Below are 120,462 nucleotides of genomic sequence, written 5' to 3'. Positions count from 1 at the left end.
ACATTTATTCAGTATTTATTGACAATCTGTTATACGGCAGGCACTATACCAGAGAGCAGCTCTGATGGTTTTCCCCCACTCCACTCATGAAGTTTATATTCTAGTGGAGGAGGCAGTCACAGAAAATTAGCAGACTGTGGTTAGTCATCTCCAATATGGCTCCCAATGCTCCCCACTTCCTGGTATTCATATCCTTGTGTCGTCCTCTCCCATACTTTACCAACGTTGGTCTGTGTGATCAATATCATGCAGCAGAAATAATGATATATCACTTCTAAGATTAGGTTATAAAAAGTACTTCAGCTTCTGTCTTAGATGTACTCTCTTGTATCACTCCATCTGTGGGAGACTGCCATGTTGTGGGGACACTCAGCCAGCCTGTGGAGAGGACCACACTTGACAAGGAATGGACTGAGGTCTGCCAACAACCACATGAGTGAATTTGCAAGTGGATCCTTCAGTCCTGTTGAACCTTGAAATGACTGTAGCCCTGGCCAACAGGTTGACTTGCAACCTCATGAAAGATTCTGTCCAGACTGTCCAGCTAAGCCATTCCTGTATTCCTGATCCACAGAAACATTGAGATAAATGTTTGTTTTAAGTTGCTATGATTAGGTGTAGTTTGTTATACGTCAATAGATAACTAATACACAGATAGATGAAATAATTGTGGGAATAAGTGCATAAAACAGTCTTATAGTAGAGAAGATGCCCACCACAGGAAGTGGTATGGGCAAGTGGTTAATATTAGTTTCAGATCTTGGCTCTGTCACATACCAACTATGTGACCTTAGCAAGTCATTTTTCCCCTTCTATTTTCTAATTTGATAATTTGTATAATAAAGATAACAGTACTTACATTAAGGTTGTTGAGAAGAGTCATCAAGTTAGAAAATGAAAGTGCTTAGCCCAGAGCCTGGCACATTTTAAGGGTTCAATTAATACAACTACTGTTATTCTGTATAGATTCTTGAGCATTTGTTATTATTTCTCTGAGCTTTTTGTTTAATGTTCTTCTTGAGCATTTGTTATTATTTCTTTGACCTTTTTGTTTAATGTTCTTCACATGAGAAAATGGCTACTGAAGATGAATGCCCCCTGTATAAACCTGACTCAAATTTAATAGTGCGATTCAACACTGCATTGAGCATCAACTATGTGCCAGAGACTATGCTAGGTGATGGAAAAAGTAAGATATGATCCATGTCCCCAGGAGTTCAAATTCTCATGTGGGACGCAGAAACAAATTATTAGTGTAAAAAAGGAGCCTAAGTCTAAAAGACTTGTGAGTTGAAGAATCTTAAAGAATTCATCACCCAATGTCATTCATATTTGACATACTCCTTGTGGTGGGAAGAAACCTGATAGTTCTATACCCAGGAGAAAATTTGAGAATCAGTTTAGAAGTTTAGAAATGAAAAGATCTGTTTAATTGCTAATGAAAGCTAAAATCTATACTGAGAAGGCCAAGCACAGAGGAAAGCAGTAAGCCGAAATGAAGAGTGGCTTTGGATCACAGCTTACGAGGTGTGATCAAAGAATATGGTGAATGTTTAAATAAAATTTATTACAGTAAAAGACACATTGCCATTAATCCCCCTCAAAATACTCCCTTCACTTCGAACACACTTATCGCATTGTTCTTGACACTTTCTGAAGCAGTTCTGGAAGTCCTCTATCATGAGTGTCCTTAGTTGCGCTGTCGTGGCTGCCTTGATGTCCTGAATCAATTCAAAACATTTACCTTTCATGGTCATTTTGACTTTGGGGAAGAGCCAGAAGTTGCATGGTGCCAGTTCTGGTGAATGAGGTGGATGAGGACACACCGTAATGTTTTTATTTGACAGAAGTTGCTGTACCAGAAGCAATGTGTGACACGAAGCGTTGTCATGATGGAGGATGATTTACGGCACACTTTGAAACACACCTTCTCTCAACCATAGCTCACACCCAACAGACTGCATTAAACAAGTTGAAACTTGTCACACTGTTACTAAGATTCGATGTGCCACTTTCCGTATTGAAGATCCCTGCCTTTCCGTTGGATGGCACTCAGCAGCAGCATTCACTGTATTTTTTGATCACACCTCATTAATCTCATTTCCTCAGAAAGGCCTCCTCCACACACCCCTGTTCTCTTCCTGCATAGCGCTTGTCACAATTATATGCTTATTTGTGTTTGTTTCACATTTCTCTTCTCAACTAGACTGTAAACTCCATGAGGGCAGGAACAACATCTGGTTTACTCACCACTGTAAACTCAGCATCTAGTTCAATCCCTAGTACATAACAGGCACTTTATAAATTTCTTGTAAATGAGTGGATGTTAAATAAGTGTTTAGAACCATCACAATCCTGATAAGTGGATGAGGCCCATACAAAACTTTTAAGACCAGTGCAGCAGGATGCTGAGCTGAAGACTGAACTTGTGTACAGAGTCTTTCCCTTCTCTAGCAAAGAGAGGTGCTGGACAGTCATAAGATGGTGGTCCCTAAGATGAGAATTCCTTTAGAGGACAGTTGTCTAGAGCTTCCTCCCCTCTACTTGCTACACCCAAAATCCAGGAGCAATGAGAGGAAGGGTCTAGTGTTAGGAAATAGAAAGTATTCAGCCTTCTCATGCTTGAAGATCATGAAGGATACTGGTTATCCATCTAGCATCCATTGTCCTCTCGCCCCTTACTGGACTGTTTTACTTAAGTAGACATGCCTCCACCTTCCAACTCATGTGATTCAAGGAGCATCCACCCCAGTGCCAATTCCCAATTATGGTAACCCCTTTTCCCTTTTGGAACTCAGGATATGTTTGTATGGGGCAGATCAAACTCACAGTGGGCCCTGTTGCCTAGGTAAGGCTGAGTATGGGCCTGAAAGTAAGAGCTGTGACGGAGGCCTTCTTGTGGGAGATGCCTTGGCTGATTCCTGCCGTGGGAGATCCCTGTTGGCCATTGTGGGAACTGCATCGCCACTGACGTGCGTCATTTGACCAGTTGGAAAATACAAGTTGTCAACAGCGACACCATGTGGTTATAAAATGCAACGTCAATGGTGGGCAGATGAGACGCCTGGTATATGGACGTTAGATTTTCCCTTAGGAATTTTTGGATCACTTAATCCCCTACGAGTTTTTAAAAATGCTGGGCAGGGACCCTATTTGTATATCCTCAACTTGTTGAACTGAAAAATAGAGCTGATTGAATTGATTTCCTTTTGTAGAAAAAACAAAGCAGTGATCATATTTGTAGACTGTTTGAACAGTTTTTACCTATATATCAGGATGCAAGAAAATTAGGCTTGAAGACACCCAAACAAAAACCTTTCCATTTTATGCGCCCTTTGAAAACTTGCCTATAGTTCCCTATTACCTCCTGGATAAAATCCCAGCTTAGCACACTTCCTAAGGCTTTCCTCCTCTGCCTCTCCAATGATGCAACACATTCAGCTTTCTTTTTTTCCTTTTTTTTTAAAAAAGATTTTATTGGGGAAGGGGAACAGGACTTTATTGGGGAACAGTGTGCACTTCCAGGCCTTTTTTTCCAAGTCAAGTTGTTGTCCTTTCAATCTTAGTTGTGGAGGGTGCCATTCAGCTTCAGGTTGTTGTCCTTTCAGTCTTAGTTGTGGAGGGCGCAGCTCAGCTCCAGGTCCAATTGCAGTTTTTTCTAGTTGCAGGGGGCACAGCCCACCATCCCTTGCGGGAGTCGAACCAGCAACCTTGTGGTTGAGAGGATGCGCTCCAATCAACTGAGCCATCTGGGAGGCAGCTCAGCTCAAGGTGCCATGTTCAATCTTAGTTGCAGGGGGTGGAGCCCACCATCCCTTGCGTGACTCGAGTTGTTGAACCAGCAACCTTGTGGTTGAGAGCCCACTGGCCCATGTGGGAATCCAACAGGCAGCCTTAGGAGTTAGGAGCATGGAGCTCTAACCACCTGAGCCACCCGGCTGGCCCCACATTCAGCTTTCTTAGTTATTATATTTGTAAATGCTTTGGGAGTTAGATTTTTGGGGAGGGCAGATATGAGCTGTATCAAAGGGGCCCAGGCTTAATTATAATACTGTCACGCAGGGCGGCCTGCGTGGCCTCAGCTCCCGCTTCCCACATAAGAATGCAGGATGTGGCTAGGCCAAAACGGAACACCCACGGAGCCATAGGTAAGGGAGTCATACCACTATAGTCTCACTGGAGGCTGGATTCACATGACGTGCGACCTGCTGTCCGCTTTTCCACCTGCCAACCGATCCCTTGCTAGCTGCAATCCGCCGTGCTAACTGCAATCTGTGCCAGCCACCATCTTCTTGCCCCCATCTTTTGTTAGGGTAGCCACAGCAGTTATATTAGTGGCCAATGGCTCACTGGTTACAGCTGATGGCCAACTAGCCACAGCTGATGGCCATCCAATCACAGTTGATGGCCATTTACTACCTGAGCCAGCACCTTTCCACGTGAGGCCGAGAGCCTGGAAACTGCACTTCTGGCTCTGTCCCCACAGCACCCTTTTCTAATCATACCACACTGTATCTTAATTTCAAAGTGTATACCCTTCTCCCTAACTAGACTTTGATCATATCGTCAACCACCTCTGCATTTTTGGAGCCCGATGTAGGCTTGACACTGCATAGATTGGGAAAATGCTGAATGGAAGAATAAAATGTCATCAACAAACCCTTATTGGGGTCCTCCAAATGCCAGGCGCTGCAGTGCTCTGCTAGGTCTGGAACTTACAGAACAGGCTGACCTGTCCTGCAGCAAGAGCTCGCAGTCACCTCCTGTGTATTTGTGTGGAGGGCAGCCTGCGCTGGCCAGGAGGCCCGGGCCTCTCTCCCCTCACCTCCTCAAAAGTGTATTTCTGAATTCTTCTGCCAGTTGATGCTCCAGCCAAGTGATATGAACTCCTGCGAGGCCAGAGCTTGTAACAAGTGTGCTAGGAGTACGCAGACGCAGACGGCAAACCAGGCACAGCATCTTGCGTCATCGTTAATAGTGAGCCCCGCCCCCAACAGCGGAGCCAACCAGAGGGCGCGGGGCTGACCCAGCCTCCCCGGGCGGCCGGTGAAAAATCCCGGCGTTCGGCGGCGGAGCAGAGGGCGGTTCTTTGACGAGCTCGGGCTGGATAGGCCTGGCTCCCACACCGCGGTAACGGTCGCGGAGGCGGGGCAAAGGCGGTGGAGCCGGCGGGGCTGGGCGCGCTGCTGCTGGGGGGAGGCGGCTGAAGAAGGTGAGTGGCGCTCCAGGTTCACAGAGGCATCGCTCAGAGCCCCTACCTGAAGCATCCCCGGAATTGGCTTCACCTGGGCCATGCGAGTGGTCAAACTGACCCTTGTCGGGGACTCCAGAGAGGAACCGCTTGGGACGGGTTCGCTTCCAGTCTTACGATTGGGGACCTGACAAACCTGGTTCCAGTCCTGGCTCTCCGCCCTTTGTGATCTTTGGCTTCTCATGTAATGTCTCAGCGCCTCAGTTTCTTCATTTATGTAATACAGCTGGTAATTCTTGCCTTGCATGGTGGTGGAGAAGGTTAAGTGGGACAATAAATGTAAAGCTTAGAATGATACATGGTGTAGACTGGATTCTGGATAAATTGTAGGTAATTACTCGATCCGCGAGAGTTGGTCAGGTCTGACCCGCCCCACTTTTCTGAGTCAAGGAGTCTGAGAAGGTTGCTTGGCGAGTGAAGACTTGGAGCAAAAGCGGGGAGGGTATATGCAAAGGGGTAGGTGAGTATTCTTTCTCCGGTTTATTAGGCTCATTCCGGAGGCTTCTGACTTTATGCAGTCTAATTTGATTCTATTAAGAAAATCGATAAGGTGTAAATGTTGGAGGACTGAGAGACCCGTAACATAGAGACCAATCCGAAAGGGTTTCTACTACCACTTTATGTTCTAACTGTAATAATATTAAACACGGTGCAGATATTAACCCATATTGGTTTCAATTCTCTACATGAGTTGTTTTTTTACTTTCAGTATTGCTTAGTAGACCCCGGCCTACCCCACCCCAACTTGGGGAAGAGGTGGCTTACTAAAGCTTTGCCTCAGCTTCTGCTTCAAAGCGGGGAGAGGAGAATTCTGTCCCTTTATGTAACTTCTGGGGCAGAATGATTTGGTCGAGATGATATCCAGTCCTAACTCCATTCCTTTATCTGTGGTAGACTCAATTCTTTTTAGGAACATGAGTCTTCTTATTAAACAGCATGTTAATACATTTTTGGAATAGAGCTTTTGTATTTAATTCACAGAGACTTTGAAAACATTGCCTATACCATTTATTGCCATAATGGGAAATGCTTTTGAGAAAGCTAATTACAGATTTTAATGTGAGTCACTTCAAAAAGAATAGTTACTTGCTGTGGGGACAGAGCCAGTAGTGCAGTTTCCAGGCTCTTGGCCTCACGTGGAAAGGTGCTGGTTTGGGTAGTAAATGGCCATCAACTGTGATTGGATGGCCATCAACTGTAACCAGTGAGCCATTGGCCACTAATATAACTGCCGTGGCTATGCTAGCAGCAGATGGTGGCTGAGCTAGCAAGCGCGGATTGCAGCTAGCAAGTGGGGTTTGTTGGTTGGCAGAGAAGCGGACCGCAGGTTGCAGATCGTGTGGATCCTGTTTCCTGTGTGTCCAACCCAGCTGCCAGCGAGAATATAGTGATATGACTCCCCTATCTATGGCTCTGTTGGTGTTCCTTCTTGGCCTCACCATATCCTGCGTTCTTATGCAGGGAGCGGGATCAGAGACCCCATATGACACCACGTGTGACACTTGCCATGGTTTATTTCCAGCTTTCCTGCCCAAAAAGTGGTGAAAAAAATTACATTCTAACGAAGGGTACAGTTAAAGGGACTTCAGACCTGTAAAGAGCAAGTTACCAAAGGGCTCTTGGGGAACCTGCACAGTGCTGGAAGATATAGCTGTGTTTTGCTTCTTTGCACTTGGTTTTTTATGCTATGTACAAACCAACTCCTACCCTGCAACTCCCATTCCCACAGTCTTACTTTAGGTATGACACTCCTTAAAGCTAGATTCTATTTTGGCCTTGGTAAGCTTTTGGTCTCTTCTGATGACTCAAAGTTCCAGCTGTGTCCTGTCACAGTCTGAGTGGGAAAGGCTGCTAGATACTATTGGCGCATTAATTTTACAGCATGGTCCTCTAAAAGGGAGGACTTGGTCACAGGTAGAATTGAGGAGATAGTTTTCTTCCTGCCTTTGCCTTTTGTGTTCAGTGGTATTTGTTTCTCTGAGAGTGCTGCTTTTCAGTACCCTTGCAAATAAGAATATTCTACCTTTGAAGCCAGAAGTCAGAATTGATGTTAGATGATGATAGATTTAGACTGCCGGCAGGGAGAGGAAAGTTATGGGGAAAGGAGAAGAGAGAAGGCACATGGTGTTGAGCATTGGAGTCCATTAGCTTCAGTTGGTCCAGCTTCAGATCAGTGTTTACTAGTACCACGGAGGCCTGCTCTAGGAATAACACAAGACCATTCTTACTATGAGGTTGAACATTTTAAGATTGTGGTCTATTTATTTTTTTTGAAACCTAGATGAAGATCCAGTTTCAGACCTGAGACTTACTGGGTGATCATTTAATTGAGATCAACTGGAATGACCAGGTAAAAAGTGCAAGAGGAATGTGCTATGACTGAGGTATGTCTAATGTGATGGATGACTCTCTCTAGATGTTGGGAGGCCATGGAAAGGATTTATTATTTATTGACCACTATACTAGGTACATTACATGTATTTCCTTTTGACCTCTTGGTAATCCTCTCAAATAGATATTTTGATTTCAGTTAAAGAAACTGAAGCCAGAGCAGCCAGTTGACTCAGTTGGTTAGAGCGCAGCGCTCATAACACCAAGGTCGTCGGTTCGATTCCCACATGGGCCAGTGAGTTGCGCCCTCCACAACTAGATTGAAAACAATGACTTGACTTGCAGTTGAGCTGTGCCTCCCACAACTAGACTGAAAACAGTGACTTGACTTGGATCTGATGCATCCTGGAAAAACATACTGTTCCCCAATATTCCCCAATTAAAAAAAAAAAAATGAAGCCCAGAGAGGTTAAGGAACTATTTAAGATAATAAAGATTGCTGGTCAAACTCTAAAATCACCTCCTCTGTCCTGCTGTGTGCCAGACACTGTTCTATTTCCTTTTTATAGGCCTACCTCATTGTGCTTTGCTTTATTACACTTTGCAGATAATTGTGTTTTTACAAATTGAAGGTTAGACCCTCTGCCTGCAAAATGTTTATGACTTGCTGAAGGCTCACATGGTTAGCATTTTCTAGAAATAAAGTATTTTTTAATTAAAGTATGTGCATTGTGATAGGTCAGCCAGTAAAAGAAAGCACATGGTCAGGCAAGTTAAGGAAGTTTTTATTGTAAGAGAGAAAAGTATATCAGACTGAGCAAAGACCACTACAGTCCAGGCTGCAGCCTACAGGAGTCTTGCAGCCCCGAAGGAGTGGTGAGGAGGATTTTATATAGGGGCTGTGCTGACAGGGTAACATTGTTTGAACAGAAAATGTTGACTGCCTGCAAGCCAGTAGCTGTTTTGTGGCGTTTTCTGTTAGCACCAGTGTGGCTATGTCTGCAGGTGCAGGCCAACAGACATTTTGTTTTCTTGCAGACATGGGTCTGTCTGTAAGTCAAGGTCTCTGAGACCTAACATTCAGAGGCCTAACATTAAGTCAAGGTCTCTAAGATTCAGAGACCTAGCACATTGTTTTTCAGACATGATGCTATTGCACATTTAATAGGCTACAGTATACTGTAAACGTAACTTTTATATGCACTGGGAAACCAAAAAAATTGGTGTGACTTGCTTTATTGCAGTTATCTGAAACCAAACCTGCAAGAGCTCTGAGGTATGCCTGTATATTAACTCTCCTACTCTTCACAACAGCCCTGTGAACTATGTACTTTTATTATCCTCATTTTATGATAAGGGCATTGAAACACAGAGAGATTCGTACTTTTCTGGCTGTGTGGCAGAATTCACAATTTGAACCCAGGCAGTCTGGCCCCAGAGCTAGCTGTACCAGCTTTGTTTTCGTTAATATTTCCTTTACTTTTGTATTGTTATTTAAAAAAAACTTTTTTATTGTAAAATGAATTTTTATTATGAAATCAAACAGAAAAGAACACACATACCAAATGAATAGCTTAGTGAATTATTAAAAGAGAATACCGCTCCGTCAGGGTATAGACCCGTACTAGCCATGCCAGAGCTGCTCCATTGCCCCGTTCCAATCACAGCTACTTATGTCCTCCCATTAGTAGCCATTCTTCTGACTTCTGTAGTAATCAGAAGTCAGAAGTTGTGTTTTGAAAAAAGCTTTTTCGTAAAGGCATATTTCTAGACACTATAATGTGGTTTTTGCCCATTAAAATTTTTTTTTAAAAAAACTCCTTTAATCTGTATGTTTTCTCTCTCTTCCTTTCTTTTCCTTACAATTTATATGATTCGGAACCTGGGTCATTTGGCCTGTATATCCTACAGTCTGGATTTTGCTGGTTGTATCATCATGTACAGTTCAATATGTTCCTCTGCCTTGAGTAATTCCTGCACGTTGGTAGCTGGATTCCAGACCGGATCAGACTCAGATTCAATCCCTTTGGCAATTCTGTATGTAGTAGTTGGCAAGACAATAGGAGGTGCATAATGTGTCGTCGTTTCTCTCTTCCTGGTCTCAGCATCTGTTGCTACCTGATGCCTGCATCTATTCATTGAAGGCTGCAAAGTAGTGGTATTGTAACTCTATCATGTCTGTTTCACTTATTGGTTGGAATACTAGTGCCTTATATATCATTTGGATAGGCAGCAGTATCATTCCTTTAGGAAAGACGGCATAAATGCTTGATTTGTACCATTTATTTGCCAGTTTTCAAGATAAATTGGTTCCTTATTTTCTGAAGACAATTAAAATCTAATATCAGTATAAGGTCATGAATTTAAACATATTTGAAGGGTCTCTGTTTACTGCGAGTATTATCATAATTTAAATTCATGGTTGTCTCATTTTTGGCCCGGGAGCCTATCCAAGCCTAGCCTTTTGATATGACCCTACTAGTCTTTGATAGGTTCCTTATTGTCTGATATCTCGAAAGTTCTGTCCCCACGCTGAAATCTTCCATTTCTTTAAGAAACTCTGGTTTCTTTAAGAGGGAGATAGCATTTCAAGATCACAGTCTGTGTGCTAGCGATCCCGGGTTAGCCACTGTTTTAGGCTTTTCAGTAGGCAGAGCTAGGAGACCTGAATCTATCATCTATCTGTAGACACACACATTAAAGATAAATTATCTCATGAGTTCATATGAATATTTCCAATTCAAACCGAGACTATAGAACTTATTACTTAATTTCTCTATTATGTCTGTAACCCTTTTTTCCTTATAAGGAATACTGTTTCTTGAGAACATAGGAGGTAATAGAATTATTAATAAAATGTCCTGTCGTTACTCTTTTGTTTCATCTCATTTTACACACACAACAGTGTCAGAATTACATCACTGATGTCATCACCAATATGATTACTGACAACAAACTTTTCTCGTGCTTACATTCTTCCTATTCTCTCCTTTTTTCCTTTTTAAAAAATAATTATACTTTATCTTCATTGTTAGAGCATGTAGTTATATATTCTTTTTCTCAGCCATCATTTATTCTTAGTTTAATAGGTACATGGTGTGATAAAATACGGTGAATGCTGCTGCCGAGTGCCATCCAATGAAAAGGTAGGATAGTCAAATACGGGAAGTGGCACGTTGAAACTTAGTAACAGTGACAAGTTTCAACTTGTTTGGTGCAGTCAGTCAGGTGTGAGCTACAATTGAGAGAAGGTGTGTTTTAAAGTGTGCCATAAATCATGGATCACGAATAATGCATTACCATGAAATTTTATTTCAAACGGCAAAAAAGTGCTAAAGAAACACACGAAATGCTAAAATTAGTTTATTGTGATGCTGCAGTGACCACGAAGACGGTTTACAACTGGTTCAAGCAATTCCATAATGGTTGTGAATCGATTGAAAACCCGGAGAGATCAGGATGTCCTTCAACAGCAAAAAACCCAAGAGAATGTTGAAAGAATAAGCAAAATGATTCTATCAAATGATTGACTATTAGGGAAATTTTTGAAGATTTGCACATCTCTGATGGTTCCATTCAAAGCACTTTAACAATAGGTTTTTTTAAAAAAAACTTTTATTTACTTTATGTGTGTGTTTCTAGGACCCATCAGCTCCAAGTCAAGTAGTTGTTTCAATCTAATTGTGGAGGGGGCAGCTCACAGTGGCCCACATGGGGATTGAACTGGCAACCTTGTTTTTAAGAGCCCCACGCTCTAACCAACTGAGCTAACCAGTGCCCCTTAACAACAGATTTGAACATAGGCAAGTGAATGGGAAATTTGTTCCACACGTTTTGACTGTCAAACAAAAGCAGCAGCATTTGTCAGTTTTGTGGGAGTTGCACCATCGTGCCGCTTCAGAGTCCAGCTTTTTAAGACATGTCATCACGGGAGATGGAACTTGGGTCTATGGTTATGATTCTGAGCCCAGGGTTCAGAGTTCTCAATAGAAATCACCCAGTTCTTGTGTGGAAAAAAGCACGTCAATGAAGATCTAACATCCAGGTGATGTTAATTGTGTTTTTTGACCTTGATGGAATTGTGCGAGTTTTTACTCAGGAACACTACAGTGAACTCTGAATATTATAAGGGCTTATTAGAGTGTTTAAGAAACGATGTGTGTAGAAAACAGCCTGAGAAATGGGTGAATGGTTTCATCCTCTCTCCTGACAACGCTCTGTGTCACACATCACTTATGGTTTATGGCAATTTCTGTCAAAAACATTACAGTGTGTCCTCATCCAGCTTATTCACCAGATCTGGCACCATGCAGTTTCTGGCTCCTCCCCAAAGTCAAAATGACCATGAAAGGTAAATGTTTTGAATTGATTCAGGACATCGAGGCAGCCACAACAGCACAACTAAAGACATGAAAGAGGACTTTCAGAACTGCTTCAGAAAGTGGCAAGAACAATGGGATAAGTGTGTTCAAAGAGAGGGGCAGTATTTTGAAGGGTTTAATGGCAATGTGTCTTTCACTGTAATAATTTTTTTTTTTAAATCTAAACATTAACTGTATTGTTTGATCACACCAAGTATGTAGGGAATTATTTCTCGGCTCTATTCTATGTCATTGGTCTATATGTCTGTCTTTATGCCAGTACCACACTGTTTTGATTTCTGTAGCTTTGCAAAAAGTTTTAAATCAGAAAGTGTGAGTCCTCTAGCTTTGTTCTTCTTTTTCAAGACTGTCTCTGCTATTTGGGGTCTCTTGAGATTCCCTATGTATTTTATGGTGGGCTTTTCATTTCTGCAAAAAATGTCACTGGGATTTTGATAGGGATTGCATTGAATCTGTAGATTGCTTTGGGTAGTATTGACATCATAATAATTAAGTCTTCCAATCCATGAACATAGGATGCGTTACCCTTTATTAACGTCTTTTTAATTTCTTTGAGCAATATTTTGTACAGCAGTCCCCTTTATCCATAGTTTTTGCTTTCCACACTTTCAGTTACCCATGATCAACTGTGGTTCGAAAATATTAAATGGAAAATTTTATAAATAAACAATTCATAAGTTTTAAATTGTGCACCATTTTGAGTAGCATGATGAACTCTCACAATGCTCTGTTCCACCTGGGATGTGAATCATCTCTTTTTCCAGTGTATCCACACTGTATATGCTACCCTCCCAATGGGCAGTTAGTAGCCCTCTTGGTTATCAGATCGACTGTTGTAGTATCACAGTGTTTGTGTTCAAATAACCCTTATAATAGCCTGATGAATGCTATGTCTCACTGCCTGTGTCATTCACCTCACTTCATATCATCATCTAGGTGTTGTATCATCTCACATTATCCCAAAAGGAAGGGTGAATACAGCACAAGATATTTTAAGAGAGAGAGACCACATTCACATAACTTTTATTACAGTATATTGTTTTTTTCTCCTTATTTCCCTTTTTATTTTTAAATTAAATTTATTGAAGTGACATTGGTTAATAAAATTATATAGGTTTAAAGTGTACAATTCTATAATACATCATCTGTATATTGTATCATATGTTCACCACCCCAAGTCAGATCTCCTTCCATCACCATATATTTGACCCCCTTTACCCTTTTTTTTTAATCTCTCCTCTCCCCGCTTTCTCTTCTGATAACCATTGTATTGTTGTCTGTGTCTATGAGTTTTTGTCTTGTTGAATTGTTGCTTTCACTTTTATATCCCCCATATGAGTGAAGTCATATGGTTCTCAACTTTTTCCATCTGACTTATTTTGCTTAGCAAAATATTCTCAAGATCCATCCATGTTGTTGCAAATAGCAGTATTTTATCTTTTCTTGTGGCTAAGTCATATTCCTGTGTGTGTGTGTATGTGTGTATCACGTCTTCTTTATCCAAACATCTATTGAGGACACTTTGGTTGTTTCCATGTCTTGGCCACCATGAATAATCCTGCAATGAACATAGGGGTACATATATCTTTACGGATAAATATTTTCAGGTTTTTGGGGTGCATACACAGAAGAGACATTGCTGGGTCATATAGTAATTATATTCTTAATTTCTTTAAAATTGGGGAATATTGGGGAACAGTGTGTTTCTCCAGGGCCCATCAGCTCCAAGTCGTCCTTCAATCTAGTTGTGGAGGGCACAGCTCAGCTCTAAGTCCAGTCGCCATTTTCAGTCTTTAGTTGCAGGGGGCACAGCCCACCATCCTATGCGGGAGTTGCACCGGCAGCCTTGTTGTTGAGAGCTCGCGCTCCAAACAACTGAGCCATCGGGGAGGCAGCTCAGCTCAAGGTGCTGTGTTCAATTTTAGTTTCAGGGGGCAGGGCCCATCATCCCTTGCAGGACTTGAGGAATTGAACTGGCAACCTTGTGGTTGAGAGCCCACTGGCCCATGTGGGAATCGAACCAGCAGCCTTTGGAGTTAGGAGCAGGGAGCTCTAACCGCCTGAGCCACCAGGCCGGCCCTAGTTATATGTTTTAAAGGTCACGAGATCTTACTATTTTATGTAGTTAATGTGTGTTTACATGCCCCCATTTCTTTGCTCTTTATTCCTTTCTACACCTCTACTAAGGAATCTTCTGCATGAAGTACCTTTAGAATTTTTAATAGAACAGATCTGTGAGGTGTGTATTGTTTGTTTGAAAATATATTTTGCCTTTATTACCAATGGATATTTTCATTGGGTTTAGAATTTTAGATTGGCAATTATTTTCTTTCAGCACATTGAAGATTAGTCAACTCAGTTTCTATTGTTACTGCTAAGAAGTTAGCTGGTATCCCAACTGTCATTGCTTTGAAGATAATCTTTTTTTTACTGTAATTACTTTAAAGATTTTCTCTATGTCTTTGTTTTTCTGTACTTTAATATAATGTGTCTAGGTGTGATTTTTTTTCTTTACCCTAGTGCAATATTATGTTGGTCTCCTAGACTCTGGATTTATATATTTCATTGGCTCTCAAAACTTCTTACTCTTTAAGTTTTGCTTCTGTTCCATTCTTTTCTCTATTTCTTGGATGCCAGTTACGCTTATATTCCCTTTTTGAAGGGGATCTCTTTCATTTTTTTCCTGAATATAACATAGAGAACTAAAAATGTGGGTAGTCTCTTCTAACTTTCCTTCTAGTACATTTAATTTTCTCTTCTGCTTTTTCTAATCTACTGTTAAGACTGTGATTTAAGATCTTAATTGTAGTTATTGTAATTTTTTTGTTTTAAATATTTTTTCTTTTTCAAATCTGTTTTTTCTGTTTTTCAGTATTCAGTTCTCTGCCAGAAGTTTCAAGTTTCTATTTTTTTGAATGTTGTTAGCATACGTATTTTATGATCTGTGCCTAATAATTACAATATCAGCAGTCTTTCTTTCTGGTTTCTTTTGATTATTGCTTCTGTTCTCTTTATGTCTTGTTTCCTGTATATCTTTTACTGTTTTCTGGATGTTGTACTTGAAACATTTTTTTTGTAGGGATAATTTGAGGCCTTTTTTCTGAGATTTCATTTGCTTCTGCCAGGTACTTGGAGCACTATTAATTTGGGACCTTCGTGAGATACTGGAATGACACAGAGGAGGGGAAGCCAGGTTTCAGTTCATAGCACAGGGGGTTTACTTCTGGTTCATCCTTGTCCTGAGAGTTGCAGCCCTTTCAGGTAACAATTTTAAATGGGGGGTGGCTTTGATCTTTAGGACTTATTCTCACAGTTCTTTCTTTGGATTTGGCAAAAGCCTTGAGGGAAAAATTGGGTTCTCATCTTCTCAGTTATTTCTTTGGCCTGGTAATTCCTCATTATCTTGTTCTTTAATGCTTATAAGAAGAACAAATTAACGTATTTTATTTGAGTTGCTTCAGTGTCTTTGGAGGCAGAATTACCTACTCTACCATTACTAAAAAGTAGACTGCTTATCTCATGGGATTTAGTCTTACCTAGATATATTTATGTAACACAACTTGTATCATATGGTTAACTGAGTAATTTGTAGAAAAAGTCTAAGATAATATATATAGTATGATTAGGTGAGATCCATTTTGTTTAGCATACTTATATGTAACAACAACTACCAATTTGTAAGTTTCTATGTGTCAGGCATTTGTACTAAATACTTTCTACATGTTGTCTGATTTAATTCAACCTATGAGGTGTAGGTATTATTACTATGTTCTCTGTTTTACAAATGAAGAAATCAGAGCTCAAAGATGTTAATGAGTTTATCCAGGTCACACAGTTTCATAAATGGTAGTCACTCAGGCCATCTGACTCTGAATTCTAAATCTCTATACTTTACTCTTTAAAGTGCTACAAGAGCATATAACAAGAGTACCTGATCTAGTCATGGGATCAAGAGAAATTTCCCTGAAGGAAATTTGAGCTGAGATCTGAAGGTCAAGTATGAGTTAACTAAGTGAAGAAGAGGTTAAGAGTACCCAGGCCTTGAACCTGGAGGGAGACGACATTTTGAAGATTTGAGAGGTCTGGTGTGACTGTTAGAAAGACTGTCAGAATTTATGGCTCCACGCTCTTTGGGGGATTCTCTTACACTGATATCTACCACCCTTATATCTTGCTTATGTGTGTGTTCTTCCCACTTTAAAACTGGCTGACTCTTAGTGGTGATGCAGTAGGAAGAACACAGCACCACCTCTAAAATATTCTTGCCAAAAAATACTGAAACTGAATTTAATAAAGCCTCTAGATGTAATTAATCTATAAGAAATATAAGGGATGGAAAAATACTCGTATGTTAAATAATGAGAATACAATAAGCCATATCTGAAATGTGGGTAATTCTGCAAGACAAATGGCCTATTTTCTTCAACAAATAAATGACATGTTAAAAAAAGAGGGGTGGAAGTGGGACTGTTATAGATTAAAAGAAATTTAAGAGTGATATATATGTATCACTATATATATATATATATATATAGACTTTCTTTGAAAAAATCATAAGACACTTTTAGGACATTTGGGGAAAATTGAACACGGACTAGATATTGAGTGATAGAAAGGAATTGTTCTTATTTTTATTGGATATGGTAATGCTATTGAGATTATGTTTATAAGTTTATATTTGTTCATGATGTATATGGAAATATATTCATAAGTAGGTGAGGAATAAATGAAACGAATGGAAGAAATTGGTTATTGAAGCTGGATTGATGAATACATGAGTTCATTATACTTTTTCTCTGCGTCTGTGTATTTTTGAAAATTTCTCTAAAAAAAAATAGCTGAAAGATGGTAGCAGCTGAAGTTGGCTGACATTTTCGGAAGCAATCTTTATTTAAAATAAGGGCAGGAAGGGTGAACGTAGTGGGTGATTGAATTGTTGCAAGAGACCAAAGTGTCAAGGAAGAGAGGACTTTATGGTGTGAAGCAGCAAAAATGGCAGAATTTGAGAATGTGTAACATGTTAATAGATTTAACTGAAAATAAATGATTGGTGACTAGTAAATTATTTAGTTGGATTTCACTATCTGAACTAGATATAGAAGGGCAGAAGGGAGCTTTGGAAGACATACTGAACTGGTAGCAAGGAGGCCTATTTCTAATTAATCGTGAGAAGATCATTTCACCTCTCAGGTTGTGGTACCTGATGTATTGATACAACTCCCCCTGTATTCTTCCCTGTCAGATATAAACAGCTAGAGATTTTGAATTAAACAATTTCCAAGGTTCTCTCAAGTTCTAAAATTCCACGAGACTAATGAATATGTGTGATTGTGTCTCTGGAAAGAAGGAATTATACCTATGTATCTCAAACAATCCAAGGAAATTTTTTCCTATAGAATGGCAGAGTCTTAGACAATAAGTACAAGTGATAGGGTAAACTGAATACAAGCTTTTGTGTGTGCCAAGCAGAACCCTTTGTTCCTAGCCTCTGATCTACTTAGAAATAAAGGCTACCTGAGAAAGTGGCAACTTCATTCACCCTGGGAGTTAGTCCAGTGAATTGTGAGACTGGCCTCGAACTTTGGGTCAGGTACAATTCTTTTAGTTTTTTGGGGAGCAGTTTTCAAAAGATTATTTATGAGCTTCACATGCTTTTCACATTATCTAGTTAAAACAAATAGTTTTCTTTGTGTGTGTGTATGTGTAAAACCCATGATATTTTATTTGTAGAGAACATTATAAGATATGGTTTATTCTAATCATTCTTTACATCAGCTTAAGAAGTTATAAAAGTTTTGACACAAGAATGACTTCAATTGCCCAAGAGTAGTGGACTCTTTTAAATACAATTTTGTTTAACATCTATTGTCTTTTTTTTTTTTTAATTTAGGCAACTCAAAACTTTTTATTGCCAATCTCTACTTTGATTCTACAAACGAAACTGTATCTCCAGCAGCCTCTAAAGCCAAGGAATCCAGTAAATCATCAGACTCATGACTGAAAAAGAGGTAAACTTGAAATACTTGAAACTAGTGTTTTATAAAGTATGTGCCAAAAAATACTACATCTACAAATGTGAAAAATCTTACTTTAAAATGATTTTTTGATTTAGTAAGATAATTTGGTACAATGCTTTGTTAAATACTATTCAAGGATTTTTATTATTCTAAGACTTCACAATATTCTCAGTCTGCCAAAAGAGGCTTTAGTATACAGCATTCCCTACTTATTTAACACCAGTCTGGTGAATATTTCATTAGACTAGTGTTCTGCAGCACATACTTTGGAAAATGCCATTCTCAGCTCTTTTCAGAATTTGCAAACAGTTCCATTATTTTTTCTCTTAAAAGAAGTATTCATGTTTAATTTGGAACAACATGTTTAATTTGATCATTGAAAGTTTGTGACATTATTATTTACAAGGCATTTTGTTTTTATGAGTCATAGTAGACATCTACTGAGATAGCCACACAGAGCTTTTGGCTCCTAAAATGGGTATCAGCAATAATTTTAGTTCTGTGTCATTAATCTTTGTGACCAGAAGACCTAAAGCATAAATAAGAGAAAAGTCTGTGGGAAGGAGGAGAACTGTAGAAAAGATAAAGAAGGGGAAGAAAGTCAGCAGTCAAAAGGAAAGATTTATTTGTTACTATGAGTCATAATGCTGTCAGAGTCATCAGGGTAATTTGTTCCTTTTTTTGTCTTGATAGATTTTTTAATGTTAGAGGGGCATTTGAATGTGAAGAGTAATACTTCATTCTTTGTCTATATTATTAATCTTTAAGCTATTATGATATTTACTTACATACTATACCAGTAACAAAAATGTATTTATTGTATAAATTACATTTTTCAAGCATTTAAACATTGAAAATTCACTCAAATATCTTTTCACAAATATACTGTAATACCTTAAAAAGCAAGTAAAGCACCTCACACAGTGATTTCAAAATTGATCGTGGTATTTAACATTAAAAGGCCATTATAAAGCTACTGTATTAATATCATGGATTTAAATGTGTCATTTAAAAAATCAATATTTATATTCCTATCCATATTTTATATTCTTATCACTTTTTTCTTCCCATTGTTATGTTTTTATTCCCTTAATCTAGAAAGTTAGAGTTCCCCTCTCAGGTTCATGGTGTAAATACATATTTAAAATCAGGGATATAAGACTTGAGAGTGTCTTTCAGAGTGATTCTTGAACCAGTTACCTAGATAGACGGACTCCTTTTTATAGTTAGACCATGTCCATTATACAAGGAACTATTTACATTATTGTCTCCTACCAGTCAGATATGTTTTGGGTTTTTTTTTTTTTTAACTCTATAAGTCATGTTAAAATGACACTTGTTTCTAAGTGACTTACCTTTTCTGTACTACTGTTCAGCGAATATAACCTAGTTTGCAGCTGTCTTTTTTTTTTTTTGAGTGAGTCCTGGTCTGGTTCAGTTAAATGAAAAAACCTAAGATCTGTTTGGTTCACTGCAGTTACAGGTATTTTTTATTTATGTCTTACTTTTAATCATTACATATACATAAAAATTCATATTAAAAAAATTTTTGGTGAAAAAGTCCTGTTATTCTGAAAACAAAAAAAATGATATACAAGAGGATATTTCTTTACATTATAAAGTTGATCCTTTTCTCTCTCCTTTGTAATTGTAGCGTGAAGCAGCAGAATGGGAGAACATAAATGTGCTGTTGATGATGCGTGGCTTAAAACCTTTGTCTCTAGTCAAAAGAACAGATCTTAAAGGTAATCGCATCCTATTCTTGTTCCTTATGGTAAAAAGCTTCTTTCCTTTAAAAAATGTTTTTATCTTAATTTCTTTTTGCCTTACCTTTAGTTTTACTATTTGTATTACATTTTTTAAAATGCAGATTTCATCATTTTTGACAAACAGTCATCAGAAAGGATGAGACAGAATTTGAAAACATTGGTGGACGAAACAGCACGTCAACAGAACATGATCCAGGAGCTCATAGAAACTAATCAGCAGCTTAAGTAAGAAAATGGAGAAATATCTGTTGAATTTTTTTGTATCCAAGTTGTATGCATTTTTAAAATAACTGCCTTGAGAAGAATTTTGAAAATTAATTTTCCGTTTTGATTAAATATTAAGTTTAAAAAATATTTTTGATTGATAAATCTTTTGGTAATGGCTTAGCTTAGATATATAATGGTACCCTATCTTTCTTCTATTGGTTTGTGTGATAAGATAGAAATTTTAAGAACGCAAAGAAATTTTAGAAATTCATTATGTTGTTAGATGGGGGGTTTGTTGGTGTGATTTATTTTTATTACTAAGGAAGGAATTGTGTGCCTGTTATTAGAAATGAACTTCAGCTAGAGAAACGCCGAGCAGTAGATCAGGAACAACGAGCTAATGATTTAGAACAAATCATGGAGAGTGTGAAATCCAAAATTGGTGAATTGGAGGATGAATCCCTAAATAGGGTTTGCCAGCAACAGAGTAAAATAAAAGATCTTCAAAAGGATCATAAAGCTTTACAGGTACTGAGTTACGTATTTTCTTACATGATAATACTAAAATAGCTCATCAACGTCACAGGTGACTTCCAGGTTGCTTAATTAATTCGTCTTTACCTTTCTTGACCTATCACTGTCCCTTGAGAGTCTTCCCTTGGTTTCTAGAATATCCTCTCTTTTGATTTCCCTCTAACCCCATTCTTCAACTCTGCTGGTTCTTCTCATCTCCCTAATCTCTTACTAATAGTACTTGGGATTCCCTAGTACTAATTCCTTAGACCTTTCCTCTTTGCCATATATTCTTAACTCCCTTGGTGATGCTCAGACTAATTCATAGCACATAATTTAAAGCAATAGCCCAGACCTCTTACCTTAGTTCCAGACTCATATCCCATTGCCTACGTGGTATCTCCACTGGATGTCTAATAGGCATTTAGAACTTTACATGTCTAAAACTGAGTTCCTAAATTTCCTCTCCAAGCTTTCTTTTAGTCTACATGCTGGTCCAAGTCACCTTCATTTCTCTCCTGCTTCTCTCTTGGTTTCACTGTGTCTACCTTTGCCTTTTTCAGTTGTTCTCAACATAGTAGTAGCTCAAAACTCTCCAATGGCTTTCCTCTTTCTTTAGTTTTATAGAGATTCTTGGGTTCCTTTACTATTACGAAACGCTGAATGCAAGCAATTATAAGCTGTATTTTCCCATTTTATACCTATGTCACTTGTTACATTTTTGCATTTATGACATATTAATATTCCTGGAACTAGTACCCATTTAAAAACCGCCTCAATACTGTGAAACTGTGAAAATGACTTTGTGTATAACATTGTTAGGGTATCATGTCCTAGATGTACATATATATCATAATTATGTTATTTGAAAAATTTCTTACAGGCAAAATGTCAGCATTATAAGAAAAAACGAATGGAGCAACAAGAGACTATTGCTTCTTTGCAAAAGGATATCTGTAGATTAACAAAGGAGGACGAAGAGCGCATTGTCACTCAAAACAGAGTGTTTGCTTATCTCTGCAAAAGAGTTCCTCATACCATCTTGGATAGACAGTAATGTTTGCTTCATAAATTGATATGTAGATTCATCATTTTTTAAACTGAATTTATCTTGGGAGTGGTATATCTCTTATAAACTGGAGGAGTCTTCCTCCTGTCGTCTCTCCCTTTTTTTTTTTTTTAACGTCATTAACTTGTTGACCAGTTGTCCTAAAGAAGTATATTCTATCTTCCTACATTTCCTTTAAAATGGAAGTTAGTGCTAAATTCAGATTCAAGTATTTTTGGCAAAATGCTTCATAGGTGGTAATGTATGTTTCATATAGTAACATTGGGAGGCACAGAATGTCTAATTGGCCTACTCTTGGGGATGCTAAGATTGTTCAGGGGCTTGTATAGGAACAATCTGATTTTTTCACTGTAAAATTCCCCACCATCCTTTCATCTAGTGGAGTCACCCATTGATGATGTTGCAAAATGGTGATTTTTTTCAATTCTGCTATTTCTTTTTTTTTTTTTTGCTGCAATTCTTCCATAAAAAAAGAACATTTCTTATCATTTTGCAGGTATTTAGTTGCCCTATAGAGTTTGTTACAGGGAAGGTGGGATCAATGCTCGGTTCTTTATTTTAATTCCCACTTTTTAGAGTAGGAGTTGGTACCCTAATGATCTTCAGTGATAAACAATAGTAAGATTTTTTTGTTTGTTTGTAGCTAGCTCTCGTTTTTCAAATGTTGTTATTCATGGGATTTTAATGATCAATTTATCCTTTATTGGCCAGTTGGCAACTTTTTTGTTTTGGTATTATATCCTTTTGATCCAACTCCACTAATCTTTGTTAGACTTATTGCTTTTTAGATAGAGGGTATAGCATGTACATTTTTTTTCTTTTCCCTAGAGCTGTTTTGAGGAATGGATTCAGATATTTATTAAAACTAGCACTAAATGTTTTAAGTTAACTAAATTAAATTTAAAATTAATTAGACTATCTTTTTAGTCAACAATAGTTTTTAGAAACTGCAGCTTGGTTGTTCAGGTTGCTTATCATTGTTATATTATCATTGATTTAGGACTTTTTAGTGGAGAGTACTAGGAACTGTATATATTTCTGGGAAAAATCCCAAGTCATTATTGATTTTTTTCCAGCTGTAGTTAACATTATAGGATTTTGATTTAAACTCTGATTTTATATTTGAAACTCTTTTGCACTGAAAAAATTCTTATTCCTAAAAGCAATATCATAATTATTTGCTTTATCCTATAATATATGAAAATAGTTTCAAAAGAGTAATACCAGAATTACTTCTAACAATAGACCTACTGAATGAAATTTAAATTTCTTTGCAATTATCTTTGATGTTAATAATATATTCCACTATGGATACAATCAACATACAGTTTTCTTAAATATCTTGAAATATTCCTTTTCTCTGTGTTTATGTTACCAAATGAATTTACAATTTGGTTTATTTGTTTCAATTTTTAGGAATTTTAAAATTTTATATATTTACTTTTGAATATGTAAGACATATGATTACAAACTTAAAACTATAACTATATTCAGAGAAGTTGTATTTTTCATTTCTGTCCCCTTAACCCTATTCCTTACCTCCCCCTTTAGGTAATTTTAAATGTTTAGTGTTATTTTTGATACAAACAGTATGAATATTCATATTTTCCCTTTTTGTATAAAGGTAGCACCTTGTTTTTATTCGCTTAACAGTATAAACATTTTAACTAGTCTTATGTGTTTACATAATAGGATCAGAGATCTTTATTAATTACGTATTTCTGTCTTACTATGAAAATAAATGAGGTCACATATAAGTTAAAAACAAAACTATAGGTTGTTTGGATAATTACTGGAGAATTAATACATAGATACATACATGATTTTCATCATTTTGAAGGACAAACACAGTAAAAAAGTAAAAATAAATAATAAAGTAACAAAAATAGTTAGAGATAGGTGTGAATAAATAAAAAAAAAAGAGAAGCAAAGAAAGAGAAGGGGAGGATTAAGGAAGAACAAAAAGAAAAAAGAGACAATTACAGTGGGAGAAAGAAGATAGCAAGAAGATGGAGGAAGAGGAATGAAAAAATAACACACAGAAAAACAGCCAATTTGAGTGAGTGAGAAGGCAAGAAAAAGACAAGCATTGAGAGAACTTAACATATACCAAATGAAGTCAAGCTAATTCTAGTATAAATTTGTCTGATTCCCTAGAGATTCTGCACTCTATTTGATTTTTAATAAAGCAAATTTTGAGTTTGAGATGCAGAACTTAAAAACTGTCAATTAACCTTGTTAGAGGTTGTAGCCACTTCTGCTGTTGTCAAAAGTTACAAAAGGCATTGAGCAAGACAATATAGGACATACATAGGTAAGTAAAGCCATGTTTCCTGCAATTTTGGACCTGATAGTCTTGTTGGGTAGATAAACACATACTCAAATAAGTAAATTTAATGCAGATCATAGTATGTGCTACAATGGGGCAAATAGGAGACTAAGTGGGTGTGGCAGGAGAGATTAGTTCCCATTGAGGAAGATGGTGATGACCAGGAAGGCTTCATGAAGGGGGTAATTTGTAAACTAGACTGTTAGGAACTATAGAATTTTAATAGGCAGAAGTGTGGGAAAGATGATTTTAGTTAGAGAAGTATGGTGGCAGGAAAACCGAATGTATGTGGAAATGGCAAACAGTCCAGGAGGTCTGGAGCACAGGTTGCATAAGTTGATGGTTAATGTCTTAGGAGACGATACAGAAAGAAAAGTGTGCTGGAACTTTGAGAAGCTTAAACTCTAGGCCGAAGAGTTTAGGTTCTACTTTCTATATAACAGGATAAAAAAACCCAGGATTTATGAGCAAAGAAATTAAGACCAACGACAGAAAGACAAGTTAGTAATCAGTTGTAATAGTGTAGGTGGGAGATAATGAAGGGCTGTATTAGGGCTAAAAGAAGGGAGAGAGATTGCAGAAATGGACAGAAATTGTCCAGACTCACTGGCTGTAGTTGTGGAAAGAAGAAGAGGAGTCAAAAATAGCTAGATTTCAAGCTAGATTTGAGTAGTGGGGAGGGAAGATGATGAATTCACTTACGGACAAGTGCTTCGGTATCTTCCATCAGCCATGTAGAAATATCAGGCCTCCAGTTAGAAGAACCAAACTCCAGAGAACTTCCAAATTTCAGATAGAGAAAGACGAGAAGTTATGTTTGGGTGTCAGGATAACCAAGAAACAAGAGTGTTTCAAAAAGGAGAGGGTGGTAAGAAGTGTTACATGCTGCCTCATCAGTTTGTGTGTTTGCTTCCCCCCCAGTCTTATTGCTCAGAATTCCCTGAAAGTTTATTGAAGGTAGCAGGTATCAATCACTCAGAATGAATGGAGTTTGCTACAAAGGAAAAGATAGAAATGGAATGGTACCATATGGGGAAAGTGTAGGGCGTGAGAGGCTTATGAAGGATGTAAAGGAGATTAAAGCATATTTGCAGAATAATATGAAAGCTGGTATGTATTGGGATGGGGAAAGGTTGAAAAGAAAGAATAATCTAGAAAGTTATGATACTAGAAGAACAATTGGTTGAATTAGTTCTGAAAGAGGGGATGGGTGAGTAAGTTTCCCAGGATAGAAAGGAAATAGTGTAAATATTTCTTTAAAAAGAATAATGTGTGCAAATACAGTATTATTGTTCTTGGAGGATTTTTAAAATTACAAAAACAGTACATGCTTATAAAAATCCAAGCAATATAAAAGTGTTTAAAGTAAAATTGTATAGATCTGCTTACCCTCCTAATTCCTACCTCCTAGAGATAATCACTTTTAATAGTTTGGTTTGTGTCCTTCTTAGTGTTTCACGACAGGGATGTTACTGGTATTTTGAGTGGGACCATTTTTTGTTGTATAGGGCTGTCATGTTCATTGAAGAACTTTTAGCATCCTGCCCCCTCCCAAATTAGCCAGTGTGACACCCAATACTGTCCCCTAGGTTACGGTGTCATCTATCTCCTAGTTAAGAATCTGTGAAGAGCTCTTTTTCAAAACACATACAAATTCACATACAATTATTTCTTTTAAAAAAATAGTAATAGTACCCATTTGGCGATGCAATGTTAATTTTTCCCTTACTCCTTATTAGGACATACAAATTTACATTATTTTTTTTAATGCTTCATCTTTTTGTATAGTATAGGTGTGCTATTATTTATTTAACTTTTCCCGTGTTGAAGAATATATTTCTTCTGGGTTTTCACTTTTTTAAATAATGGTATAATGAACAACTGTTCATCTTGAGTTATCACCTTGGGCAAATATTTCTGTTTGACCGATCACTAGAGGTAGAACTGTTGGGACAAGGAGAATATACATTTACTATGTTGTGATACAATGTTTGTGGTTATTTTAAAAACTATACTTTGAAATTAATGTAAAACATGATTTCATATATACTACCGGCAAAATCACTGAAATTTTTAATAAACTTGTTAGATTATCTGTACGTTTATCACTATAATTTGAAATTAGAATAGTAAATGCTACAATACCACATTTTGAAAATAATTCAATTTATTTTCTGTTTTTTAGGTTGCTTTGCCTAATTGATTACTATGAATCTAAAATTAGAAAACTGCATAAACAAAGGTACGACTAATCCTGTATTACAGTTCTTAAAGTTACTCTCTAGTCATGAATCACATCAAAAATTCTTACAGCCTCTTGAAACTTTAAATATGCTTTGAAAATCTACCTAATATGTAACTATGGGTTTCTTTTTTTATAAAGATCTTGAAGACTGTACTTATATTAAAATATATTACTGCATTTATATTAAATATGTATATTTAATAATCACCAAAGCATTGGTCACAAAAGAAATAGGATTCACTTTTTCTTCTGTTGAAGTATTATAATTTGTTCTACTGGTGTTATCGAGCCACTGGATAGTTCCCGAGTCTATCCGTAAAGTGCTTAGGATTACATTAGCTGCCTACCAAGGTGCAATCTAATAAGTATGCAGATTTATGTGAGATACAGATAAAATGTTGTGAAAAATTAAACATATAGTGTAAAACACACTTGGCACCTCTGATTAAAGAAATTAAGTGTAAAGATTAAAATAATGGTCTTCAACTTACCTAAAATAGCTGAAGGATATCTACAGCCACATAATCGAAAGTGCTTTAATATGAGGTCATTTGAACAGTAGCAATCTATTTCATTGTTTATAGATGGAATAGCTCTTTTAACAAATATTTATTTGAGCACCTGCTCTCTGCCATGTTCTGTTTTAGGAACTAAGGATACCATCATTAATGAAGCAGATAAATTCTCTGCTTTCATCAAGTGTACATTCTATAATAATATTCTTACCCCCCTGAATAAAATGACTTTCCAGAAACTCAGCAGGACCAATGACAGAATTGTGCTGGTTGCTCATTCTTTTGGCCATTGGGGACTCTTAAAAAAAAGGGAGCAGGATGGAGGGAAAGGGAAAAAAGTAAAAAGGGAGGAAGAAAAGACAAAGTACAACTAATGATGATAGATCAACTCCTTGCTTCGTTCTATGCAGAAAACAGTATTATGTCAAGTAACTTCAGGGAACCTTCTGATTTCCAAATGAAACTTATTTTTTAGATGGTAGGCATGGTGTTAGATTCTATAGAGATAGGACACAGTATGGTCCTTACTTTCTAGGAGTTTACAATCTGGTAAAGGAGATAAAATGTAAACACATTAATAATTAAGAATAATATGGGACTTAAGCACTAATCCATAATGTTACACTAGAGTAATTACTAAAAATTGTACAGACGGTAATATTTCAGAAGTATAAAACAAGAACAAATTAGTTTTGGATGGAGTGACCAGGGAAGTTTTTACAAAGCGGATGGGGGCTGTGCTTGAGCTTGAAGGACAAGTAAAATTTGGGGACGCAGAAAGGCAAAAAAGCTAAAGCCATTTTAGACTCCTTGGATGTAATGAGCAAAAGTGGATAGGTATAAAAGTACAGACTTTTATGGCACTGTAATTAAGCCAGTTTGGCTGCAGTTCCAGGGATTTGTTAGTATGTTCATTGATTGAGGTCATAACCCCTCTAGAGCAGTCATTCAAATACTGGACCAAGTGGAAGCTGTAAATGAATAAGACATCATTTGCCTTGAAAAGAAAGAAGGCACTTTTTCCTTTAATACAGAAAAACTGGGTGATGGGGTCACAGGTGTGTGTATTAGGGTTCTTAAGAGAAACAGAACCAATTATACATTTATATAGAGAGAAGAATTCATTTTGAAGGAATTGGGTCATGAGATGATGATGAGGTTGAAATCTGTGAATCAGGCGTGCAGGCTGGAGACCAGGGAAGAGTTGGTGTTGCGGTGTTGAGGCTGAAGGTAGTCTGGAGGCAGAATGCCTTTTTTCTTGGGGGGTCTCAGTCTTCGCTCTGAAGGCCTTTAATTCCATGAGGCCCACCCACCCATATTATGAAGGTTAATCTGCTTTACTCGAAGTCTGTTGATTTAAAAGTTAATAACATCTAAAAATACCTCACGGCAATATTGAGACTGGTGTTTGACCAAAGAGCTGGGCAACATGGCCTAGCCAAGTTCACACTAAAATGAGTAGCCAAAGTATGTACAAGTAAAGAGAAGGAAAATGAAGCATTTCATGGCTTGAGCGGCTGCAAAGTCTTATGCTGGTAGAATTGAGGAAATCATGAAAATGAATGAATCAGGTTAGGTGGAGATTGTGGCAAACTGGAGAGCTGTGCACCATCTGTCTTAAGGGGGCAGTTACTACACACGCTCGTCAGTTGATGCTGTGCAGTAATGTGAGCCCAGTGTGGCGAGATCTTCTGGGTTTTTTTGTTTGTTTGTTTTTGAGAGAAGCTAGAGGTTAGATTTATAAGTGAAAACAGATTTTTAATGTTCACAGTTAACTCAATGCTTTAAAAATATGATCCAAACTAAGTATCAATTACAACCTTTGATCTATGTCTTTAGTCAATGCTAATCTAGATTCAGGGGTTAGCACACTTTTTTCTGTAAAGGGCCAGACAGTAAATATTTTCAGTATTTTAGGCTGTAGAGCCTTTTCCTAACTACGCAGCTCTGCTGTGGTAGCACGAACTCAGCCATAGATGGTGTGAAAAGGGTCTGGCATGGATGTGTTCCATAAAACTTTGGTACAAAATCCACAGGCAGCAGTTTTCTGACCACTGATCTAGATGGTGAAGAAAGAGAGTTTGGGATGTTTAGGAAGGTAGAAAAGGTTTAGCACAGCCATCACTGGAATCTCTCATGTAGAATATGTGAGAGGTCGCCTCTGAAGTTGTGCAAACTGGGGGTTCTCTGACTAAAAATGACAAAAGGATTGCGGCCATTGAGGGACGTGGTGTTGAATTTGATTGTCATGAATTTGTAGTGAAAATCTGAGATTAAGGAAAATGAATTTTTGGGGAAAATGAATTTTTTACTTAATCCCGTCATCACCTGTCAGCCGAAGTGAAACACTTTGGCCTATACAAATGCTTTGGCTCAGGTCAGATATTTAGATTGAATGTCTCTCGTTATGGGAGAAGGAGATAGGAACAGAATAGGATCTACATTATAAATAATGTTCTTACAAATGAGAAAATTAGAAGTCATTTAAACTTTGCAGCGACATAAAGTCTCTCAACAAGAGGGTTTTCAGGGTTCTTGGACTGCACAGTTTATAAACTCAATCTTCTTTCTAAGAGTGAGTACTAACTTGATAGTGAGATTGTAGCAACTTCAAGATGGATTTTGAGATCTCCAAATAGGATGTTAGCATCACCTTAAGAAGCAGGAGTACTATAAAAATAATGAATAGTATTAAATTACTAAAGAAAAGGTGATGAAAGAATTTAAAGATGAAAGAGGTGCAAAAGAATAGAAAATGAGGGAATACAGGCTACGTTGGAGGCCTAAGTGGGATAAAACAGGAAGCCCGAGAGAAGGTGTTACGTACCTGTAGCTACAGGAGCAAGACCAAAGGAAGAAGACAGACAGGGCGTGGGCCTCTTGCCGAAGCAGAAGCCCTCTGCTTGACACCAATTATTATTTTTTCTGTTTCTTCAGTAAAGTTAACAGAAGTAAAATATAATAAATACACAGTAAGTTTTCACTTAATGTCGTTGATAGGTTCTTGTGGTGGAACAACATATAACAAAACCAGTTTTACCATGTTAACCTCCATTTTTTTAAAGGGCAACATTGTCCAAAGTTTTTCTCATCATGAAACACCAAAAGTGATGTTTGTATACCACAGAAAGATGAACAGACAAAGCTGCAGTCAGAAACAACTGACTCAGGAACTCTGGCCACCTCACGCCTTACCCAGTTGTCCGGAGGGCTGAGGGGGATGAGTACCTTGGCACATCTGTAACCCTTTGCACAGTGTGTCTATGGCATACCATTTGGGTGCTCTACTTTAGGGCACAGGCTTGGGGAAGCCTCCAGAGGGATTTGTGGAGGGCAGTTTCTGAATACCTATTGATTGATATTCCTTTTTGTCGCCATACATTAGAAAATGCAGGGAAAGCAGCAATCAAGAAATGTGAATACAGGCGTACCTTGTTTTATTGCACTTTGCTTTATTGTGCTTCACAGATGTTGCCTTTTTTAAAAAATGAAAGGCAAGACCCTCCATCAACAAAAGATTGCAAGACCCGCTTTATTGTGGTGGTCTGGAACCAAATCTGCAATATGCATATATGGCGGTTAACTAGTTGGAAGTCTTAGAAAAAAAGTGCAAACAAACATGCTACAATCTTTGAAAAAGAGGAAAAGTAAATTTTAAAATGAGAGGCTCTTAGCTAATTTACTTTACCTACTTTTCTTTACCTAATATTAATACATCAGTGTAGATTGCATGGAATATATTACTTGTTATTTCTATTTCTATTAGTATTTCCCTGGCTTGGTAGGATTAAAGAGCCAAGGAAAGTAACATAGGAATAAAATCTATGAGGCTCAGATGGAGCTTCTGAGATGTCAGAGACATTTGAAAAGCTACCCCTGGGGAAAACAGTTCTATAGTGAATTAGTAGTTGAGTGAAGTTCCCATGTCTAATTCCATTCTTCTCTTTAGATAGGAATTTTAAAAATGGTCTTGGGAAATGGAAGCAAGTGGCTTTGAGATTCACTTCTGATCTCCTGGACATGATCGCATGTGGATTAGGGAAGAAAATAAGACACAGGATTTCTCTAGTTGAGCTCTTTCTCTTCATCCCTAAGGAGCACCATCTTCAATACTGGGCCCTTCCCGAGCCTTCTGCAGGCCACTGGAGAAAGGGCGCGGAGGAACTTGTGGGAGTGCCACATCCTAATGAGAGCGTGGGGCATGCTTAGAATGGTTTCTGCTTCAGGAAAACCACAAAATCTGTCAATGCTAAATAAAGGACTGCAGGGAAATAGTGTGATAATTCTTCACTGAAACCCATTTTCCTTTAGGTCCGTGTACATTTACAATTGCCCTCCTCTAGTACATTTGTATATTAGGCTTCTCTTGAGAACAAGTGTAGCCGTAAATGACAGGTATTTTAGCGTGTATATAGGGAGTGATGTAAGCGCATAGGCTTTGGAGCCAGAGATTTCCATTTGAGTCTCACCACTACTACGTATTAGGTTGGTGCAGAAGTAATTGCGGTTCAAGAAGTGGCAGTACAGCTTTAGGAGTAGAGACAGTGGAAATGTAATGGCTGTGTGCGATGTCAGAGGGATAGTAGATGGGGAAATGGGGGTTGTTATCACTGTGTGAGGGATATAAATGATAAATGTTAACTATTATATTGTTTTGTACAACCGAAACTAATAAAAAAATGTTTAAACAATAAATAAAATTTTTAAAAAAGTAATTGCCGTTTAAAAGGTTAAAAATAATTGCAAAAACTGCAATTACTTTTGCACCAACCTAATACTTACTATTTGAGTGACTTTGACCAAGTTATATACCTCCTCTAAGCATTACTTCTTCACCTGTTAGATATGAAATAGCTTATATAAAACATAGTACTTGTTATGTAGTAGCTAGTCAGTCGTCCTTATCATCACCATCTTTCCTAAAATGATAATTTGTTCAAGTCCAGCATGTGTGTTAGAAGGTCTGAGAGATATGTTAGCACAGCACTTTCCAGTAGAAATGTAATGCAAGCCGCATATATAATTTTGCATTTTCATGTAGCCAAGTTAAAAAGTAAAAATAAACAAATGAAATACATTTTTACATATTTAATATCCAAAGTAATGTTTCAACATGTAATCAATAAGAACATTATTAATGAGATATTTCATATTCTTTTTTTCAGACTAACTCAGCGAAATATGACTATTTTAATTTATGGCATATATTTCAATTCAGATACTAATTTTTCATCAGAAATATTTTATCTGTATTTAGATTTCATAAAGTTTACAGTTGAAAAATAGATTTACATATCCAAATTGTTCCAAACATACCTAGAGGTTTTCTAGCAACTGAATCAAGTACAAAAATTTTGTTTTTCCTTTAATATTTGCATCCACATTTACAAAACTGGTTTATCTTTTTTAGAATAATTGATTTGACTCTGAATTAAAGACATAACAGTTTCAAAACTGTCTAACTTAAATAAATTCACTAGTTCTTATTTAATTCAGAAGACTATTGCAAAATTGAAAAGCAACTCTAAATCTATCAAGAGCAACAAAATTCTTCAGTTTTTTTGTAATTTTAGTAGCCAATTTACATGTACTGCTGATTAAAACTAAAATCTACATATTGATTCATATTAGAAAAATGTATAAAATCAATATTACTGATTTTTATTAGGAAAAGTTTCCATTTCAGTGTAAATTCTCAGGCCTATCAGCTAATCACAAATAATGCTTTTCCTTTTTTTGGAGCTTCAGATTTAGCTTACTCATTTGTAGAGTGATATTGGTGAAAAAACAAATCACAGTGCCATTTTTTTGTCTTTAATTATTGAACAACATTTTTTCAAGAAAATAATTGAATTCAGGTTAATAGTACAATAAATCTTTGTAACTTCCATGACTCAACCAATAAGCCTTAGCAAAAAATACAAGATCCTCGAATTCATTATCTTCTATTTGTTTCAGCAGTTTCACCAACTGGCATAACATTTGCACATGTTGAATAATTTTACAACTGTATCCATGACATTTTTCATAGTGTGCTTCAGAAAACAAATATTTCCAACACATGTGTTATATATATAGTATAACAAAGAAAGCAAGAGAAATATCAGTCTTTTTAAAAATTCCAGTAAATCTGGATTTTTGACCTAACAACGCTGGAACACCAATTGTGATTAAAAAATGATTTTTTTCATATCTAGCTGAAATTCTTCATTGGATAGATATGCAGAATTCAAAAACACATGCACTACAAGTTCGAGTTTTTTTTTTTTTTTCAGGTCTTAAGTTGACAACATTTCTTAGTAAATTTGGAAGTCTTTTTTGAGACAAACATTTCCCAAAGTATTAATTGGGCACATTACTCATCTGAAGATAAAGTACTTGACATTTTTCAAAGTTTGGATTAATCTTTGATATTATGAGAAAGGTCTCGTATTTTTGCAGACAGTTGTTTGTGGGTTTAATTGAAGATCTTTTATTTCCTCATTTTCCTACAAATTTTCTGTAACTGAAATAATTTACTTTGCCATCATTACATCTATAAACCATTTCTGTTTTTGTGCAAAACTTCAAAGTGTTTTATAGCTGGGCAAAGTTACAAGCTCAGATTCTTCTGAAAAAAATACCCCCATATTACGAGTTTTTGTTGGATGGTTAATTCTGATTTCGGTGGCTAACTTCCATGCTTTTTTCACTCTTGAGACTATTATTACATTCACTGTGAATTTGCTGAAAATGCCTCTTAACATTATCTATTTTATTATCTTAAAATGTTTTTATATTACAAACAACTTTTTAAAATAACAGCTTTATTGCGGTATAATTCACATACCATAGAATTTACCATTTTAAAGGTACAATTCAATGGTTTTACTATATTCCGAGTTTTGTCACCGTCACCATGATCAGTTTTAGGACTTGTTCATCACCCTATTGAAAAACCCCATATCCATTAGCAGTCACGCCCCACCTGCTCGCTGCCCGGTGCCCCTGCCCACCTGCAACCCAACCAACCCCTAAGCAGCCACCAGTGTACTTCCTGTCTGTATGGATTTGCCTGTTCTGAACATTTCATATAAATTGAATCATATACAATATGTGATCATTTATGACTGGCCTCTGCATAATGTTTGCAAGGCTCATATTATAGCATGTGTCAGTACTTAATATCTTTTTCTGTCTGAATAATAGTTTAATGTATGGATACGCCACATTTTGTTTATCCTTTTATCAGTTGATGGACATTTGGGTTGTTTCCACTCTTTGGTTATTATGGATAATGCTGCTACATACATTTGTTTACAAGTTTTTGTATAGGCATGTTTCACCTCTCTTGGATATATATTTAGGTATGGAATTGCTGGGTCATTTGGTAACATTAGATGTTTAACATTTTGAGGAACTATCAATCTGTTTTTACAAAGTGGTTGCATTTTGTTTCCATTTTACACTTCCACCAAGCAGTGTATGAGGATTCCAGTTTTTCCACATCCTCATCAAAACTTATTATTGTCTGTCTTTTAATTTTAGCCATGCTAGTGGGTTTGAAGTGGTATATCCTTGTGGTTTTCATTTGCATTTCCCTAAGGGCTAATGATGTTGAGGGTCTTTTCATATCTTATTGTAATTTGCATATATTTTTTTTGAGAAATGTTTATTTAAGTCCTTTGCCCAGTTTTAAATGGAGTTATTAGTCTTTTTATTGTTGAGTTGCAAGAGTTCTTTATGTGTTCAGGATATAAGTCCTTTATCAGATTTGCAAATATTTTTTTCCTGTTTTGTGGGTTGTCTTTTTTCTTTATGGTGTCCTTAGAAGCTCAATAATTTTTTAAATTTTATGAAGTCCAATTTACCTGTTTTTTTTCTCTTGTCACTTGTGAGCCAACAGCTTTTTCATTTCGTTCTGCAGCAAGTCAAAAGAGCATTCATCAGGAAATTCATGACATACCTTCTTTAAGTCTCTTTACTGTCCCAGTTGTACTCTCTCAGATGTTATCATCTCCACTTGATTCTGTTAAAAATCTGTCCATAATTATTTTTTTAAACTAGAAAAATTGTTTAGTTCTTAAAATAACTATCAGTTTAATTATTAATTCTGATTTATATAGGTATCACCATAAATGTAATACCAGAATAAACACACTACAGTGTTATATTGGTGTATAGGAAAAAAGAAAACCATTCAAACTGGATCAATCCATTGACACTGACTAGACTGGTTGTATGTTTGTGTGTAGTATTACAAGCCACGCATGTGCCCAGTGCACATTAGGCTGCAACAGTAATACTTGCACGTGGTGCAACACAGTGGATTGTAGCTCTAAACAGTAAAGTTGTGTTTAGCAGAAAAATATTTGCATTGCATCAGTTCTTAAGTTTTAATTTTAAATAAAATTAAAAATTTTGTTCTCCAGTTGCACAGCCACATTTTAAGTCCTCCTTAGCCACATGGAGCCAGTGTTTACCGTATTGGACAGGCCAGTGTTAATGCATCAGGATTGTTAAAATAATAACTGATTTACTAGTAGTAGTTGGCAGTTCACAGAATGCTTTAATATCTTTTGTTTACTTTTAACACCAATCCTGTGAGAGACATATGACAGATATTATATCTATCTGACAGATGTGAAAACAAATTCTGAGAGATTGACCTCAAATAACACAGCTGGCTAATGGTGGTGTCAAGACTTGAATCAGGACTATTAAACCTGCTGCTTTGTCCACTTATACTGTACATTTTTTCCATTTAGCTTTTTTGGTGACCTAAAAGTACTAGAAGGAAAAAAACAGTATGCTTTGTTTATTCATTTAACAAATGTTTTTTACCCACCTTTATGCCCCATACTCTTCTAGGCAGTGAGATAAAATGGGGAACAAGACAGACAAAGTTCTGGTTTGTGTGGATTTCACATTCTAATTCAGGTGCTAGTGAGCAGATATATACTATAATATTAGGCAGTAGAACCTAATAATACCATTCTGTATGAGAACAAGTAGGAAATTTGGCTAAATTTTAATTCATATTTAGGTTATCAAACCCTTATTGGATTGATTTAATTTTTGTTAGCTAGATTTTTTTCTTTGAAGATAGATTTTTCATACGAAGTATACTGCATGTATTTTTTCATAGGCATTATAAAGAAGATGAAAGTCAGTCAGAAGAAGAAAAAGATTATAGAAGCTTTGATGCCTCACCAACTTATAAAGGCCTTCTAATGGTATGGAGATTAGATGTCTAATAAATACTTTCTTATAAAGTAAAATAATAATTTCCTAGGAAAGTTAACTCTTTTTCTATAAAATGCATTGCAGTCATTACAGAATCAACTCAAGGAATCAAAATCTAAGATTGATGTACTTTTAAGTGAAAAGCTGAATCTCCAAAAAGATTTGGAAAGCAGGTAAGAAAAACTTAAGTCATTTTTATTTCACCTTTGGAAAGTAAACACATACTGGAATTTGGAAGGTTAAATGAATCATTCTAGCCCCTTTTCTCTGAAACTAATCTTGGAGAAACTCGTACTCGTCTGCTCATTTTGGTCAGTTGTCTTTCATATAATGGAAGGAACAAGAACACATAGGTAGGCAAGGGAAGTGAGAAAATAGGAGTCCACAATGAAGAGGATAAAACTGGGTAGGAGCTCAGAGCAGACTCAGTCTTACACTGTGAGATTTCCATTCCCAAGTTACTTTTGGATGTCTCATTATTTCATCTTCTCCCTGTGTTGTGGGAGAAGAAAACTAAAAAGTTGAAATGGCATATGATAGGAAAGGTGTATTTATATGCCGCATACTACCATGAGGGGATGACACTCTCCATGCTGATAGTGAGGAATGAACATTGTGGAGACTTTTTTCATTCAACAACTATTTGTTGAACACCTATTATAAGTTAGACATTGTCTTAAGCTCTCGTATAATGACCAAAACAAATATCTTGTTTTCATAAAGCTTATACTTTAATGGAGAAGGGATTGATACCTACAGTATAAAAACCTCTTATATAAAGTTTAACGACCTGCCACATAGTAATATGTAAATTTATGATTATATAAATATGTAGCAAAAATTTTAAAACATGCATGGGAATAATGGATAGTGAATTTAGGAAAGTGGTTACCTGTGTTATGAGGAGGAGAGGAATGACAGTAGTGAGGGACATACGTGGAGTTTTAGTGTATGTATAATGTTTTAGTTTAACATAAGACAAATCTGTTAATATTCAACTTTGATAAAGCTGAGTGGTAGATATACCACTATTTGTTTTACTATTCTCTCTTCTTATCTGTACATTTGAAATATTTCGCTATAAAAACAATAGAGTAACAACAATAAAAAAAATGCTAAAAAGTTTTGAACCGGAAATATAGAGAAGAAATCCGATGGCCAGTTAACACCTCAGTAGCAATCATGAAATATTTTAAGAATTTTAATAAGCATATTTGTAACAAGTAACAAGGTATACTCTGTTGTTTATTGTTAAATATCTTTATAGTTTTATTTAATAAATTGAATGCATTCAACATAATTTATTTTCTACAGGCCCACACAGCATGAATTAAGACTTTATAAACAACAGGTGAAGAAACTGGAGAAAGCCCTTAAGAAAAACATCAAGTAATTATATTTTACCAAAGTTACAAATTTATTAGGATTTTATATATATTTTTTTCATTTTTATTTTTAAAAATATTTTATTATTTGTATTACCTATCCTCTTACTTCATAATGGCCTCGGCTTGAAATTACCATGCTGCTGGGGGAGGCGGGGGAGGCAATGACACTAACCAGGGATATTTCTGGTTCCACAGTTTAAAAACAATTTCTACTGTGTTGGATTTGACTATATATTCATCTTACGAACAAGAAAAAGGTAGTTGCCTGATAATAATAAAAGACAAGATTTTAACTAGAAAATTGTTTTTGGAAGTCATGGAGGAATTGCAAGGGAATCACTGAAATTAGAAATGACAAGCCCCCAATTTTTGTTAGTGGTAGTCATGACCTGAAGCCTATATAGCCGCGTCATACTTTAAAAGTACCAGAATGAGTGCAGTGAGCCATTCATATCCCCCACTTGTACCTTTCTTGACTTGGAAAAGCGTGTGCTCAGAGGAGTTGCAAAAAATTGGTCCTCAAATAGTGATCATATTTTCTGAAGATTATCCATGTGTACTCTTTGATTCAAGGGAACGGGACTTGAGGAAGTAGTGTGGGAAGCATTGGGATGAAATATTTTGAAAACTATTTGAGTTATTATATGCATCAGATCTATTAAATCAATTATGTTATTGTAAGTTGATTCAATTTGCAGTGACAGCTATGTTCCTTCCTGTGGCAACACATGCCACAGTGAAAGGCAAGTATTCTGGACATCCAAGATTTCATATTGAGTTAAATTAAGATAGTAGAGAGGAAAACAGAGAGAGAGAGGGGAAGAGAGAGAGAGAGAGAGAGAAAGAGAGAGAGAGAGGTGGAAGGTTTGGAAAGACTGCATTTATAAAAAAATAATGTTTTTTCCCTTCCTACTATTGCTTGACATTTTGGGTACCTGTCGTACCTTGTACTATCTACTTAGCATTCTGAGTTAGTGGAATTGCAGTGGAAAACCAAATGGTTAAAGTCCCTGCCCTCATGGAGATTACATGAAGGGAGGAGAGTGAAAATAAACAACACAGTTTTTATATATAGTATTAAATGTAAAATAGTGTGAGCATTGCTATTGTGTGAATTTGAACAAGAGGTGGTGACATGATTCAAAGTGGCAGTAGTGGACGTGATGAGAAGTGTTTGGAAGATTAGAGGTAGAACTGATAGGACTTGGTGATGGATTGGATATAGGCAGCTGAGGGGGGAAAAATCAAGACTCCTAAGCTAGGCCTGAATAACCAGGTATTCGTTGGTGCATTAACTGAGATGGGAAAATTGGTGAAGAAGCAACTGGTAACAGGAGGATGTAGGGGGATAAAAAGTCAGAGGAGAAGGTGTAGGGAAAGAAAAATTTCATCAGCCCTCTTAGGCTGGGCCTAAAAATTAAACCGATGAAGACAGATTAACATGAGAAAAACATACAAATTTATTGAATATGTGAGTTTTATGTGATGTGGGAGACTCTATGAGGAAATGAAGACCTGAAGAAGAAGTTAAGCCTGAGCGTTTTTATACTAGGTTTGATGAAAAGAGTGGAAAGTTGTGGAAAAACGCGACAGGACATAAGGGTAGTCAACTGGGAGAAACTCGGATTCTTCTTGGCATCCCTCTGTCTTCAGAGATAAAGATGCTCCTTTTCACCTGGTACAGGGAGAGTACCTGTCACATGAGGGTCTTATGATCTGCTTCAGGAGAGAAGCGGGCAGATCAGAGAGTCTTTCTTGCACCTGCCTTTTTTCAAATTCCTTTAACTTAAAACATTCATGTCAAAGTGGCATATTTTGGAGTGGCATATCCTGATTCCCCGCAAAGGAATCGTATTGACTTCAAGGCAAGTATATTAGTGAAGATATACACACACATATATAAATGCACTTACAAGTATATATACATAGTATATATACATATATACAATCCTATTGTTCACAAATTCTGTATTTGTGAATTAGCCTACCTGCTAAAATGCATTTTTAATCCCCAAATCAATACTTTGTAGCACCTTCAGAATCATTCCTAGACATGCCCAACACATACATTTCCAGCTGTTGAACAAGATGACACTCTGCCTTCTTGTTTCAGCTCGCATAATGTAAATAAGCATCCTTTTTATTATCACAGTGCCACTTTCTTTTTTCTTTTCCTTTTTTTTTTTTTTTTTTTGCATTTTTGTGCTTTTTCTGGGCAATTTCTCCAAGATGGCGTCCAGACATAGTGTTGAAGTGCTGTTTAGTATCTTTACACACAAGAAGGCTGTGATCTGCCTTATGGAGAAAATACGTCTGTTAGGTAAACTTCATTTAGGCATGAGTGACAGTGCTGTTAACCTAGTTTTATGTGCGCTGATGTTTAAAGACAAGGCTATTGATCACTTGAGGGAATGGGACCAGATGCATGCAGGAACCTGGTCCTGTCTTTCCCCGACGAGCAATGGAGTAGTCTCTGCGAATTTAATGTTTGTGGTGACTTTGTAGGACATAACTACCACAAATAACAATTGACTATATACAGAGGGTGCCAAAAAAATGTATACACATTTTAAGAAAGGAAAAAATGGTATTAAAATTACACTGATGGGAACCATTTTGAGCACCTCTTGTAAATGCAGAAGTCAAAGGTGACTTGTAGTCGTCTTTTGTTATCGGTACATATTGAGTATTACAATTTTAATACAGTTTTATTTTCTTAAAATGTGTATGCATTTTTTTGGCACCCTCTGTGTGTGTGTGTGTGTGTGTGTGTGTGTGTGTGTGTATTTGTATATAGTGGTGTTCATTTGGGCTCTGGTCTTTAGACTGACTTTTCACGGTTAGACTTTAAAATTGATTCAGAACCAATCCCTGATATATTTTTTCTGCTGAATTTGAGGAAATTTTGTGTTTTTAGAAATTTAAATTTGGAATTAAAAAAAAATCTGTTAATTTGTTTTTAGGTGTGGAACTTTTGTAGTATCTAGATGTGGAAACAGAATTAGGAATGTTAGATACCTTGCCCACATCACACAGGTGGTATGTAGGAGAATTTGGAAAGAAGTCAGATCTGTATCCAGTCATTCTGACTCCAAAGTTCACACTCTTAACCACCACACTAATAATTAAAGCCAAACAAAACACCCACCGAAAAAATTTTTTTAAAGGTAAAACTTTTTAAATTTTTATTTTCTTAAGTAGCAGAGGTAGAAAATTTTTTCAAAGAACTGATGTTGGGCCCTTTCCACATACATAGAAAAAAAAAGAAACAGTTTTATTAATATTACTGAATAAACATTCAAGCAGACTGTAAGTGCATTATAGGCAGTCTGCAAAGACAGAATGAAATCTCACCCTTTTATACAACCAGGCAGATACAGCCATTACATACATGTGAATTGTCTTTATCCAAAGGAAAAATGAAACTTCTTGTTTTGTTTAGACAAACAGGAAGTTACAATTTAGAGCCTGGAGGCTAGGCTGAACTCCCAACAGAGACAGGAAGATAAGGCATGGTCCTCCCTGATGTTCACATCACAAAGGGGTGGTTCCAAGACTCCCAAGATACACATTCCTAGGATGTAAAATTGCCAAGAGGCTTCTGTAAATCTTAAAAAATTTTCATTCTTTTTAAAGAGACAGAGAAATGATTTGCAACAACAAGTTTTCAAAAAGAAATGCTACAAGAAAAGGAGGAGAAAGTCTCTTTCCCTTCTAGAACCAGAGAAAATTCCTTTTTTTTCCCTTTAGATTTGTAGTTACTTTTCAACTAAGCAACCTTCAGTATCAACTGAGGCTATTAATTTAACATGGGAAAACATGGGCTTCTCTTGTTTCAGTTAATATTACAAACAGGCTGAGTAAAATTCTGTTGCTAGGAAGTGATCACGTAGGTCTGCTGGTGCAAGATAACCAGAGGTACTACACTAATTCCATTTAATTGTTCAATGGTATTTCTATTTTGCTAGGAGAAAACAAAATCAGAATCCCATCACCCTAGTGTTGAGCCGACAGGCGAGAGGTGGTCAGTTAGGGTAACAAGCCAAATTGAAATGAATCATCCAGGCTTCATTCACTTACTGCAGTAGTATAAGCAAGGAGCCAAAAAGAAAAAGGCTGGCGCCTCAGTCTTCCATTTTCCCCAGGGAATGGCACCAGGCAAAGTTCAGTCAGTGACATGCCGCACAGATGGCAGGAAGCATCTCACTGCCTAGGAGCCTAGCACAAAAGACTCCTACTGTTTCATGGGCCTAGGAGAAGGCTTAGGAGTGGAAAAACAGACAGAGTGGAGGAAAGTGTTTCAGTTACGGCTTTCCCCACCCCAGTAAGAGAGATGAAAAGGGCCCTGAATGGAGGCACCTGGGCTAGGAAGGCAGACGTGCATGTGAGCGTGGCCACCGGGAGTATGGAGGGAAGGGAGAGGTCAGGGGCGCTGAATCCTTGACAGCAACTCCCTCCAGAGATTGCAGTGCACAGGCTGTGCACCAAGTCTGGTGTGGGGAGGGCAGCTTTCCCCCAGGAGGCTTTCCAGGCAAGGCTTTTATAATTGCCTGTGGTCTGGGCCTGAAAGAAAACACATTGGATTTTGGCCCGGAGCTGGACTGCCCTCCTAGAGAAACAGTTGCCTTCAGAGTTGTGGCTGCTGGATTGAAGAGAACCACCCTTCTTTTTCATCCTAATTATTTCAAAAATCCTAGGAATGCAGGGAAAAGGATTCAGGAAACATAACTTTGAGAGGCTCGTATGGATGCATACATGTGTTTTGTATCATTGTGGCTAAATTAGCATGATTTTAAAACAAAATTGGCATTCCCCTTTTCAACTCTTTCCTTATCTTCAGAATGGGAATGAATCACCATGAGATCATGGAAAGGTTTCAACAGACAGTTAAAAGCTATAAAATGTCTGCACATAGAAACTTATCTTTCGGAGATGGCTATAGAAAACAGGAGATAACACAGCATATTTTAAGTTGGAAGTACAGTTTTCTCTTTTTCCCAGACTCCACAAAGAAACCGAGCTGTTGCTGCTGGCTCCGTGGAATGAGTGTCTGCTAAGTGCATGAAGTATCCCTTAGCCACTCTCCGGGGAATTTTGTGGCCCTCCAGCCTTGCTTGCTGCTCTGGAGACTACAAAACAACCCTAGCATATTTCTGAGTACAGCATATTCTGCTACAATATAAGTTTCTAAAACACTCTTAAAAAAAAAAAAGCCAGAATGAGAGGCGACAGCATTTATTTGAGATCAAAAAGAATTAAGTACAATTCAGACAGAAACCCACATAGTGTCCTGATTACAGGGTGCTTTTATGAGAAAAGGAAGGGAAAAGTAATTATTCCAATTACGTGACTAGAAGTGTTAACCTAAAAATAAAAGGCCAGAGTGAGAGGCAACAAGTGTTTGAGATCCAAAAGAATAGTTATTCAGGAAGCACTGATGCAGACAGACACTCAAATAGTGTTCTGATAGGGGGTAATGGCAAAGGGTTTTTATGAGAAAGAGAAGGGGAATAATTACATGAATAGAAAGAAGGGATTTCTATTGGTGTTATTAAGTCAAGGAAAGAATTTCTATAGGTGCTCATAAGCTGTTATTCTTTAGCTAAACATGGTGCTGCTAATTCTAAAGAATGTCTTTAATTTTTAGTCCGTTAGTCAGAGTGTCTGCTTTTCTGTTAGCTTTACAAATAGTTGTTTGAAATACAGTGTTGGTTTGGCCCAGTCCAAAGCTTATTTTGCCCAGTTTAGACATTCCAAAGGTTTGAGGAGTAAGACGTACATAGCACTTCCTCTGGGATGGCTGCTCTGACTCCATTTTGAAGTGGCTCCTTTGTATTATTTTTCACAGAAGAAAGGAATTTCTGTTGGTGTTAACAAACTGAGTTATTCTTTAGCTGGACATGATTGGTTACTGATCCTGTCTCCAGAAAGAATGTCCATAATTATCAGTCCTTGTGGTCAGGCTATCTGCTTTTACTGTTGGCTTTACTAACAATTGTTTGTAAGACAGTGTTGCTATGGCCCAGTCCAAAGGTTATTTTGCCCAAACATTCCAAAGGTTCATGGAGCAAGATGTGCAAGGTTAACGAACATTTAAATTCAGATATATCAGTTTACTTGTATTCCCACTAGAGAGCATGTTGGCTTTTCTGTGTCTCTTGTATTCTACACAATATGTTTCTGGTACTACCTTTAGGCAAAACTGTAAAATATGTGAATATGACAAATAGGTGGAAAGTCAAGTGGAAAATGGATTGTGAGGTCTTTGTGTCTACTAGAGGGAGGAGGTTGACTTTTTATCTAGAGCTGATTCCATATTAATTTGTTTTTGGCACATACTCACTAGAGAGCAGAGATAAGCAATTGAGTGAAGGTCAAGGACAACACATGTGACTGGAGTAGATAACTGTAGGGTAGTAGTAAGAGATGAGGTAAGAAAGGAGTCAGGAGGAATATTGGGTTAGGACTAACAGCATGGAGAGGTTCACGTGCTAACCCCAGGAGATTAGATTTAATTCACAAAGCAGTGGGAAGCCATTGATTGCTTTTTTAGCAGGCAGATGACGTGATGGAATATGGATATTCTATTTTACAAACAGCAGGTCAAGCTCATTAATGAGTCATGGAGTCAGTTAATGGGACAGGGCTCTGTAAGAAACCGAGACGTATACTCAAAGTTAAGATGGTCAATTTGAAGCGGGTGTAATAGGAGACCAGTTTTTCTCAAAGGCATGGTGGGTGGGAGGAGGAATGTCTACTACAGCCTAACTGCAGAGATATTTGGAGAAAGGCAAGGGTTTGCTACTGGGGGATGCACTCATACATAGTTAGGTTTCTGGGTAAAGAGACTCTCCCCCAGAGTTCCAGTAGCCCCCTGGAACAATGGTCTCTTGGGTTTTCATGCGCTCTTGACTGGGAGATGCTCCGGCATCACTGTTGTCTGGTCTTTGGCACAAGCGGAGCATGAAGAAGGAAGGACCATGCTCTCTAGCTCTTGCTGCTACACTGCCCAAACCAGCTGCCCTGCCCATTGCTTCTTGCTCTCTTCACCTGTAGCCTCCAAGCTTGGAGAACCTTTTATGTTGCTTCCATCCTTTGCTGTAGTTTTTCTATTCTATTATTTGCACGTGTTGGGGAGTGGTTAGAACTTTCTTTTTCAGTCTGATCCCTTTTGTTTTAGTGATTCTAATTTGTGGTCTATTGAGCGGACCTTCTTGTTTTCCAGTGACAGTATGGCTTAACATTTTTTTAAATGCATGTATGAAAGTGTGTGTGTGTGCACGCATACACACACATATATGTGAAAACATAAAGCTGTTTGGGAGGGTAGCTGGATCATTGGCTCAGTTTGTTATTTTAATCCAGTGTCTAGGAAAGCATTTTGTAATATCTTGATTCCCCTCCTCCCCCTTTAGATTACAGGATCTTATCAGTCAAAACAAGGCTGAGGACACAGAGAAAAAAGATGAGCCCAGGAAAGATAACCAGCAGCAGGCCCTAACTGACCAGAGATACTTTCAGGTATTGAATAGCTGGCAAACACTGGTGTTTGTAGTCAACCCTGGTTTCAATTGCAGTGTAATAAATTATCAGTTTGTAAGGAATACTTGTATCTGGTATCTGTATGTGCTTATCCTGTCTGGCTTGCAATTACATACCTATTTGGCTAAAAACTTTGTAAGCAGCTTTGCATAGAATTTTTCTTACCCCTTAAGAGAGACTTTGGTCTGGTTCAAAGCAGGGTAGTAAAAAGCTGGTAAGATTTTTACACGATTTTAATTCTCCTTTTCCCTACTCTTCCCCCCTAAGCCATTTCCCTTTTTATAGTTTTTGTTGTTGGCTGTTGTTGGGATCATCATTATTATTACTATTTAAGTAAATCTATTTTCTTAAGGTCCCTGTATGGTTTTGTTTTATATTTAGATGTTTATCCATCTGAAATTTAATTTTCTACTTGGTGTGATGGAGAGATCTTCCTTTACTGGTTTTATAGAATAAATAGATGAGCATGTATTGGATAGATGTGCAATCTATTAAGTCTGGTAGTTTACTAACTGAACTGGGCCTGCACTCATTTTATTGTACCCACACAGGGTTTTTTCAAACTTTGAATTAATTACTAATAATTTTTAAATGAAGAAATTTTATTTGTTTAGTCCTTATTTCTAGCTTCTCTAAAAAGCCGGAGATTCTGGCAATAAAATTCTGCACTGTCATTTAATCAGAATAGAATTATGCCTTTCCCCTGTCACATATGGGCCTGTGTTCTTCAGTTAGCATAGTACCCACTCATCCTTGCTTCACTCATTTATGCTCTTACCTGGCTTCAATGGGCATTTGAGTTTGCAGATTCTAATAGACCATTCTTTTTGTACTTTATTAAAAGGAAACCTTTATCATATGCCATATTCCCTTGTGTGCATAGGTTTGTTTCTAGACTCTCTAGTGTGTTCCATTTTCATACTATTTCCATATTCTTTTAAGTTCTGTAGTTTTGTAGTAGGTTTTGATACCTTTTAGGGTATCTTGTCATTGTTCATTTAAAATTTTTCATTGGCTATTGTTTTAGCACATTTATTCTTCTGGATGAACAGTTTGTGAAATTCAAAAATAGATCTTATTGAGATGAACTGAAATCAAATTACTTTTTAGATTTAACATTTGGAAAATGAAACCTTTATGGTTTTGAATCATCTCACTCAGAAATATGTCTCTAATTTTATTTGGGTATTTTTTATAGCCTTCAATAACATTTTATATATTTTTAAATTTAGCTCTTACATATCTCTTGTTATATTTATTTCCTAGGTATTTTATAACTTTTATTGCTATTGTGTGGGAATCTTCCTTTCCATTACATTATTTAATTGATTATTGCTAGTTCTTCATATATCAGTGTTCATTTTATGTCCAGGCACCTTCTGAAAACTGTTTTGTTTTAGATAAGTTTTAGGTAACTCTCCTGTACCACTCTAACTGAATCTCTTTTATTTAATTTTGTTTCTTCGATTCAATTTGAGAGGCTTAGTCCTTTAACAGGGGAAACCAGACATGGACACTGAGACCAGCTCATATATCTGCTTTTATTCCTGACATCTTACTTTCTATTTCTATTTATGTGGTTTGTGTTCCATTCTTTTCTTTTCCTGACATTTGTTAGGTTGAGATATCTTTGTTCTTTTTTTCCTTGAAGTAGTTAAGATGTTCATTATATTAATTCTTTTAATGATTCTTCTAATAATTACCCGTAAAAAATATTTTTATCCATATCAAGAGTTTTTCAGTATCTGTAACCTGTTTCTGAATAAGATAAGACCAATATTGTGAGTTTTATTTTTTTAATTCCCATCTCTTTGGGAATTGTTTAGTCATTGTAGTGTTTCATCATTAATACGTCGGTGGCTGCCAGTCATCAGAGTATGGTTAAGTCATAAGGAAGAATATACTCTGCTGTCAGTAATAATTCAGTGCAAAGGAAATTATGAATTTTTCCAGTAAAATGATGTATTTAGATATAGGAGAAGTGAGTTGTTGAAGTATACTCTCTTGAACTTAAAAAAAAAAAAGCTCCTAAATAAGCCATATTACCAGACCTATGAGTTTTGCTTGAAGTATGATTAGGAACAAAGATTCGAGATCAAAATGTTACCTTGTCTTTGTACTCATATAACTATTTATTAAATAGGCTGGGCTTGATGGTGGTAATAAGGAAATTGCTTTACTCTTCTCCCTATAAACTTGCTGTTTTGATTATTTGATTATTATATCATCCAAAAAGAGGAAAGAAAAGTTTCCTCTTCTTGGATGGTATATAACATAGAACTCATAGCTTTTGGCAGGGGGTGTATAGTCACATACTATACACATCAATATATTTAAAATTCAATCTAGGCATTGGTGATATTAGGGTATTGTTAATTTTTCTTATGTGTAATAATGGTACTGTGATTTTGTAGGAAAATATGCTTACTTTGAAGAGATGCTTAAGTATTTGAGGGTGAAGTGTTATCATGTCTTCATTTTCTTCAAATGGTTGAGCTAAAATATAGATAGAGCAAGCAAATATGGCAAAACGTTAACAATTGTTGAATCTAGGTAGTGATCATACAGGTATTTATGATGGTGCATTTTATGTATCAACTTGACTAGGCCCAGGGTGCCCAGATATTTGGTCAGTCATCGTTCTGAGTGTGTCTGTGAGGGTGTTTCTGGGTGAGGTTAACACTTCGGTTGGTAGGTAGACTTGGTAAAGCGGATTGCCCTCCCTGACGTGCGTGAGCCTCATCCAGTCAGTCAAAGGCCTGAATAGAACAAAAAGGCTGAGGAAGAGGGAACTCTGCCTGCCTGACTGCCTATGAGCTGGGACATTGATTTTCTTCCTGCCTTCAAACTTGAACTGAAACGTTGGCTTTTCCTGGATCTCGAGCCTGCTGGTGTCTGGACTCTAACGACACCGTCAGCTGTCCTGCAGCTCCAGTTTGCCTACTGCTCATCTTGGTACTTGTCAGCCTCCATAACTGCATGAGCCAATTCCTTGTCATAAATAAATAAATAACACACACACACACACACACACACACACACACACGCACTCCTCACACACATTGGCTCTGTTTCTCTGGAGAACCCAGAATCATGCAGTGTTTATTATTTATATTTTTTTTGTTTTTTGTATGTTTCAAAATTTTCTTGATAAAAATTGGGAGAAAAAGTTATTCAAATCTCAATCAAAAACTTCAGTCTGTCACCCATTCAAAGCTTCTACCTTCTGCCTACTTTATCTTATGACTGACCTATACTTACTTTTCAAACAGACAGTGTGGCAAGGGGTATGATCTATTTCTTTATTCTCATTGCTCCACCTTCTCTCCTAGTCCTCTGCTGTGTCTGGTGTCTTCAGGGGTGGCAGTAAGGGTAGATGCTGGGTGAGAGTAGAAAGCAAGAGGGGAGAATCGTTCTTGACTGGTACTGGTGTAGTCTAACAGTGGTGTCCTTTGTGAGGCTGATGACCAAATACTGCCTGCTTTCTCTTTCATGGAATGCTGTGTGTGTGTGTGTGTGTGTGGAGTTATTTCCTCCCCATCAACTAGGGACCTTGGCAATGTATCATTCATTCTGTGGTCAATGTATTTTCCAGCTGACTGCTTAGGAATCTCTTTCCTTGTCCTGCTCAGGTAATACTCCCTTATGGTCCTCCAGCTATAGGTAGTTTTTTCCATGAAAGCAAAGCTTGACTCTCTTCAAAAGGGTCCATTTGGCCGTAGGGCGTATTCTTACCCTACCATAATAAAAAAGGGCAGGCTTCTCTTGTTGCTGCTGCTTCTCCTTGCTCTATTTCATCTTTATATATGTATCAGTTCATTTTTGCTCTGTAAGAAACCTTCCTAAAACTTAGTGACTTAAAATAACAGTCCTTTAGTATTATGGAGCTTGGACAGCTGGGTAGTTGTATTGCTCTTGGCTGGGCTCCCTCATGCGTCTGCAGTCAGACACAAGTCAGCTAAGTGGCTCTGCTTTTGGGACTTGGTGGATATTGGCTCAGGGTGATAGAGATGACTGGGTCATGTGTCTTTCCTTATCCGTCATCTAGCCTGCGCTTGTCCATGTGTGACAGCAGAGTTCAAAGAGAGCAGAAATAATCAAGGCCCCTTGAGTCTTGCGCTCCTAGCTGGCACACCATTTCTTCCTTTACTGTGGGCCTGTGCAAGGCCCAAGACCAGCCCAGATTCGAGGAGTAGGAAATAGACTCCACGTCTTGATGGGAGAACCTGCAGTGTCGCATGGCAAAGGTGAGAGGATATAAGGAAGAGGAATAATTGCAATAATTTGTGCAAACAATGTCCCGCAAAGTCTGGACACATATACCTCCATCCCCCTTTGTTCAGCACCTCTGTCATGGAATGGGATTGTCTGTGAACCTCTGAAGCTCAGCATCACTCCTTGATCTCTTTTAGGAGTTCTGCCCTCCTTACTTTTGGTACGAGGCAGGAGAGGAGGAGGACTATGTTCCTGATCTCATTAATAATCTAATTGTTTTTTTCTGTTAAAATAAACTCTATTATATTTAAAGAGTTTAAATCTAATAGAAGTGAAATATAAAAATGCACTAAAATACAAAATAACAAAACTTCTTGTAAATAAGCTTCAGAAGTCAAATTCTCAGGAGACGTGTATGGGGACAAAAGAAAAACAGCATAGTATTTTTTCTCTCACTAGTTCTTTCACCTTTAAAATATACTTGTCTTGGAGAATCCTGTCCAATGAAGCTCTAACATTTTCTTATGTTTCTCAGATAGGCTTGTCACTGTCTAATCAGTTTGATCACCTCTTAGCAAGATCTGCGTAATGTTTCAGGATTTCTCTTTAGAATGTGTCGGACTGTATTACTCATTGTCTTTACTTTGAACTTCAACTGAAGCTGTGAAACAAAAGGAAATGCCCCCTTTTGATATCCAAATTAGCTTAAATATGAGGATATAGAAACAGGGAAATGTGGGATTCTAGCTGAGGATATCTGGATGATTATTCTTCTTTATGTGGATTATAATGGGCCATTCATAACTACTTTCAAGTCTAAATCGTTTAAAAATACATTTTAGTTCTTCTGTTTCGTCTGTGATTCTCATTAGAACTTACATGTTTAATCATGTTGATGAAACTATTGTACTTCTAAAACATTACAAGTATCAGTCTGATTAAAGATCTTCCTAATGCCTAAAATTAACTCTGAAAATGATACTACATTGACATATAAAGCACTCCGTTAACATATATATCACTTTGATAGGACTACAACAAACATTTCAACTAAAAACACTGTCTTTTTTTTTAAAGGTGCTGAGTAGCATCAATTCAATTATTCACAATCCAAGAGCTCCAGTAATAATTTATAAACAGAGCAAAGGAGGAGTCCAACATTTTAATAAAGATCTTGTTCAAGATTGTGGATTTGAGCATCTTATTCCTATAATAGAAATGTGGGCAGATCAGCTGACTTCCCTAAAGGTAAGGGGTTGAATGTTCTTTATATGCTTTGAAAATCTGTGGAGTCTGTGGCCTTTTTAATAGAACTAGGCCTACTTTTTTATTGTTTAACCGTAAAGCTGAAAAGGTTTAACTTATCTAAAATTTGAATCTTGCTCCTTAACATATCTGTTTTAAGTACTACCTATTTGATGTTGTTATTACTATAAGCTTTGCCTCATGTAACGTTTTACCAAACAAGACATTTTTAGGTCATTGCCTTGTTGAAAATCTATAGTAGATCCACTTGGCACTTCTAAGTCCACTGTTCTGCCTTTATCTCCTTCTTTTTGGTAATCCCATACTGCACATTTTCCTGGTTCTCATTCCCCTTCAGACATAATGTCTTATTCTTCATTTCATTTTAATTGGAGATTTTTTTCTCTCTTCACATTTTAAATTATTTTCTTTCTCTCAAAACAGCTTATCTTCATGTCTGTCTATTCTGTAGAGCAGATTATTGGCAGCAGCCTATACTTCGCTTACGTGTCCTATCCATCCATGGAAGAAGAACATTTCTTCACATTGTGAACATTTCTTCAGAGTTATTGTGTGTTCTTTATTAAATTCAGGGTTTTTATTTTTTCTTTCAGTTTTTGTTGAGTAGTTCACTGAAAGGCGAATTGCTAAAGTCGGTAGTATTTAAATTCTGTTCCCTTTAAACTTTAGATTTTTAACAGCTAATATATATGTAGCACTACTTCTGTTCATGAAGATGGTTCAATAACCCTATTTGTTAATAGAAGCCTTCTTACATGAAGTATAAATGGTACCAGAGATATGTGTAAGAATGTGTAAGCTCCATGAGTTTTATCTTTTTTGTTCTCTGATATATCCCAGGGAACCTCCTGATACATACTGAGCGCTCAATATTTGTCAAAAGAATAAAGCAGAAGAACACATTCCAAGACAAAAAATGGAGATGATGATGCTGAATTTTAAAAAATCTTAATGAAAACATGTCTGTGACTGTTGAAAGAATATTCACATTCAGCCTAATTTCTCCTTCCCATTTTAAATAGGGCTCAGATAGAGCTATAAAATAAAAATAAAAACCCAACAAAACAAACATATTAGTTGATTGGTAGTGTTGAATTAATATACCTACCTATAGGCCTGAGTTGTACCAGTTTATATCTCAGAAAAGGGTGATAATTAGTGGTTACTTATGTAAATCATGGCATTTTCCCCAATCATTGCTTGTCAGGGGGTTCTTCCAGTAGAAGGGAAAGTGCTAACTTCACTTTTCTCCTTGTCGGGACAGATGGGCTAGAAAATGCCCCAGCCTTCCTAACACAAGGGAAAGACTAAAACAGAAAGTTGGCAAAGGAAAGAATCAAATAAATGGATAGTTATTGATTATATTGATTATGTTCAAGGCATTGTGGGAGGTGTCAGAAAAGGTGAACACAGGATACTGATTAATTGGAGAGACAAAGCATACTAAAAAATGTGAAATTTTTAAAGAGATGTGTGCACATCTCTGTAAATGTATTAAGGTATTGAATTTTACACTTAAAGAGGGTGCATTTTAGCCTATGTGAATTACATCTTAGTAAGTCTTTTATAAAAAAATCCAAGGCCAAAATATAAAGGACAAACTACTTTTTTATCCATCAATAATTCAAAATAATTACTTAAATAATATATGCTAATAATAACATATAATTACTTAAAGCATCCAGATAATCAATATATAATGTTTTATGTAAGTCCTATATTTACTTGGAGAAAACTAATTTTCAGACTTTTTCTTAATTGGTAATGGTATTTTTTTTAAAAGTACTGATGATGGTTAATATATTTATTAAACCCTAACATAAAACCTAGTGTTTTTCTAAGATATTGAAACATAATATTTTATTAGTGTTATCAATGAGTACTGTTATTTTTAAATCAGTAATACCATGTCATTTCTGTTGTTATAAAGGATTTGTATAAGTCCTTGAAAATACTATCTGCAGAACTGGTGCCTTGGCATAATACAAAGAAGCAGGATGAAAATGAAGGTATCAAAGTTGAAGATCTGCTGTTTATAGTAGATACCATGTTGGAAGAAGTTGAAAATAAGGAAAAGGTAATACTTAATACTTCTGTAATACATTTTAATGTAGTCTTACCTTAAAAACTGATAATGATATGAATATTGATATTCTATTAAACTCTGTTTCTCTTTTTAAAATTTTTATTAAAGATTTGGGATTATTTTAAGATGTGAACATCTTTCTTTTTCTCCCTCTTTTTTGGACAGGACAGCAATATGCCAAACTTTCAAACTTTGCAAGCTATTGTTGCTCACTTCCAAAAATTATTTGATGTGCCTTCTTTAAATGGAGTCTATCCTCGAATGAATGAAGTTTATACTAGGCTTGGAGAAATGAAAAATGCTGTGAGAAACCTCCAAGAACTCCTAGAGTTAGGTAATGAATGACCCTCTGTCATTTTTGGCCCCCATTTAAGAATTATTCCTAATAAATCAACAAGAAGTAGGGAAAAAAATTTTAAGTAAAAAATTGAGGATAACTGATGCATAAAGTGTTTGATTTAATGATTTCATTTTATCCTTTTATTTCTCTTTTGCAGATAGTTCATCCTCATTGTGTGTGGTGGTGAGCACAGTTGGAAAATTGTGTAGGCTGATCAATGAGGATGTGAACGAACAGGTTATGCGGGTGTTGGGACCTGAAGATCTCCAAAGGTATTTATTTTAGAAAGTTTGCAAAGTCTCATCCAGAATGCTTGGACTGCTGAAATTAAAGACCTTCAAAACTTCATGAGTTCTTTACCTTTCCTGTTTGGGATAGCATCTTTTAAATAACTTGACAATTTAAAATAATCTCACACTTTAGGGATGGAGAGAATGCCAAGTATTTTCAAGATAAAAAGAGACTGGAGGGCCTGTAGGTTTATATAGGATGGGTCAGGGCTCCAGCCTTATGGCTGTAAGCCTGTTCCCTGGGGAAATTATATATGGAGAAATTCAAAGTTGTTAGCAATTTCATGTGAGTTTAGAATATAAACATGTCCTATTTTTAGTATACTACCATAGACTATTTGAATAAACACTAACCAATATATTTATTAATTGATTAGAAGATAAAATATTGAGGATTTTTTTTTAAAAGCTACGCATCTCTAACATAGAACTCCCCCCAAATTTTATACTGCAACATATGAAAAGAGGAACACATACATATACATATACATATACATACATATACCACCTATTCCACGTGTTCGGCAAGTTTTCCAAGAAGAGTCCTTGCCTCATCTGACACTTGAGTTTTCTGATACTGGATGCTTTTAGAAGGAACACGTATCTCACTATCGGTCCTTTTTCCCTTCCCACAGTTTTACTGTCTACTGATACTTATTCCTAATGTTTAATAGAATACTGGATACAAAAGCCAATTATTTTTTAATATGTTTAAGAGTGTGGTCTCTTAAGAATCCTTGAGCTAAATGGAAAGTTTCCCATATTTGGAATGTTATATAAATTTAACCTTGGAACAGGTATTTACATTAATTATAAGAGCTTTTTGTTTTGTTATTTTTGGAAAAGTGATATTAGTTGAACAAAGAGCTCAAAAAGGAAGACTTGCAGTAAACTTTCATTAAATTTATACTTAAATTAGCAGGGCAGTTTCTTTCCATTTTAAAAATGTTCTATTTTCAATTAGATGCAAGAACCTTAAGTTGGAAATTAAGTGTAAACTGTGCTTTTTTTTTTAAAGCATTATCATCAAATTGGAAGAACATGAAGAATTTTTTCCAGCATTTCAGGCATTTACTAATGAGCTACTTGAAATCTTAGGTAAGATATCTGTTGGTGGTGGTTAAGTCTTAAGTCTTTCAAGTCTTAAGATGTCAGTGGGTTTGAGGGAAGAATGTTCCTGTGTCACTGGATTAGTGCTTTTACCTAGAGTGTTTGGAAACAACTGATAGTTCTGTAAACACACTCCTAACTTGCAGTTAGAGGCCGTTGGGATTAGTCTACAGGACAGAGAAACACATATCCTTTAAGCAGCTAGGGGCTGCTTTTGTTTGGGGACTTTAAGATGAGAAATGGCATGACTCTGTCATTGTGTAATGAGACATCTTGGTAGAATTTATGATCTTGGAAGGTGTTTTTTCCCTCCTCCTCCTCCTTTTTAAAAATAGTACTTACTTGCTGTGTTTTATAAATATACAAGTTAACTTTTTTACTCAGGTGATAGGAAGAAGTAAACATCTGTGCAAAGGAAGAGGTAAATTTATAAATCTGTAGAAAGGAAGAGATACATTTATACTCTTGGTCAGATTGAGGGCTTTGTTAGTAGTAATATCTCTTAAAGGGAAAAATTTAATTTGCTTAGGAGTCATAGGCAAAATAGGGACCCAAGTCTGTTATTTTAAGTGTGATTATATATGGCTGTTAAAGTCAATTTATGTTACTATTAAGAACACTTTTTAAAATGATTTATTCACTAATTTTTTCTGTATGGCTCATTTGAAAGATTTAAAAAAAAAAAGACAAGAATGGCTCCTTGACATAGGATATTAAATTAGAAGGAAATGAGGTTTAGTAGAAGATAAGAGAATGAGTAAATTAAAATTTGGTGAGAAAATGAATAAACGAAAGACGTATCTGACTGGCGTATATAGCCTAGTGAACATAAAGGAAGTTTTATGGCCAATTTTATATAGACGGTGGAAGCAAGGGAGACAGTGAGAGGGCATGCTTTAGGCATGCTCGTATGTTTGAAAAGATCACAGCAAGGGAAAAGGTAATTTGAAAGTTAAGATGAGACATGAAATTGTAGAAGTGTGTTGCCTCGTATCTTAAAGAGCCTTGTTTCATAGAATAATATGACTTGCTTTGGTGCAGCAATTAACTTAAACAATGAAGTTCTTGTCATTCATAAAACATTTTAATAGGTGTGCTGGTAACACTTATTTCAGAATCCTTCTGTGAAACTTCCTCTCAGATATTATCAGCATGGTTCATGTGGAATATTTGCTTTAAGAAGCCAAGTCTTCCTGCAGATGAACTCTGCATTTTGGTCAGTTGAAATTCTGGAGTTAAATATTATATTTAACATTGGGAAGGTGAAATCTATTTTGGCAACCATGACTATTTTTGTTATTATCAGATGTCATATTAAGCATGTAGAACTACAGAGTGGTGTACTGAAAACCAGATATGAAGAAGGACTTCCTTTTTCTTATACCGTATAAGCTGAGAAAATTCTTGTATCAGCCAAGATCCCTCTCTGTGAGGTTCATTTATAAGGTGGATTTCTCATTTAGTGAGGAAACAGGCGAGATTTCAGAATGGGGGTCGGGGAATAACTTGATCTTGTACTTTAGCATGATGTAAGGTGTGACCCAAATTCTCTGTTGTAGATTCGCTTATGTTTTTTCCTTTCCTAAATCTTGGTGCTTTGTAAGTGGATCCAGGCAAGTATTCTGACTGTGAGGAGCTTAAGCAGCATGGGTCAGGTGTTTAGGCTAAAGGAAGAAGAACCCAAATCCAGGTAAACATGGAGGGAGAAAGGTGAAATCCAAGGAAGCATGTTTTATGTAAAGGAAATGAGTTTATGAACAGTGGCCTAGCAGAATAATCTAGAAAAAGTGGTAAGAATCTAGAGAACCTGCCACTGGGGATTACCTACCTTTAGTAGGGCTGGAGTCCAGATGATGAGAGAAAGGACCTTGCTTCCTCAGTAGCCAGGAGCTTTCAGACAGTAAGTTCTAATTTAGGCTGATTGGGAGAAAATAGTCTTGGGAAGAAAAATCAGCTTCAGAAAGAACCTGGCAGAGAAAGACCTGAACTGGTTTATCCGGTAAGCTGGAGCAGGCTAAGCTGTGTGATACACTGCATCTGAGGTTTGCACTTTGGGAGGCGTTAACACCTTTTATTAGGTAGATAGACTTCATTCTAAAAGGTAGACCTAAGAGTGATCCTACTAATGAGAAATCTTTCCAGGAGAATTAAGAATTAAGGACTGTGTTCCATGCGAAGAAATCCCTAAATCCTCAGGAACCCAGGAGAGAGAGCCTCTACGTGAGATTTTACCATGTAGCCTCATCCATGTGATCATACAGATTTAAAGAGGCAATAACATAACACCATAAATATGGCCCGTAGGATCTTTTAGTACGAGCATACTGCCAATGAGATTTATATCAGCGTCAGTGGGTGCTTGTAGGTATGTGGTAGCTTTTACAAACAAGATGCCCTGTGAGACCTGTGTGTCTGAATTAGTGAGACTCTTATCACCACTATTGGAGAAAAATGTCATGTGCCTGAAAGCACCGGTAGTGTGGCCTTCGTGTTTGAGGTTTGCTTTTGCATAGAGATTCTCATTTCATCCGAGCCCATCACTAGATAAAGTTACTCTTTTATTCTTCTTTTTTTTTATTACAGAAATTGATGACTTGGATGCCATTGTACCTGCCGTAAAGAAATTAAAAGTACTTTCATACTGAACACAAATCATTTTTACTGTGTAAATTGCATTCTTAACATTCTAAGTATTTTGTAGGATTGATCTTACTTTGAGACAAGGGTTATAAAATGTATTTACTCTCAGAATTCATCCCCTTCCTACTGATGTGTCCTTTTCCATTCATATAATTTTTATGAACTTTGAGATTCTTATATAGAAAACAGTTGTTAAGTTAAAGTAGTGATTTAATTTTAGAGCCTTTAATCATTTCTTAAGCAATTCTTGAGTGCTTAAAATTTAAGATTATTTTAAAGTACAGTGTGTGAGTAGAAGAGAAACTCAGGGAAAGAGATTGTAAGTAATAGAAAGGTTGCATTTAAGTTCAGGGTTTAGTGATCTTTCTGGTTCTGGAAATAAGGAATGCCAGTGGCTCTCGAGTCCAGCCAGTAGGAAGCTATTGCTTTCCTGGCAAGGAAGTGACACATTCTATTAAGATATCCCTCATGGCACTTGGCCTGTCAAAGCAGGAGGAAGAAAAGGAAGAAAGAGGAAATGTTTTATTTTGTGTTAGGGTAGGAAATGAATTAGGAGGTAATATAGATGAGCTGATAGAAGTCTCTCATAAAAAGTGTCTTCTTTGGCAATCTTGATGTAATGTACTTTTTATAAGGGCATGAGATTGCAAATAAAAATTTTATGAAGAATTTCCGAACATACGTGTCCTCAGTGACTTATTTGTATTATTCACAAATAATGAGTCATATTCTCTCACAAGGCTGAGTCCTCATTGGGCAGCGGGTTCACCCTTGCTGCATCTTACATAAGAGTGCTTTTCTTGCTTCCTTCTACTTATTCTCTATTCTCAATATTCAGTTTGATTTTCTTAAAGGGCTAGTGTTCTGCCTCACATCTAGGAGTACAAGCCACTTTGCTGCTTCCCACCACCCTGCCACCCTAGCACCCTCCACTTTTGTATGTAGTAAGCCTAGGAAGACGTCTGTTGTTCTTGTTCTTTGTCATACAGACTTGTAAAGAATTTCCAGGAAGCAGCATGGTGGAATGGTGAGAGTAAATGTCAGTAGATAAGCATCCAGGTCCCGTCTAATGAGAAATCTTGGTAGAATTTATGATCTTGGAAGTTGCTAACAAGGTGTTGACCTTCTCAACACCCAGGGATTAGACATAAGATAATATCTTAAGGTTCTTTCTAGATTTAAAATTCTTTGTTTTGTTAGCCTCCAATTACATTTCCAAACACTAGCCCACAACTTGTGCAAGAACCTGTGTCTTTGAGGGTTGGATAAAAAAAATATTGGGATACTCAATAATGTAACACTCTTGAGTTGATTAGATTGCTCCAGGAAATTGCTGTGAGACAGTTTGGGAATCTAATAGTATTTGAAAGGAAGTAATTTAAAAATTATGTTAATCTAAATTTTGTCAGCTAGGGGTTAACTCTTAGTTTAAAACACCTTTTTCAGACTCTTCCTCAGAGGCCTGGGAGTTTTTTGGAGGGCCACTGAGAGGGAAGTGCCACTAGTGGGAAGAATAGTAGGCCCTCTCTATAAGATCTACTTTTATCCAATTTTAATTATTTAAAATATAAGTCCTGCAGATATTGTTTAGCTCTTGATTTTTCTTACAATTTTATTGATGTATAATTGATATATAATACGCTGTATATATTTAAAGTGTACAATTTGATAAGTTCTGACATACATATATGCCTGTGAAACCATCACCACAAATAATAAACATACCTGTCACTCCAAAAGTTTTCTCTTTGCCCTTGGGAGTCCTTCCCCACTCCCTCCCATCCCCAGGCAACTAATGACCGCTTTTTATCACTGCAGACAAGTTTGCATTTGATAGGAATTTACATAAATGGAATCATACAATGTGTTCTCTCTTTTGACTGTCCTCTTTCACTCGGCGTAATTATTTTGAGATTTTTGTATGTCGTTGCCTTTATTAACAGTTAATTCCTTTTTATTGCTGTACAGCATTCCATTGTATGAATATACTACAATTTGTTTATCCATTCACCTGTTGATGGAAATTTGGGTTATTTCCAGTTCTTGACTACTACTGCAAATAAAATTGCTATGAAATAACATTCATGTTCAGGCCTTTGTGTGGACATATTCCTGATAGCCAGTGTCTTGAAAACTGTCGTTTTCATATATTTTGTCTTTTGTTTTGGTTTGATTTGGGTTGGTAGAGGCAGATTGGTAAATTTGGTTTCTGTTTCTCTATCCTGGTTAAAAGTGGAAGTTTAGAAGAAAATATATAGGGCCTCTTACTTAGGTTGTCTTTTGTTGTTTTTTCTAATTTTATTATAGTCAGAGAACATGGCTTATTGGGTATTGAGTCTTTGGAATTTGTTGAGACTTTCTGTGATGAATTTTATACCTGTTCCACATATGCTTTTTTAAAAAAGTCTAATCTCTAACATATGTATTTGGGTTGTTTCTAGTTCTTGGCTATTGTGAATTGTTGCTATGAACATTCTTATCCATGCATCCTTGTACACTTTTGTGCAAGTTTTCTAGAATCTGTCCAAGAATTGCTGGGTCCTGGGGAAAATACTTCTGTGTGCAGGCACAGAGGCTATGCACTGTACAAATGGAGGCAGAAGCATTTCTATAGATAACTATGTGAGTGGAGCCTTGGGGTTGTACAGTATGGAGGCTTTGATAGGGAATGTGTATCTCCAACTTTAGGAGAAAACGCCAGACTATTATCCAAAGTGGTTGTACCAGTTTACGCTCCCACCGTCTGGATGCGAGTTCCTACTTTTCCACATCCTGACCAATTCTTGGTAAGTCAAATTTTAAAATTTCTTGCCCATGTAGCATATAGAGTTATTATTGTGCTTTTAATGTCGATTTCTCTGATTACTAGTGAAGATAAGCATCTTTTCCTTTGTTTATTGGCCATTTGTATTTCTTTTTTGAAGTGCTTTTATGTGTCTTTGGTTTATTTTTCTGTTGGACTGTCTGTCTTTTCCTATTGATTTATAAGATGTCTTTATATAGTCTGGACATGAGCCATTTGACAGCTATACGTGTTGCAAAATATATATGTACATATATATACACACACACACACATCATTTTCACCCTTTTATTTTCAATACTTGTATGTGTTTGATGTGAACCTTTTGTAAATAGCATATAACTATTTTTATTTTCATGGGTTTGACATTCTAGGTTTTAATACTGGGTTTATTGTGATTACAAATATATTTAGAGGTCTTTTGACTATCTTCTTTTGTATTTTCTATTATGTTTTTCTGCTTTTTTTTCCTTTTCATATTTTTTTGGTGGGTTGATTTTTCTGTTGTTACTCTACAGCTTATCTTAAAATTTTTAATATATGTTTTATGAGTCAATATCCAGTCAGGAGACAAAAACTCTTTGCACAGGTAGCCAAACAGGAAACATTTAAATCAAGAATTACTAACTAGTACAAGATAGTTAGTTAACTAGTAAAAGCGGATAAAAAGGACTCTGAGGGGTACAGAGAAGCAACTTCAGAAAGCAGATATTACCCCCAGGGGTAAAGGAGAGTGAACAAGAAAGAAACTTAGAAATTTAGAAGAGCACCTTCTCACTCAGCTGAGAATTCAACCTTTGAGGAGAGGTTTGGCTGCCATAGAAACAGGCAGCCCACTTGAGGCAAAGAAACTTGCCAAAGGGCTCTGGCTGGTGTTGAACCATGAAGGGCATGAGCTGGTGATAAACTGTGAGGGGAGCTTAAGTGACTGAGAACAGCCCCCATAGGGCAGTCGGCCACCCGCCACAGAAAACAGCACATCAGTGGGAGAAAAAAAACCCTTCTTTTTGCCCTGGCCTTGCAGTCTCACCAATGCCCTCGCTTCACAAGGCATAACGTCAAGTCGCCTGGCAAAGGACACGAGCCTGTGGTGTGTCCAGTATCAAAGCAGGGCAAAGAGGGGCTGTTTTGGAGCTGAGAGGCGATAAAACTAGTAAGTGACACCTTTATAACTTGTTTTTAAAATATAGAACTATCGTTAGTTTTCATAGAACTATCTTTAGTTTTCATAAGACGAGGACTTGAACACTTGAATTTTCCCCTGAATCAGTCTCATGTCCCTTCTTAGATGTTAGTACTAGCATTTTAGTGCCACTGTTTCTGAACCCAGTGTTTGCAAAAGGTTTTGGTTGCTTGCTTGTGTATATTTTTTAAACAATCAAGATTAGGTTTACCAACATATTTTATAGGCTTCTTTTCTCTCCACTGCTCCCCACGTCACTTCTGCCTTCATGTTACATTTTCCTTCTTGAAATACATCTGGCCATTTTTGTTTGATAGTCCCTTGCGCTTTATATTTTTAAAATTGTTTTTGTTTTATAATTATGGCCGGTGAGCTTCATTTTAGTGAGAATTACCTGCTGCCATGGCCCCACCTGTGCCCTAGATGGGCATGGCAATCCTGAGGGCCAGTGTTGTGGTTGCCTCTGACAGGGTTTCACGTGGTTCCAGGTTTTACACCAATTTTCACATTAGTTTCGAGGTTTGGGGATGTCTACACCAAGTCAGTTGTTTGTAACTTAATACCCTGTGTCTCCTGTAGGGGACATGTTTTCACCCATTGCTGACAACTAATTCCTTGTACTTACTGGCAGCCAAGGTGTTTTCTTAACGACACAAAATTCGTCAGGCTCTTTGTCCCTCACACGCAGTAGCCTTGCCTCCTGTCGGGTGATGCTAAAATCCTGGTTCCCTTCAACATCCCTTCAGCTTTAGATTTCCTCTTTGGACCATCCCCAGGAACCTTACCTGTGTTCCTTTTTAATCAACATGTTTAAGATAAATGGTGTTCATGGTTTAACTCGGGTTTCCATGTGTTTGGAAGAGGAAGGATAGATTTTTATTCATCTGCTTTGTCTGCCATCTTGATCAGTAGTTGTTTTAGGGTTGCTAAATTTCGTGATGTGAGATGTGGTGCTTTACTATTTTCAAGGCACTTGTCTGTTTAGTGAACATGTCAGTGCCATTGTGAGGTCGACAGGACAGGCATCAGTTGCACAGTATTGGCAGTAATGCTGTAGGGATGGGGCGCCGCCTAATGGAGGAGGAGGGGGCTCGAGGTCGGTAGGATTGGAGTAGGTAGGATACCTACCATCTGTGCACTATTCTGGAATAGAGCATCTGCACATACGTATAGTAGCAAAGAACTGGAGACCAGATTATGTTAGGTCTAAAAGACAAATTAAGGAGTGTGCCTTAATCTTATAGAAAACAAGAAACCATAGATAATTCATAAGTGAGTAACAGAGTAAAACTTTGTTTTAAGATCTTCTTCAGAAAATCTGCAGTGAAGGCAGAGGTCGGGACAGAAAACTGATGGCGGGGGGTGTTGCCAGACTGGATAAGACAGAAGAGGATGTGACCTTGATAGAAGCGCTAGGAACATCAGAGAGGACAAGAATATTTGGTTTTATAAAGTTTGAAATGCAAACGAGGCACTTGATTAAATATACAATTGACATAATTTGCTTTTTACATGTGATTTAGGTGAACCAGCTGTCTCAGAGATACAGAAAGCCCCCTTTCTCCTCTGGCTCTGTGCAGTCTCCAGCCTGGGTGTGGGACTCACCTTGCATTTTCCCGTGGAAATAATGCCACACGCTGGAGTCTGTCCCGGGCATCCCACACTGGAGTATTTAGGTGTATCACTGGAACATTGCTGCCATCAGATACAGGAACAAATCCCCAGACAGAGAGGGACCAGAGGTGGCAGCCAAAGGGCTTAGGTGGTGAGAGCTCTTAGCAGTCTCAGGGTGGGTCACCTTTTAGTCCCTGGTCAGTCACTGCCCAGGAGAAGTACCAGTAGATGCTCCAGGCAGACTTCCGTCACCCCCCGTGTCGGAGACAGGGCACTTCTGATACATACGTTCAGGTAAGTCCTAAGTCACGTGGTCTGTAATTATTTACCAAAAGTGAAACATCACCACTAAGGTTCTTATCATTTATTAGGCAGGAATACCCCATTTCTTTTGGGATCTGAACAATTAAATCCAACCAAGAGAGAGTAGTTCTTGCTTTTACATATGTTTACCTCTTCCTAATGCTCTTCAGTCATGCAGTTAAATATCACACAAGAACGTATGTATATATATTTTCAAATAACTTCTGATTTAAATTACAAAATATACATATGTACACACTTGACTACAAAGGTACTAATGTTGCTCATCATCAGCTTCTGGGCTGTCCGTCTGCAGTCAGCTCGTACCTGCAAGACAGTGGGTTTGGATGTATGTTAGTATTGAGAGTGTGTTGTGGCCGCATCAGGACAGTCTAGCCTGCCTGGGCCGGTGTGGCACCAGCGAAACCCGTCTCACTGTAAGTTGGCCAGCCAGGGTTACGGCTGGAGCTTCCAGAGACCTTTAGGTAAGTGAGATCTGCAGGTAGTGAAGTCTCAAGTTAAGGTGATAATCAGTCTCCCTCTTTAGTAACCGAAGGAGCTGAAATGTATTGAAAAGGGAAAAACTTTGGAGAGTGTGGGCAACTGAGACACTGTCTTAACTAGCAGATGAACTTGAGAAAATGAAAGGACTCACCATCGTGAGAAGCCCATAATCAGATCTTCTCTTGATAAGTCAATCAGTACCTAAACAATCACAAACAATCAGTTCCCGTCCCCAAAATTGCATTAAATGGAAATATTGGCATAAACGGAATTGATCGGAAAAAGGGCCTCCTCAGGTTTTGGAGTTTTGAGCAAGGGCTCTTTTGCTTTGGCTTTGCTTCTGGAACCTCTCCATAAGGACACGGACACTGACCTCAGTTCAGTGTCCTGGGAAAAGGTGAACTGCTCTTTGGAGTTATACCTCAGGAATGTATTTATGAATGTTACAGAAAGCGAGAACAACTTGCCTTTACTCATTAACTTATTCATAATTTTAAGCAATAGTTGCCCCAACTGTAAAAGGGGGATAATATCACCTACTTCACAGAAGTGAGTTTAAAAAAGATGAGTGTTAGGTGCTTGTGAAAAATGCAGTTTCAAAGTACTGTACAAACATCATTCTTTCGTCTGTCTTTGGCATCTCCCTGAGGATTATATTTCCTCTACTTCTATTTTAAGTGAAATCCCATCACCACAAAAGTACTGATGTATGAGATCCAAGCTTCACCGCACACAGTGCTGTATTTATCAAAACAGCATGTTCAAATACTTGGAGAATGACGAATTTGGATATTTTCAAGTTTGTTGAAATAGGGTTTATCACATTAATTTATATACCTATATTCTTTAGTTTCAAGAATGTTAAAAACAACAGCAACACACACGAAACACAAAGCTCCCATTGAGGCTATATCCTCCTTGAAGTCAGTTCTGCTAGTAGCCAGATAATTCCATCGGAATTTCAACAAGGTGTGTTCCACCAGTGAACTCCAGCTAGAGTACCAGGAGGGACCGAGTACCAAGAATCCTTCTTGTACTTACTTTTCCTAGCTCCTTCCTTCTGTGTGAGCCAAGTGGCCTACTGTTTTTCACTGCGACATCTAGTGATCTCTTCTTGACTTCTTCCATGGGAACAAAAAATTCAAATCTTTAAGAGAAAAAAGTCAGGAAATCACATTTACATATTTTCATCATTTTTGTTGAAAATCTAAAGTATCGCATCCGTTTTCCTACTTTTACAACAGAAGATGTAGACAGTTGAGAGGAGCATCTAGAACAGTATTGGCTCATAGCAGATACTCAGTGTGTCATATTATACATCATCGCTGTCCTGTGTTACTCACAAACCCTGCTGTTAGCCTCTCTGAGAAGTGCCTGGGGCCACTGTGCTTCGTGGTTTGCTTCCTTTCTCCGACTCTGCCTTGGCTGCCACTCTTTCAGTTGCCCCTTCTCACTCTGTACAGTGTCTGCTCAGAGGACCACCTCGACCCCTTTCTGAGTTGTTTTACTCTGACCAGCTAAGGACTAGGACGCTGAATAGTTAGGTTTGCTGGAGTTGCCTGGAAAATAGTGGCCTTTCCCCACTCAGGCCTGTGGGGAAAGTGTACAGGCTTTGTCATGTACTCGTAAGAGGCCTCTGGTCTTCTGCTAGGGTGTTTTCATCTTTTTATTTTATTTATTGAGGTATAAGTGACGTAACATTCGTTTCAGGTGTACAACATGATTCAATACTTGTACATATTGAAAATGATCACAGTAAGTCTAGTTAACATCCGTCACCATAGTTACTTTCTTCTTGTGCAAGATCCACTCTCCCAGCTACTTTCAAATATGCAATATAGTATTAACTATAGTCACCATGCTGTACATTGTATCCCCGTGACTTATTGTAACTAGAAATTTGTACCTTTTGACCCTCTTTACCCATTTTGCCCACCCTCACCCCCTACCTCAAGCAAATGCCAGTCTGTTCCCTACTATACTCGTGAGCTCAGGTTTTTTGTTTTTTTTTTTAGATTCCACATATAAGATCATATAGTAAGTATCTTTTTCTGTCTGAATTATTTTGCTTAGCATAATTCCCTCAAGGTCCATCCATGGTGTTGCAAATGGTAGAATTACTTTCTTTCCCATGGATGAAAAATACACACACACACACACACACACACACACACACACACACACACACGTTTTCTTTATCCATTCATCTGTCGATGGACATTTAGGTTGCTTCCAGGTCCTAGCTATTGTAAATAATACTGCAGTGAACATGAGGGTGCATATATCTTTTCGAATTACCGTGTTTCCCCGAAAATAAGACCTAGCTGGACCATCAGTTCTAATGCGTCTATTGGAGCAAAAATTAATATAAGACTCAGTCTTATATTATATATGTATTATATGTTATATCATATATTATGTTATAATTATAATTGTATGTTGTATTAATTATATTATTACATTATATTCTATAAGACTGGGTCTTATATTAATTTTTGTTCCAAAAGACGCATTAGAGCTGATGGTCCGGGTAGGTTTTATTTTTGGGGATACACAGTGGTGTTTTCATTTTCTTTGGATAAATAAGCAGAAGTAGAATTGCTGATCATATGGTAGTTCTATTTTTAAGTTTTTGAATAACCTCCATACTGTTTTCCATAGTGGCTGCATCAATTTACTTTCCCACCACTAGTGTACAAGGGTTCCCTTTTCTCCACATCCTCACCAACACTTGTTATTGCTTGTCTTTTTGGAACAGGTGGGAGGTGATATCTCAGTGTAGTTTTGATTTGCATTTCCCTGATGATTAGTGATGTTGAGCACCTTTTCATGTACCTGTTGGCCGTCTGTATAACTTCTTTGGAAAAATGTCTGTTCAGATATTCTGGCCATTCTTAATTGGATTGTTTGTTTTTTTCCTATTGAGTTGTATGAGTTCTTTATATATTTTGGATATTCAACCCTTATCAGATACATGATTTGCAAGTATTTTTTCCCATGCTGTAGGTTGCCTTTTTATTTTGTTTATGGTTTCCTTTGCTGTGCAGAAGCTATTTAATTTGTTGTAGTCCCACGTGTTTATTTTTGCTTTTGTTGCCTTTGCTTTTAGTATCAAATTCAAAAAATCATCAAGACCAATAGCAAGGAGCTTTACCACCTATGTTTTGTTCTAGGAGTTTATAAGTGGTACTAAGAGGGAAGTTTATAGCATTACACACCAATCTCAAGAAACAAGAAAAATCTCAAACAATCTAACATTACACCTTAAAGAATTAGAAACAGAAGGACAAACTAAGCCCAAAGTCAGCAGAAGGAAATAATAAAAACTAGAGACAAAAATATTAAGTTGGTGCAAAAATAATTGCAGTTTTTGCAATTATCTTTAACCTTTTAAACCACAATTATTTTTGTACCGACCTAATAAAATAGAGAAAAAGAAAAAAATAGAAAAAATATCAAAAAACAAGCCAGAGGTATCACCTCCTTGATTTCAAATTATACTACAAAACTTCAGTAATCAAAACTATGGTAGTGGCAGAAAAACAGATACACAGACCAATTGAACAGAACTGAGAGCCCAGATATAAACCCACACATATATGGCCAACTATTATAATTTTTGACAAAGAAGCCAAAAACATACAATGGAGAAATAAAAGTCTCTTCAATAAATGGTGTTTGGGAAAACTGGAAAGCCACATGCAAAAGAATGAAACTAGACTGCTACCTGACACGATATACCAAAATTAACTCAAAATGGATTAAAGCCTTGAATGTAAGACCTGAAATAAAACACAGACGAACACACAGGCACTAAACTTACGGACCTTGGTCTCAGAGGAATCTTTGGGAACTTGGTCCCAAAAGCAAGGGAAGTGAAAGCTAAAATGACTCGTTATTCCAAGATAAGCAGAAACCAAAATTATGAGGTATATCTTCCTAGGCTGGCTAGAAATGTCTTCTCCTAGCAACCTGAAGCAAAAGGAAGCAATGATGAGATTTTGACCTCTGTACCTTGAGGTGAATTTGAAATCAAGAACATTGAGAAGAACACTTGCCACCACAGACCCACCAAAAACAAGCAATGGGATAAGAATCTGTCGACCAGTCTTGTCCCCAAGAACAGGGTGGACAAGCTAGGGGAGGTGTCTGTTTCACCTGCCACCTATGCTTTGTTACAGGAGGGAAGACAGACCAAAGAGCTTGGAGCTTTGGAGGAAATTTTAGGTCCTTAGGTTCAAGATATGTTTATTTTTAACTGCTGCTTTAAAACAGGTTCGAGATATATATATATATATATATATATATATATATATATATACACACACACACATATACATATATATATACATACATATATATACATACATACATACATATACATACATACATACATACATATATATATATATATATATATATATATATATATATATAAAACATATATATATGGCCAGATTCAAATCCTTTTACTGCCAAAGAGCCTTCACTTAAGGAGAAAGGGTATGGAACATTTCATAATCAGGAACTACTAGCTACTATGGGCAAAGAAAGTTGGTAGCTATTTTGCTAAACTGCCCTGGCAGTGCTTTTCTCCCACTAAAGTATATAGAAGCTTCATGAAGGCCCGGACCATGTTGTCCTGTTCAATCTTAGCCCTTCATATCATCTGGCAGGCTGCCAGGCTCACAACCGGTGCCTGGCAAGTATTTGAATGGATGAGGCGCTCTAGGCAGGCCAACGGGCCCACTCACTTACGTCTCATCAAACAGGGGTTCCAGGGTCTTCCGCTTCACTGAGGTTTTCTTACGACTTGCCCACCTCCTTTCTGGCAACAAGTAGACACGAACATAGGGATCCACTCCACTGCTGGTACAGGGTGTCAGGTTTCTGATTTAGTTTCAAAGACATGAAAGAAAAAAGGTCCTGGTTTTGAAACACTGAAAACACTCATGTAGAGAAAGCTGTACTAACCATTGAGCTTTGGATGGCCTGGAGGATAAAAAATGCTCAGAATCTAGATGACCAAAAAAAAGCAAAAGTCTGTAGCATTTGGAGGAAAAAACATCAGACACATGGTTTTAAAAACGTGTTTCTGTAAAATCTGGAGTAGAGCCAAGTTACTTTCCATCTAAAGTAAGTTCAAGATCCTCACCCACCTGAGAAAACGTACTGCCTCCCACGAACCCAGACAGTTCCGCAGTGGTTACGTCTGAGCTAAGCTGTTGGCTCTGGAGCCCATCAGCTCCTCTGAGGCCCTTGTCACTCACAGCACGTGGCCTTCAAGCCCCGCGCCTTCCCACTGGATTACACTGCCACTGCCCACCCCTGCCATCGCTCAGGGGCCCGTACTCTGATTTTTGGCCACCTGATGCTCCCCAAGGACCTCTCCTGGCCCCGGCATCCCGTTACCTGCAGCCGTTGATGAGCACACTGAGGCAGCGACGCAGACACACATAGCGCACTGTGAGCCGAATCTCGCCCAGCCTCCGCCACCCGAGACTCCTGCCTCTGCAAAGAAAGGGCTTGTCACTTCTCGTGCCATTGCAACGGTTGGCCTCTCCCCCAACCACCAAGACAGAGCATGTCCTGTTTTCGGAACATTGAGCCATGTGGATTAATTAAGAAATTCCCAGTAAGTTTCCTTCCAGTTGGAAGCCAGTTCCATCCAGCATTCGTTCACGTAGAATTAATTGTCCTAGTTCACAAGAGGAAGAGCACGAACCCTGGAGTGGGATCTGCCTTTAGGCCATGATTTCTTGTGGGACCTTGGGTGAGTCATTTGACCTTTAAGATGGTAAGTTCTATCTCATAGGGTTATTGTGAAGATCAAATTAAATCAAATAATGCGTTAAGCCCACGGTCAACACTTGATTACATAATTGCATATTCTAAGGTTTCTGTAGCATCCCACTGTAACTCTTTAGAATTCAAGACATGTTTCTGCTGGAAGGACACTTGACAAAGTCCAGCATCTGTTTTACAGTTGGTATGTAGCTAGAGCCACAGCCGACCGGTCAGGACGTACATTCTCTTTCTACCCCCCTCAGGAAGCCAGTTTGTGAAACACTAGAACTTGCACAGAAAAGTAAGTTCAAATCCACTTTTCCATCCAGGGAGTTATTTGTCATGGAGGTGGTTTTAGAAAAGATTAAGCAGAGAGGTGCATACTCAGGGTCGAGGCTGACATCTGTCAGGTCAAAGCAGGAGGCGGCCAGGGAGTTGAGCGAGGAAAAGCTGGGAGCCAGCCTCGCGGGCGGCCATACAAATGGGGAGGCAGGGCATTTCATGGGTCGGGGTGACTTGATGGGCCCTGGAGAATGGGAGCCTGGGACAGTCAGGAAGTTGGTGTCCGAACTCTTCTTCTCCCCCGTGGGCTTACAGAACCCTTTGGCACTGTCCTTGCCTTTGGGCTCTGGGCCTGGCTCATGGGGTGTGGGCTCGCAGGCAGCAGGGGTGGCACTGGTGGCTGTCGTGGTGCTCTTGGAGGCTTCCTTGGTATCAGAAGCAGAGGCTGGGGGGCATGGCAAATCTGCAGGGCCCTCTCCCTGGGGTGGGGCTTTAGGACCCTGGTTGGCGTCCACCTTCTTAATGAACAGAGGGCCTTTCTTTAGGGCTTCAGGCCCTGTGTATGGGCTTCCCATCTCTCGGTCTTCCACACGTAGGAGCTGCAAGCAGATAACAGGGTTGTTTATGGGCTGGGCCCACCACTTTCTCCTCCCGTGCTCTCACCTTAATCTCTGGTTCCTTCCTTTTCCTGGAAGGAACGGTTTCCTCAAAACTCTCAGTTCCTTCCTGACTGCCCAATTCAATGGATTCCCCACCCCCAGACTATATGTTCCTTAACCTCTCTCTGCCCCTGACCGCCTCCAACCAGTGCTTCTCTACCGTTTCCCTTCCGCCTGCCTCACACTAGTGGGTCTTCATAAAGACTCAGACTTGTACTGGCTGCTGGAGACCTGGCTCACTCTCACAGCATGTGCTTCTCCTCTGTGCACTGGACTCCCAGAACTACACCTCCAGTCTTGCTCTCACCTTAACCTCCACATGTGTCACCAGCTACCTTCTGGATATGGTCATTTTCCAGCTGTCACCTTATTCATCGCTTTCCCTAAAATGTGTTTCCTACCCAGCCACAACCCTGTGCTCCCAGCGCCAAAGTTTCAAACCTCAGCCATTGTGTTTCTCCTGCCCCTTTTCCCTCAGTTATTAATCATCAGGACCCTTCCTAGGGTTTTCCATTTCCAGCAATATGGTGGTCAAAATATTCTGAAAAATGTCTTGTTAAGAATGCCAAATAAAATGAACAAACATCCTTTTAAAAGCGTGGCCAAATTCTCAAGAAAGTAAGGAAAATCCCTAAGATTAAAAAAAATGAAAAATGAAAAATAAAGATTAAGCTCTCCTTTACAAGTTATTCATTTCTAAATGACCCTACGTTTATTAACCTTGGAATCCAAGGGTGTAGGTGAAGAGGCCTTGGTCAGTGTGAGGCTAGGAGTTGAAGTAGGGCCATGAAGGTGGGGTCTCTTTAGTGGAAAGTAGTCTAGGATAAACATTCCAGCAAAAGACTGATGACAAGAAGTGTGTCTGTCTTAACCTGTACTCTGGTTGGGGGGACATAGTCTTTACTGAGAATATGGCACCTTATAGGCCTGTCTCATATGAATTTATACTACCTGAGGGGTCTTGAAACCCAAAGTTAAAAATTAACATAAAAATGAACCCCAGTTTGCAGTGCCCCTGAGGTGCAGCAACTGCAGAGCCTCCATGGAAGTGAACAACCTCAATCCAGGTCACAAAGGAACACTGAACATATGTTTGCAACACAAGTTACCAAACACTGCAATGAGTCACCATGAAAGAGCATCAACAGACAACAACAAACATCAAAATTCAACTCCCAAGGCTCAAATAATAGAATTAACAGGCATACATTATAAGTATTTTCAAATGATTAAAGATGAAATAGAACCATGAGAAGAGAATACAATACAATGAAAAAAGAAAGTGGATCTGGAAAAGATAAAATTAGATATAAAAAATAGCTTTTGAAATAAAAACCGTGAAGAGGTTAAACAGAAGATTAGGGATAGCCAAAGAAAAAGTTAGTGGCCTGGAAGACAGAGCTGAGGACATTAGAGAGTAGCACTGAGAGATAAAGAGATGGACAATGTGAAGATGAGGTCAGGTCAGGAGGAGATGATGAGAAGGTCCAGCATAAAAGGAGGATTAGAAGAATGGGAGGGGCGATGTTTGAAGAGATAATGGCTGACAGTATTCTAAAGTTGACGAAAAACATGCATCCATCTCCTGGCTCCTTCCTGACATAGACCAGGTACCTAGTGCGAGGGCAGCTCACCTTGCTCTATACCAGGGCTCCAGCCCCTGCCTTCCCTGGGGGCCAAGGGGAGCAATTTACCCGCAGCACCAGCCTCATGGAGATGAGGCTGTCCAGGCCGGAGTGGTCCAGCTGAAATCGTTGCTCGAGGGTGAGGTCTGCACAGGGGAGAATCTGGCACAGGGGGAGCTCCAGCACCCCCAGAGCATACTCTTGGTCATCGTCAAGCACCTGGGCAGGGATCAGTCACAAAACAATAGCATAACCAAGCCCCACCGTCCCCAGCACCATGCTGGGCCCCTTGTAAGTATGTACTGTGCTTTTATTGGCCTCTGATCCCGTTCTGAAAACTGGGCCTGGGATCAGGCCAGGTCCCTGCCTTCAGTCAGGGGAAGAGAGGGCGTCAGGGTCGAGGGCAATTATGATCTATGCGAGGCAAGTCTGTTACATGGGCTTGAGGAGATCTTAGACAAGTCACGGTTGGAGCCTCTATTTGCTCACGTGTAAAATAAAGATATTTCTCTTCCATAGATCTTTTTTGAAGATTAAATATTTTGTTTTAAAGACATATATCATCATTAATGGCCTGAGCAGATTTCAACACAGGCCACTCTGGGTGCTGTGTAACAACTAGAAAGGACTTATAGGGAGAGCCAAGTGACTTCAGGGTTTGTCCTTCACGGCCTCTTACGAGTGACCTTGGGCACCAGCGTCCTGAAGATGTCAGGCCTTAGTGTCCTCTCCCTGACAGGGCTGACTTTACTGCCAGGAGAACCTGCTCAAGGTGCACTACAAGCTCGCCCCCAAGCTGGCTTAGACACTTCTTAGCTTTGTTCTAAGAGCCCCACTTCCAGCAAACCTTGAGATGCAGGTGCTCAGTTGTCACATTGTGCACAAAGAAGGAGAACACCTGGCTCCACACAGGGTCCTTGCTTCGTGGACAGGTCTGGGGACAGAAGAGGAAGAGATCATTACAGAGCCAAGTCAGACAGAGGAGGATACCGGCACCCTCTGCTCTCACTCTGGCTGCTGGGTACCCCTGGGAGCCTGCTCTGTGTCTGCACAGGACCAGACCTACACATGCGACAGCGTGGTGGAGGTGCTGGGCCCCGGCAGTCACACTCAAAGGCAAGGGGAGCTTTGCCAGGAAGTGTTACAGGGGCTGAAAATCATACCAGCATTAGCGCTCACTTGGGGTGGGGGGCAGGGCGGTGACAGGACTTCTGCTGCTGGACTAAGAACCTCAGTGTGGTGGCAGAAAGGACACAGGCTTAGAGACATCCCCAGGCTTGAACCCTAGTTCTGCTGCTTTTTAGCGTGTGCCTTTGGGTAAGTCACTGATCTCTGACTCTCAGATTCTTGAACTATAAAACTATTTGTGAGGTTACTCTGAAGACTAAATAAAATAACAAAGTGTCCCGGCACCTACTAAGCATTCAGCGTAAGTTAATGCCTGTCTTTTGCTTCTCTCCCTGAAAAGGTTTGGGGCCCTGATTTCCTTACCCCGTGGCGACACACCAAACTGTCGTACCTTGCTCGTGTATGTCTTCTTGCCCACAGATAGCTTGACATAGGAAGAAGGGTCTCTGCTGACCTTATTCTGTAAGGGGGCAAATCCACAAAAATGAAGGGGGCACCATCAGAGTCAGCTTGAGACACCACCCACTATACCTCCCAGCCTTCCCAAGCCTCTGTGGGACCTGTGGCCAGCCCATTGGCTCCATTTGAGAGAAGGCGACCCTGGTGCTCCCAGGGCCCCTGGGCTGCCATTATTGTGCAAGCACCGACCCCAGGAGGAGCTTCCGGTTAGACAGGTGGCCGGAGCTGGGCCTGCCTGGGCACAGGCCCTTGTTCCCTGGAACTGGGGAGTCAAGTTCTGGCTCCTCCCTTAGCTGTGTGACCCAGGCACTTAACTTTCTGAATCCTATTTGTAAAATGGCAATAAAATTGGACACACAGCCAACATGGGACCTACGCACAACAAACAGCGGGATGAGCTGCCATGCTCAGTGCCTGGCTCACAGCTGACTTGATGAATGGCACAGACTGTCGCCCGGAAGCTGCGGGGCTGTGGTTACTCTGGGGAAAAGGAGTTACAACTTGCTGTTACTCAAGTTTTCAGCCACACACAAACTTGCCTTAGCAAACCTGGAGAGTTTTTTGGCTCGATATTCGCCATTCAGGTAGTCAAAAGGGCTTCTCTGCAGAACAAGAAGGATCAATGAGCAGCAGAACATTCGTAAATTCCCATTTCAAAGGTGCACAAGGCAGGGTGTGTGTGACACTGGTCATGTCACCACTCACCGGTAGGTTGCAGGCGCTCTCCAAGAAGACCACGAGGATGGCAGTGGAAAAGCCACCAGGGTCCTACAAGCAGACACAGACCCTTACTAGGAGCCCCCAGCAGCAAGAGACGCAGACTGGTTTTGGGGAAGCCTATTCGTGGCAGCAGGAAGCCAGCCAGCCCTTGCCCTCCAGATGGGCCATAAGCTCCCTCACAACCTAGCTTTTTGGTTGAGAACACAGCGGCAGCATGACAGATTCCGTCAGACACAAGAGTGAACTGAGCTGACAGGCACTAACAGAGTTTTTAAGGATCCCAGCTTCCCTGAAAATGGCTGAGATGCTCCAGAGGCCATCTGCCGAGAGGTCAGGAGCTGCCCTGTGTGCAGACGAGGGCTGAGGGACACATTCTCCAGAAGGGGCTGGCTGGAAGACGGAGCACGACCTGGGGACTCATCTCCCTCCCTCCCTCCACACACACAGCCCACATACAACCAGCCTCACTGCTGGACCCTCTTGCTTCTAGGGAGCCCCGCCTCCACACACTCACCTCAGTCAGAGCTTCGGGGTCAGTCATCAGTGAAAGCCACTCCAGCCGCAGGTGCAGCCGCCCGCTGGTTGTGTCGTTCAAAACAAACCACTGGGGGGAGATAAGGAGGAAAAGGGAAGCTCAGGGAAAGGCCAGTGAGGTGCTACTGACCCTCTGGGTCCCTAATAGGAGCTTCAGGGAAAAGGTGAACCAGCTCAGACAGGGTGGACTCTGGAGTCGAAGGACTAGGAGATGTGGACATAGAAAAGCAGCAGTGTTCCACTGGGGGATGGAAAAGGCCCTCCTACCCAGGCCCAGCTGCCCTCCCCTGTAGTGTGACTGTCCCCTGCTGAAGGTCCCTGGTCTGTGGGCATTTCCAGGGAAGCTTCTTCCAACCCAGGCCCTAGTGGGTGCTCTGGACCCATCTGTGCCTCGCCCAGCCCTTGAAGATGGGCACATGTGGCTCAGCACACAAGGGGCCATTTCATAGGACCAGCTGGGCTGAAGCAGCCTGCCAGAGCTGTGCACGCGGAGGGGGTTGCAAGCACCGACTCTACCTCGTCCACCACTCTGCTCATCATGACGTCCCCAAGGCAGATCTGCAGGCTGGAATACACAGGGAGGAGGGGTCAGTTCAGCTCCAAGGGGTGGGCCATCCCCAGAATCTGTGTTCAAATACGAGTGGGGCCCTCAAGATAGAGGATCTTATTCATGCCAAAGAACCAATGGGAGGCCACTTTCAGCTCAAGCAGAGGAAGGCCCACAAAGGGCAGAGGCAGGTGGCTGCCATCCCCACAGGGGAATAAGCAGACACTGCTGGACACATCGGCTCTGAATTCCCAGGGATAGTACTACTGGCATTCGGGTAGAATGCTTCTTCATCGTGCAAAACTGCCCGTGCATTGCAGGAATTCAGCTTCCCTGTCCAGTGTCCTCTAGATGCCAGTGGCACCACCTTCTGCAGTCACTGTAACAACGCCCCTCCACTTCCAAAACTGCCCCTGATGCTCTCCACGGGATAAGGACAGTTGGCAGGTGTGTGAGAGGAGGTCCACCCACGTTCACAGAGTTTCTCTCACCTACCCTGACCCAAGCCCAAACGGAAGAGCCTGAGGACTGAAATTAATTCCATGTAACTGTTAGATGTATAGACGTATGCTTGAGCTCAATACACACTTGAGATCAGTTACGTAAAACGTCAACCAACCACAAGCCAACTTCTAATCTGCAATATTACAAAAACTAACTTTTTTCATTAAGATGAAAAATGATAAGCAAATCTGCTGGCGAGCTGTGTCTTAGGCTGTCCTATTATGCCCTCCCTCCCATTTTGTTTTGTTCCTACTTTCTAAAATGATGTGTTCGTGGAAACAAGCTAAATACAGGAGTATGAAGATTTGCATAAAACGCTTTTCCGCCTCCTAATCCTAGCCCTCTGGGATGAGCAGTGCGAGTAGCTGGCTGCGTAGCTTCCATGCCTTTTGCTGTGCTCACACGAATACACACAAACCCGCACCAGGACCCTCCCTGGAAGGATGAGTCAAACTGCACAGGTCACTCCCCACCATCTTCCCCCACTTCCTGATACACAACGGATATCCTCCAGATCAATACACATAGATTTCACTCATTGTTTTTAAAAGCTGCAGGATATTCTGTAGTTTGGCCATGGCAAACTTATTCAAACATTCAACCAATGCCCTCGGATGCTGGACATCCTCCAGCTTTTTTGTTTTGCCACCACAGATAGCTCTGCAACAAATATTTCACGTATGCTTCAATTTTATAGGAGCCTTTTGGAAATGGGACTGCTGAACCAAAAGGCATGTAAATTGGAAGTTTTGATAGCCAGCCCCCGCGGGGCCCTTTCAGTCCTCCCACAGCCCTGAGTTCCTGTGTTCTGCCCCAGAGTCAGTGGCACTGGGGACCTGGCCATCCATGCCAGCCTTGCCCCCTGCCCACTTCTCCAAATGGAGACTCAATACATTATCAGGAGCACAGAAAGCGCCCATGGTATACACACCTTGGGGTCCTCTCTGTACCCCCAGGGTCCAGCTCAGGGCTGGACACCCAGGAGACAACTAGGAAGGAGGTTTGTGGCAGGGATGTACAGCAATGGGGTGGGTTGCCTGGCACAGTCACTGTGTCAGAGTGACCTGCAATCCTGGCAGGGTTGCAGGTCACTGAGCAACAGAAGGCCCAGCGCCCCAAGGCCCATCTCAGCCCTCCTCACCTGCCCAGGAAATCGTCCCTGTCAGGGTCCTCGTCGTATAGGTCTACCTCCAGGTCCTGCCCAGGAACTTCATACACTAGGAACTAGAAGGAAAGAGAGGTGACCCTCAAGCATGACCGAGGGGGAGCCAGATTCCAGGTCCACCCCCGCCAGCTCGGAAACCTGGACAGAGTCCTGCCCTTGTCATGCTTGACAGACAGAGTTCTGCCTTGGAGAACTCTCCTGGAAGAAGACAGTGATGCCCTCCCCTGCACCGTGGCTGCTACGTGTGGGGCTTGCAGCTTCCAGAGCACAGGACAGGCTATGGGTTCTACCTTCACGGAGTAGGGATTGCAGTTGAACTTAAGGAAGAACTTCAGGCTCCTGGTATCTGGCTCTGGCAGGGGCGGCCGAGAGGATTGGGGCAGAACTACCTCTAGGTTCTTTTAACTTTGAAAACTTCCCACGAAGCTGACTCCCGTGGGGAAAGAAGGTGTGAATTCTTTTATAAGGTGTCCTTCCAATGGGGCACAGCAGCCCGCCTCTGGAAACCTGGCGGATGTGGGAAGTGGGGATTACACTGATCTACCTGCCTGCCCCCAAGACCCACTTCTCTGCTGCTCCTTGGGTGTGTGAGGCCGTCCCCTGTCTGTACCCAGCATGACCCCGAGTGGAGCCTGGAGGACATCAGGAATAGCTGAGGAGACCCTCACCTCAAACACCTCATTCCAGGTGGGGTTCAGGTTCTTGTAGATGGTCTGGCTCCGGAAATGCTGCAGGCCAATGCTCACCTTGGCATAGGGATCCGACTTGCCTCTGATCCCCAGGAAGTGGTCCATCTGGGCCAGCTTCTCCGCCTCCAGCAAGTGGACTCTGATCACCCCCTGGAAAATGCCCCAGCCCAGGGCTCACAGCTGCTTCCTGTGCTGTGCCAACACTCAAGGCCCACAATATCAGAGCCAAAGCCACCAGACATCACCCCAGCCCATGTCACCGTCTCCATGGTTTGGATGGGGAGACAGAAGCCAGAGACGACAGTCTCCTGCCCAAGGCCACGCAGCAAGTGATGGCAGAGCCCAGGGCTCTGTCCACGGCATCACCACACCCACCCATATTCTTGGCCTTCCCAAACACCCTGCCTCCCACCTGCCATGTGAGGGGCTTATTCCACTGCAGGCATTCCCCCCCTGCGCCAACAACTATGCCACCTGAGGTGTCCTCCTGTATTCCAGCTCCCCCTCTATCTGCATGTAGACTCATTTCTTCCCGATACCCAGAGGCGCACAGCCCTGTGGGCACACCTGCTGCTGGCAGTGGGTCCCTGTACTCCCAAGGGCCCAGCACGAACTCTCACCCCACACTCTGGACTATGTCTTAAGGCAGAACAGAGCACAAGAATTGGGAAAAAACACAGTTCAGGGGCCAGTAGCCCTCCTGCCTAGAACTTTTTTTTTTTTTTTAAACATCAGTAAATACACATGCATTTTCCCTTTGACCCAGCAATCCCATTTCTAGCCCTACCACCATATTGGTAAAAATATAAGAAGGCTATTCATGACAACATATTCGTCAGAGCAAAAGGCCAGACACAACTGAACGGTCCATCAATAGGGAACTAGTTAAATAAACCGCAGCATATCCACACTGTGGAGCACTGACTCTGCAGCTGCAAGGAGACGAAGGGCTCACTGCCCTGCATGGCGTGAGCCTCAAGACACATGAAGTGATAAAAGCAAGGTGGGGAAAACTGTGCCGCCATTCATCAAAGAAAGGGGGAATGTGAATAAAATTACATATGCACACACCACCATACGCACCTTAGCTGTTCATCTTAGAAAACAAATAATGAAAAATAGTGGAAGGAGAAACCACTACTTCCAGGCAGAGGGTGGAGATTAGGTAGAAGCCAGACTCCTTAAAATATAATCTGTGTTTCTATACTGAACTTTGGAAATGTGCCAGTGTTTTACATAATTGTAAAAGGAAGTTAAGGTAAAAATGAAACCCTGAAAATAGAAAATGGAATGAAACAAATCAATGTAAATATTCATGGCTAGCTGTTTACACACACACACACACACACACACACACACACACACACACACACAGGAACTATTCCGAGTGAGTTGAAATCGTAGCAGCCTGACAGTACATCTTGAGTGGGACAGACCCCAAGGACAGAATGTTTCCAGTAGTTAGATGTAGGTGACAGCGTTGTATGGTTATTCTGAGGCTGCCACGCTCCGGTAAGGCGAGGCTGAGAGCACGTCTGTGTCCCTTGCTTGCCAGCCCCTTACCCTTCCATGGCCTGAGTGGGCTGATGCCTCGTACCTGGTGCTGATGGTGAAATGGGCGCTTTCCCCTCTCTTGAGGTCCTGACTCCTGGCCCCGAAGGGCTCAGGGCCACAGCCAGGGCACCTTCTGTAGGGTGGCCACGTGGCTGTCCTCAGGGGCCTCCTGAGCAGGGCCCAGGATGCAGGGGGCAGTGCTGCTGAGCACCCAAGGGAGCCCCATGTCCTGGCTCTACTGAACATTCTCCTTTCCCGCGGACCCCAAAGATTCTTCCTATCACCAATTGATGGAGTTGGAGAGCCTCATGTCCTGAAGGGAGGAGGGAGGCTCCTGGAGTTTTCTTGGGATGGGGTGACCACCCACAGCCCCTACCCCAGGCCACACAGGGACCAGGATCTGGAAAGGAATGCCACCGGGGCTTTGCCCCACTCTAGGTGGGTGATTTTGGACAAGCCATTCCACTTTCCCGAGACTTAGTCTTCACCCTATAAAATGGGGGTGCCATGCCCCCAGAGGGCAGAAATAAGGATTATCACGTGAGAACGCATTGCCCCCTCCCACCTGTCTGTCCCTCAACCCTGGGCCCTGTGCTCTGTGACCAGTGCAGGTACTCACGCAGGGCAGAGGGAAGCGCAGGTTGGTCACGTCCAGCCCCTTCTTCACGGGCAAAGTCACGCGGTTGGGCAGCACCAGGTGGGAGGCGATGAGGTCCTCCAGCAGGCTGTCTGACACCTCGCTGGGGAGAGTGGGCATGACCAGCTGTGGAGGGGTGGCACTACTGCGCCCAGGCCGCCTGCCCCTCCGCCCTTCCCCTCCTCCCAGGAGCTGGAACCCGGAGCAGAGCTCCCGGGTAGGCCCTGCCGAGGCGAGAGCAGCCCTCACCCCAGCCTGTCTGGATAGACGAGGATATGGATACACATTTTGACAACCTCAATCCCTCCATCCATCCTGCTTTGTCCTTTGAGGCATCGCAACATGGTAGCTAACAGTGATGACCTGGAGCCTATGTGAGAATCGTGGCTCCACCACCCACAAGCTGTGTGACCTTGGGTAAGTTGCTAACCCCTCTGGACCTCGGCTTCCTCTTCTCTAAAATGAGGTTATGCCTGCCTAGTAGGGTTGTACAACAATGAGTTAATATGCATAAAGTGTTGAGAACAGAGCGTAGTGCACAGTAAATGTCAGATGCAAGTTCGCTACTGTAGCCTTTCTGCTCTTTGACGTCACATCCAAATTCTCTTTATTGCCTGACTCCTTCTCCCCAGTAGACACAGCAGGGACAGTGCCTAGGACAGGACTGGCCACAGTAGGTGCTCAGTAAATACTTTCTGTATGAAAGACTGCACGACACTGTTCTCTGCACCCAGGGGGCTGAGATCAGTGGGAATGTCCCCAGTGAGAGAGTGAATGGTCCTCCCCATAGGCGGGGACAGCTGCCTGAGCCTGGGGAACCCGCTGGTATATGCCCTGGCTAGTCCAACTGTCCCTCCCTGCTGGGGAGGTGTGTCCACATGGGGCTGGAGCCCTTCTCTGCTGGGGACCTGAGGCTCTGAGTGCAACACCCCCCAATCCTTCACCCCACCCCACCCCCAGCCCCAGGAAGGTGGGATTTCCCATAACAGCTCCTCCTCACCGGCCCCTGTGGTGAGAGGCCCCGCACCCCACCCTGCTCCTCACTCCTGTGTTTGGGACCATGCTTGGGGGAGGCCGCATGGGCTGCTCCCCACATACTTGGGTTAGGGAGGGGATGGAGTAAGGATGAAAGGAAGACACTCGTGTGTGTCCACATCCACTCTGCTACCACCACACCTACATGAGTCTTCTCCCAGGGACCTCAAGATAGAGGAGCCAGGCTCCCCTTTTACTGAGGAAGAGCCCAGAAAGGTGAAGTAACATGTCCAAAGTCACACCGTCGCTAAGCAACAGAACCAGGAGCCTGGTCTGGCTGGGTCCGGTTCTGGAGCCTGTGCTCTCTCATTAGCCCACACAGCCTCCTCTAGGACGTCTCGTCTGATCAGAGCCACGGTCCCCAGGCTCGCCCACGACGTGCGTGCACGTGTATGCATGTTCCGAGCACAGTGCCTGCCCACAGCGGCCAAGCAGCACTTAGCCTCCCAACTCCCACTCCAAACACACCAACGCTTTTTCCTCTGGAGGGGTAGACACCTACCCCCAGTCCTCATGCACGGAGCCAGGAGGGAGGGCACAGCCCCTGGCAGCTCCGTCACTGACTGCACAGCCCCAGAGGCCCCACACTTGGAGTCTGCCTGGCGGCTGTCACAGGCACTTACTTGATTCCTGGTGCATCCAGCAAGTTGGTCAGGCCCGTCCAGTTGATCTGCAGGTGCTGCAGGGCAGAGGGAGGCTGTTAGGCTGGAAGGAGCCAGAGCCCAGGCCTGAGCGCCCTGTGCCAAGTGCCTCACACCCACCCCCATGGACAGCCCAGCCTGCTGGGGGATGCCTGCTGCAGGGGTGCCAGGCAGGTGAGCACCTCGCAATCCTGCTCAGGCCTTGGCTCAGGAGGGCCAGGGCTGTCAGGCCTACTGCTTTCCTGCCAGGACCACCACAGGCTGGCCTGGACTCAGAGAGGTAAGGTATAGACTCAATACTTCAGACCACCTGTGTGACGAGGGCAAGCCACTTCTCTTTGCTGCTTCAGGCCTTGGGGAGAGCAGAGTCGGGTACCTCAGGCTGCCTGAGATTACACGGGACAGGTGTGTGGGGTGCCTGGGCCTCGCTGGGCTTAGGCAGTTTCCATTCTTGGGCTCAAGGCTAGTGCCTGGGGCCCAGCAGACACGCTCACTCACGCACAGGAGTAGCAGGCCTGCCTCTCATCCCCGGGCCTCACCGGCTTTTGAAGGAAGAACAGGGTCACAGCTCCCACGAAGGGCTTGTCCACCAGGAGGGGGTCTAGGATGACCCGCAACGTGCCCTGCAACTGGACGGGCACAGAGGGCCCCGTGAGGGCCTCAGCCTCCTTTCCTGCATCTACTGCACTCAGCTGAGGCCACTGCTGTCTCATTCATGCCTGTGCCGCCCCCAAATGTCAGGGCTACCTGCTGTCACCGCAGAGACCAAACGTGGGGGACAGAAAGCTGCACGCAGTTGCCATCCCTTTGCCAGCTCCACAGGGGCCATAAGTTGGCCCCCACTGCCTTCTGCTGGTGTGCTGGACTGAGGGGCCTGCAGCCTTGCACCCATTTCAGGCAGGCGCAACCAGCAGGGACCCAGGAGGGTTTTCCGGCTCCAACTCAGTTCCTTTACTCCTGCCACAACGTACTTTCACCTCCTTAATCCACCTCAGTTTCTGAGCATGGGCAGAACCTCTCCCGTCTCTGGGCAGCCAAAGTCTTTCTGGGGTGACTTCACAGACAGCCCCAAGTATGGAACTGTGCGGCTGAGCAGCAGGTTGGGGAGGCCCAGTCACTACCTCCTGGCAGTGTGACCTCGGGGCCTGGAGTCCCTCGATCATTACCAGCCTCTGTGCTTTGTGTCATCGCCCCCTTTTGCAGCCTGGTTCCCCCTGCCCTGACCCTCACCCCAGGGCAGGCGTGGGGGGAAGTCCTGCCAGGCTACACCCACCTGAATGCCGTTCACACCAGCCTGTATCTTCTGCAGCTCCACACTGATCTCGCAGTCCCCGATGTAGCTAAAAGTGGGGAGAGAGGAGGTGGGTGGAGAGGAAGGGCAGGACTACACTCAGGTCAGGAAACTCGCCCAGCGCCCCCCAGGCCAGCCTGAGCCCTGCCACACTCAGATATGGTCACCGCATAGCCTCAGCCTTTTTCGGCTCTGCACAGACGTTGACACAGGCCCAGACCCTGGGAGGCAGCTGCACAGGGCCCTGCACTCAGGTGCCCCATGTGCATCCCCACCTCTGCCCACGACAGGGACTCTGGGTACCACCTTGCCCCCCCCCACACCCCACGGGTGCGAAGGAGGGCCTCTTGGTGAACACACTGCTCTCACCCCTCTGCCACTGCTGTGTCCCTGCCCCATCTGCCCAGGTCTCTTCTTTGAGGACACACGGCAGCCTCACTGCTTATATCCAGCCTTTCACCCAGATTGTTGCTGGGAGTGGTGGAGGGGGGCAAAGGTAACGTTCTCAGGAGCCTGAGTCCTGCTGGTCGCTCCTGTCAAGTGATGGGCACAGGGAGGCCAGAATGGGTGACCTTGAAGCTAAAGATGAGGAGGCTGTCTGTCAAAGGTCTAAAGGAGACTAAGGGAAGGGAGAGGACAGCCATCAAATATCTGCAGGACACAGGCAGGGGAGCTGAGTGCCACCCGAAGGGCAGCAGGGGGAACCTGGGGACCCCAGGAGCCGCCTGAGCTGACTGGGAAGCTGGGTGGGTGGACCAGGTAACCTTGACAGGCCCCAAGCCTTCATACAAGGATCTTGTAGCAGAGCCTTGGGGCCAGGACACCCAACAGCTAGCACCACGCCAACACACTTGAGACCAGCCACTAAGTGAGGATGGGTGTTCCCAGAGCTGTCTCCCCAGTTTCTCTCTCAGTGCCAGCCTCTGGGCTAAGGACAGGAAATATGAGACACTGGGAAGGAACAGCAACATTCTGGAACCACAGGAGTTCATCCTTCCTCCTTTAAAAACACAATTCAAATCTCACCACCTCTGGGAAGACTTCCTGGATTGAATCTCCCTTCTCATTCACTCAAGCCTATTACAAGCCTTATTCAAAAAAGGTGCCCTTGCCCAACCCACTGAACTAGTAACTCATGTGTCTTTGCATCCTATAAGTTTTTCTGAGGTGCCACAGAGCCAAGTTCTCTAGCTGGTCTCTCACAGCCTATGCTTGGAGCTCCTTGGGCCTCACCACAGTGCCCATATCTTCTTGTCCCATTTACTCCCTCTTGCTACATCTTTTCTGAGGCAGCTGGTCTGACCATCCAGGTGACCTGGTCCTGGCCCCCAAGAAAGCTCTGCTGCCTGGGCCTTGGTACCCAGAGCATGCCTAGTGCCTGGTGCCTGGCCTGATGGGAAAAGCCAGGTCTGGGCTGAGGGGTCAGATGGTGGTGGCTCCCCTGGGACCATCCATTCTCCTGATCCCCCTCCATATGCCAAGCAGGGACCCTGTGCTGCAGCTCAGGGCAGTATATGTTCTGTGAGGGGCTTTCATGCCCCACCTTAGAATGTACATATGCCTCTCCTTCCTCAGAGTGGCTGCTCCCCCAGTGTCTCCCTGACCCCCACAGGCAAGGGCTCACCATATTTGCAGGTCCAGGACCACCTGTCTCCGGCTCTGCTTGTTAGTGTGCGCCTTCACACCGTTGACCCTGGGGCACTGGAAGAGATGCCAGAGGGCTAGGTCAGCAGAAGTCTCTCGCAGGGATGGCTGCTGCCCCCTTCCAACCCTGGGCTTTGTAAGCTACAACCAATACGATCTCTGCACCCCCCGGATGAGGCACAAACATGGAAATCCACCCAGCAGCCCTCCTGCCTTTGTCACTCTGATACAACTCTCCCTAGAATGTGTACCCTTCTTTCTCTCTCTCCTACCACAGATATTTACTGAGCACCCACTCTGTGCCAGGCACTGGCCTGGGGAGAAGGCAAAAAGCAAGGCGGGCTGAGCCTGCCCTCAGGGGCTCGCAGCCCAGCACAGGAGACAGTGGGAAGTATGTGATGAGGTACAGCCTGTGCTGTCATGTGGAGATTTGGGGACATCAGGAGAACCTCCCAACCGAGCTTGCGGTGGGCAGAGGTTAGTGAAGGCTTCCTGGAGGAGGAGGCATTTGAACAGTTCTGGCTGATAAAGGAGTTAGCCCCTAAGGCAAAGGGAAGAGGGCAGGGTCCCAGGCTGAGGGATCTGACCCTAGGAATTCAAGTGTCCTCCCTCCAGGGCCACAGTCCCCAACCTCTAGGGCTGAGCTCTTAGGTAATTTTTCTTATCCCCTCTGCCCCAATTCTTCTCCTCCTGTCTGGTGGCATTGGAGTGGAGTGTGGTTATTATTTATCAAGAATAAAAATTAAATTTCATTTTAATTTGAGTTAGTAATATGCATGCTGAAGTGGTTAGGGATGAAATTCACTAATGTCTGGAATTTAGTTTGAAATGCATTTAAAAAAAGATGCCAAGAAGGATAGAGGCAAGGATATATACCAAAGTAAATATAGCAAAAGGATAAGAACGGTGCAATCCAGACAGTTCACAGCATAAATCTCTCAATTTTTTGTTATGTTTGAAATTTCCCAAAATAAAATATCGGAGAAAAAAATTCATGCTAGAGGAAAGGGTCCATTATCTTTCTATTTTCCCCATAGAAAGTATATTTATGTTGTCACATGACAACGTTACCAAAGAGTATGGAGCCAAAAATGCAAGAAAAAAGGGGACATGCTAAGCAGTTAATTAAAATGATTATGTAGTTTCCCCAGAGTTTATGATATGTGTGATATTCTGAATGTATAATTCACTGTAATTTATTTTCTCATTCTTATACTTATTTAATATTAATTTTTTGTCCTAATTTTACACTCTTTTTAAGAGGGCCCCCAGAATTACAGAAGCTTTGCGCCACACAGCACCTGGCTCAGCCCTTGATATTAAATATGCAGAAAAGCCAGCGGAAACCTTGGGGTGGTGATGGGGGACCCCGTAACTGACTTCCCGCAGTTTGGAGCCTGCTGCTCCTGAGCTGGGGGTTGGTTTTTGGGCATCAGTGAAAGCTCAGCCGGCCCCAAGACCCCCATCTGCAGAGACCTATCTTGGGGAAGGCTGCCCACCTGGAGGCCGCATCACAGAGGACAGAGAACCATCCTTTGAGCATCTACACTGTGCTGGGCAGCGTGGCCCTAGGCCAGGGCTCACAGTTAGGTAAGGGGCACGAGGCTGGAATTTGGCCTCCCCCGGCCCTTTTGGCCAGGTGCCCTGTGTAAGCACTACTCACACAGCCACATGGAGTGGCCCTAAGGCCAGGCCTGTTAGACACGCCTCACAACCACCCTTAGAAGTAGGTACTTTCCTTTCACAGAGGAAACTGAAGCTCAGAGAGGTTAAGTCACTAGTCCAAGGTCATCACAGCAGAGTGGAGTTGGGCATGGACACAGGAATTGAAGGGAGATGGGAGCACTCATGGACGTGAAGGAAGGGAGTGTGTGGGTCCTGGCCAAGCCCAGGAAGGTCACTGAGGAGTCCTCTGTGATGCCCACACTGGAGAGGAGAGGCAAGCCAAGCGGGGTGAGCCAAGAGGGAAGGGCTTTCAATACCAGGACCAAGAGTCTGGTATTTGTCTGGTAGGGCTGGGACTTCTGGTCAGCCTGCTGGTCCCCCACCAAATTCTCCTGATGTGATAAAAAAAATCATCCCTTAGGATCAGCCACCTCTAAGCCTGCTTCTGCTGTCTGCAAGGGACCGCTTTCCAGCAGCGCCACGTCCCACAGGCACCACCAGACAAACAGCCTGGCTGAGCAAGCTCTGTTCTAAACACAGCAGTCTACAGAACTCTTTAACTGCCAGCGCAGACATCACTTCCTCCTGGATGCCTTCCCTGACTACCACAGCCCCCACACGCTTCCACTCCTGAATTCACGCATTCCTCCACCACCGTGCGGACACTGCCGTGTTGTCATCCACCAGCATATGCATCTCCCTCCACAGCAGGATGGTGACCTTCCTGAAGGCACAGCATCGCTGTCTATAGTGCCTCACACACAGCCATGCTCAGTAAGTCATACGTGAATGAAACAGGGAAAGAACATATGAACCAACAGATGCTGGAACAAACCCGTCCTGGCAGACTCTGAGTGTCATGCACCAGAATATCCCAGGCTCAGGCACGCCTGATCCACCCCCGACTCGGGGGCTGGCAGTTCCAAGCTGGGCACTTGCCTGGGGGCTGGCAGACAGCTCTCAGCAGGCTGAACTGCATTCAGACACCTGCTTGTTCCTGAGCAGACCAGATGCCAACGCCTCTGGTTTACCAGGTGATGGACATCACAGGGGTTCTCTGCCTGGAGGATGCATTTTCAGATGACCAAAGTAAGACTCACCTCAGGGGGCACTTTGGGGCAAGAGGAGTGGGGCAGAGGCAGCAGCCTGGAATAGGGACAGGAAGTGAGGTGTGCGAAACAGAAACTTCTTTTATCCTAGGTCACCTGTTATCTTCACAGAACGAGCCTGGGCTGGTGACGCTGACTGCCAGAATAAATTAGTAATCTCACACACTGCTCTGAGGTACTATCTCACTCCTTGAGGGTGTGTTCTCCCCAGCTGATGCCTGAGGGTAGTAAGCGTGACTTACGGATTTCGTATCTGGCTGGTTTCCACCAGGGAGCATGTTTTCAAACTTTGGCTTAAGAAAAATGGAATTGTTTTCCACCTCTCTTCTTTGTTCTCTCTGAGCCAGGCTCCCTTAGAGCCTGCAGACACGGTGAGGGCTCCGTCCTGAGGCCCAGGGGCTGGGAAGTGTAGGTGGGGGCCGGGCCCCCTGCCAGGCCCGGTGGATCCCACTCAGTCAGGTGAGTGACTGGGGCACAGCAGACCCAGGCTGCCCTTTCTGTGACAGCACTGACCTTCTGTCCAAAGTAGAGCTTGGTGAAGGTGAAGGTCCTCAGGTGGACGCTCTTCGCCCGGATCTTAGGCTCGAGTTTCTCCCGGAACTTGTTTTCCATGATCATGCTTAGGTAGGGCCAGGTCTGGGAGATGATCTGCGAGGACAGGAAGAGGCTCTCAGGGCTCTGGTCTGGGCCCCGCCACGCCAGACGCATGGCGTCGGAAGCTTTTGGGCCTAGGAGCATGGCCATCGCTGGTCTAATCACAGTCCTTGCTAAACAGCTAACTTGGAGTTTCCCTTCCAAACCCTAACATTAAAATTTTATACTTGGAAAATATTTTTAAATATATGCAAGTAAGGGCCATGGAACTCTTACGCTGCAGTACCCATCTGCCTGCCTGCCCACCCATCTCCCCACTTAATCTGTCCATCAAACATCGAATAACTACAGCAGTGGTTCTCATTTCTGTGCAGGCAGGGGAACCCCCAAGATTTGGTGCCGTTTTGCCGAGCACCATGAAACAGTCATTCATGAAACCTAACATTATGAAGCCCTTCAGGACTGTGCTCAAACATAAATTATCTGAATGTACACTGTGGTGTAAACAAGAGGTAGCCGGTGGCAGAGATCTAAGAAAAAAAAAATCACAGAAGAGAAACTTAAATTGTCTCCTGTGGATTTGATTTTTTTCTGGCAATCAGGAAAGGTTGCTTTCAGCTGATTTCTGCAGCAGAATGACTCATGGCCCTAGCCTGGGAACCAAGGGCAGGGCCTGGGGAGAGGAACAGTAGCAGAGAAATGGGGCCTCGTGGCAGGAGAAAGGGGTGCAGAGGGAGGGCTAGCTGGCCAATAGATTCTGTTTGAGGCAAAAGCTTCTTCTTCTTCCTCCTCTATCTTGGACCTCAGTTTAAAGATGTGCCTCCCACTTTCCAATTGGAGGAGGCTGAAGACGTGAGGTTTTAGGGATTTATTGTTCCCATCTCTCTCAGGGGCTCTCTAGGAGCTGGTCCCATCTTCCTGTCTCTCTGTTTTGTCATTTGCTGAGTGCCTCTTGAGTACAAAGCTCCTTGGGACATAGTTTGTGCTCTAGAGGGTGGTTCGTCTACACAACTGTTTCTCCGTCTGAGCCTTGAGCTGAGGGCAGGAGCCTCATCCCAAAAATGGTATGTGTCTAGCATCTTGTGTGGGCCTCTGTGTGTTGGTCAAGAAACACATCATGCATGCGGGGTCCGTGAACCCACTGACGTAAGTGCAGGAAGCATGCTATTTTGGGGGGCACAGTACAGGTTTGTTGTCTCAGAAGCCCTGGGCCTGCATTAATCCACAGAATTCTGATCACTCCTCTTAAAGCAGAAAGCTACTTCCTCCAAATTTTACCCAGAGGCTGGGAACAGGTTTTGATGCACTTGACAATGACATTACAGGTAACGTGAGAATCCCAACCTTAGATCAAAAACCATCAGGAAGTCCTTTTTAAATATCTAACCTAAGTCATTCCTGCTCTGGGCTAAGCCTCTGTCCAAAACAGAGGCAAGGTTTGTGTTAGAAAAAGCCCTGAGGAAAACTTGAAGGGGGTTGCAGGAGCCTTCAACTTTAGGGACAGGTTTGGGCAGATGAGATAGGGGGCCAGACACTGATTCCTCTTCTGTAAGGGGGGGTCCCAGCCCTGGAGTCTCAGAGCCCACAGGGAGTTCCCTGCATGATCTAACAGCAGTCATACCAGCGATGACAGCTACCCCGGCGTCCATGGTGTGCCGGGCACCCTGGTGCGTTAATTACCTCATTAATCCTCACAACAACCCCAAAGGCAGGGACCATAATTATTCCATTGCACAGAGGAAGGAACAAGCTGAGATGTTAGGCAACCTGCCCAAGGTTGGACAGCCAGCACTGGGAACCAGGGCAGACTGAGCAGCAATCCCTCCCTTCCTCTCCCGGGAATTGCTGATCCAGGCTTGGGGGGAAGGGCACTGGAGGCTGTACTTTTCTATGTCTCTGTGTTTTCTAACTTTTCTGCTGTAGCCATGTGTTAATTTCACAGCTTTAAAAAAATACTTTTTTCAGGTAAAAGAGTCATCGTTTAGTGACGAGAAGAACCCAGAGGGTGGTAAGGGTGAGAGACAGGCAGACAAGTGACAGCCAGGGCCTTTGACCACGTGCTGCCCCGCCCCCATCCCTGCAGGTGACTCAGCCGAGGGCAGCAGCCAAGGGCCAGGCCTGGAGTGAGACCAGCCCCACTGGGCCCACGCTCACCTTACCTTGTTGGCCCATTCCACCCGCTCCACGTCCGGGAAGTGGATCTAGGGAACAGAAGCCCCAAGGGGAAGTTAGACTTGAGACCGGCTCGCCCCTGGGAGCCATAGAGGCAGCTGAGCCTGGCAGGGCTGCCTGGCAGGTTCCTGCGCCTGCCCCCACCCAAGCTGAGCACCCACCCAGCGCCTGGCCTGCAACTCAGAGCCAGCCCTGCCCTCAAGGAGCGCACGGTCAGGTGGGGCAGGCTGCAAATAACTAGATGGCACCCACTCGCAGCCAGGCCAGTGGCACAATAGAGATGCCAGCTCCAGCTTGGAGGTGCGCTCCTGAGCCACTCTGGAGACTGCTCTCCCCTTCCCTCTGCCCCTGCTGACAGACTGGAACCCTCTCAATGGCTTGTGCAAATAAGCCCGCAAATTCCATCCCGCTATTCCTTTTAATGACACAAGTAATGTTCTGTAGAAAAATTAGAAAGTGTGGCTAAGCAAAAGGGAAAATATTTTATCAGAGAATGGCACCCAGTGATAACTGGCTGTTAACAGAGTGACGCATTTCCTTCAGTCTTTTCCGGAAATAAGTGTGTGTAGTCCTCACAGAAATTGTGCCAGGATGCCTGTTGCCTGGCACAAAACATGGATCAGTAAAACGCCAGCAACAGCCATCGTCGTCACCACGCACCAAGTCCTCTGAGCATGAGGCCAGCTCCAGATCAGATTCGTAGTGGGCTTGAGACCTCTCAAGGTGGAGAAAAGGTCTTCCCTCCCATCTGCGGGCTCCGAGGCTCGCTGTCCAGGGACTGAGTCGATGTGTCCATGCAGCTCACACACCTAGTGCACACCCACCCAGCACCAGGCTCTGGGCCAGCCCCACAATGCCCTGAAGACCCAAACACAGACCCTGGCAGAGACCACTTGCCAGGAGGAGAGCCAAAGGCAGGGCAGAGCAATTGAATTCTTTAGGAACACAGGTTTTAACAGCTCGAGAGGTCAGAGGAGTCCAGTGTTTCTGAGATTCCTGGCACGTCATGCTATTCTCCCAGCCTCAGTTTCCCCAGCTCTAAGCAGTGGCCCACACTAACTTGGAGAAGCATCTAATATTTCCACGTGCTGAAGGACTACTACCCAGTTCCCAGAGGGGAAGCTGGCCTAGCCCACAGGACAGACAGGAATGATGTGGGAAGCGGGCAGGGCTGGGGCAGGCGATCCAGGTCAGCTGGAGAGAAGCAGCCTGCTCTCCACATGCTCCCTGCAGCTGCTCCGGGTCAGCTCCCAAGCTGGGTACCAGGCAAATGAAGGGGGGACCTTTTTACTGTCCTCTGTCACACTGCTCAGCACTAAAGTAAAAACTCCTGCACATGGGCCTGGCCTGAGGCCCCAGTGCAAACCATCACCTCATCCCCCGGAACTCTATCTCCTCACCTTTCAGTGCAGCCGTTCCCAACAAAGACCGGCACATACCATTCCCTGGGTCTGAAACACACTTCTCTACTGCCCTTTGATTGCTTCATTCATCACCATCTTAGACTCCACTTCTTCCAGGCAGCCTTTCCAGATCTCTCAAATTGGGGATGGGTGTCCCGACTACATGTCATTGCAGCATATAACACACCTTGTTAGAGCTGCTTGGTCTTACTGCCTGCCTCTTTACTGGACCGGAAGCACTAGTGGGCCGACTCAGCCTCGTTCCCTATTAGCGCCAGTCTCTGGTATACGAATGTCTTAATAAATATTTGTGGAATGAATGACTGCATGAATGAATGCAAGGTTCTTGCCCTCAAGGAGCTCCCAGGCTGGTGAAGGAAGCAGGCAATTCACAGACCATTTCAGCGCAGAATCCGAGCCAAAGCGGGAGGGGAACACGTCACAGAGGAGAGAGTATGGTTACAGCTGGCTTCTCACTGGCACCTCTGCTCCTCTTCTGCCCAAACCTGCTGGCTGGACCCCTCACTCTCCTCCTTCTGTCCTAACCACTGCATTTCCCATCCTCTCCCAGGACACACCGCATGGGCACACCCCTGCCCCTGAGCCCAGGCAGTTCTGCACCCCAGGGAACTGAGAAGTTACGATCTGCCGGACCCTAAAAGGTGATCCAGCTCGACGGGTCCAACCTTGGCTACACTTGGGAGTCAGACCGAGATTCCTGAACCGCCTCACACCTACTGAATCAGTGTATCAGGGTGTGGCCTTCCAAATTATTTTTAACAAGCTCCTGGCACGACTCTGGAGTTCACTCAAGGTTGGTTGTGAGGAATCGATGAACAGCCCATCCCTTGCTTTAGAGTGACCCACACTCGCCCTGACAGTGAGGAGAACAACAGAATGACAGGGCCCACACTGATTAAATCTCCGTGGTCTTTCTGGGCCACCCACATCTGTATTTCAGGCTTCTCACTAAGAGATTCCTCCATATGTGAGCCTGAACCCCCGGACAGAGCAGCAGTTCAGACGAAGAAAATAAGAGACGATCAGGTCACCCCATTTTGCCTCAGCCTGACTTTCAGCACCTGCCACCAGTCCCCAAGTTGTTGTTACAAGAGCAGAGCCACCTTCTCTGTGCCCCTGAAGACGTTCTGGATCAGGGAATGAAATCAGAGACACTGACACGAAACAGCTCCTCATACCCAATGCTTCTTCTGCCTGATGAGACAAACTAGTCTATTTTTCTATTATCAGTGGTCTTTTTTGGATCTTTCCCCACTCCCAATTCTCAAAGTTCTTCTATGTTTTTATCTTTTGGCTTTATATGTTAGCTCTTGCATGTAGGTCATCAATCTGTCTGGAATTTTTTTATAGAGGGTAAGATAGGCATATAATTTAATTTCTCTCTACAGTCTCACTAAGGCAACTTTGTAACATCACACACATACACCCTTTTTCACGGGAAAATCTGTCTTCTCAGGAGGGACTATTCACAGCTCATGTTTGTAAGAAGTGGTGGTGGTGGTGGGGAGAGGTGAGCAGCTCCGAAGGGGTTCCCCTGATGGGTGAGTACTCATTTAATTACAGTGGCTCTTTTGTTTCCTTTCTTGTCTCTGCCTGTTATGTGTCATAAGAAAAAGATTTCATAAAGAGAGGCTTCCAAACTTCTCTGGGACAATGGGATACATTCTTTGATTAATAAGTGGAAGCTTCTCTCTAAAAGAATCCTAAACTTGGCCCTCTGAGCAGGTGCTTTAAAATTTTTTACTGTTTCTCCTGCCTGAAATCTGACACGATATCTCAGAGAATTTAATAACTCTATGATCAGAAATTTGGCAAAACTAGAAGTCTAATAGGGTTTAAACAAAAAATCTCCTTGGCAACTTTAAGGCCTTCCTAACAGATAATCAGAAATGTAACTGCCTGAGACTAAACAGACAAAAGGAAAAAAATGGGAAAGAAAGAATTTTAAAAACACAAGTGGCTGAAAAGATTCCTTTACCCAAGCAGCCCCCTGCAATCTCCTTAAAAATAGTTTATCAAGAACAAATAAAAACCTTAAAGCCTTAGCCATCTAAATGAATAAACTTATTTCAATTGTTATAAATTAATGGGTTTTTGCCTTATTGTACCTATCTAATGGCTAAAAAACTTTTTTTTTTTAATGAAACTCTTAGGTCTCTGGTTGTGTCTGTCTATATATGTGTATGTATATCAAACTTGAGATTATTAAAATTATTTTATATATAGAGCTGTTTAATTGGATTAAAGGAATTAAGCACATAAATTAAGAAATGTAACAGAAATTGAATCAAATTTTTTTCAGGATCACATGATCTAAGAAATTATTTAATATTAAAATTGATTTAAGTTTGGTTTAACTAAATAAAAGACGTCTCTAAAGTTATCAACACTTAGTATAATATTTTTATTTTATCTGGCTTTACAAAAAATGTTTATGGTCTCACTGTTACGGAGTTTATCCACAGTAAAATAGCTTGGGATAATAATTGACTTTGTCTACTGTCTCATAAATGGTTCATAAGTGATCTAAATTACTGAGAATTAATAAATTAAATAGACATAAATAAAACAAATGGGTTTTTTCTTTGGTGATACTTTATAGCAATAATTGTTTTATGGTATGTATACTTAGAAATAGTTTTCCTAAATCTTTCAGTAACTTGAAACCTTAGAATTTTACTAAGTTAAATTAAAAGATAGAAATGATTAAATATCTAGGTCATTTCTAAATAAGATAAAATACTAAAACATTAATTGCTAACTTAATTTATATTTACCTACTTTTGGCTTCTTTTAATGCAGAAAAGCTAAAGATATTTGGGTCTGTTAATAACAACATTTTTATGCTACGTTAAGCACATGTTTCTAAAATTATAAAATACATTTACCAATCAAAAAGTTATAAAGGGTATTCAGATTGACAAATTGATGAGGGTTAAAGATTCTCATTAATATGGAAGGATTTAATATGTGTTTTAATATGTGTTATCAATAAAAGATAGTATGCAGTTTGGAGATACGTTTTCATTAAGGGAAATAAAATAATTTTGTATTGGTTATTTCAGAATGGAAAGAGAAAGAATTTTTACCTGGTATAATCCCACGCTGCCTAAAATTAACTGTTATTATAAAGATTTTTTTGAAAATTAAGCTTTAATATCAATGATGTATTTATGTAAAACTAAAACTTAATGTTCTTTCATCTGCTAAAAGGACAGTTTTTCTGTACTATTAGTCCATTCCTAATAGATTTTATGAAGCTTTTTGCCTAAAAAATGAAGTTTTATGTTTTACATTGTCTTAATCAGGTCCTTGATTACTTAAGAAAACTGAACCTTTTCAATAAAAGTTTTGCTTACAACTATGTAACCGTCTGTATTTGTCCTTAAAATTTTTTATTGTCACTGTTGGTTAAATGGGTATTATTTTGTTAACTACTCTTCCATAATAATCTCTGATCTTTCCAGTCAAATATCCAAACCTTTTGATATGTTTGACAAACTTCCCAAAATTGGAATCAAAATAAAGTTTTATTAATCTACGAATAACTTTGCAATGTTCCAGAGGTCCCCTGAAACACCTCAAAAGGTTTGTTTTCTCTCAATATAAAAACAAACGTTAAACTAATCAGTCCTATTTGATATGCTAAAATTACATGGGAAGCATTATAAAATAGAAAATAATTATATTTATATACATGTATTGTTATTAATATAAATGGTCGAAAAATTATATAAAATTCTGACATGTCGTGGTATAATGCTAACTTACAATCTTTCTCTGTCACTGAAAGTTATAAATCTTGTCTTTGAAATGTAAACATCCAGGAACTAACCAAAACACTGCCCACAGAGACTGAAGGGGAAAAAAGAGGCCTTTTTAAAATACAAACTATTATGTAAGCTCTATTGCCAAAGCCGATCTGTGAAAGAGCTATGGGTTTTCTCATAGAAAATAATAAGGATAAAACAAAATAACTATAGATGGAAAATAGGATGTTTTCAGCAGACCAAGGTATGCAGCATGAAGATACATTTTTGTTGAGTGAAAAGAGAAATAGTGTTTTTTGGATAAGGAAAGATACAAAGGACAGGGTTTTTGTTTTGTAAAGGAAGGAAAAAGGGAAAACATTTTGTCCTAGAGTAAAATGATTCTTTCAAAATAAGGAAAAGATAGGACAAATTCTGAAAGGTATGTGAAAGTTACAGAAGGTTCGTGTATGTTGTGGAAGATTTGTGGAAGTTGCAAAAGGTACATGGAGAAGGGATCTTGAGAAAAAAGATATATATATGGTCACACTAAGATTGGAATGCATATCTAAGTCAGTTACCTTATTTATATGTATGTAATGAACTCTCACCAGATCTTTAACCATGGCCATTTTTAAGTCTTTTATCATTTACAGACAATTATTGTTTTACTCTGATGCTTTGGAAAAAAATGTTCCCACAAACGTGTTTCATCTTCAAAGAGATTATTTTAAAAACACAACAGTGAACTCAGTAAAGATTTACAGAACTCTAAGGATAACTGGATCCACAAAACTACTAACAAAAAGATCCAGACAACAAGAATAACATGGGGCTAAATAAACTGACAAGAATAATTATAATTTTCATGACTTTTTCTATCAAATATTACTGGGTTTTGATCTTTGTTTTCCAGACATAAGAATTTTTTTTTCTTCTCCTAAGCTACCTATGACCTACAGCAATTTGGTAACTTATACTTTGGTAAGCAGAATTAAAGCATTTATCTTTTCCTTCCTACCTGATCCCTCCAAAATTTCAGGTACTCTTAACTAATCCATGTATGACCAAATTCAAAGGTGTTGCCTCTTAGATTCATGGTTCTCAATTCAAAGAAAGCTCTTATAGCTCACTGGACAGCGAAACTAACAAAGGATTTGAAGTTCAAAATTACTAGCATGTGAAGAGTGCAATATCTGAGTGGACAACTAAATCAAGTTTGTGAACCAGGCTTGCACAACCTACAATTTTTCCTTACTTTAGTTCCTTCTCATCTCACAAATAATATGAGAAGCCAAGCACTCACTATAACAGTTATTATTTCCTTTTCCCCCTTAATTTCTGACGAGAACGATAACTCAACATTGAGCATCATCTTTAAACCTACTTCACAGGTCAAAATGTACAACTGGTTGTACACATAGTCAAGGATGTCCAATGCCTGATGATGTCCTGAAAGTATCAGATTTGCAAAAACAAAAAACAACCTTTGCCTTGGGGAGGTATTACAATAACCACAACAATAGCCAACCAGGAAAAAGCTTTAAATTCCCTTAGATGAGTTATATTAGACAATAAAATTGCTCTTGATCATTTCCTAACTGAACAAAATAGGTTTTACTCTGCTGTTAATACTTATTGTACTTGGATAAAATGCATCTGATAAAATAGAGACCTAGATAAAATCTGACAAACCAAATAATTAAATACAGTGCCCACAAATGCCTCGTGGTTCTCCAATATCTTCTGCTTACTGTACTCAGGTATTTCCTCTGGTTCAAATCTACTCTTCAAATTGGACTTGGCATTTGTTTGTTATTATAGAAATTTTTGCTGTTATAAAACTTTGTTTTTATTTTGTTTTTTGTTTTTTTTCATATCTTAATGTTACAAAGACACCACTCTGATCATGGCTACTCAATGTTTTGAGATGATTATTAAGACCTATAAGACTTCACATGAGAAACTTCAAGAAACAACAGAAGATGTTTGCCCTTAAAGAGAAATGACGGGAAAGCTTTTCTCTGTTTTGGTGCTCTTGTTGCTCAAATGTGACCTGAGGCTCCTAAGAAAAAAGAAAGCCACTTTCCCTCCTACAGGGGACATAATATACCAGGAATCAGCCTGCCTGGCTATGAGGAACTGACAATAACATGCCATGCCTAAAATAAACCATCCTAACAATGGAGGACTAATGATGCTTTTAATAACTGATCAGTGCTGCTTTCTGATAATTGATCAGCAATGCTTTCAAGGAAAGATCTTGATCAAAAGGGGAAATGTAAAAAAAATAAGTGGAGCTAGAGCTGCCGTCCCAGAAGAACTGTCTTGTAGGCCTTATGTTTTAAACTTTTGGAATGTTAAAACAAGGCAGAATAACCTTTGGACTGGGCCTAAAGCAACATGATGCCTCAAAGAACTGTTTGCAAAAATAACAAGAAAACAGATATTATGATTACTGGACTGAAAATTAAAAATATTGTTTAGAATCAGTCACAGTGTAGGCTAATCTGCAACAATAGAAATGCCTTCCTTCTTTTGATGTAATTGTTCTACTTCCCTTTCTCATAAATACCCATTGCCTTTGTCTCCTAATGGGGACATTTGGGCTTCTGCCTGAATCAATGCTTCCTGAATAGCTATTCTTTGATCTCAAATAAATGCTTGTTGCCTCTCACTTTGAAAGGACTTTTATTTTTAGGTTAACAAGCTATATTTTACAGGTGAGGAAACTAAGGCTCAGAGAGGTCAGAGAGCTACAGCTGAGACCCAGATCCAGAGCTGTCTGTGCTTTTCCATCCCCCCACCCCCATTCACTCCTCTTCTTTAAATACCACTACGTTTTCCTCTTGGGTAGAAAGTCTCATCCAGCAGCGGATTGCCTTTATGGGCCCTGAGTCCCTATTGGTAGGCCATGCTTTACAGCTTACAGAGGGCACTCCATAGACACTTTTATTTGATCCTCCTAACGCTGGATAAGGCGAACAGTAAAAATGCAATTATCCCCATTTTGCCAAGATCACCCAGGTGACCAAAACTCCGATCTGCTCACCTGTGTGATTTGAGCCCAGCCTTCAAATCTTTTTCTCATCCATTTCCCCTCCCCTTCCTTCCTCCACCTGAAATGTCATCCTTTGAAGTCCCTTTCTTAGTTTTTTTATTAACAACCTATTCCTTGTGTATTTAAAATTCCACCTTTGTGAACCTCACCTTTCTCATGTATGAGATCGGCACAATACTTCCAACTCCACAGAGTTCCTGAGAAGACGAAATGAGACAATGCATGTAAGTGCTCAGTATCTGGCTCAGAGCGAATGTTCCAGAAGTGGTGAGTGTTGTTGGAAGTTGTAGGTGCAGACACTCTGACACCTTTGACCTCAGGTACATGCCAAGAAGAAGGTCACCTGGGCTGTGTGTCCATTTCTGTCTGACTCAAAGCCAGCAAATCTCTACTGGGTCTCCCGGTGCCTGCACCTCTACCCTTTGGGAGACCACTGAGAAGGGAGAATAGAAAATGAGAGAATAACACAGAGAAAGTGGTTGAGGCCACGGGGGAAGGACCACAGTTGATTGTTGTTTCCCTGGCCTCCACTGACTGGCAGAGGAATCTGTGCCCCCTGATAAAGACAGGCACCAAGAGGCTGGGCCCAATGCTTGTGACGTGCTCCTGGGAAACTCTGCCCACAGGGAGCTCCATAGTGAGGCACGGCAAAGGGATCCATCCCAGCAGAGCCTGTCTTGTGTCTTCCCCTCACTAGGCAAACAAAGGAAAGGTGGGAAAAGAAGACAGGTGGCTCACTGTCAGACTGAGTCCTAATGTCGCTGAGCTTTTGTTCCAATTCCCCATGAGGCTGGGGGTATCTGGGACCAGCCAGCGGGGAGACACCCATACCACCTGGCAATACAAAGGGTTCTGAAACTTTTCTGTACAAAAACACCACCGAGAGAGCTTAAGATGTGGCTTTGTGGTCAGGGCCTTAAAGGACTGGGGCGGGGCCTGGAAACTTGCATCTTTAAGAAGCTCTCCAGGCTGCTCTGACCGTGGTGGTGGGGGGATGGAAGAAGGAGTGCACGGGCTCAAGGCTGGAGGACCTGCTGGGGCCTTGGAAGAAGGTGGCTCCTGTGTCCCCTAGGGTTCTTGACTAAGCCTCCAAAGTCACAGCATGTGTCTCCAGCTGTGGTTCCTGGGAGAACACCAAATTCTTACCAGCAGCCTACAGACCTCAATTCTTTTACAAAATGACTATCATTTGTACCATAAAGAACAAGGGGAGGCAAAAGCCAGCAGGTGAAAAACACAGTATTGTGATGCTGTTTGGCTCTGGGCACTGCCCTTCCCCCTAAGAGCTGAACCACTCACACCCATGTCTGCTTTTTGTAGACAGGCAATGGAGTAGGAGTGCAACTAGGGGTCCTCCCAAGGAGCAGGGGCTCCTCCTGACTCACTTCCTTCAGCCTCAGGTTCCTCACCACTGAAAGAAGTGAGGCTGTTAATTCCTGTGCCACCTCGATCTACAATCAGGAGAGATAACGGACATGAACCCACTTCTAAATGGAGACAAATTCAGCACTTCTAGCAAGGTTCCACGCCGCAGAAACATGAACACTTGTCTGACGGACATATTACAGGTGTGAGCCTTTCTCCAAAGCAGGCCTGGAAAATTGCAAAGTTCCCGGGCCAGGGGTCAAATCACCAGAATCTCAGATGCCTGCTCCTCCCCCGGCAGCCCCCCTAGGAGAAGCTGAGACAGAGCTTCAGGCCCCATCTGAGGCCTCCCTGAGCTCACACACCTCTTGCTGCCGTTAGTGTACTTGGGCAAAAGCTGCCCAGGTAAAGTGGGCTAATATTTTCACGACAGCATTTGTGAACATTGTCACAGGAGGGGCAGTAAGGAGCAGGAGGGGCAGTAATGAGTAGAGAGGAAGAGACCGATTATACACCCAACTCCAGGCTAAGTCACAGTTCTGGGCTAGCAGATGCCACCAAAGAGGCCCTCATCAGCGTTCTGTCTTTAGGAGATCGTGTGCTTTATTTTGCAACCCTTTAGGAAAAATGTTTCCAAAACAGTGAGGAAATGGAGCCAAAGTGCTGGTTACCTCCCATTGGGGCAGGGGCCCAGGCATGGACCACAGATGGGCTGGGGTTGGGGTGGGAGGCCTGCTTAGGAGCTTGTGGCCCCCAGACCATCTCAGGAGGCAGAGGGTAGCAGAGCTTCACTGAAAGGACCTGCCTGTCACTAGGTGAACCTGCTCGTTCCTTCTCACAGGAAGGGTAGCTCCTCCCATGGGAGCAGCCCATACAAAGAGATACAGAGACAGACAGGCATACATGGACTCATCCATGGAGACATACACACCAAGATGTACACACATACACACACACACACCCAGAATCAAAGAAACACCTCCACAGAATCACACATATACAAAAAAACATACACCCTCTTTGCTGGGGAAAAAAGAGAGCCTCACGGCTTTGTCTGCTCCAAAGGGCAGTCTCACACACACTCCTGCTGACTCCAACTGATGTAGCCAACCCCCTCCCCAGGCTCAGAGAAGAGACCCCTCATTCTGGGTGTCCTGCAGGGATGTCCTACATAGGAGACCACACTGGACTTCAGGCCAGCTCCTGTCTTCCCAAGAGAGGTCTTGCTCTGTGGGTGCATGTACAGGGTTTCCTCCTCTACCAGAAAAGGGTCCCTCAATTTCACTCACTTGTCTCCTGATAAAGAGCCTTTGTCCCTTTTTCCCCCTCTGTTCTTGAGTGGTAAATATTCAGCCATGAAAACTGCTTTTAAATCTGCCCACTCTTCTGTTTAAAATTACCCTGCTAAAAGTGCTTGAAGGGAAATAATTGGTTTGCCAACTTGAAATTCTGGCTAGCACTGCTCTGGGGAATCCACAGGCCCCTTAACAACACACCCAGCCTGCAAACTGGCCTAAGTCAGCTGGACACAGCAGAAGGACAAGTGAGCAGATGAAACCCCAAAGGCAGTCAGTCATCAGTGATAAGAACACTGGTGCCAGGAGCCCGTCACCCTTGGCGGAGGGACAAGGGCTTGGAGCACTGAGGGAGTGCCCTCAGCTGTCCATTGTCATTTTTTCAAGGAGACCTGAGTGTGATTGTAAGTTGCTAGAGAATTTGATAATCCAGTTAGCTTTGGTAATGCCTGGAGGTTAAAAAAAACTTATTCTCTTGCATATCAAACTAGTAAAAAGCCAAAAAAAAGATAATCTGCAATGCTGACAAAGCCACAGTGAAGTGGGAATGAGAATCTTTAAAATGTTCATAAGCTTTGATAGATCAGTTTATATAGGAATCTATAGGAAGGAACTTGAGAAACATGGACTAAGATTTATATACAGACGTTCACTGTAGCATTCGGGCAACAGATTTTTATTGCGAGCCTACTAGGCACGGGGCACTGAGCGAGGAGCTGAGGGCACAGCGATGAACAAGAAACGTGCCATGCCTTAAAACAGCATTCAGTTGGGAGGAAAAGTCCGACATAAAAATAGGTAGGTGAAAATCAGCATGGGAAGTGAAGTGACAGAAACACGCTCAGGGTACTGTGGGGACCAGAGGAGAAGGGTCCTAGAGCAGGTATCTGAGCTTGGACTTGAAGAAAGAGGCAAGGAGACAGACTGGCAGATTAGAAGGAGAACTTCCAGACAGATGCAGGAAATGCTCCCCACCTCAGCTAGCCATATGAATAGGGCAACCTTAGAAATAACTAAAATCATCAGCTAAGCAACTTATGGTGTATTCACATTAGGGATATCATAATCCTTAAAAACATGTTTTTGGAGAATGTTTGTAATAGAGTGTTGAGAACATAAAAAATGAGAAGGAAAAGGAGAAAAAAGAGGGTACAAGTTTTTTAAAACCGCTTTCACATACACATTCTGTACAAAAGAAGGCACTCAAACATAATGATGTCTTTCTGGGTGAAGATACTGGGTAAATGCTAATTTTAAATTTTTACTTTTAGGCCATTTCCAAATATTTTACAATGGGAATAGTTTTACTTTTATGACCAGAAAAGCCAGATATTTAACCAGTTTATAACCAGTTACTTTAAAAACACAAAACGCACATGAGCAAAGGAATAGAGTGGGTGATTCTGGGTTTTTGAAACATCCTATGTCCTAGAGAAGTCCCTGGGCTTTTCACTCTGAGCGTTTTGAGGACTCATGACTCTTGGCACACAGGAAGGGACTTCTCAGCAAGAATGGCCACCTTGCATTCCTAGAAAGAGTGGGTTTGCAGGAGATGGGTCCTGACTCCCAGTGTGGCCAGAAGCCGTCAAGTCTCAGACCCTTGGCTTGAAATAACAGGGTGTATTAAGAAAATGGGTTTTGTCCCTTTAATAGTTCCCACGGGGAAAACATCTTAACTCTCTTCACTATTTGCAGTATAGAAGGAGGAAGAAAAGGGAAATCACTTTCCTCAAGCATATGTGAATACTTCGGGGCTATAAGCTTTAGGTTTCCTGAGATTTAAAAATCCCTGGAACTCTGCCAGGAGAAGTGACTTTAAATAGAGGTGGGTTAGAGAAGGAAGGAGGAAAGGAAGGCTTGGCCACAGTTCCCTGCTTATGTAGCTGGGTTGTGGCCTTCACAGCCATCAGGGGGCAGCTCCCACCTCCCAGTGGCTCCCCCAAAGTCACTGGGGATATTCCCACAAAGGTGCCATCTCTGCCTGCTCTGGGCCAGGAGGCCAGTGGAAGCTGGTGATCAGCTCTCCACAGCTCTCTGACCACTGGAGAGGGGGCCACGATAGAGAAGAAGTACGGGGGTCGTCCCACCGTTGGCCCTGATCCTCACCCACCACACAACCTCCTAATTACTCAGGTCCTCAAGGCACTTGGCTTGGAAAAAAGGTTGCCGTGGACACTCCTGTCCCAGAAAGATTCAGCCCCTTGTAAATTAAGCAATGGGCAGTCTCATAGGAGTTTGGTGTCAGAAGTTACTGTCCAGAATCTGCTCACCTCAGGATGAGATGATGAACTCAAGTGCCCAAACCTGTGGAAAACTTTGGGCCCAAAGTACCTCAACCCCTACCATAGCCAGCAAACCAAAGTGCCACTTCCTCCAAGGAGGCTACCTGGATCGCTTCTAGCCTGGGTAGATCCCCTTCCCCAGGCTTTCTGAGAGCCTGCACTGCTACCTGGTAGGACTGATCACCCTGTAACAGAAAAAGCTGTTCTCCAGGCTCTGAATCTTCATCTAGCCCAGGGGTTTCTTGAGGCGGGACCGCGTGTCTCTCTTGTTGTGGGCCAGCCTACGGCGCTGTGCCTAACACATTACAAGTCCTTAATAGATGTTTGCCCGCTGAGTAAAGGATGCCTAAGATCCCTGTGCTGGGCTTGGAGGAAGAGAGGGAGGAAGGCCCACATTCTGTCCCCCTATTGCCCAATCCTGGCCCAGGACATGATAAGTCCCTAAAGCATCACTAAGACATGGGGCAGAGACCCAAAGGACATGACTAAAACCTGCCATGCCTCTTCCTTCCTGAGGACAAGCCTGACGCCAAGCCATAGGAATAACCTCATAGGACTGCAGGGACCTCATGAGTAGGAAGTCCCCCAATTCCAAGTGGCCCCCAACTAGTCCTGATGTTTAAAACCAGGTTCCACACACTGGCTCCAAGAACTGAGCTTTGTGATTTAATCTGAGAGTACCCAGACTAGCTCAGAGTTGTCATTGCCTTTACTTCCCCTAATTAACAAAAGTATCAGTACCAGACAGACCATGAGAGCCTGAGCCCCAGAAGATTGTGGCTCCACCTACAAAAGGAATGTCAAACTCTGTTCCAGGAAAGCAAAGCACTCAGCCTTGGTTGTGGGCCTGAATGGGTGCTATCGAGGCTTGGAGGGGACCATCCCAGGGGACCAGCATCCCAGGGAGGCTGCTGTGAGCCTTGGAATTCTCACTGCTTTGGGGGAATGGTTCAGCTTTCAGCAGGCATTCTCAGACACATCCAGTTAGTTGGGGGGTAGGAAAGGGTAGGGAACAGGGTCCTGTGGTCATGGGGAACCAGAGAAAAGCCATGATAATCATGGCAGACTCCTTAACTAAAAAGACCCTATTGGACATCTCCAAACACCTCATCATTTCCAGAGAGGAATCAGGGATCCAGAGAAGACGGGACCTTCTCAAGGTCCTCTAGTGACTGAGCAAAGAATCCAAGTTCAAATCTGCCATCAGATCACATCAGTCTCCCACCCCAGCAGATACACAAGGGTTCATTGTCCCTAACAAAGCTGCCAACTGATTGCTATCAGCTGGCAGGAGAGCTCGCCCTCACAGACCTGAGACTACAGACAGACAAAAGGCGAAGTTTTCTGACAGTTCCTTCCCCTCTCTACCCTGCCTCAGGCCCTTGTCCCCCGAACACCTCCAGTCTGACCTGAGCCAGGTGAGCTCTCACCAAACTTCCCTTCTCACAGCCAGCCCACTCGTGGCCATGGCAAAACAAGTATCTGGTAACTCAATCAGCCACCTGGTCTAGGCTCCACGAATAGCCATCAATGCATGAAGCAGCCAAGGGTCACTTGGTACACAAATCCAGGAGTGTGGCCTGCACAGCTTCCAGCAGGGCCCTGCCACAGGGGTTGGGGGGCAGTGCAGCAACAAAGGTTACCCCCAGAAGGGTCTTGAAGAGCCCCGAGGATGGAGGAGTGGCGCTGAAGGTCAGAGGAAGTGGTTTCTGGAGCACCAGAGCTGAGTTCCACGAACCCACAGGACAGTCCTGGGCAGAGCCAGGGCCACAGGATGGGCTCTCTGGGATGTGCTCCGCATGTCCCTCCTACTTGCTCCACCCCCTGCCGTCACCCTGCTCCAGAGAGACATGTTTGCTGCTGCGACACTGGGGAATGAGTTTCACATGAGGAAAAGGTAGTCAGAGGCCTGGGCAACGAGAATACAGAGGCAGTCCTTACGGAGCCCTCGCTCGTGCCTGGCTCTGGACAAGCAGCTTTTCAGACACTCAACACATCACAACTGCGCATAGAAACAGCTTTCAACGCCTGCAGCTAGATGAGTGGTGAGCTGGGGTTTCACCAGCTCTATAGCACCAAGGGCTCTCCTTTGTCACTGTGCTGTCCCCACAGTCCCCAGCCCTGGCAGGGAGGGCTGACTGAGGGAGCGCTTAATTCCTCTCAAAAAGAGACCTAAAAACTGTGCGCGATGAACACTCACATGTAAAAGTGGCGGCCACGCTTCTGTTCAGAGGATGAGCAGCGGAGGCACCCCTGCCTTCCCTCTCCATGTGGACAGGCACATTCACGAGGCGAGGGGATCCACGGGCTCTTCACAGGACCCCTTTGAAAGCAGAACCCCTTCTTTGAGCTACACCTTCCATGGAACGGCCCAGAGGAGGGACAGAGCGGTCTGTGACGCTTGACGAGAAGCAACCTGCTTTTATAGGTTTTTACAGGTGGGGACAATGAGCCCCAACAAGAGAAAACAGATCATCTGGAGGGAGCAGCTTGGGGTGATGTGTTGAGAAGAAGCCTAACGGGGCAGGGGCAGGAAGGGCCGCCTGATTGAGAATTGACTGCCGTGGGCTGGCAGGGGAGAATGACGGTGCCTCCACTGCAGCTCAACCTGGCCGTGGCCTCCACTCCCTCACAGGGGCTTGGTGCAAATCAGCACACAGCTTGACATGCAGCAGGTGTGATGGATACGCCCTCACACTCACTGGGCGCTGCTCTGCAGGGAAGCATTGGTACAACTGTGTGAGGCCTGAGTGTGGCAGCCACATACAAGGCCCTTGAGATCCTCAGTTTTTCTTCAATCCATACAAGGAAATCAGTTCTCAAAATAGGGCAGAAGGCATGCTGAAAGGGCCACACGTAAGGTAAAGACCCAATGCTCCCAAATTGTGGGCAAGGGTCACGCTGCCCCCACCACACCCGGAGCCATGTCTCTCTGTCCTCACAAACAGTATGTGTTCCTCGGGAGGCAGAGAGAGGATGGAGAAGAATATTCAGCCAAGTAGGTTTCAGGTTTTCCACATCATCCCCGAGATGGGCCAGAAAGCCCTCATTTACATCTACTTGCATATTCTTCACGGGTGTTCAGAGATGACCAGCCTCCCCAGACCTGCTTCTTATTCTGGATTCGTAATCCCAGTAATGAGTGCCCAGCTCCCCAAATCAGAAGGTGGCCTGAAAGGCCCCTGGATCCTTCCTTCACCCCAATCTTGAGGCCACCAAGCACCTAGAGTCCCACTCTGCACATCACTCACCCCCTCCTCTTGAGCCCCACTATCAGCCTCTTTGCTCAGATCAATTTCTCAAGTGGTCTCTCTCCCCCAGCTTCACTCCTGCCTCCATGCTGAGTTTTATAGGGCCTTTCCAAAACCTTCCACAGACTCCTTGCAGCCGTCAGAATCAGGCCCAACCTCCATCAAGCCTGCCTCAATTTGGCCCTTATTCCTCAGCCTGTACTTCACACTTTAGCCCGGCCAAACCACAGCATGCTCCCTCATATACTGGCCATGCCACGCCTCCATGCTGTGCTCGAAAGCGTCCTTCTGCTTGGACGCCCTTTGCAGCACCACTGCCTCAATCAAAAAGGCTATCCAGGCCATGGCCCTCCCAACTGGCCAGCCAAGCCAGCCAGGAGAGTCTGGAGAATGCAGGCTGAAGCTAGGGTCTCCAGGACTCTGCCAAGGAAATAGGAGGCTGTATGGTCTGGGAACATTCTGATACGGAAAGCAAGTAGGGTGTCCTTCACTCCAAGCCTGCGCCCCCTGACTGGGCTCTGTTCAGACTCCCAGCTCCAGCTTCCCTGAGACCTCTAAAGCAGCTACCTATTATGCATCTGCCTCCTGCCCCAGATTGCCCTCGTGGAAGGAGAGATACTGTCACCTTCCTCTGTGTCCCAACATCCAGCTGGGTCAGGCCTTCGGTATGGTTTATGGGGTAGAAACCCACGAGATACCTTCTTGTGTTTGTCATACATATCAGGCTGAGCACCCTGTCAGCTAGACCCATGTAGTTCTGGGCTCCGCTCTCTCAAGAAAACCCAAGCAATTTCTATGAAGTTTTGTGCATAGGAATGGGGGTGGCTTGGGGTGTCAGTGCCCCTAGAGGATCTGATTCTTTTTTTTTTTAATTTATTTTTAATTTATTGGGGTGACAATTGTTAGTAAAATTACATAGATTTCAGGTGTGCAATTCTGTATCACATCATCCATAAATCACATTGTGTGTTCACCACCCAGAGTCAGCTCCCCTTCCATCACCATACATTTGATCCCCCTCACCCTCATCCCCCACCCCCCAACCCCTTTACCTTCTGATAACCACCAAATTACGTTCCCCAGATTAATTTTCAAGCCCGTGGCCATCCTATGGTCACTGATTGCCCTCCAATCCCCTCACCCTCCCCCCCACCCCCCATCCCTCCCGCCCATCTAGCAACGAGGATCTGATTCTTGCCCTAAATCAGAAACACTGCCTTTGCATACAGCTAAGTGGCTAGAGGCCTCCCTAGCACAAGAAGAGGCAGAAGGGGAGGGCTGTCCCTTGCGGAGGCCTCACATGTCCAACCTCATGGGCTGAGGCCACCATGGGGGTCACAACAGAGGTCTGAGAGGTGGCCTGGGCTCACTCAACAGTGAACAAGGAGTGTGGACAGGTCCAGACCTGCTCTCTGGGTCCACACCTTTCATGATCACCATTGAACAACCAGGATGGCCAAAGTCTGTAGGAAACAGGTCCAAAATACTGACCCCATACCCTAGGAAAGCGGTCACTGTCATTTTTTACTGCACACCCTTAGCAGTAAAAGTCTTTGACCCCCTAATCCCCAATATACATAAATCTATTTACAAAGCGTTACAGTCAATCCACATATTAAATATGAGTAACTGTTGTGGGCTGAATTGTGTCTCCCAAAATCTATATGTTGAAGTTCTAATCCCTAGTACCTTAGAATGTGATGTATTTTGAAATAAGGTCTATAAAGACTCTAAAGAGGGGATTAAGTTAAAATGAGTCCCTTAGGGTGGACCCTAATCTAATCTGACTGGTGACCTTATAAGAAGAGGAAGTTTAGACACAGATATCACAGAGGGAAGACCAAGCAAAGACACATAACCAACCTTCTCAACATCTTAATCTTGAAAAATTTCTGTTGTTTAAGTCACCCAGTCTGTGGTACTTTATGGCAACCATAACAACCTTATACAGTAAGCCTTAATTTCTCTTTTTTAAAACATAAAATAAATATAAATAAGCCGTTCTAATATTTTCTTCTCACCCCACTTCGGCTGCTACTGTTATGGGCAGGTGTGAGGAACCTATGCCTGGGTGGATCTTAGAATATGAGCCTCAAGCCAGAGGAAATGAGGGGTCTGGTGGCCACCGGACATCTCCCCTTGTGGACCTGAGTGCATCTGGAAGAGATTAGAGAAGGGTGGAGCCTGAAGCACCCACAGAGATAAGTAAGCCACAGACCAAGCCTTGGACTAAACACCCCTCTTACCAGTGTTTCCCCAACTCACCTGATCACAAGATTCCCCAGGGTGCCTTAGTCCCTCTTGGGAATTGTGAGGTGGGCCCAGAACTTGTTTTTGTTAAGCGGGCCAGGTGATTCTCAGTACCAGTAGCGTTTGAGAAACCATAGTCCAGATCATTCCACACCAGGAGATAGATTTGTAGCTGTAGGGTGACTCTGTGTGTGTGTGTGTGTGTGTGTGTGTGTGTGTGTGTCTGGACATGTCTGAGCATCCCTACCAGACAGAGGGAGGGAGAGAAGCCCGTGACCCAGAGCTGCCGGCCTCTGCCCTGCCCCTCTCAGCCCCATCACCGAGCTCGCATCCCTAGCCGGGCCCCCTCCCTTTGTCCTGACTTCTGCTGAAGGCAACTAGTCTGCAGTTTCTGTCATCGCATTTATGGATCAGTGTTGCGCCCAGTGGTCTTTGAATCAGCAGGGAACGGGAAGCAATCCCCCCGCTTCCCTCCCGAGTAATTTTGTTGAGTCCTAGACTCCCTTGTTTTTCTCGTGGGTGTGGCGCGCCCGTGACTTTTCTGCCAGGCTTTGGGCCCTTAAATGAAACCCAGGTTCCGTTTCGCAGCTCAAGGGGATGAAACTGACTGGCAGCGAGGGGCGCAGCCACCGCCCCCAGGGTCAGTGCGCCGGCTGCGATCTGGGACCAGGCGTGCGGGTTGCTGGGTTCCTGCCATCCCTCATGTCTACGCGTCCCAGCTCCCCAGCAGATCGCAGGTTCCTCCCAGATCTCCCGGGGTATCCGCCCCACTCGGACCCCCGCCCGGCTCGTCCCGGCTCACCCAGGCCGGCAGGTGCTGGCCCAGCAGCTCTCGACTGATGAACTGACGTTCGTTGTCTAGGAATTCGAAGGCGGCCGCCAGGCGCCCGAGCTTCCCACGACGGTTCCTACGCCACCACATCCACAGCAAGGCGCCGAGCAGCAGCCAGGTGATGCTGAGCCCCAGGTAGCCGGCTAGGTAGACCGGCGCCAGATAGAACAGCACGCGCGCCACGAAGGTGTAGAGCTCGGGCAGCAGCTGGCTAGACAGGCGTGGGTCGGGGCCCGGCGCACGCTGCTTTCCTTGGGAGCTGGAGGCACCAGCCGCGCCGGAAGCGCAGGGCTCCTCAGCTGGCATGTCGCCGCCGCCGTCTTGTCCTTTCCAAAAGCTTCACTTGATCTGAAGTCCGCGCGCCCCGACGCCCGGGCACATCTATCCTCCAAGCGCGAGGACCTGACCGCCGCGCCGCACCTGCCCTGCGCGACCCACGGGCACCGTCTGGGCGCTCCAAGTTCGGGGTTCCCTGCTGCGCACTCGAGCGCCAGGCCTGGGAAAGCACAGCCGGCTGCGCTTCTCTGCTCTCAGCCGACCGCTCCAAAAGTCTCCGCCCTCGGGGACCAGCTTAGTCCGAAGGGGGCGGGGTCAGGACACCGGCGGGCGCTGGCCGGGGTCTGAAAAGGAGCGAGTTGACGAGGGAGCCCTCAACGTCCCGCGCAGGCGTCAGCGGATGGTGCAGTTGCAACACCCGGGTAGGTAGAACCCAGGGTGGACCAGGTGCTGCCCCAGGCGCTCTATGACTCACCAGTGGCATGTGAACAAATGGCTTCTCGTGGATAAACATCACCTAAAACCTGTTTCTGACACCTAGTCTACAATATTCAGTCTAGTGTAGACTCTAGCTGGGCGGGCATTAGAGGGCCTCCCAGCCCCAGGGTGGGCCTGACCGAGTCTGAGCCTTCCCAGTGGCCCCTAGAGCCCTACATCGCTGCCTCCTTTTCTAGCATCTATAAAGCTTAGATCTAGCTCCCAGCCAGCGCAACCTGGTGGAGCTCAGGGCCCCTCCTGTGCCCCGCACTCCCCACCTTCTGTACCGGTGGCAGTTTGGATCTTCATTCCTTGCATCATCAGACGGAGACTTCCCCGGAGGCCAGGTCAGTCCTGCTCATCTCTGTGGCACAGCAAGTGATGGGTGAAATACAATAGAAATGATGAGCAAGCCCTGGGGAGCTTGGGGTTCAGTTGTGAAGCCCAGAGTTTCTATCTAATCATTTCTCAATGACCAAAGCAGGTGGAGGTCTGAATCTCCAAGTTCAGGGAGTAAATCTACAGGAGAGCAGAGAATACATTTCTGTTGGTTTTAAGACACGCAGTTTGTGGTACTTGGTTTTGGCAGCCCTCAGAAACTAACACAGCTACCCACTAAGTACCAGGCACTGTTGTAGGCACAGGAGATTCAGAGCAGAGATCCTGGCTGGATCTCCGCTCTCACAGAGCTGCCATTCAAGTGGAGGAAGACAGACAAACAATCTAAGAAGGAGAAAATAGCAGGTAAGGAAAAGTGACATGAAAACAGACCAGTAAGTGCTGGGAGAGAGTGACTGGTGGGGGTGGAGGGCTATTTTAGCTAGGGTGATTTGGAAAGGGCTCTCTGAGGAGGTCACATTTTATTTGAGACCTAAGTAAAAAAGAAGACTAAAAGTGTATGTGCAACTTCATCTTTTTTTAAAAAAAATTAGTTTCAGGTTACAATTTCATCTTTTATAAAAACTTAATATCTCATAAAAGTATCTGTCCTTTGGAATAGAAAGATAACCTCTGCTGTGTAGATGTCATTAGTTTTACTTTTGCAGTTCCATGTGGGGCTAGAGTAATTTTCTTTGCGTCTGCCCTCTCTGTCCCAAGTACTGGGAATTCCTTGAGGGCAGTGGCTCTATCTGATACCGTGTTTCCCTGAAAATAAGACCAGGTTTCATACTACATCTCATGTCCTGGTGCCCAGCACAGAGCTTGACATACAGGAGTTGCTGAAAGCCCTGGGTAAGAGCAAGGGCTTTGTAATTCATTTGCCTGAGTTTCAATCTAGACCAAAGCACTTACTGACTCCAGGAAAGGTCCTTAGCTTCTCTGCAATTCAGGTTTCTCATCTGTAAATGGAGACCATAGTAATATTTAAATCATAGGGTGATTACAAGGATTAAGTAAGACACGGTGTGTACTCATATAAAGCTGTATAGCCAGATGAGGAAATAGTCAAGAAGCACTTTAGTTTTGTCTGTATTGTTTGACTTTTTAGAGCAAGAATGTATTTGTGGGTTATCTGTATAATTAAAAAAATTACTGTGATGAAATGCACATAACATATTTACTATCTTAGCCATTTTAAGTGCACAGTTCAGTGGTATTAAATACGTTCATATTTTTGTGCAAGCGTCACACCATCCATCTCCAGAACTCTTTTCATCTTGCCAAACTGAAACTCTGTATCCATTAAAGATAACTCCCCACCCCCTCCCTGCGGCCCCTGTCCACCACCATTCTACTTTCTATCTATGCTAGGAACCTCATATAAGTAGAATCATATAATATTTGTTTTTTGTGACTGGTTTATTTCACTTAGCATAATGTCCTCAAGGTTTATCCTCATTGTAGCATGTGTCAGAATTTCCTTTCTTTTTAAAGCTGAATAATATCCCATTTTATGCATATGCCACATTTTGCTTATTCATTAATCTGTCGATAGACACAAGTTGTTTCTACCCTTTGGCTGTTGTGAATAATGATGTTACCAACATGGGTGCACAAATATCTTTTTGAGACTCTGCTTTTAATTTTGGGGGGTATATACCCAGAAGTGGAATTTCTGGATCAAAAGATAATTCTGTTGAATTTTTTGAGAAACCTCCATACTGTTTTCCACAACAGAGATTCCATTTTACATTCCCACCAATCGTGTACAAAGGTTCCAATTTCTCTACCAATAGTTGTTATTTTCTGGGCTTTTTTGTTGTTGTTTGTTTGTTTTTTAATATTAGCCATGCTAATAGGTGTGAGGTGGTGTCTCACTGTGGTTTTGATTTGCATTTCTCTGATTATTAGTGATGCTGAGCATCTTTTCATATGTTTGTTGGCCATTTTCATATGTTTGTTGGCCACACTTCTGTGCCCAGATGGGCGTGCCGAGGAACTTTCAGTGGCCTGAAACCTATATAACAGTCAATCAAATTTGACATTTATAGAGCACTGTTTGGAGTCCTGGGGTGGGGCAGGTGTGGAGACTGCACCTAAGAAGTCAATTATGTTACACTCTCATCAGAAAATGAGGTAGAGGTGTATGTGTGATAAAGGTGGTGGGCAGCAGAAAGACTTCAGGGTTGGAAGGGGAGGGCATACATATCCCCACAATATTCTTCATGATTTCACCCCTGCCTGCCACCTCAAGTTCACCTCCTGATGGAGCCAGCCTGTGCCTGTGCTGCCGATGCCAAGACGCTGTCATGACCTACGTGAGAAGAAGGTGACCCTGTGCATCTTAGCTGTGCTGGGTCAACGTGGAGTTCCTGGGCATGCCCATCTGGGCACAGAAGTGTGGCTGTTGCTGCCATCTCAGAGTGTCTGCTTCCCTTCTTCTCCAACCTGGTGTAGGGGAGGAGGTCTGGGGTGTGACCACCTTGGTAAGACCTCCCTCTGAGGGAGGCCCACCACGGGCAGGGGCTGTGATCTCATATCCCTCCACCTGCCCACAGCTGTGCTTCCAGAACTCCACAGAGAGGCATAAAGGCCACGGTTTGGGGACTCACCCCTGCCCACCCCTTTAGTACTCTTCCTCCAACTTCCACTCCTGCGATTCTTGACACCCACAAACTAGTACTTTATCTACCAAAAGTGAATGAGGCCAAAGATGTCTTTTTTATTGTATTAAAATATACCTAACATAAAATTTACCATGTTAACCATTTTTAAGTGCACAGGTCAGTGGCATTAAGTACATTCACATTGTTGTGCAACCACCACCATTATTCACTTCCAGAACTTTTCCATCATCCCAACTCAAACTCTGTACCCATTAAACACTGACTCCCCATTCTCCCCAACCCCAGCCCCTGGCAACCACCATATTATTTTCTGTCTTTGAATGTGACGACTCTAGGGACCTTATATAAATGGAATATGTGTCCATTTGTGTGTGGCTTATTTCACTTACCACAACATCTTTAATGTTCATCCATGTCGTAACATGTGTCAGAATTTCCTTTCTTTTTAAGGCTGAATAATATGCTATTATAGATATATACCACATTTGTTTCTCCATTCATTCACTGATGGACTCTTGGGTTGTTCCCACTTTTTGGTTATCATGAATAACGCTGCTGTGAACACAGGTGTACAAACATCTGTTTGAGTCCCTGCTTTCAATTTTTTGGGGGCATATACCCAGAAGTGGAATTACTGAATCATATAGTAATTCTATGTTCAATTTTTTGAGAAAACACCATTATGTTTCTCATTTGTTTGTTACATTTATTTTATTTGCGTTCATGAAATTACAGAAGTAATTCATGTTTGCTTTAACAAGTAATACAAAGGTATATGAAGAGGGTTAAAATCATGCACCCCATGTATGATCACTGTCATCCATTGGTTTATATCCCTTCTCATCTCTCTCTCTGTTCGCATAAATACATATAAGCAGAGCTAGTTTTGGTTGGGGTCCTCTTTTTCTTTCCTTTTTTTCCAAATATGGGATAATAGAAACTCAAAAGCTCTCCAATAGCACTTTGACAAAAATCCCTGTGATTTAATTATTATTAAGTCATACTGTATGTATCAATTGCTAAAATTATTTTATAGTTGGCTATTAAAACAGAGAGATCAGAATAACATTCATGTTCTCATTAAAGTGGTAGAAGTATGCGGGGGAAGAAACAACCACTAGAACTGTTGGAAACAGACAGAAAAAAACCCAGAAAAATAAAATGATCAGAATCCTAAATAAGTTCCAGGTAGCTCATCACTCATAGTATGTTTACAGATGCTAAAGGAATTTTAAACAAGACCAGGCGACAACAAAGGTCTAAGGTTTTTTCTGTAAAGGTAGAGATGAGATCTCTCATTCATGTTATGAAGTGAAATCTCACACAATAGAGCCCAGAAAAATGCCAGGAAAAGTAAGAACAGGTCTCACTTTTAGCAAAAGAAGGATGGCACAGTGACCACTGCCGTGAGATTTTCTTGATTTCTTCTTTGAATTCACCAGCATCCAGCTTATTGTGTGGATGGCCTCTTCCCGTTTTGGGGAAGAGCCTCTCTGAGGCTTCCAGCACCTCATTCCATTCACACTTTCTCCCACATCTACTGTCTACCACCCAGTAAACCACACCTGGCTGAAGCAAATCCCTGAGGAATGTCATCCCTTATTGAGTAAGAAAATTTCTTGGATTATAAAAAATGTTTATTTTGTCTTTCCGTAGGCGTACGTAGATATGTACAAATTCAGGTCTCTCTTTAAGACAGTCCGCACCAATCATCTGCTTCCAGACAAGGGCAGCTCCAGCCACAGCCTCTGATCTTGAGCCTTTATTTGTTCTGATGTCCCTCAGGTTTCAGGAGTCCCTCCTTTGACTTAAGGTAGAAAGCCAGGTGTGTGGAGGGCAGGGGGATGGGATTGTATGCTCGTTGACAACACTTTGCAAATACCTCCTCACTCCTACTTCTCACCTCTCAAGGAAACCTCATGGTCTGGAGAGTTCTAATAGGCTGAGAGAGGTCGTGTGTCTCCCTCAAGAAAAGAAGGTGCTTGATCACTCCCCTCTTGCTTTTGGCTCGGGGGCGGGGTGGGGAGGCCTTCTACCCAAACTCAGACATCAGAAAATGCTGCTTTTAACATCCCTTACACTGGAATAATTCTCCTGGCCATGGCATAGTGGTCCTTCTGTGTACCATATTTATTAGTATGTTTTTAACACTTGCATCTATTTTCATATGTGAAAATTCTCATTTACTTTCTCTACTTGCTTTATTAGACTTTGACACTAAGGTATTTCTAGCTTTAGGAAATGACTTACGGCTTTTCTCTATAGTTTGAATAACAAGAGAATTGTTTATTTTGGGAAGTTAAGTAAAATTTAGCTATACACAATCTTGGCATGATGCTCTATTAAAATGATAAATCTTTAACAACTTTTCCAAGTTTTTCTGTTATTATAGAACTGTTCAAGTTTTCTAGCTCTGTCTGGGTCATATTTGGCAATATAAACTTGGTCAGAAAATCATCCATTTTTCCATTTTCTTTCTAGGCTACTTTATTGCCATAAAGTAGCACAGTGTTCTTGTCTTAGTTTCCTATGGCTGCTGTAACAAATCACCACAGACTAGGGGACTTAAAACAACAGGAATTTATTCTCTCACAGTTCTGAAGGCCAGAGGTCCAAAATCAAGGTGTGGACAGGATTCGTTCTGAAATTTTAAGGGAGAGTCCATTCCATGCTTCTCTCTTAGCTTCTGGAGGTTAGGACTTGGGCATGTCCTTTTTGGGCCACTTTTCAACCCACTACACTTCTAGTCAGAGAATCATAAGAATTGGGTTGACGGTTTCTGAGAAACAAGTTATTTGTAATTAGAAAGAAAACTTATTTCCTGGCAGCTTCTAGTATCATTAAAAGAGCCTTGTTTACGTGACAGTACCAGCTCCATTTACTTTCTTTTTTATTATTAGTTACAGGTGTCCAAAACAACATAGTGATTAGACATTTACACCCCTCACAAAGTGATAATCCCCCCAAGTCTACTACCCATCTGACACCGTATACAGTTGCTGCAATACCATTGACTATATTCCCTATGCGTTACTTGACATCCCGTGACTATATGAATATATATATTTTAAAGTTATAGTTGACATTCAATATTACTTTATATTAGTTTCAGGTGCCAGCTCCACTTTCATAGGAAATAAGTCTCCCTTTCCTCTGTCTCACCACATGTGTGGGGGTGATTTGGATAGCAAGGCCGAGTTCTATGAAATTCCTCTCTTGGAGACTAACTGGGAGGGAAAGGAATGAACTGTTCACACTTTCTGCCAAAAGTTTATAGTCTATTTGAGATTGTGAGCTTCCAAAATAATGGGTCTGTACCTCTCACTCCTCCAGGAACCATGCTGCTCCCATCCTAGGTTTGCGCCTTCCCCAGGGCAGGGGCTCTCATGAACATTCTGGGGGCGGGGGGCAGTAAGAGCATGGGGCTGCATCTCCCTGCCCCCTTTACACTATACGAGGGCCACCTCACTGTCACAGTGCAACCTCCTTTTGCCTCAGAGGAGGAAAATAGTATAACTGTTGAAAACCGGATAGATCATGAAATCTGATCATCTGTGCAGGGTGCTATTTGCTGAGCAACTATAATGAAAACATTACACATTTTCATCAAGATAAAAACTGAAACCACAATAGCTTTGAGCACCATCACATGGGAAAATACCTATCACAGCCATGTCGGGTGGTATACCACACAACCCACCAGCCCCACCACTGACAAAACACTTCAGCCCCTTGAAAAGGATGAATCAAACCCACTGGACCACTGGAGGGAGATTTGGCGATGTCTGCGGAGAGGGATCCTGCAGCCTCAGAAGAGGGGTGAGCACAGGCCGGTGTTGCGTCTCCGGTTTCTCAGTGCAGCAGAATCACCTGGACCGCTTGTTAACCACAGATTGCTGGCTCCCACCCCGGAGTTTCCGATTCAGTTGGCCTGGTGTGGGGAGAATTTGCTTTTTTTCCCCAAGTTCTGAGGTGGTGAGCAGCAGTTGTCCTGGGGCTGCACCTTGAGAACCACTGGCCCAACGTGGGGCTTTGGAATCTGCCCTGTTAAAGGCTTCATGGGTGAATGAGGCAGGCAGTCCTCACACAACATTTTGTGTAATGCTCGTTGCAAAATGAACAGGCCAGAGGCCAGGGGTCAGGGACCGGGACTCCCAAGGTGGTGGCAGTGGTGGGACTGTGAATGTGTGTGGCGCCCCATGAGAATCCCGCCAACAAGAGCCTGTCTGAAACTCCTTGGGGGGTGGCGGGGGCATGTTTCCTTGTATCTACCTGAGAAGCTTAAAGCAGATGGAGCAATCAATCCCCAGAAGGCATTTGAAGTCAGCCATGAGGTGTTAGGGTTTGGCTTTCAGCATGAAGTGTCCAGAAGAAGCCAGCCTGGACCTGGGTGGGGAAGTTTAGACCCTGAAGAGTTCATCAAACAGTTCCTGAGAAAGTTCTGCCTGGCCCTGTGTGAAAAATTGGCAAACATGTACAGTGAACTTGCTATGCTCCAGACCTGAGTCTCTAGGGTGTACATTTATCTGGTTAAATGCAGCCCTAGGGGGCAGGGAGTGCCCGATGGCAGAGGTGAGAGCAGGGGCCTGCGGGTAGAGCGGTCTGACCTCTGATGTCCTGGGGCCTTTGTGGGAGCAGGAAGGCTTCCCCACAAACAACGCTGAGAGAAGGCTGGAAACGGATCCATTCTCTCAGCGATGGTGCCACCTGCTGGACAAGAACAATACTAGTCCTGCTTCCCAGCGTTCTCAGAGCCTGCTGGGGGAAACCTCAGATGGGGGTAATTATACCGACTACTTCAATATTAATGCTGGTAATGCTAAAAATAGCAACTCTGGAGTATTGAGAACTTTCCATGTGTATGACAGACACTACTCTAAATTCTTTGAATGCATCACAAAACTAAATTTAATCCTCACAGTAAACGTAGAGATGAGTACTCATAAGAGGCCAGTTTTTCAGATGAGGTAGCCGGGGCCCATAGAGTTGGAATAACTTGCCAAGGCCACATAGTTAGTGAGGAAGCGTCCTCTGATCCCAGTTTGGGGTTGGCATGGAGGGCACATTCAGAGTCCTGGCTTTGCTGCTCAGGCCTGTGAGACGCTGGGAGAGTTAGGTAACATCTGTGAAGTTTGAGTCTTCCTCATCAGATGCAATGGGCGAAAGCTCTTATGTAGCACATACCTTGGCTGCTGTGCAGGCCAGAGTCTGCCATTCACACAGATACCCGGTCAATAGTGCCCTCGGGGCTGGGCAGCCCCCGACCCTGCCCAGCACAGAGCTAGCCCTCAAAAAGTGGCATGTCAGCTCTTTGCTTAACAAAAAGAGTCATCTCTGTTAATAAATCCCATCTCCTTCCCTAACCTTTGATACAACGCGCCTCAGAGAAAAAGTGTGTCCCTGCTGAAGAACTTCCTCTTAGAAGTGAATAACAAGGAGGGAAAACAATTAACACTTGAGCTTCAGGTAGAGGAAATCTGGCCCAGGAACCAGCAGTGGCCAGAAAGCCTGGCTGGGTGACCACCCCCCCCCCAGAGCACAGAGCACCCTTCACCCCCCTCACTGCCACCCAGTGCAAAACAAAGGGCTTGTTCTTCCCTTGGCTCCTACCTGGTCATGCTGACCAGGGTGGGGGACAGTGGATGACCAAGGCCAAGGGGATTCAGTGGGCTATGGGAGGAGTGTCCTTAGCGAAAACAGTTCTTTCCAGCCCCAGGGGCCAAAGTGAAGGAGAGTTTGTAGCCAGACTGAGGTTATGAGGTGCTGTACCTGGGCTGGGAAAGGAGACAGCAGTCAGGCTCTGCACCCCTAGGAAACCTGTCGTGACAGAGGCCTTGAGCTTGGCATGGGGGAGAGTACTGAGGGAGAGGGTGAGCAGGGAATTTTGGAGTATCCTCATAGCTCTGTAAACGGAATTCCCTCTGGAACTCTGGGGCCAACAAAAAGATTGCATTCCAGCCACATGCTTTTTGATGAGGATAGAATATATAATTGAATAAATAGTGTTGGGACAGTTGGCTTAGCCCAAAGCTAAAACCTATTTCATACCTAACTTCGGAATAAATTTCCAATGAATTAACATTTAAATTAATAATAGCTCACAATGACAGAGCACCTACTATGTGCCAGTGATTGTTTCTAGAGCTTTCCATGAATTCAAACATTTAATCTTCACTATAATGGTATGATGTATGGACAATTCCGTTTTGTTATTTAATGGATAGGAAGCCATCTGAAAAAAAGGTATTAGAAAAAAATATTTGGATGAGAAGATCCTGTTAGCATTCATTACACCAAAGACAAATACCATAAAGGAGAAGATGATAGCTTTGAACATTTAAAATAAAAAAATGTTCATCGTGTAAAAATAAATCACAAATGAAATTAAAAGAGAAATTGTACACTAGGGAAAATTTTGTAATAAATATAACATAAGTGGTCAGTAAGCTTAATACACAAAAACTAATAAATAAGAAAAATGAAATCCCTAGTAGAAAATTGAAGAGGGCATAAATAGGCACTCTATAAGGAATAAAAACTGACAAACCATAAAAAGTCTAATCTTATTGGTGGTCAAAGAAATGAAATTAAATAGAAGTTGGATGCGATTTTTTTCACATTTCCCTTCAGCAAAGATTTCAAAAATGATGATAACATCCGGGGATGATAAGAGTACAGGAAATGTACAATTCTCACGCTTGTTCTCACATCTGCTCTTAATAGCTGGGTAATACTCCGTTTTATGGGTATAACATTATTTATTTAATCATTCCCCAATTATTGTTTACTCAGATCATTTCCAATTTTTTGTCTTATGAATGCAAAATCAGCTTTGTTCATCATTCGTTGTATATTTGATGATTTCTGTAGAAGGTCTCAGCAGTGGAATTTTTAGGATAGAGAATTTTGAGCCCCTTGATGCCTGGTGCCAACTTGCTTGCCATGTAGGTTGACTCTGTTTTGATTGATAAAGGGAATGTGGTAAGAGCAGGGCTCAGAGTAGCCCTAGGACCCGGGAGAGGAGAGGGCAATAGGCAGAGTGAGTGGGGTGTGGAGGCTGCCTTGGGGGATGGGGGTGAGGCAGGCAGGGGAGAGGCGGGAGGGCAGGAGAAGTGCCCGAGGATGGGAGTGCATGCAGGGCAGAGCCTTCCTTCCAGGCTGGCAATCTAAGGGACAGTGGCTGTGGTGTGACACTGAGCCTCCTCGCTGATGCCCAGCCCAGGGCCTGCCCCACAAGGGAGGCAGGGGGGATTCCTGCAGGACAGGTTGGCCGGGGCTGGGATCTAGCACCCCACTTACAGGGCTGAATACTTGGGCAAGTCACCCAACTCCTTCACTCCTTAAATGAGGGACCCATGCACAGCACAATGACTGGTACTTGCTAAGTGTTTAATAACTGGTGACTGCAGTTACTAGTAGACACTCCAAAAGCACCTACTGGTTTCATTCTGGGACCTTGGCTAACATTTAAATAGATTCTATGTGTCAACCATTCTTCCGAAAGTATATATCTAATTCAAACCTAACATTGCCCTAAAAACACGATTATTATCATTAACCGAATTGGACAAATGAGGAAATCAAGGCATAGAGAGGTCGAGCAACGTGACTAAG

General features: G+C 42.1%; 2 protein-coding genes across 10 annotated transcripts; one reads left to right on the top strand and one right to left on the bottom strand.

The window, feature by feature from the left end:
- Positions 1-5,081: 5,081 nt before the first annotated feature.
- Positions 5,082-58,702, top strand: CEP70 (centrosomal protein 70). 9 transcript variants are annotated; one of them, XM_033133057.1, is made up of 19 exons: positions 5,082-5,212; positions 7,533-7,601; positions 15,090-15,225; positions 17,855-17,972; positions 19,636-19,726; positions 19,852-19,975; positions 20,305-20,485; positions 21,354-21,523; positions 26,054-26,110; positions 35,756-35,843; positions 35,938-36,026; positions 37,168-37,242; positions 44,657-44,762; positions 50,076-50,246; positions 52,195-52,341; positions 52,516-52,684; positions 52,848-52,962; positions 53,999-54,078; positions 56,674-58,681. In XM_033133057.1, exons 4-19 carry the CDS (start codon positions 17,958-17,960, stop codon positions 56,733-56,735), a joined length of 1,740 nt encoding a protein of 579 aa, XP_032988948.1. In that variant the 5' UTR covers positions 5,082-5,212; positions 7,533-7,601; positions 15,090-15,225; positions 17,855-17,957; the 3' UTR covers positions 56,736-58,681. The 9 variants fall into 9 exon arrangements, with proteins under 9 accessions (XP_032988948.1, XP_032988946.1, XP_032988952.1 ...); XM_033133055.1 differs by having other exon boundaries at positions 7,533-7,635; XM_033133058.1 differs by lacking the exon at positions 5,082-5,212 and adding an exon at positions 5,223-5,480.
- A 4,138-nt stretch (positions 58,703-62,840) lies between these two features.
- ESYT3 (extended synaptotagmin 3) lies at positions 62,841-109,677 on the bottom strand. The gene is made up of 23 exons (XM_033132703.1): positions 109,058-109,677; positions 89,566-89,607; positions 87,326-87,460; positions 84,019-84,095; positions 82,377-82,443; positions 81,643-81,732; positions 81,086-81,141; positions 79,410-79,530; positions 77,216-77,386; positions 76,524-76,606; positions 74,848-74,896; positions 74,312-74,401; positions 73,783-73,845; positions 73,617-73,679; positions 73,010-73,078; positions 72,338-72,424; positions 71,560-71,709; positions 69,309-69,805; positions 68,550-68,648; positions 67,896-68,027; positions 64,179-64,284; positions 63,289-63,338; positions 62,841-62,960 (listed from the first exon to the last, which is right to left on the bottom strand). The coding sequence occupies exons 1-23, from the start codon at positions 109,391-109,393 to the stop codon at positions 62,924-62,926; spliced, it is 2,670 nt and encodes an 889-aa protein (XP_032988594.1). The 5' UTR covers positions 109,394-109,677; the 3' UTR covers positions 62,841-62,923.
- Between the last annotated feature and the right edge of the window lie 10,785 nt (positions 109,678-120,462).

The sequence above is a fragment of the Rhinolophus ferrumequinum genome, chromosome 17, assembly GCF_004115265.2.
Source record: "Rhinolophus ferrumequinum isolate MPI-CBG mRhiFer1 chromosome 17, mRhiFer1_v1.p, whole genome shotgun sequence".
NCBI classification, from domain to species: domain Eukaryota; kingdom Metazoa; phylum Chordata; class Mammalia; order Chiroptera; family Rhinolophidae; genus Rhinolophus; species Rhinolophus ferrumequinum.
The sequence above is the reverse complement of the archived record's forward strand: the minus strand, read 5'-3'. Positions and strand labels throughout refer to the sequence as shown.

Bases quoted from the DNA above. Each gene is read 5' to 3' on its own strand.
- CEP70 (XM_033133059.1), top strand. The intron at 20,486-21,353 runs GTACTGAGTTAC...AATTTCTTACAG, and splicing joins AGGATCATAAAGCTTTACAG to GCAAAATGTCAGCATTATAA. The intron at 35,844-35,937 runs GTATGGAGATTA...AATGCATTGCAG, and splicing joins CTTATAAAGGCCTTCTAATG to TCATTACAGAATCAACTCAA.
- ESYT3 (XM_033132703.1), bottom strand. From the start codon at position 109,393: ATGCCAGCTGAGGAGCCCTGCGCTTCCGGCGCGGCTGGTGCCTCCAGC. The intron at 74,897-76,523 runs GTGAGGAGGGCT...TGTGTATTCCAG, and splicing joins AGGGACGATTTCCTGGGCAG to CCTGCAGATCTGCCTTGGGG. The intron at 73,846-74,311 runs GTGAGTGTGTGG...GTCTGCTTGTAG, and splicing joins ACCCCGAAGCTCTGACTGAG to GACCCTGGTGGCTTTTCCAC.